The 144,179-nt window shown below is 47.2% G+C and overlaps 1 protein-coding gene across 6 annotated transcripts; it reads right to left on the bottom strand.

Moving 5' to 3' along the window:
* Window positions 1-39,520: 39,520 nt before the first annotated feature.
* On the bottom strand, window positions 39,521-104,371 carry Capn8 (calpain 8). Of its 6 annotated transcripts, none has more exons than XM_087579903.1 (21): window positions 104,291-104,371; window positions 103,249-103,457; window positions 94,626-94,695; window positions 71,304-71,422; window positions 70,697-70,830; window positions 69,599-69,767; window positions 68,603-68,686; window positions 66,193-66,278; window positions 64,517-64,591; window positions 63,645-63,805; window positions 60,598-60,788; window positions 54,039-54,250; window positions 52,686-52,722; window positions 48,877-48,945; window positions 46,433-46,490; window positions 44,937-45,001; window positions 43,887-43,955; window positions 43,418-43,496; window positions 42,767-42,883; window positions 41,832-41,890; window positions 39,521-39,798 (listed from the first exon to the last, which is right to left on the bottom strand). In XM_087579903.1, the coding sequence occupies exons 2-21, from the start codon at window positions 103,276-103,278 to the stop codon at window positions 39,775-39,777; spliced, it is 1,908 nt and encodes a 635-aa protein (XP_087436029.1). In that variant the 5' UTR covers window positions 103,279-103,457; window positions 104,291-104,371; the 3' UTR covers window positions 39,521-39,774. The 6 variants fall into 6 exon arrangements, with proteins under 6 accessions (XP_087436029.1, NP_579843.2, XP_087436028.1 ...); NM_133309.3 differs by lacking the exons at window positions 103,249-103,457; window positions 104,291-104,371 and adding exons at window positions 56,783-56,794; window positions 102,325-102,616 and having other exon boundaries at window positions 60,613-60,788; XM_087579902.1 differs by lacking the exons at window positions 103,249-103,457; window positions 104,291-104,371 and adding an exon at window positions 102,325-102,616.
* Between the last annotated feature and the right edge of the window lie 39,808 nt (window positions 104,372-144,179).

The raw sequence follows: 144,179 nt of genomic DNA, 5'->3' as shown, positions 1-144,179 counted from the left end.
TGTTCTGTCAGTCCAGGCCCCTGCCTTTCCAATGCTGTTTCCCAGTTAGGGCGGGCCTTCCCACCTCAATCATTATACAGAAAATCCCCACAGATATGCCCAGAGTGTCATCTCCTGGGTGCTCCTAAATCCTGTCAGTATTAACTACAACAAAGGCCATCTCTGGTACCTGGTATGGGGTTGAAAGCCTGGTAGGGAAGACAAGAAGAAAAAGAGTGGCTAACACATGTGTCTCATCTAACCTCATCACCATGGTAGGAAACAGTCTCCCATTGTACAGAGGGGAAAGCTAAAGATTAGAGGGGATAGGTTGTTGAGGTCGACTCCTAGCAAGTATCAGAACTTACCCTTATCTGTCAAGCCCACTCAGAGAAAAGGCTGACTGGGGAGTGTTGTTGGTGAGGGGTCTGGGTGATGTGGTTCCAGGGATAAAATTATAGTCACACAGGCTGAGGAAGTTGCTGTGCTGTGGTGGTTTGAATATGCTTAGCCCATGGAAAGTGGGCACTGCTAGGAGGTCTTATTGGAGGAGGTGTAGCTTTGTTGGAGGAAGTGTTGGGGTGGGTTTTAAGGTCTCCTTCTATGCTCAAGCTCCACCCAGTGTGGAAGAGAGTCTCCTCCTAGATGCCTTTAGATCAAGATGTAGAATTCTCCACTCCTCCTGCACGTTTCCATTCTTCCCGCCTTGATGATAATGGACTGAACCTCTGGAACTGTAAGCCAGCCCCAAGAGATGTTTACCTCAAAAGAGTTGCCTTGGTCATAGTGTCTCTTCACAGCAATAAAACCCTTAGACAGTTGCAGAGGTTTGTTGTACAGGTAGCATCTACCCTTGACAGTAAGCTGTCTGTGCTCAATGTGTTGAGAAAGGCAGTCTCATGAGAAGTATTCTTAACACACTTGGAAAGGAAACCAAAGGAAGACTTGAAGGTGCTGTACGCACATAAATTCGATCATGGTAATAACACAAGTCATTTCATCGCACGCACGCACATTGTATGTGATCTTTTGCATATCAATTATGCCTCCACATGGGACATTCAGAGTCCAGCCACCAAGCGGTGAGAAGCCAGTGTCACATGCTGGGAAGTGGGTTGACTTCCAGATTCCAGGCAGCCCTGTGGGTAAACCCTTGGGAGGTCCCACCTAGGAAAAACTGTAAGTGCTAAATATGCAGGTAATGTCTAGCAGAATCTATGGAAGGTCGTCTACAGAGAGCAGTTGAGTGAGGAGAGCTAAGCAAACATTACTGAAGCTGGTGACAGTGGAGACAGAACAAACCACGAAGCGAGTGCTTTCCCAGGGAGTGACATCGTTGCTCAGCCGCTAGGTCCAAGAGTGATCTGCTATCACCAATAGGTAACCAGGATGCTGACTGAGTGAACCAGTAAATGTCTGTGCACTTCACTATACGCACGTTTGTCTTCATAAAAATAAGACTCTAAGGCAATATTTTGAGTTGGGCTTAAGGGCATATAACAGAAAACAAATTGTCACAAACAAACCGAGAGAGCCGTTCTATAAAGCTGAGGGACCAGCTGACCGACGGAGCAGACGCTGCTGGAACAGGCCTTTCCTTGAGCTGTGGTGCATGCTGGGTCAGTGATATCATGGATTCGAACCCATGAGAAAAGACACATCTTCCCAGTAGGCAACTCTTCACGTAAGACCAGACTTCCATTGAGTGGTAAATTCTCAGGAGGCCATCCTGGTGGTCCAGTCTCCTCTTTGGTGTGCTATACACACCCATTTTTTTTCCCTCAGGGGAGCAGCCCAGGCCACCTTTCAGACAGCAAAGCTAAGGATCTAGGAGTTAGATGTTTTCGTGTGAGTGCCTGGATGTCTGGGCTTTTCGGGAGTCTTCTGGCCGGCTGTGTAATGGCGTGAGGAGAGCCAGGCTCTGCCGTTCCTCCACGTGCCACCCTGCTTGAGATAAGCAGCATCTTTTCCCCCAACCATTTATGCTTCTTATAATAGCTGGCATTCCTGGGTGTTTACCCTTGTTGTTTTAAGACCTTTATTCCTTAAATATTTGCTTGATTTTTTTTTCCATAGCCCAGGGGAGGAAGCTCCACAGATCTATGCAAACAGACACTTCCCAAAGCAAGGAAGGGTACAACTCAAGGGAAGGTAAAGTCTACATCCCTGGGGCCTGGGATGAGCCTAGAATGGCTCTCCCTACAGTCAGAAACTACGAATTCATGAAATGACAAGATGCTATGGCCAGCAAGGCCTGTAGGACGTTAGAGGGAAGATGGTGTCACCTCTTATCCATAAAGACCCTGTGAGTCTGGTCAGCGTAAACCAAATCATACCTATCTCAGTGAGGCCTTCACAGCCCCAAAGGAGAGAGAGCATGGAGGACAGATCTGATGGCTGAGAAGTTGCTCCGATCACTGGTTAGCTGTGCGGTCCCTTCTCCTTGAATTAATTCTGTTTGTAGATACCTCTGATTTTCACTCACACAGGTCTCCTTTGATCTTCACATTTCTCTGGTGGAAGGCAGGTGGCATCTTGCAGCTGAGCAAACCAAAGGGCCCAAAACTTTGCGCCTTACCTAAAACCACTTACTTGGCTAAAGGAGAGTGGAAGCCAGACCTGTCAGAACACACGGGTGGCTTCCCAAAGCATGGCACACACCCAGAATCTAGGTCCCAGAAGGCCCTATTCTCCAGCTTCTGCCAGCCCAGAAGCCCAATAGGACACTGACTCCAACCCTAGGCACCTGTCACTGCTACCACTAATTCAATTATCACATAAGCAAAAGAGAGGTGCTAGTCGTCTTAGAGTCTTACTGCTGTGAACAGTAAAGACAAAGCAGGATGCTGGTGGTTGGGGGATGGTGGGGGTTGACGGCGTTCTGGAGAGGTATGGCACTAATGGGAAGTGAGAAAAGCACATTCATTTCACAAAACTGTATACTTTCAAGTGGCGACTAGCCAATAAGAGAGAGAGAAATAAGAATAAGGCAAAGGCGGGCTTGCTTTAATGTCATAGGCCTGGTCAAGGGGTCAGGCCTCTTCCCAGCATCTTATCCCAGCATTCCACAGCAGGGAAAGGGAAGCAGTGGTGGGAGGGACCCACACCCCACATTCCAGAGGAAATGAAAGTTCCCACAGGAAGCTGTGTGCAGAATGGAAAGGAAAACCTCTAAAGCTCAATTTCCTCCTTTTCTTCTGCGAGCATGGCCTGGATCCACAGGGTTCCTCTAGCAGACAGCAAGCAGGCATTCATACATGCCCAGGAGGTTGGGGAATACCAAGAGCAGTGACCTCTAGCCTTGCCCTGGATCCTAGCAGGAAGAATGAGGGGAACCAGGAGAGATGTCGGAAAGGGGTGGGGATTGTTGGAGGGATACATAGGGAAGAATTACGGGTGAGGTGGCAGAGTTTCCAGGGAAGGTTGCCTGGGGGAGGCAGCCTCCACTGAGTGTCTGGGCAGACCGGAGTTGGAATTCTTGGTAAGCAGGTTAGAAAGCAGAGGGTGCTCCGGTCAGCAGGGAGTCTACAAAAGCCCTCTCAGAATCTGTTAATAACTTCCCTTACCCTCACCTTCCAGGACTCCTGCTGACAGCTGGATAAATTACAAGAAAGACCCCTCCCCCAAGACTTACCCACTTAAGAATTCACCAACCCCGTGATTATAAGACTGACAGAAAAAAAAATAAACGTCCTCCTGTGGGAGAACCAAGCCACTCGTGCAGAGAAAACTGTGTCCTTGGCTCCCACGGTGAGTGAAGCCACTGAAGCAGGAACAACTGTGGGTGCCTTTGTTCCTCAGACAAGTAGTTTCCAGAGAGACCAGAGTGTGCTGCCTTCAGTAAATATACCACCCACACGTGTCCTGCCACAGACACCTCAACTCCAGGCAGTCACCACTGTTACACCCACAAGGGACACAGATGGTACCGTTGCCAAGTCATCCAGGAGGTGGCCAGAGGGAGGGCTGTGTTCCAGGTCTGAAGCTGGCTGCTTGGCGGATGAGCTTAGGCAAGAGGCCCAGGCTGTCCCCTCCCGTGCATTGGCATTGGTTAGGTAATCTAGGAGTGGCCTTTACAGGCAGAATTTTACCACCTCAAACAGGAACAGCACAAAGGATAGAGCCCAAAAAGTCGAACAAGAGAGCCCAGAAGCAGACTGAGGGATGCAGGGTGGACAAACAGACAGACAGACTCGGGGGCAGGGAGAGGGGGATTGAGCAAAGGACAGGTGGTGCCAGACAGAGCTTCCCTCAGCAGTAATTAGGAGGGAAATTCATAAGTCCATCTCCTAACCCCTGTCTTTTGGTGAGAGCCAGTTTCTCTCTCTTAGGGATCTCAAGAGTGCTTGCAGGATATCAGACCTGACAAGCAGCTGCCCAATAAACAAACAAGACTTAGACTCTTCCTCCCCTTTTCGCAGAAGAAGCAACCATCATGTCTGGCTGCACAGCATCAAGGGCTGGGGAAGGTCCAATACACTGAACAGAATGAAAATGGTCATAGTCATCCTTGACCCAGAACTAAAAGAAATGATTCTGCCCCGAGCTGGGGCTTCCTTGTTGGCAGTGTGGCAGTCCTGATGCCTTCTGGTAAAAGTCAAGTTGACGACGGATGGGGGAAGGACCTGTAAGTTGAAGAACACACCCTACATTGGGAGGATTTTAATCTTGACCTTGGCTGGTACAGGGCCTGGTCCATGTGTAGAATGGAAAAGAGGACTCTCCGCTAGGCAGGTAGACCCAGGGATAGGCATCACCCTGCCTCCAGTCTGCCCTGACTGCAGGTCAGACGCCCTGTCTTACATTCGTGGCCCTGGGATTTTGCACACGCATTTAATGAACTATTCTCACTGCCAGGCAAATGCTTTGCCTTGGGTGTCTCATTTAGATTGTCCTAGAGCCCTCAGGTGCTCCTCCACAGCTGACGGCTGAGGAGGAACAGCTTCAATAAGATTAATGGCACTGATTTCAGCCAGGTTGACTCTTCAGAGCACTGATTTAGGGCCAGGCGCTAGCAACCTAAGAGCTATAAACACACCTTCCCACTTAACCCCAGGATAACCCTATGTGGTATCGTTGGCAGAACTCCCATTTTAAAGATGAGCAGATTGAGAAAGAGCTAAGCCATACACCACCTCAGCCTGGAAAGCAAATGAGTGAAGAAGAAAAATGGGCTCAAAGAAAGACCATTGACATCACTGGACCAGACATGGGGGAGTGGCTGGAGAACCACCTGCGTGGACTGATCCCTACAGCAGGCGACAATGGACAGCGTGGGCTCCTGCTCTTCCTTCTGACTCCTCCAAAAGGAATCTTGATTGTGTCTCATACCATGGCCCCTGCCATGGGCACAGCCATCCTCCCAGGAAGAACTGCAGCTCTCTAGATGATGAAGGGCTCCAGGAAGGGGAGGGGAATTAATTAGTTCCCAGCAGATAGAGCAGGGGCCTGATTGCTCCCACGGCAGGGAACTGGTGGCTTGTGGTAGAGACTAAGCTGGCCCCAGAAAGTTCCATCGTCCACATCTACACACAGGCAGGGATCATGGGGGGGGGGGGGGTCCCTTAAAGCTGCTTCTGGTCAACCTTATCCTCCCAGTAGCTGGATTACAAGGTGACCCACACCCATTCGTGAAATTCCTGGCCCCAGGAATGTAGAGGGCAGTGGCCGGGATTATCAGTCATGGTGCTGAGCTTCTTAGAACTGTTCCGTTGACTCCACACCCAGAAAGATAACATCTGTCGTTTTGTGGTATCATGACCTGCCATCTTTAGAGTGGAAGAAAAAGTACCAGAAGACATCAGTTCAAGTTCAAATCTCTCTTTTTATTTGCCAGCTGTGTGTGACCTTGGCTGCACTTCTTAACCCCTCTAAGTACCTGTTTTCTTTCTTCTTTAAATTATATTTAATTATTTGCATCTATGTGTGCGTTTGTATATGTAGGGGAGGGTGCATATGTGCCGTGGCATGCATGCCTTGGGAGTCGTAGGACACTTCTGGGAGCTGTTTTTTCTTTCTGCTCCAGACGGAGTCATGGGTAGCATGACCTGGGAAGGCATAGTCCTATGACAGACCCCTGGGTATGAAGACAGGGCTGTGCTTGAAGCTATTGGCAGGATAGGGGCTGGGAAGAAAGCCAGTTACCGAGCACAAAGAAGAACCCAGGGCAGACTGCCCCCAATACAGCTCCCACAGCGTCTCTCACACAGCCTGCACTACGACCTTGGGCAAAGGCATCCATCCATCCCACCCTGTGCCATCTCCTCATTAGAAAGCCTGAGAAAAATAGTAATTATCTGCTTCGGTCTCAGAAAGTCTTTAAATAATTAACATTTATAGGGCAGCTATGAATTCCTCAGATATGAGCCTTGGTAAAAAAATATTATTATTGTTTTAAAAAAATATGCCTCCAATCCCAGACTGCTGTGAAAGGGTCTGTTATCTTCTCCCTGGGGGCGGCTGTTTGCAAGTTGATTAATTAAAACTTGGTTTTTCTGACTTTTTAATTTAGATGTTAATAAATTCAATAATTTGATCCATTTGTTGTTCTAGATAAGGTGCTTGGGGAATAGCTTCTCATTTATGATGGTGACCTGGTGAGGAATCTCTTAAACTGTATTATAAGTGATTCAGACACAAACTAGTGAGCACAGCAGCGTGGTTATGGAAGTCTCACAAGTCCCCAAGGATCCAGACCTTACCCGTCCAAACGTCACCAGTGAGATGAAGCGAGACTCCCGTAAGGAATGGACGGACGTGTGTTTCGTCTGACTTTCCTGTGTAATTTCTCAACCCAACCATTCACATTTAATTGGCTTTGCTTCAGTCTTTATTCAAAAGGAGAGGAGATGTAGGAGGAAGCCGCTTCAGTTCTGTCTGTTCCCCTTCCTCTGGGCTAGCTCTGCTTTTAGGAGCAAGAGGCAGGCCATGTGAAAGAGAAAGCCAGCCACGAACCAGGAGGGGCCTGGGTAGCAACACAGAGGACAGTCAAGTCTGACTGTTTGCAGAGGGATGTCTGAGTCCGGGAATGGATAGAGCCTTGGGGAAGGGGTAGGCGTCTGCTGTCTCCAGGATACCAATCTCTAGCCTCTAGCCCAACATCTATCTGAGGACTGGTTTAGTTTGGGATTAGCCAGTAACTCAGATCTCTACCGGACATTTATTATTGGACATAATTTTTTTTCAAAGACTTAAATGTCTAAGACCTTCAGAGAGGACTCCAACTTTCCTCTAGATGTGCCTTTTGCCACAGTTTTTATCGTAAATTTTCCCCCAAAGTCCATGTATCCCCTGCCTGGTGTTAATGGAAGGCTATTGAACCTTTAAGAGGCGCCAGTGGGAGGTCTTTGGGTCACTGCACTTGAACCAGAGCGGTGTCTTGTTCTTTCTCTGATCTCAGCAGTGAGGAACCTGGCTTGGTTCTCACCATAACATAACAGGCTGCTGATCTCTGGGTCCAAAGTGCTAATGTTCCACAGACAGCTACAAAGCTGAGGGCCAAAATAAACCATCCCTTCCCCAAGTTGTTTATCTTAGGTATTTGTTAGAGTAGAGAGAGCCAGTCAGAACCTGCTTCAGAACCTGTCAGAAATGAAGAGCTGTGGCTACTCCTCCAGGGGACTTGAGGTAGATCCCCAGCACCCACATGGTGCTCACAGCCATCTGAAACTCCTGCTTCAAGGGATCCTATGACTTCTTTGAGCCTCTGAGGGCACCAGGCATGAGTGTGGTGTATAGACAAACATGTAGGAAGAATAGCATACTCATATAATTTAATAATAACAATATTGATGATGATGGTGGTGGTGGTGGTGATGGTGATGGTGGTGGTGGTGGTGATGATGAACCATCTGTAGGGAGCCTTAGTCTAGACCTTCATCCTCATGCTTCAGCCTTCCTTTCTCCACACCAGCCTGCTCTACCCATCCTCTTGCCTGGACCTGGGTCCCTTTTCTGCCTTTAGCTCTCACTAACCTGGCGGCTCTCCCTAGCCTGTGTAACTTCACATTTCTAGAAACCATGATTGCCTAACCAATCCTCTGGATTCAGCTCTAGCTCTCGGCTACCTGCATAGAGACACCTACCTGCATAGAGATGCCTACCTGCATAGAGACGCCGGTGACTCCCGATCTCCACCCTTAAGGACACTTCTGCCAGCGCACTACTAAAATGAATGTCAGTCTGTGATGACAGGGTCCCAGCCGGCATGAGATGGGTTAGGGACACACACCCCAGACCCTCTGTTAGGTGGCCTGTAGCACTGGTGGTCACAGACCCTGCTCTCGCCAGCTGAACTTTCCCTCAGCTCTGGGTTTACCAGGCAGATACAAAGAGCATGGGGAGAAAGTCAGAATCTGGGCGAGTAGAGAGATTTGCCTTTGAAAGTGAGCAAATTATCAGAGTGTCCAAAAACAGTGGTGAGAGACGCCCCTAAGAACTTGGCTCAGGAAGGGCAGAACTAAGTTTTCTACAGCTTCTCTCTGGCTGTATGTGCGGGTCTGCCTGCTGAGGTCACAGGATGACCCTGACCTCCGCATGCCCGTGTCACCCCGACTTCAGGCTCCTCATAGCACCTCCAGGCCCCCTATTGCCACATGCTACCTGCCTCCTGCTTCTGGAGACCCAACCGTGTAAGGATAAGTGTAAACTCTGTAACCAGGCAGGAGGCCTGGAGGTGGGGTCTTCCCTGCTCCCCTCTTACTTACCTCTTTTCAGAGATCCCCAGGAGCTGACTAGATATCAGCTAAACATTCTCTGCGCCCTTCTTCCTGCTTGCTCTCCATGGCTAATTCCCAGGGGTCTTTTCCCCTCCCCTGCCGTAGTCTCTCCAGGATTCCCCAAAGCCCCGCCTAGAGCACTTTGTAGTTCTAAAGCTCTTCTCCTCTACCTTGGCAGCCGAGATGAGAGGTGGAAAGAACTTGTGCTCTAGAAACAGATTGCCTGGGCCCAAGGGCTGGCTTTATCACCTTACAGCCACACAAATGTGGACAAGTATCCCTCAGTTCCCCTCTCTCTTAAATGGGGATAAAACAGTTCCTATGAATGAAAGGAACATACCTACACGCACACACACAAACACACAGACATGGACACGGACACATAAATGAACATAAATACATATTACATGCACATATGTGCTATATGCGTAGATACGTTGCTTAGACCAGCATCTGGCACACTGCCGATGTCACACAAGCATTTGCTATCAGTGTTAACTGTATGTGTAATCCCTTCAAGCACTCCATATCCCCGGATTGCCACAGGACATCACAACAAATCATCTCACAGAAAGGTTTAGGAGTGACGCGTCGCTGGACTCAAATCCTGTCTGTGTGGATAAATTAACAATAAACTAACAATGGAGATCGGTCCCATAATCTGAAGCTTAGAGGTGAGGTTTGGAATATCTTCTTAGGGATAAGGGATTTGCTCATAAAGTGGATAAGCGACAGCTTCAAGTTCATTGTTACTGTTGAACGAATGATGTGTGAGCAGTAGACCCTCCCGAGCCTGAATGACGTTGGTAACTCTTCAGAAAGTCTGCCGGCGACACAAATTACAGGGCTCAGAGCGAAATGAAACTGTGAATCCACACTGCTTGTGCCTCACCCTCAGTTTGAGGACAGCGACAGTAGATGATTCCTACAAGCACAGACACTCCTTAGTATACACGCTCCTCCTGTGGGAAGTAACCAGGGCTGGTTTCAGACGATAGTTCCCAGTCTGAGAATTTCAGTGCTTCATCTCACTCTTCTTCTGGGTCATTCCACAAAGCAAGACCAAGAGCTCAGAACTCCTGCTGCTAAGTCTGGGGTCCCTGAGGACCACCAGTCCCCAGTGACCCGTCCATGCTGGCTCCCTCCTGCTCTACTGAGAACCCGCATGACAAGGAACAACTTGAGCCATGTTTATCTTCAAGTTTTTGTTGGGAACAAGCAAAAGAAACGTATTCTAAGTACTGCTGTTTCATTTTTCAGACTCCATTCAATCACAGGGAGAAACTAAATTCAAGGTCCTAGACTCTAGGAGAGCTGGGGGCTTCTGTATAGCTGAACAGCTTCTGTTGTAAACAGCTCTCTGAGTTCAGACGTCTCAGGGACAGCCTGTAAGGAGACAGTTGTCTGAGTCTATCCATCTCAGGGACAACTTCTCCATCTTATTGGCAGGGTCAACCACGTTTGAGTTCCCAGGCCTAGGAACGAATGCCTATCCCACATCTCCAAATGTTTTCTTGATTGTCTGTTAACCAGTAAAGAATATAGAAATTGCTGCTACCTAAACGAAGATGCATAAATTGTAAAAATACATAACCAATTGCCTCTATTGCCTTCATTAACTGTATGCAGATGCCCTGCCCCTTTGTCCCCTCGTCACTCTGAGCTCTGCACCTAATGTCTAGAAGAATGCATTAAGGACCTTGAAGCCAGGTGTCCTGGATTCAGCCCAGTCTCCAGCGAGCACTCCCTTCTTAACTCATAAAGTCAAAATACAATTGGGTAACAGTGCAGCTACCCCCCAAGGACTCCCTCTTGTGTCCCCATCCTTTTAAAATTTTGTGCAATCTCCCTACAGGGATGTGGTTCAGGACCCAAACTGGCCTCCTCCCTACATGCTCAGAAGAAAAAGCTTCCATATCTAAAGGGAGTTTTCTTGGCTTCCACCCCAAACCCAGCATTTTGATGAAAGAACACTGTGGCACCTGTGATTAACTGAATTGGTCTTCTTTCTTCGTGTTCACTTGCACTGTTAGATCCCCACCCTGGGCTTTGAAGGCATTCACAGTACTTGTCTTGGCAGGAGGGAATGGTTAGGCTTGCCCTCTTGGGTGCCTGCCCCTTGACATAGGAGGAGCATATCTTCTGTGCCCGGTATCCCAAGGAAGATGAGAGGTGTGTGGGACAAAGATAGATCCACCCCACAGCCTGCAGTCACACACAGTCTAAGTGAGCCAAGTTCCGCAGAACTCAAGAGCAGAATGGAAATGCTACCACTCCTCAAGTCGTTTGTCAAGCAGAACACCGTGACAGAAGCTGACTAGTGAAATATCTTGAAGCACACTCTTCACCGAATGTTATTACTTACTGAATGACTACCCTAAACCAGATGGCTTCTAAGTGCTTAAAAATGAAACACAGGGTACGTGTGCGCGCACACACACACACACACACACACACACACACACACACACACACAGTGGAGTAAACATCTAGAAGGAATAGTAGATTCGTTTATCTGTTACATTGAATGAACATCTTTATTTTTGAGGCTCATGGTTCTTCTGGTCACTCTTGAGTTACACTCAGTGCTGTGGGACAAACAGTCACAATCGTGGTGTGGCACTGGAAATGCCAGCCTCAGGCCTAGGCAGGATACTAATCTTGGCCCAAGTCAGAGCCTTCTCTTTGCTGCCCCCAGACCAGGCCTGAAGAGGCAAGAAGCCTTGTTAGGAGTCCTGCAAGGAGAAGTGTGTGTTCCCTCCACAGTCACTCCTAACATGATTTATATCCACTTCCTCTGAACTTAGTGGTACCACTGTCTTCTGTAAGACATTCTCAGGGCTGCTCTTGGGACACCCTGAACCACAGGCTCTAATGTCACCAGCTTCCTTGACCTGTGTACAAACTTCTCCATTTGGATTACACTTTCTCTTCCTGGCCTCTAGGTCATCAGTGGATCCCTTCACTCCCTTAAGCTGAGGTCGCTCTCCCACCTAGATAAATCCCTTGACAGGATCCATTCTGACCTTCTACCTACCACTAGTAGCCAGAGGGAGTTCATAGAACTCAATTTCCTCTTAGCCTTTTGCCCTGGAAGACCCCAGGGTCACAGACTAGGATGGGTACTCTTGGTTGCCAGCTTGACTACATCTGGAATTAACTACAATTCAAAACTGGCTGGGTACACCTGTAAGGACTTTTTTCCTTAATTAAGTCATTTGTAGTGGGAAGATCTAGTTCTAATCCGACTCTTTGAGGTGGGAAGAGACACCTGTAATCTGCCCCACCTTCTGCTGGAAGCCTATATAAAAGGCATGGAAGAAGGAAGTTGCTCTCCAAGAGTCTACTTCTTTGAGGTTCAGTGTACACTGAAGACCAGCTGAGACATCCAACCTCATGGACTGAACAACTACTGGATGCTTGGATCTTATGTTTATAGGCAGCCATTGCTGGATTAGCTGGACCACAGCCTGTAAGTCATTCTAATAGATCATCTATGTACATATATATCAGATATTCCATATATATCTCTCCATATATATAATTCCATATATATAATCTCTATAAAAAGATTATGATTCATCCTATAAGTTCTGTCACTCTAGAGATCCTGGCTATCACAGTTTGTCAGAACCTGTGTTTCAAGACCTTGTCTGGTGTGCCCTACTACCATCATCAATACGTGGTGCCACGGTGACCTTTCATTATGGTCTATTTCACACCTTCTATGGGTGGCAAAGGACAGGGTTCAAATAAGAAACCAGAAACCTTTGTTATTTTAATTGAAGAGATAATGGAGTGAGTGCTTCTGGCCAGCCCTGTGCCATGCATATTGCCACATGGACGCCAGAAGACATCTGTGTCCTGAGCTTGGGTGACGAGACTGGAGCTCAGTGCTATAGTTCCTGGACTCTTCCCTTGGATGATTTTAATCTTTTCCCACACTAAACCACAGCCATGACGGCTGTAGCTATCAGTACAAGGCCTTCTAGAGGCTTCTAGAACCTAACAACTGGGATTTGGGGACCCTTCTAAGCCTGCAGCTGGAGTTGGAGAGCGGGTGATTGGGGCCTCTGTCCCTGTAGGTTTGCAGTGACATGGATCGATTCTTAGACAGGCCAGAGGGTGAGAGTTTGACAGTCCTTGCCTACCCCAGAGGCTCCTGCTTATTTCATAGAAATAAATCCAAAGATCACAGGATCACTTCAGGATTTGCCTGATGTCCAAACGCTGTGGTCACCACCACAAGCAGCTGTAAGCCTTTATGTCCTGAGCCTGTGTTGCCCAGAGATGACACCGGCCAGAGAACAGAGTTCTGTGGAAAACTCCATGGTGGCCAGAGCTTCCCTGCTGTCACCATGATGAGGGGGAAAGAAGGATTTCACTTGCACTGTGGTTTCCAAGTTTAGTTCCAGGATATCTTATTGACCGGAGGGAACTGTAGAAGTCAGGGCTCTGTAAACAAGAGGGTAAGAAGCAGATTCTGGACTTCACGAGTAAGAGAGAACAGATGCCATGGGTCAGGCCGCAGATGCACCATGAAGGGTAGTTTTCAAAATACCACTTTCTAATCTTCAACTACCACACGCCTACTACAGAGGAGGGTTTGGGACATGTGGCTAGCTTTGGAAGCCCTGTGTGATGAATTCTACAAATGGTCCCTTTCCTCAGAGTGGCCAAGTTGCTATGTGAGTTTCAGCCTGGGGTAGTCTGAATGAGAATGGTTACTCCATGGGCCTCCAAGTATTTGAACACTTGGCTAGCCCTGTCTGGGGAGCCTTAGGTGGGTGGTTTAGCTCTGTTGTGGAAGCTCATCACTGGGAGTGATCTTTGATCTCAGACTCCCGCTGTGACTGCCATATCAGATGTTTGCTGCTATGCCCTCCGCCATGATGGGCCGTATCCCTCTGGAGTCACAGTCCAAAAATAAATTCTTTCTCCCGTGAGTCCCCTTGGTTAGGCATTTTATCACAACAGCTGAGAAAAACTCTAACGCAAGCCCCAAGTACCTGTTTCTACTGCATTAGATCTAGGATAACCAGGGCAATAGCCAACCCCCAGGATGAAGAAGAGACGATAGAATCTGAAATTTGCCCCCAATTTTGTCTTTGAGAATAATAGAGGTGACTGAAGACCCGGATATTCAGAGGCAGGGCCACAGGCAAGGTCTCCCTTTAATACCCTTATTTATGAATTCTGAAATCACTAGAACGATCCAATGAAAAGATAAATATTCATGTAGTTAAAAGATACTTGGCTCACACAGTAAGTTAATGGTAGAAGTCTCTAGATATTTACCACTTACCACTTGTCAAAACAGAAATTCCAACGTGTGAGGAACAATCGCTACTTGAATGCCAATTATGAATGCCAGGAGACACCTCAGAAACATTTGCAGAAAAGCTCCGGAGAATTGTAATTTGCTTTACACACTGTTTCTATGGGAGTCTTTTATCGTACAATAAGACTGAGCTGAAAATTATGGGTATGGCATGGCTTGGTGAATTCTCTCCAAGGCCTGACAGGAGCATTTCCTGTCTTCTTTGGATGCTAATCTCCCTGAAAGGGTCTGTTACCTGCATGTGTTGCTTTTCCCATAGTATTTGATATCCCAAGTGAGTAGCCCTGAACAATAGAGATATTGATCACCTGTCCCATTCAGAAGTCTGCAGACAGGAAGTGCTCCGCTTGCTTAATTCCGTGTGATGAAGTCACCAAGAGCCGGTTGCTTTCTGCTCCTTCCTATCTGTAGCGCTAGCGCCAACCTGGATCCCACAAAGTGGAAGATGGGTTTGAACCCCCAGGCCCGTCATGATCTCATCAGAAGGAAGGACAACTCTTTTGCTGGGAAATTTTTCCCTGAAGGTCCATAGAAGTTTCTCCTTGTCAGCTCTTTAATCAAGACTGGGACATGAGTGCGTTCAGCTGCAAGGAAGTCTGCTGACCTGTTAGGCTGCCACAAACGCACATCCAACCAGAGTGGAAGGAGATTGAGACAGAATCTAGATTCATTGGAAATGTCTCCCGCCACAGGTGACTGCTCCTTTCAGCAGCATGGCCCAAGCTCGGCACACAGTGGGGATTCAGCAAACGAAAAGCTAAGAAATAAGGCGTCGGAGTACCAGCGGGGGCTGGAGATGATTCAGCCTCATCTCAGTTTCCTGTGGAGTATTTCCGACTTTAGTGTTGAAGTCTCCTCAGAACAAGAACCAGACGTTATTTTCCTGGTAACTGGTGATGCTCTTGTTCTCAGGTCATTCAAGGGACTGACTTGCCCAGGCAGGAGAAGCTCAGAGATCTCTGCAGAAGGGCTATGGACACATCAAAGTTGACCCTTCAGAGGTAGGAGCCTTGACCACAGATCTGGAAATAGAAGGGCTTTGTTGGCATTGCTGGGACATGGAGGGGACCGCTCCGAAGTTAAAACAGGTGCTTCACACAGGCCCTTTGGAAGAGCTAAACCCAAATGGCTTTCAAGAGGAGAGAACAGTAGTTCAGAGGCAAAATCAGAGGGCCTCCTCCCCCACAGAGACACAAAGTCAACGGACTTGCCTTTCTGCTCAAGATGCTAGCAGGGGCTCACTAAAACAGCTCAGCGTCTCCAACTTGCAGTGGTTAAAAATCTCATTTAACTGAGGGGCCTCACGGCCTTTGACAAAAATTCTTCCCGTGTACTTCCACCGTCTTCCAAGAAGCCAGAGAGAAGTCGAGACTTCACCAGGAACCTCATCACACAAGATCAAAAAGGAATTTTCGCCCTCTAGACTCTGGGGTAAATGCCCGAGGAAGAGTCACCCTTAGAGGGCAGCAGACCATCTAAGCTGAAGGGATTAAAATGATAGCTGCTCTAAACAGGAAACCAAAGCCCCAGAGACACACGCAGGTTCTGCGGCTCATTGGAGCAGGTTCTGTGGCTCATTGGAGATTCGAGTGAGCTGGCTTTCCACTCCTAATTAGCTACGTAATCTCAGGTAGGTTGATAAGCACCAGAATGCCAGTCTCTTCACCTGTAAAATGGAGTTAATAGTGCTGACTGCACAGGGCTGCTGATGAGAAAAGGTGGGACAGGAAGTCTCTGTGGCTACTCCATTCACATGCCTCCCTTGAGGTCCCTGGGTCAGCAAGGAGCTGGGAACACACATTCCACGAGCTCTCATTTCTTTCCCTAACACAGATGCAGCTCGGGATGAAGAGTTAGGCTGCCGTTCCCAGCAATGAGTCCTGACCTCCATGGGATGACGTCGGCCAGGGTCTGGATATGGGGTGGAGTGTTGAATAGAGCCCTCTGGGGACCCCATCCCACCCTGTTTCTCCAACCTGCTCTCTCGGAGCTATCCATTCTTTGTCCCCACAAAGAGGCTTGAGAAGATGGTAGTAACTGTGGCCAAGCCTGCGACTGGGTTTTCTGTCTCTTCTTTCTAACCGCACACTGGGCTTGCCCCAAAGAGGCTGTGTGACTGCTTTCAGACTAAGTCATTCTCCGATCAGTTCTAGCCCCGGAGGACAGTGGCCACCATCTCTAACTCCCTACCACCTTAGGGAATATCTGAACTAAGACGCTGCTCGATTTGGAACAGTGCTCCAAGTAGAACAGTGGGTCTCAGTGGTAAAGCACACTCCCAGCATATGTGAGACCCTGGGTTTAATCCACAGCACTTCCAAAGATAAAAGCAGGTGAATAAATAAGGAAAGCAGTAACCCACATAGACCCTTCTGGAAGACTGTCCTTGGGAAAGTCATTGCTCACGGGGAAGAATCCTTCTGTCCAGGGCTGCTGAGTACCCTCCATTTACTGGCACCTCTATGGTCATTCTGCAAACTCTCTGAAAATCTCTTTGAATTGGAAGTGTGTCCTGGGGAGGAAGTGAACTTGGAGCACCAATAGAGAGATCAGGAGCCTGTGGGCAGCCGGGGGTGGCAGCTTGGAACCTGTTTGTCCCGGGGGGACCTCGGAGAGCAGCACTTTGCCTTCGTATCTTCTTGTTTGAGGTGAAGATATGATCCCCTCATGGTGCGGGGAGGGGCTTGTAGGGCACAACTGAACAGCAGTCATATTCCTAAGGCATTTGGAAAGCACTACACACATAACCCCACACATGAGTGAATGCCATGTATATAAGATGCTGCAGATGGCAGGGGGAAAGTCCATCGCTACAAGCGGAGACACAGGGCTCCACACTGCCGGGAAGCAAAAGCCCCTGAGAGCGGGATGCCTGCTGTGGTCTGAGAATTAAAAGTCAGCCAAGACTCTGCTGTTCCTCATTTCCCCCACTTCCCCACCACGTGCAGATAGCAAGAGATGGATGGATGTGTTCTGAAAGCCACCAACAGTCAAATCCACCTAGAGCATTCAAACAGCCCTCCCGTGGGACATCTATGGTGACTTTGATTCTTTTGGCTGCGACCTTTAGTGAAGAGTGAAGAGATGGACCTTAATTTTCAATCTTATCTTGGGTCATTAAGCCCTCACTCATCAATTTCTTACTGTCTTAGTAAGGGTTTCTGAAAAAAGAAATTGAAGACCTCAGAAGATGGAAAGATTTCCCATGCTCATGGATTGGCAGGACTAATATAATAAAAGTGGCCATCTTGACAAAAGCAATCTACAGATTCAATGCAATCCCCATCAAAATTCCAACTCAATTCCTCATAGAGTTAGAAAGAATAATTTGCAAATTCATTTGGAATAACAAAAACCCCAGGGTAGTGAAAACTATTCTCAACAATAAAAGAACTTCTGGGAGAATCACCATCCCTGACCTCAAGCTGTATTACAGATCAATCGTAATAAAAACTCCATAGTATTGATACAGAGACAGGCAGGTAGATCACTGGAATAGAATTGAAGACCCAGAAAGGAACCCATATACCTATGGTCACTTTTTTGATAAAGGAGCTAAAACTATCTGGTGGAAAAAAGACAGCATTTTCAACAAATGGTGCTGGTTCAACAGGAGGTCAGCAGGTAGAAGAATGCAAATTGATTCATTCTTATCTCCTTGTACAAATATCAAGTCCAAGGGGATCAAGGACCTCCACATAAAACCAGATACACTGAAACTATTGGAAAAGAAAGTGGGGAAGAGCCTCAAACACAAAGGCACAGGGGAAATTTTCCTTAACAGAACATCCATAGCTATGCTCTAAGATCAAGAATAGACAAATGGGACTTCATAAAATTGCAAAGCTTCTGTAAGGCAAAGGACACTGTCAATAGGACAAAACAGCAATCAACAGATTGGAAAAGATCTTTACAAATCCAGCATCTGATAAAGGACTAATATCTAATATATACAAAGAACTCAAGAATTTAGACTCAAGAGAACCAAATAACCTTATTTAAAAATGGGGGGGGGGGATACAGACCTAAACAAAGAATTCACAGCTGAGGAATACAGAATGGCTGAGAAGCACCTAAAGAAATGTTCAACATCTTTAGTCATAAGGGAAATGCAAATCAAAACAACCCTGAGATTCCACCTCACACCAGTCAGAATGGCTAAAATAAAAAACTCAGGTGACAGCAGATGCTGGTGAGGATGTGGAGAAAGAGGAATACTCTTCCATTGTTGGTGGGATTGCAAGCTGGTACAACCACTTTGGAAATCAGTCTGGCTGTTCCTCAGAAAATTGGACATATTTCTGCCTGAGGACCCACCTCTACCTCTCCTGGGCATAAACCCAAAAGATGCTCCAACATATAACAAGGACACATGCCTCACTATGTTCATAGCAACCTTATTTATAATAGCCAGAAGCTGGAAAGAGCTCAGATGTCCTTCAACAGAGGAATGGATACAGAAAATGTGGTACATTTACACTACCAGCTATTAAAAACAATGACTTCATGAAATTCATAGGCAAATGGATGAAACTAGAAAATATCGTCTTGAGTGAGGTAACCCAATGACATACTTCTAACAAGGCCACACCTCCGCCAATAAAGCCATACCTCCAAAAAGTGCCACTTCTTGTGGGCCAAGCATATTTCAACCATGCCACCTAGAGAAACTTCTAAAGGATGAATCTGCCTTCACCTTCCATCTCATGGTTTAGAATAACTAGATATTATTTGCAGCCAAGTGTGAAGTACACATGAAGTATATTGGGAGGTCAAGGCAGGAGAATCTCTAGGTAAAGGTCAGACTGGTTTATATAGTCAGAACAATCAGAAACTTCAAACAAACAACCAAAAAATAATCACATAAAGAACAACAAAAAAGAAATCATTTATAAAGATGCTCAAAGACAGCCCTCCCTCCAAACAAAGACATATACACAGACATACAGACACACATACACACATACACACACACACACTCATACGCAGATACACACACACACACACACACACACACACACACACCCTTCCATTTTGATAGAATGATCTTGAGACAGCCTTAGTCTTGGTGGGGTAAAATTCCATAGAATTTGATTGTGTAAAGCCACACAGGCTTTTAATGTGACAACTTAAATATTCTCTGTCGGAGCAGAGAGCAGGGTCAGCATAAAGTGCCATTCTGTTGACCAGCCGAACCTGTTCCAACATGAGACAGATGGAGAACACAGACGGGCCAAACCTTTGACACCAGAGCACAATTTGGCAAAGAAAACGTATAAATAAAATATAACAGGAATGAAACCCAATAGAACTTCAAATAAGTGTCACAAGAAAATAAGTAGACAAACTTATACCAATGAAGTAAAAACTTAGATGAGTTAAATAATTTCCTAATTTACTCCCAGAAACAAAAAGTGGGCCTCTGGGTTAAGGCAGTGTGTGGGTAAGGTGTATCTTCTATTCTTTCTTCCATAAGCATCATTAAAGCTACCACCAATGATTTCTTTAAATTAAAACAAAGAAAAAAGCTGGAAAACAGATCTACTGGTCCCTGCCCACTCTCTCACACCCACCAGGCATGGTTCTTTCCAGTCCTATTTTCCAGACACCCTCGCTTTGGGGACCAATGCTGAAAGGCATTGAGGGTAGCATCTCACTGTGCTGGCCAGGTGGGCTTACCATCCCCCATGTGAAAGCTGAACATCCACCCCACCCTGTCTGCAGTGATCTCCACACACAGAGCACCAGACAGGCAAGAGGGACAGCGCTCCTGTTCATTCCTACCAAGACCCTGACCAGGAGGCCTCCTACTTCTCTCATTCCCTGGGACGCTGGCACACTGTCCCTTCTCCAGGCAGAATGGAGTCAAGGTGGTTCACACATGATCCTAGTACCCACTGTCTTAATCTTCATTCCAGCAATGTCAAGCCCAGTGCACCCTGTTCCTTTCTTCCTTGTCTAGCTTTGGGGAAATCTCAGGCAAATTGATGCTTGAAGCATCCATACCTCCCTGATATCTCCCAACACACACACACACACACACACACACACACACACACACACACACACACACACACCAGCTTAAACCCTCTTAGTTGGCACTTCTGGTTCTACTATGGGCCCCTGCTATTCGGGCAAATCCTGACTTTTACATTTTTTACAAAAAAAAAAAAATAGTATCTAATGTGTTTGCATTTACAGTGATCACACTTGATAGCTTCGACATAAACGTCTCCCTCTTCACACAACTTTAAAAAGTGTACCTGAACCTGCCCCAAAACACTTTCCATTTTTATTTCAAGCAGAGTGCTCAGCCCCTGAGTCCTTCAGCAACCTAGCACAGGTCACTTCCCCTGGGTAGTGAGAAAGTGAGCCAAAGGACCAGTGGAAGTCACCTGAATTTACCACAACAAAGAAAGTTGTCGTCGTGGTCTAGAATAAGTGCCTTCTGGTGTCAAGAAGGCGGAGAGAGAATGTGGGTTCTATAGGATGACCGCATTTCCAGACTTTGTGTACCTGTCTTTTATCTCTAATACTGAGAAGGGGGATGCTTACCGTGTGTGTCCTCTGTCTATCCTAAACCCTGGTCTGAATAGCTACATATTCCCCCATCTAGTTCACACTGACCCAGGCCAGCAGACGCTGCTGGCGCCCACTTTACAGGTGACAAAAATTCTTCCTGCTACCACTAATATTTTGTTTTCCTCAAGCTTGACAGAGCTAGACTTCTGCTCATCCTGAGAAAGAGTTTTCCGTACCTTCCCCCATGCCTCTCTCTTCATCCCTTGGGTCAGGGTGCAGACTTCCAGAAGGTAGGTCCTCTGCCAAGATGAGCTAGAATCCTAAGAACTAAGGCTCACTGCTCAAGGGTATCAGACCAAAGACCTAGTGGCACTCAGGCCACGTCAGTCACACCTTCCTGTCAAGCATATGCTAACATTATTGGTTTGTTTAGCCATACTGAAAAGAGCTTGCTGAACTTTGGTTGTGCTGGTCCCTGAACTCTGTCAAGAGAGAGACCTCCACTGACCTACAGGGTATGGATTGCTGTTTTAGGTTTGGTTATTAGCTCAACCAAGACAGTCTTTCCTGGTCCTTTTGTGGAATGCAGCAACCTCTGAGATGTCTGTGTGCCATAGTCACAAATTCAGTCACAAATGACTCACTGACTTCTTTAGGGTGCCCACATCTACATCATTAGACCTACAACTCAAGACCAGCTGTAGGCTGTGTCTTTTATGCACATCCACCCATTCCAACTCCAAACTCATCAGCTTTAATGTTTATGCCAGGGATCTGCTCTATCTGACTCCACTGTGCCCTGCTTCTTAGACCATGAGTCTTGTTCAACCCTTGTCTCTGTCTCCTTTTTGGTCATTGGCTAACATTCCCTTACTCCTCACATTACTCCCCTAAAGATTCTCAGCCCTCTATATGGACCTCCCAAATGAGAATGGGAAGAGAGCATGGGCTTCTAAGACCAAGAAAGGGAGGGAACATTAAAGGGTAGACATTTAGCCACTGTCAGTCTTTACAACATGCCACTTATTAATCCCACATTTTATCCTAGAAATAGATTAAAGAACCCCGTGAGACTACATAAAACAAACAAAAAACCAACCAAACAAACAAAAAACAACTTATCATGAGTGAGGAATAGAAGCTAGAAAAGAAAAGGAAGTAACAAGACACAGAAACTAAAATTCAAGTAAAAAAAAGTGTGCTATATAAATTCTTCATTAGGTGTAAACTGTCATGGCTTCTCTAATGTCCCCTGTACACAGTAAGGAAGGAGAACCTTGGCACTCACAGGAAGCTACTATCATTACCATTTTCAGCTCAGGGTAAGAAAATGACCAGAAGTTGACCGGTTCATCCAAAGTACCATTAAGAGGTGGCAGGAGAGATTTGAAATTCAATGTTTCTTATTTAGACTCTCTGACCTCACTCCAGTGTCAGCTAGGGCCACAGCCTCTTCCTGGAGTCCTGGTCCATCAGCATCCATCAGTTGTCATGGTCACCATGGTCAAATGGAAAGGGCAGAGCTCTGGACTACAGCACAGAGTTGGTGAGTTTAGGGTCAGTGGGTGCTTGTGGGTAAATGGACACAGCTGCAGCGGCTCTTGAGTTGAAGAGCTGGTAATAATGTTGGCTTTTCATAGGGTGTGGGGGAGCTCTAAAGAGAAGTGATCTCACCCAAATGAAGCGTGAAGAGAACAGCTGGCCGGTGTGGTCCTGTCTCTCCCAAGACTGAGGGATGCACGTTCTAGCTGTCATTCTGTGCTGGAGGCAGAAGCCAGTCCACTCCCACTCAGGGCAGAACCAATGGGCTGAGGAAGAGAAAGCCCTCTAAGATGGCGCTGCACTCCTGTGTGACTGCCTGTTCCCCCACTTTACCTCGAAGGCAGTGTATACAACTGATTGGCTCATCATCTGGGGAGGTAACATTAGCCTCACTGTTACCTCTCACTAAATAAGTCATTTTAAACTAATTACCGTGTACTCAAGAAAGAATTAGCTTTGGTTGACTCTTCCGTTCCTGCTGATTATCAAGTTGGCAGAATTCATTAGTCCCGTGGATAAACCAGTGGGTTTCTAAGCACAGAGTAGAGACAAACTCGCTCTCCCTTTCACAGTGGGTTGCTACTGGAAACCTAAGTACACTGGAGCAAGCATGTCTGGAAAAGCTCCAGCCTGCATGCTGGGGAACATGGCTGACCTCACACACCAGATACTCCTCAGTGTGAGTGCTCCAGCAAGGGCAGAGAGCCTGCTCTTTGCTTGACTCTGTCCTTTGCCTCTCTAGGGTTCCCAGGGGAAAACTGTAAATCAGCATGTCAACTGCCTCCCTCTGGACCCGAGAGTGTCAAAGGACAATGGGAAGAATGCTCTGAGAAGAAGGGCCTTACTCTCAGGGCGAGCCCTGTGTGGGACAACAAGCCTAAGAGTGCTGTGCCAGAGCAATGGCTGGGATGATAACCGCTGTGTGGACAGCCACAGGCTTAAGGTCTACCCTCTCAAGCCTCAGTACCTCTAAGCATTAATGACTCAATTCCAGGGACTCTGCTGTATTCTGGGCACTGGTCTGAACGCAGGAGACATTGGTATCATCCTGACCACTCGACTCTATGAACTCTCTGCCTTCCCCATTTTCAGATAAGATAACATAGGGACAGTGTGTTGGTTTGAAGGAATTCCCCCCCCCCACCTCCGAAGGAGCAGAGGGCAGGGCGTGGCATATTTGACTAGGAGGTGTGGCCTTGTTGGAGGAGGTATGTCACTGGCAGTAGTGGGCTTTGAGGTTTCAGATCTGCATATAGTCCCATCGCTTCACTTTACTCCCAAGTCTACCTATTCGGATGTAGAACTCTCAGCTTCTTCTCCAGCGCCAGGCTTCCTGCCATGACAGTAATGGACTAAACCTCTGAACTCTAAGCCGGCCCCAATTAAGTGGTTTTGGTTTTGATTTGTTCGTTTGTTTGTTTGTTTTTAGAGTTGCTGTGGTCATTCTGTCTAGTCACAGCAGCAGAACACTGACTAAGGCAGAAGTTGGTACCAGGAGTTGGGTGTTGCTCTGATAAGCCTGTCTATGCTTCTGTGTGGAGGAATGTGAATTATAAAACTTTGGGTTAGGAAAGCAGTGGAATGCTTTACGTGGGGGCTTAATGGGCCATCCTAGTAAGAGCATGGAAGAACAGTGGTGCTGAGGGTGATTGGAACTGGGGGGCCTGGCTCAAGAGGTTTCAGAGGAGAAGAAGAAGGTTAGTATGTGGCCTGGAGACTGGTCTGGTATATTTTGGTAAAAAAAAAAAATGTGGTGACTTTCTGTTCTTATCAAAAAAAAAAATCTGCCTATGGCTAAGTTGAAGAGTTATGAATTAATAGCTTTGGCAGAGGAGATTTCAAAAGCCTATTGACTGTGTCCTGGCTGTGTCCTGTGGCCACCCTTACACAGATCTATAATGAAAAGGAGCAAGCTGGGTAAGGAAACATACGAAAGGTACAGTTTGAGGAGAAAGGGGACACCAGGAAGCTTAATGGAGCTAAGGTCTGGGTTCGAGAAGATACACAGATTAAAGAAAAGCCTGATGCTAAGTGGAATAAAAGGAATGGTGACCTTGGGGTAAGAGCCCACCCAGCTAAACTTGTGCAAAGGAATCAGAGAAAATCCCAGAGCCAGGCTTGCTGTCACACTCCTTTAATCCCAGAGCTAGGAAGGCAGACTCTGAATTCAAGACCAGCCTGGTCTACAGAGCAAGTTCCAGGACAGCTAAACTTAGGCAGTAAAGAAAACCACTGAAAATAAGAGGTAATTGAAAAAGAGGGGCCGTGTCTCAGCCCCAACAAGCAACAGAACAAGGTTCTGGCTTTAGAGTCAAGTATACCAGAGAGGGGCTGTGGAGTCTCCCTCCATAGCTAAGGAAAGCTGCTGAGGCCGGGTGTATGACAGGAATTTCCCTGCGTGGAGGCCCAGAGAGGCCATTCTGTGAAGCTGTGAAGGTGAATTCTGGATTTCATTGGAGAGCCCAAGATGTTGAAGATGCCAGAACTGTGAGATACCTGCCAAGGAGAGTTGTGAATAGGGAGGGGAACCAGCCCAAAAAAAGGAAGTGTACTGCAGCCCAAAAGAAAGACTTTAGTCAACAAAGCTGAGAGGAGTTGGAGATCTGAAGAGCACTTTGACGTCAGACATGGAGGTGCAGAGTTTGGTGTTTGCCCAGCTGGTTTTCAGTCTTGGTTTGGCCAATTTTTCCTCACTGTGCTCTGTTTCCTCCCTTTTGGAACAGATATACATATATAATCTCCTATGCCATTGTATGTTGGAAGTCTGTGATCTGCTTTTTTGGCTTTGGTTTTACCAGAGATTAGATAGAGTTAGGAGATCACCATGAGTCTGAGGAGAAACTTTGAACTGGACTTTTAAACAGTGCAGAGACAGTTATAGACTACGGGGACTTTTGAAGTTGAACTGAATACATTTTGAAATTGTGCTATGGCTACAAGCCTATAGGGGTTGGTCATGGGGTGGAATGTGGTGGTTTGAATGAAATGGCCCCTATAGACTCACGGGAAGTGACATTGTTTTACAGCAAGAAGACACTGACTAATAGGAAAAGGACCAGCAACCAGCTGATCCAGACTGCGCAGCTAGTGAGTGCCGGCTCTGCGTCTAGATGGTGGATCACCTCAGGGACCTTCGCTCCTCGCTTGTGTCTCAGGGATTAGACGGAACAGAGCCTAGACCTGTGGTAGAAGCTGTGGTCCTTAGAAAAGATGCAGCCGCTGTCAGCTCCTGTTACGGTTGATGGTGCAGATTACCAGGATGGAAAGGACAACTGAGAGAGAAACTGGTCAGTGGGACCCTGCCATCCAGGTCCCTCACTTCCTGAGCACCCTGTGCTGCTCACCACCTCCCTACTGAAAGTAGTCGTGGCGTGAGCTCCACTTCAGAAGGCGCACTTTCCATAGTCATTTATGATTCCCCAGACACAGAGTATTCTGGAGTGCCAGGAGGGAAGCTGCTTACCCATGCAGCCCAAGTCCTTCACGCTACAGACGAAGAAACTGAGGCCTGCAAAAGTCACGGAGTCAATGAGAACAGAGCCTAGCAGAGAGGCTGTCTCCCCGACACTTCATAAATCTCCCTTCTGACCAAACTCAGTGTCCCACGCTCTTGTTTGCAGTGCTGAGATCAAACCCAAGGGCACAGCTCCTGCACAATGCATGCTGCATCCCATACACTTGCAAGTTAGTCTCTAGTGATCCCACAAGCAAAGCAAGACAAAACAAAAGAACTTATGGGTGCCAAGTTCAAACCGGATAACCAAGTCCGCTGAAGTGCGCAAAGAGCCCTGGGCTGCAGGGAGAGTTGCTAAGAGCCTGGGGAAGGGGGCAGGAGTACAGGATGAGGTGGGTTCTAAAAAGAACCCAAAGACCATGAGTCCGTAGCACAGAGAGCATTGGTGCTACATAAACACATCTTGGGTAGTCTGTGGGGCATAGCGCTGGGCCAGGTAATCTCTAATCCTAGTCTGATTGGAAGAAAAGCAGGGGAATCCACAGAAAGTGGATGAACATCCCTAACCTGCAAAGGGAGTGATACCAGAATGGGGGCCCAGGAAGACCCCACTCTCTCACCCAAAGCTCAGACAGAAGCAGGGGCAGAAGAAAACTGAGTTCAGGGCAGTTAGACCTGGTCCCATTGGTGAAAGAGACTAATGCAGGGAGTCCTGAAAGATGCAGCAAAGACAGAGTAGTCTGGAGATCCAAGGCACACAGAACTCACGGGAAGGCAATGGCTGAAGTAAGACAGCTGAGGGCACACCCCTTTAGCCCACAGTGGGTTGGCTTCCAGAAACCCACAGGAGGTTTCTGGCTGCTTCCGTGAAAGGTCTTGCCCCATTCAGACTTCAGGAGAGCCTGACTTGTCTAGCTCAGGAGAAACAGGGGAAGAAAGGGGAAAGTTAGCATTGAGGAGAAAAAGAATTGGACAGGACTCAGTGATGGGCTAGCCCTGAGGATGAGGAAGAGAAATAAAGATGAGGGCATATTGTGGCCAGATGGCAGGGTGGTAGCGTTAAGATGGTGGGGGGGGGGGACGACAAAAGAGGAATAGGTTCAGCTGGGGACACGGAGAGTTCCAGTTCTACAGACCCCTTCTCTCAGGGCAAGCCTCTCTTTTTCCCTCTCTTTTTTCAGAACAAAGGTAGATTAAAACTTGAGACTATGTAACAAAAGCCAGGCAGGAAATGACGTGGGTGGCCGGCATGCACCAAGGAGCCTGAGAACAGAAGCCTGAGGTCTATTTGTTACTTCTCTCTCTGCTGCAACCAACTGCTTGGCAAAAGTGACTTGGAAGAGGAAGGATTTATTTGGCTCATAGGTTGAGGGCATAGAGTCCATAGTGATGAAGAAGTCACGGCAGCAAGTGTCTGCTCTGGAGCAGGCGGCCACACAGCACTGCACTGCACTGCTTGGCAGCAGGGGTACGAGGCTGCTTGTTCACATCTCAGTGATGCGAAAATAGAGCAAGGAGAATACCACTGGAGGTTACAGAGGTGCTGTTTAGCTGAGGACCTCTGGGAGAGCGACAAAGCTTTGTGGGCAGGGATGCCCTTGTGAATGAACTTGTGCCTTTCCTGGATTTCTTAGCCTCCTGAGAAGTTTCCATAATAAATTACTTTGTTTCGCGTGCTTTCCTACAGCATCAACCGGCAAGGGCAGAAGTCTATAGAGGGCTCAAGCTAGAGTGGCAAAGTTCTCTTTGTCTTTTATCAGTGTTGGCTATCTGGTGACTCCATTTACCTGTGGGTGGCCTCCCCACTGTGAGCTACCAGGGTCATATCCATCCTTATTTCTCTCCGTCATGATTTTCCTCACTTCTCAGCTTCTCTCTGCTTTTCAGTCATGGTTAATAACCATGTTATTGTAGCCATTCAGCTGCCACTTAGAAGTTTCTACCCTATTTAAATGAGTTCTGTTTATCTGTTCAAATAACCTGTGTGCCCCTCAAAGGACAGGGTGGCGTCGGCCCACACTTAGGATAGCACCCGCAGCCTCCCTGCCTGAGCTTCTGCCAGGAACCTGCGTCCAGAAGAGCTATGGCTCCCTTAGTCCCATTGCCTAGGGAGGTAGCTCATGCCTCATCTTTTCCTCTGTCCCATGGAGCACAGCCCCCCAAACCCTGAGACAGAGCTGGGGTTCCCTACGCTCTCATGGCTCTGCCTCCTTTACTCATTTCATCTCTCGAGGCTCCTCCTTCTGACATCTCTTTCCCTTGGTGACACATCCAAATCAGGCTCCTATGTTATCCTATCCATGACTCCCCTGCCTGGAATACTTCCTAGCACATAGTAGGCACTCGGTAATCTCCACTGAGTCTAACGAACATTCGATAGCCCAGATGTGCCCATATGATAGGAAATCCTTCATTTTTATGTGCTGTCTAAACGTGTAGACTTACAAAAAAAATCCAGGTGGAGAGAGAGAGAGAGAGAGAGAGAGAGAGAGAGAGAGAGAGAGAGAGAGAACACCCAGAGCCTCTGCTTTAATCATCACCACGCAGATTGGGACTTGCAGATGTGAAGACACGCAGGTCCCCAGCCAGTCTTCCCTCCTCCTAACGCAGGGCTATAATTATGTTTGCATTGAGTCTGCATGTTATTATTTACATTTCTGTGCTGGTGTTTGCACAGTTGGCACAATTCCCAAGGAAGCCCTTACTATCTGAGCCCAGAGGCTGATGCACAGCTCCCAGAAGGGCTGCTGAGGCCCTCAGAGAAAGGCCTTGTTCTAGGGCTAGGATTGTACCAGCCAGGGGTCTTCTCTGGCCCCATCTGTTTGTCTCCTCTCCTCTCTCGTCCTGCCTTTTCTTCTACTCTGCCCCCACTCACCCTGCTAGCATCTATTAGAATCGCTTGTGCAATAGATAAGGACCCCGTTATAGCAGCTCTCGCTTCCTCCTGTGTAATTAGGAAGTGCATTGTTGTGTAATTCAGAAATTAATTAGCAGTAACTGTTTCAGGAATGCAGGTAGAAGTGGGAACCCACTGTGCTCTATCGGCTGTGCAGATGGGTTGCTTTCTAGCTCCTGGGGACCCTTTCTAGTACATTCTCTATAGAGGAACACAACTCAGGCCACTACATTTGTTGGTGAGGCCCCTCCCCTCCGTTACCCTCGGTGGGTGGGAAAGATATAACTGTAAACACCACAAGCTGGCTGCACATCAAGGGGCTTTAGCCATTGCTGGGCAGCAACTGTAAAAGGTATTTCTCAGCTACCTGGAAAGCTCTTGGGGTCCCAGCCAAGATAATGGGGAGATAGACATTACCAAGCAACCTGAAGCTTAGAGAGTCCTAAGGTATCCTGCAATAACTTTCCTCGGAGGGAGGGGGGAAACGCCATGCAGCTTAGCGTAGGTGAGCAGCTGGACTACAGTGGTAAGCTTGGAGATATGGTGAGTCCTTGAGAAACACAGGAATCTCCGAGTAGACATATCTTCCCGGTCCCTTACCTTCTCTCGGCTGTTCCCTCCCCCACTCCTCACATACCCGGAAATGTGTGCTATGTGAGGTTCCTGAATGAATAAAGTCCCACCTAGCAGTTTCCTAGCCGTTAAAATGGGTTTTACCTTCTTGCCACCCTTAGATCATTGCCGGCTTTAATGACTGGGGCTCCTGCACCAGTGTCTCCTCATTGGACAGTATCCATGCTCACCTGGTGCTTTCCAACTGAAACTCCTTGGACAGAGGCTCAGCCGGACACATGGCCTGCTTAAGAAATATTTATTGACTGAATGATTGAGGTGCTGAGTGGTTTCCACTCCAGGTGACCGGAAGGAGATGGGAACTGGGAGTGAGAGGCAGGGTGTGAGAGTGCAAGGTGCAGACCCATGCTAGCATCCATGATGTCCTGGAACAGACTCCCCTGCAATCCTCTCCAGAGCTAAGGAGGAGTCCTTTGACTCCTGGATGGTTTGGGCTGGAATTCCACAGCAGGCAGTGGCTCTCCCCCTCACTCCACTCAACAAGCCTGAGATGAAGGCATCTGACTTGAAGCACCCTGGGAAGATCCTGAAGATTCCCATCTGCTTTCCCTGTTAACTGCTGTGCCTTTCCCTCCTGAGCTCTCAGAAGCTGCGGGGCCTCAGCAGTGCCCCTCGGAGCCTGGAATTTTCAGAGCCCCAGAAGGCTGGGGGTGCACGGGAGAGGGGAGAGGGGGTGTGTGGGAAGTGGGGGCAGGGACAGCTGTGTTCATGCTGCTCAAAGGAGCATTTGATGAGTCGACTCTGAGAAGCTTGCTAACTCTCAGACTCCTCAGGCTTGAAATTAATTCATGGAAGGCAGGCAAGCCTCAAAATCAGCAGGAGACTGAAACTGCTGGCTTACCTGCAGCCGCGGCATCTGAGCTCATGGCTGGCCTCCTAGAACCTGGTCTTCCCACTTGTATCCACAGACCCTTCCGATAACCCAGAAAGCATGTGTTCATTATCAGCCTATTTTACAGATAATGAGGCACAAACTGAGGGCAAGATATTGCCATCTGCTTGGATATGTTTGAATAAATGAAGGAATTACTCACAGAAAATTTCTGCCCGGAGAGACCCTCTTGAACTCTAGCTTTAGCATGAGGAAGAATTCACAGGACTTCAAATCTAGTGTGCGGGTTTTTGTTTTTGTTTTTGTTTTTTTAATGATATCCTTTCCCATGTGTCCAAAGACAGCTAGCCTTGTGCTCTGTGGCCTTGAGGGGGTGCCTGTAGTATGACCCAGCTGGAGGGGCATAGCTTCTGGGTGCTCTATTTTGTTTGTGCTGCAGAAGATGGGACTCTGACCCCGAGTGCTAGATACACCATTCTGCCCCTGAACTCTACCCAGCTCAGGCTGAAATTGTCTTAAAGCTTGGGGAAGGGGGAAGGGAGAAAGGGGTGGGAAGGGAAGAGGAGATTTTAGAAGCCAGGAAGGTCATGCTCCCAGCAGGACCCGTTTCCCATCCCCAGGAGCTACTCAGGGACAGAAAAGACTAAGAAAGATTGAGCATGGGCACTGGACTCGCTGTAGGTGCTGGGCAAGGGCTTTTAGCCCAAACAGTGACCCAGGCTTCAGGCCCAGGAGACAGAGACCTCCTCCAAGGATAGGCGAGCTTGGGCGGCCTCCCTGTCAGAGTGGAAAAGAGAGCCGCTTTCCTGCTTTCCCACTCTGCTATGCCCTGCAAAGCAAACTGTGTGCCCACCCCAGGAGAGGGAGGGGCAGATAGAATGGGAACCCTGCCCGAGATTTAATTAGACTGAGACACAAACGTGCCGAACTAATTCACATCACCAGCGTTCTTTAAAAACTCCAGTTATTCCTTGCTCACTCAATGGCATGAGAAAACGAAGACTTTTTTCTTCCTTTTTTTCCTGCAGATTAAAAAGTATACGCGGAAGGAGTATTTGAATCTCCACCCGAATGAACTGACTCTTAAAAAAGAAATTGATGTTGACGTCAATCAATGAAATTTGAATGGAGATTGGTTAGTAAAGGTGATTAAAGAGTTATTAATTTCGTTGAGTTGGCCAGCAGCTGCAGCCGTATAGCACAGGGTCTTTTCACAGGGGAGCCTACAATAACGTAAAATGTCAGGTGAGCCGACATTTTACTTTAGCAAAGATTTTGTCTTCAGCACAAGAAAAAAATAAACAATAGACATGGAAGCCATTAAAACTGTTCAGTGTGTTTGTACCTGGGGCTTTGCTATATTGTTTCTATTTTAATTATATTGCACTTGTATAAATATATAAATGATGGCGTTTTATAAGTTAATTTCTATGGAAAGCAATGTATAGGAAATTGTAACAGTGATGCACATCCTGGGGATGTGTGCGCAGGACGATTAGTGAGGTTGAAGCCACGTGGGGAGACTTGTCTCGAAGGAAATGGCTAGGGATGCAAGTGAGTAGAGCATCTGCCTAGCACGAGGAGCCATCCCAAGTACCACAAAGAAGAGAGAAAGAGGCAGGGGGAGGGGGGGAAGAGAGGGTGAAGGGAGAAGAGAAAGAGGAGAATGAGAGGAGAGGAGAAGGGGGAAGGAAGGGAGATGGGCTGGTGGCAGAGCCGAGTAATAGGGGAATGTACTTGTCAAGAATGAGGCTTTGGGCCCCAAATCCGATTCCTAGCTTCATAAAAGTATTGAATTTACAAAAAGTAAGTTACAAATAAAGGAATATTTGTGTACACACACACACACACACACACACACACACACACACACACACACACACATTCTGCAGTAACTCAGGAGCCTTGTACCTCTTAGTACGTTACAACTAAACTGTGTCCCAACACCTCCTTTACTTTTAATTTCATTTTAATTGCCCAGGCAGGCCTAGAACTTGTGATCCCCCTGCCTCATCCTCCTGAGTAGGTGGAATTACAGGCCCGCACCAGCAATCTTGGCAGAATTGTCTTAAGTGTCTGTAGTTGGCAGTTTAATCACAGCTTTTCCCAGGTGCCTGTCTCCCCAGATCTGCCTTAGGGGTAACAGAAAGAGGAGACACATCAGCAGCTTTAAATAGCTCTGTGGAGGGGACAGTGCCTCTGCCTCGGTTCCACTCCCCACTCGAGGCCTTCCTTCAGCCACTAATAAACCAAGACAGGCCTCCCCAGGACCAACATCTGTCTCTACAAGATGCAAACTCCTCATTATCACCTTGTCCCCAACCAGTGGGCCCTCCTCCTCCATTCAGCTGCCACCAGCCCATGGCTAATGTGTTCCTTCCCAAAGACAAAGGCACAGGCAGGAACTCATACAGGGCCACCAGACAGAGACTTCCATCTGTCCTTGTTCTGTCAGTCTGTCCACATTCAGTGTTGCAGAGCACACAGCTCAGAGACAGCAGACATTCATCTCTCACAGTCTTGGAGTCTAGGAAGCCTGCCATGATGCTGGTGCTGGAAGATTTGGTGTCTGGTGAGAGAAGGTAGTTCCTGATTCCTCAAGGTCTGACCTTCTTTTCTCACATGGTGGGTGGGACCAGGGAGCTCTTCGGGATCTCTTTAAAAGAACACTGACATACACTTGTGTATGTTCCACGGTCATGCTAGTTCTAACAACGCTACATCTAATTGATGAGCTTGTGGGAGGGCGCACAAACTGCACCTGCTGTGCTATAGTTGGACTTCCAGTCACATGAGGGCTAAAGAGTAGAGTAACAAAGACAGATAGGTCCCCTTAAATGAGTCCTGCAGACTTAGTCTTTTCCAAAATCAAAGAGGTCATGGATAAGCAAAAGACTTAGTCCCTCCCCCACTGTTCTGCAAGCCATAAAGTCACCCACATCTCTGACTCAGAGGACACGATTAAGGTACAGAAGGGGAACAGACACTCATCTGTGACTCGGGGCTCTTGTGGGAGAAAAGCAGACAGGCAGTGGCATTGGAGAACAGGGGACAGCCATGTCCTGGGGCACGTGGATGGGACTCACAAGATTTGCAACACGTAAAACTGAAAAGAAGATGGACATCTGAGGACCCAGGCAGGTTGAACCAGACAGAGCAAGTTAAGCAAAGAAGCCTGGCTGAGTAGAAAGTGCACAGCTGACTGGAGGAAGAAGGCTTTGTCCCAGAGACACACTGAAGAGCAATGGCATGGGAGGGAAGCCAGGAGCCAGAGAGGGACCACCTGAGCGAGGGGGAGACCCTCCTGGCCAGTTGGGTTGGGCCTAGGTACAACTCTGCAGAGCTAGCTTGGTCTGTAGACGGACTGTGTGTCTGATTCTCCCCAGCCTCATTTCAGGCTGCTTCTGTGATTACCCATAATTACAATAAGCCCTGCCTGGGCAGGAGCGTGTGAGGAGAAAGCTAATTCACAAGACTGTCTCGGTGCGATGTTCTTGCTGCTATGGAGTTACACAGAACACTAGGTACGCCAGGGATGCCTCCCACCTGAATGTCAGTTTGCAGTTCCTAGAGGGCGCCAATGAGTCTGGGGTTTGTACTTGACCTTTGCTTCTTCCTGTAGACTAATAAGCAATAAACGGTGCCTTTAAAAAGTGAAGTAAAGTGACAAGGGGGCATTCTTTACAATAAGTGATAAGTAGCCCCGTCCCTCCACCCCTGGATGTCCCTCCTAGCTGGGTTAATCACCCCACTAAGCCCCTCTATTCTCTTCATGGGAACTGGGAGAACTCCGGAACTCTCCAAGAATGAGTGCTCATGTCAAAGACTTGATGGTTTGAGGGCCAGCCCACAGAGTCCCAGCTTCCTCTGCTCTGCCACTGGGGCTGGGGGTGGGTGTGGCGATGGAAACACTCACTCGGGAGCCTGAAGGCATCACGTGTTTCCAAGAGAAGCATGCCCTTCACACTGGGCAGAGCCCTGGTTTCAGCACATCCGCGTGTCAACTGTATTTAGACTGTCCTCCAGATGCTGTAAACTCCTGTGTCATCCGTATGTGACCAGTGAAAACCCATCTGATCTCCTTGGAAACCAAGTGAAGTCCCTGATGATCAGAGCCTCCTCTGGCAATAATGTCATCTCATTGATTGAGTACCTTCTTCACTCCAGTCACTGCACTAGGATGGGGAAACAGGGAGACCAGGATAACATGATTCCTGCATTCACTATCCAGTGGGAACATGGAAGGCCAGCTGGTCAACATGCTTATTTGGTAGTGCGGCATGGGCTTCGATGGAGACATGCGGGATGCTGTGGAAGCGCTATGTCTCCTGAGACACGGCCTCATCTAAGGGAGGCTTTTGTGTGGTTATGGGGTTGCCCTCAAAGGCCAGCATTTTAAGATTTGGTTGCCTAGATGGTGCTGTTGAGAGACCCTTAAAGTTGTGTGCACTGGTGCTCCCCCTCTCTGCTTCCTGGAGCACAATGTAACTTCTTCACTTCCCTGCTTGCTCCTGCCACAACATACCGCTGTCCCTGGGGGCCTAACGATATAAGATTGCCTGATCCAAAACTACAAAGAAAATAAACCTTTCTCTTTATAAATATATCATCTCGGGATTTCATTACAATGGCAGGAAGCCAGAGAAAGCAAGGAGCAAGAGGCTGTGCCTAAACGCAACGTTTCTGATGCCTTCATCTGGGAGAAGAACAGAGGAAGAAGCCCGAAGCGAACTGAAGAGTTACAGTGCTGGAATCCTCAGCCCACTTGGTGGTGGAATGTAAGACATCAAAGTAAATACCACTTTTGTAATGAGACGGTTTTTATTACCAGTCATTCCCTAAAGTAAGTGAAGCCCACAGGCTTAAAACAAAAATACTTGCAAGTTGATTATAACGCAGCCACGTAAAACTACACCACATTTCCCAAACACTCTGCACACCCAGTAGGTTCCATACACTGAACTCAGAATTTTGATCTATTTCCAAACAGAGATAGGTGGTGTGGTTGTCTATGACAGCACTAGGCAATGACAGCAAGCCACAGCTCTGGATCAGAGACTTGTTGACAAGGAGGACTTGAGAAGATGCCTCAGAGGCCTGTGGGTAGGGCTTCTGGACACAGGCATTCAGAAAATACCAACGTCATCATCTTTGCTTTCTTTGACTGTGGCAAACACCAGAACCGAAAGCAGTTTGGGGAGGAAAGGGTTACTTCACAGCTTTCCGTTCATCATGAGAGGATGTCAGGACAGGAACTCAAAGCAGGAACTGAAGCAGAGGCCATGGGGAAACACTATTTACTGGTTTGTTCTCCAAGACTCACTCAGCCTGATTTCTTATACAACCCGGGACCACGTGCCCAGGGTGGCACTGTGCGCAGTGGCTGGGACTTCCCTTATCAAACATCAACGAAGAAAATATCCAGACACGTCCACAGATGTGTTCGCAGGCCAGTCTGGTGGAGTCAATACCTCAAGTGAGATTCCCTCTCCCCAAGTGACTCTAATTTGTGTGTACTTGACACTGATCAGCACAACCGAACTCTTAACCAATTTGACAAACAGATCACTCTTAAACTATAACCTTTCCTTACTTGGTTATCCCCAATCATTCCAGTTGACATCCCAACATAAAATACAATCCAACTTTAGAAGTCCCACAATCTTTAGAAAATGGAGATACTTTAAAAGTTCGGTCTTTTGAAAACATCCAAAATTTCTTAATTGTGAGCATCCTCGGGATCCAAAATAAGCTACGTACTTTCTTACTCCAAGATGGAAAAACAGTCAGATCAAAGCAGAACCAAGCTCAGTGATACTAGACTCTTAATGACTACAGCTGAATTTTCAGCTTCAGATAACTAGCATTGGTTGTCCCAGTGTAGCAAAGATTTGGCTTCAGTGTTTCTGGTCTCTTATTAATCATAGCTGGTCAGGTCTCCTGCAGCAGCCCACTCTCCAGGACTAGTTTATGTCCTGCTTTGCTTTCTATTGATGAGATAAACACGATGCCCAAAAGCAACTTAATGGACTTACTTCAGCTTACACTTTACTGGATCCTGAAGGGAAGCCAGAGCATGAGTGGAAACATGGAGGAACATCGCTGACTGCCTTGCCTCCCACGGCTTGCTTAGCCAGGTTTCTTACATAACCCAGGACCACCTGCACAGGTGTGGCCCCTTCACTTAACCTGATGATAGTCTGCAACCTGCAAGCCAAAATAACGCCCTCTCTCCCCAAGTTGCTTTCGGTAATGGTGTTTATCATAGCCACAGACAGCAAAATAGATTCACGCTTGAACCACAGGTTCATGTCTGAACATCCAGTCACCCACCTCATGTTCCTCCCCTTACCGTTACTTTCAGGGCTAGGGATTGAACCCAGGGATTCCCTGCATGCTAAGCAACACGAGTTATCATCTCAGTGGTCTTCTTACTTTTTGAGACAGTCACATTAAGTTTTCCTGGCTGGCCTTGAACTCATTCTGTAGCCCACATAGGCCTTGTGTTCACAGCTCGCTTGCCTCATTGTCTGTGCAGTTGGGATTTCAGGCCTGTACCATCAAGTTTGTGACACTGTTTTGAGAGCTGTGGAACCTTTAGGATGTGGGCCCTGGGTAGGCTAAAGGGACACTTTGGGCAGGACTTTGAAGGTTATAATGCTTCAGGGTCCAGCCTATGTGTCCTGTTTCTTGTCTGAGGTTGGTATAAAGAGGCCAAGCCATATGTTTCCATCTCTGTAAACTCTGCCATGTCTTCCCTATGGATGGAGTGAAAGTTCCAGAATCCTGAGCCCGAAATAAGCCTTTCCTCTTTAAGTTGATGTTAGGGATCTTGTAGTGATGGGAAAAGCAACTGTGGGGCCGGTCACTGCTGTGGTAAGCTTGACCATGTGATTCTCAGGCTGTTGGAAATGATTTTCAGGAGGAATTTAAAAGATTTTAGAACTGCAGACTAGAGAAGTTAGGATAGTGTAAGTTCTGCCAAATGCTAGGTTCTGGTGGGAGGTCAGAAGATCAGAATGCCAATAGGACATGGGCAGTAAGGGTTGTACTCGTAATGTTCCCGATAGATATGAAGTCTTTATTTGGAAATGGGACTCAAGGTCATTCATGGTACACCCTGACCAAGAACCTGCACTTATTTCACCCATGTCTTTAAGCACTCATTAATCTGGTAGAGGAAATTTCAGGACAGCATGGCACCCAGGTTGTAGCATGGTTATCACTGGCTGTTTTTAACCAAATTTACAGTGAGGGGCCACTGAAAGCAAAGAGTTGAGTAGAAGGATTTGTAAATCATTCAGCAAAGGAGTCTGAATGCTGTTAGCATGGGAACACTGCAGGCAAGCCACAGTATTGTTAAAGACAAATTGAGTGCTTTGCCACGGTTAGTGAGTAAGGGTTTGCAGGGAGGCAGGCCTCAAAGCAAAGATTCCCACCTATTGGAGATAGCAGGGTATAAACTCAGTTGAAAGACTTTTATTTAAAATGAGAGATCCTATAAAGGAATGCCTAAAGGGGGCAGGGAGGCTCAGAAATTATTTCCCCAGGCTAAGCCTTTTGGGTATGCTGAATACACAGCAGCCATGGCCTTCAGAATCCTGGCTGTATCCTGAGTTAGAAGCAAAAATTAGTGTCGTCTGCGTGGTGCTGAGTTTTCAAGCACAAACAATGCAATTGTAGTAGATGGAATTTTACTATGAGATTCCAGAGAAAAGCCTAAGGCCAGGAAACGTGTAGCAGGGTTGAACCCTCCACAGGACCTCCTGATGAGGCCACTAAGGTGAGGCCCAAGTTTCAGTGGAGACTCCAGGATACTGAAAAAAACCAAGAGCGGGTGACATATGCTGATAAAAGCTATAGGCAGTAATTGGAGGTGGCCCTCAATTTTCTCACCATCAACACACAGCCCTGTGTTCATTTGTAAGCAAAACTCACCTGAACTGTATTAGCTCTCTTAGCTGCTTATCAGCTAAGAACATTCCCTGTCTCCAAGGAAGTTCTGGCCTCCCATACACTTTGAGGGCTCAGGCAGCAGAGATGGAAGGGGAGGGGCCACCCCATCCCTTGAAGCTCAGATGATGTCATTATAAGCCCCATTTGCCAGACACAGAACTATGTAATTTACTGCTTCCGTGCTTGGCTTTGGTCTTGCTTTGGTCTAGTCTCTCCTTACTGGTCTCCCATTCTCCTCTTTGTACCACTGTGCACTGAAAGTATCTAGCCTGTTTATTTTTGTAGAGTTTCACAGTTAAGAGTTTGCCTCAAGTCTCGAAGGAAATTTTAAATTTTTGAACAGGGTTGGGACTGTCACAACTGTGGAAACTTTTGATGGAATTGGACTGAATGCCTTTTGTATCATGAGATGGCATGCACTTCAGGGGGCAGGGGCAGAGTGATTGTATTTGAAAGTGAAATGTCCCCAAAACTTTCATGGTTTGAATGTCTGGGCTGCAGCTTCATTTTAATGAAGGCTAAGGGACCTTTCCAAAGCGGAAAAGCTATTGGATGTGAGGCAGTACTATCTACTTTGGGTCCTGGCTGGTTTGCTGGGTTTCTTGTCTACGGTCATGCTGTATGGAGCTCAGACCTCTGCCTCAACTGTCATGGATTCTCTACACCTTCCCTCCTGTGGGAGCTAAAACTTTTGAAAACTGTGAGAAAGTAAACCTTTCTCCCTTGAGTTGCTTCCATAGGGTCACATTGTGTCACCGTTACAATAAAAAGCAACGAACACTGCTCCTCCCCTTTACTGAGTCTAGGAGATTTGAAGTCAGTATGAAAGTCTTCAGGTGAAATCACCATGATTTCTGGCCAAAATCCTACAAGTAATATTCATCAAACTCTTCTGCTACTAACAGAAAACTAGTCCTCAGACTAATACAGGAGTCAAGGTTTGCCCGGGTACTGTCTCCCTTACACTCTGCTTTGAAGGCTGTATGGGAGACACAGTGCTACCCTGTGGTGGTGGCTTGAGTGAGATGCTCTCTACAGTCTCGGGTTTTTGAATACTTAGTCCCCAGTGGGTTTTGGGGGATATGGCCTTCGTGGAGAAAGCATGTCACTGGGGGTGGGGGGCTTTGAGAACTGTGCTTGTGGTTCAAAATGAGAACCCTCGGCTTCCTGCTTTTGACAGTGTAAAATCATTCCATCTTACTCCATCATCGTAGGCTCTCCGCTGTGGTGCCATGAACCCAAATAAGCTCTTTGCTCTCTATGCTGCCCTTGTTCATGGTGTTTTGTCACAGCAATAGAAAAGTAGCTAATGTATCTGTCTAGATACCAAGATGCTATGCTATGCGTGGTCTCAGTTTCCTCACCAGCAGCAGACAGCCCCGTGTTTGCTTGTAAGCAAAACTCACCTGAACCACATTAATTCTCTAGCTGCTTATCAGCTAACAACATTCCCTGCCTCTAAAGAGGATGGTTCCCAGCTCCCCTACCTGACCTGTACCCTTTCTTGGCATTACTGAGACTCTACCCCTTTCACCAAGAGCCCTCAGAAGCAGTCGTGCTTCCAGCAGGAGCTTCAAGTCACATCTTTTCCTGTAGCATTGATGCCCAGGTGGCCCTCACCATTGAACATCTCTAGAGGAAGACAGAAACCATCCTGGCCCACAACTTTAATTGATTCTTTTCCTTCTGCTGAACCCTGGGATCTGCCCAGTTAGCTCATAGCTCGGTGCTGCTGAGAGATCTGGGGCTCCCTAGACTGCTCTGTTGGGAAAGGCAGTGTCTCAGGAACAACAGTTGGCTGGAACAATACAACAGTCAGTAAATGCCACCTGAGGTCACATGTTCATAAGACTGAAAGGGACAAGTGGGAGACAGGGAAGTTGTTGATGTCCAAACAGCGGGTCAGACCAGCACACAGCACAGCCACTGCAAAAGAAGGGACAAACACAGTGCTTAGCTTCTAGGGAGTGTGTGGGTTTTGGCCACAGATGCCCTCCTTGCCTCAGAGATCACCACTTGTTACGGCTCCATCATGCAGCGAGTGCCTTACTCATGGGAAGCTCTTAACAAAGTCACTAGCTCCAAAATCAGAGTGCTGCAGGAAATGCAACTTAGGAAAAACTCTGTACCCAAAGGGGCCTCCAAAAAGAGGTGCATCGATGAGTACAGTAGGCCTTGTCAATCCACAAGTCACATATCCATGATTTAACCAAGGGCAGATTAAAAATCTCCAGAAAAATAACTACACTGTGTTGAATATGAACGATTTTTTCCCTTGTCATTTCTTCCCTAAATAATGCAGTGAGACGACCGCTCTTTACTTAGCCCTGGCATCATTGTAGAATATTAGGCATTATGTATTACATTAGGCATCATCAACAGCCTAGAGAGGATTTAGAGTGAGCAAGAGGAAGGCCCTATGCAAATAGTATGCCATTTTATACAAAGGTCTGATGCATCCAGGTATCTTAGGAAGGTTCTGGAACTAAAGCCCCATAAAGGACAATTATGTTCATAAACACATATATTCTTACAGACATACATATATCCTTATACTTACATTCCTGTATTCTTATGTCTCTATATTTTTACATATGTGAATATATTCCTAAATTTATACCTATACATTATATGTGTATATGCATTCTATATGTATGTGTGTATGTTCCTGCATTTATATCTGCATTTCATATATATGCTATATGTTCTTATATGTATGTGTGTATACTTCTGCATGTACACTTCCTTGTATGTCGTACGCTAATTCCCAGGTATCTACAGGAATCCACAGGTATGTTTCAAAGAAAGCTTCGTTTTGGTCGTAGGAAATAACCAAAAGCATTTCCATTAACAAGAAGAATAAAAAGCAGTTGGACTCAGAACATGTCAGGAGGGTAAATAACCCAGCCCTCTAACATGGCAGGAAGGGTAATAACCAGGTACTCCAACATGACAGAGAAGGTAATAACCAGGTACTCCAACATGACAGAGAAGGTAATAACCCAGTCCTCTAACATGGCAGAGAGGTGATAACCCAGCCCTCTAACATGACAGAGAGGTGATAACCCAGTCCTCTAACATGGCAGAGAGGTGATAACCCAGTCCTCTAACATGGCAGAGAGGTAGTAACCCAGTCCTCTAACATGGCAGGGACAGTGATAACCCAGTCCTCTAACATGGCTGAGAGGTGATAACCCAGTCCTCTAACATGGCAGAGAGGTGATAACCCAGCCCTCTAACATGGCAGAGAGGTAATAACCCAGTCCTCTAACATGGCAGAGAGGTGGTAACCCAGTCCTCTAACATGGCAGGGACAGTGATGACCCAGTCCTCTAGCTCCACTATCTCAGAAGCCTTGATCCATAGCTGCACTTCCTGTTCCCCTAACCGCCCCCCCCCAGAGGCCAGCGATAGACTCTGTCACCCAGGGTATGCCCCTTACAGGCACTGGCTGTCACTTTCTGCATTAAGCACAATGTGACTTCTGCACGAAAAGAACACTCATTTATTTCGTACCTTCATTCTTCCTCATTGGAGATTCAGTTTTGGCTTCCTGTGCCCCCATATATGTTAATTCAGAAGCCCCAAAAGTCAGCCATTTTACACTGTATCCACTCCTCCCACCAGACACAAATGCGCATGTAAGTCCATCCCAATTAACAAGAGTTTGCATCTTTGAAATGATTTTAGATGGAGCTAAGGATAGCGTTCGATTTAAGGTAAAGGAATGAAAGGGTTAAGAGGGGGCACTTGATTAAATTACTTAATGAACTGATCAAGATGTTTGACTAACTTCTTAAAATACTATTCATTCCTTCTCCTCATGTTGACCACAGAACATTCAGGGAATTTTCATGGCAATAAGATGGTTGGTAGGAACAAACACAGCAGAGCACCTATTCTGTCCAGAGATTTCAAAGTCTGTCTATGAGAAGTTCCTCGAACCTTGGGTCATTTACCTCAGCCAGGGAGAGCTGGACAATGCCATTCTGGTCCTTATCCAAAAGCCTGAACAGTTCTGAAATGCCAGAGAAGCAAGAAATTAGGCATGTCTATTCCTGGGGTTTGGAACATCAGAGACTGCCTCTGACCAGTCCATGTCAAGTTACAACCCTCCACCCCTCTATTCCCCTATATCCCCTGCCCTCCCGATCTAGTCTAACCCTGGGGACCAGCAGTCAGGGTGAATTTTAGTAGCAGCAGACATCTCCCAGACTGAATGGGAATCCTAACCCTAACCCCAAGCCCAAGCCCAACCCTAACATCATCAGCAAAGATGCCCCTCTGATTCCTCATCTTCAGAAGCTCAATCAAGAAACTGGTAGTTTCTTTGGTGAGTGGGCAGAGGACGGTTCAGTCCCTCTGCTCTATCTCTAACCAACAGATATTACCTCTAAGACTTTCCACCTTGGACTCACCCTGAGTGGGGAAGGTCCCCTCCCTTAAGAAGATATCCCGCTGATTACAAGATAACAGAATCCCAGTGCCCAGTGTGGAAGGAATACAGCTACTGCCTCCGAGAGAGAGAGCCATTTCTCTCCTGGAAGGTGGCACAGCCTCTCAAACGCCCCTCGTGGTGACATACAGGCGAATCGACACAAGCTCATAACATGGGACCCTTGGTCTAATGACTTTGCATAGCTCAGTAATCAGGATAGCAGAGTTCCAGGTCTCCAAGGAAAGACAGCCTCAGCCCTTAAGTATGACCAGCCTGGACATCTGTAGCCCCTAAAGTGTCAAACCTCGCCTCCTTCTAAGTATCAGCTATACAAATCTCATCTATACTTTTAGTCCCCATGCTCCAAAGGCACCGTCAGGCCTCACCTCCTGGCCTAACCCCCACAATGCTCTGCTTCTCTGATGAAAAGAAGAGGGGTAATGAGAACAGGCTTACTGAACAGGGTCTCCAGGCGGATCATACACGCCACAAAACCGTTGAAGTCAACACCAAGCTTACTGCACGCATACCTCATGGCAATGGTCTGCTGCACCTGGTTGTTGAGGGTGAAACCTGATGGCCAAGAGAGGCTGTGTCATGCGTGGATGATGCAAAGGTCTTTGCATTTTCCTGATAGACTTCAAGGGGATGACACCACAGGGGACCCTCCATGAGTCTGTGGAGATCTGTAAAGCAGGACTCCTCTGCTTCTCCCAGGGAGACCCAGGAGATGCTCTGCCAACAACTCCCTCCACTTTTAGAGAAGTTCTATCAGCCCTTTCCCTAGTCCAACACCAGCCCAGCCCTGGGGCAGCCATAGCTGCATACCCACAGTAGGTGAACATAGAAAAGTTGAGCCCCTGCAGAGCTCCGTACCTGTAACTACTATCACTGCCTCAGCAACAGGCAGAATGTAGCCCTGAGCATCCCTCCTCCCTGGATAGGATGCATCTTCAGCAAGATTTGGTTGCCACACTGGCATCCAGTATAAGGAAGCCCTCAGGAAAGACCCTTAGCCCTCACCATCATGAGAACATGTGCTATTCCCACTGAGCACATCTGGGTCCTAAGACCTCTTCTATAGGACTCTACAGGACAGGTCCTCACCTGCTTTCTTGAGAGCTGTCCTCATCTCATGGGCTTCAATGGTCCCTACATGGTTATGGTCCATTTCTTGGAAGATCTCCTGAAGCCAGAGAGAAACTCCACGTGATAAGAGCACAGCCCCAGCATTGACAGTTTCCTCACAGTCTACTACTCTCCTGAGAGGCCAAGGATGCACTCAAGAGAGGCTGTATTTCTGCCTCCAAAGAAATTCTGGAAAACAGAAATGGGGCTAATGCCCGTGCTGTGCTCTGCCTTGTGCATGAGGCCTTTCATTATAGAGGTTGGCATCGGTGTCTCTCGTCGCCTTTGCCTCCTGGCTCTTTTCTGAACCATGTACCTAGGTTTGGATGGTTTTGACCAGAGTCTAGAATCTAGAACACCCCAGGAATGAGTATTATAGAGGGCCAGAAGGATGGAAAGGGGCCGAGGCCCAGAGAGATAGATGCCCTTCTTTCCCCAGAGGAAGTACCAGATATGTGCGGATCTTCAGCCAGAGAGTCTTGAACTCCATAGGTCCCAGGCTTCCTGTCCCATCACTCTGTGTTTGTTAAAGGTCAATATGGACAAACTCTGAGTCATTAGCAAGTTTCTCTCTCTTGCGAGCCTACATCAGTGCCTCAAACTGTTAATAAACCTTCCATGTTTGCAACAAGCCACACAATGGGGGTGATGGTGAGAAGCAAACTCAAATTAAGATTAAAAGGTTCAGTGCTCACTACAGAGGCCAGGCACAGAGGTAGGAACAAAGAACCACATCGTCCTAGAGCCTCCTACAGCAGCACTCATTGGCCTCACACCCTCACCATCCTGGGTGACAGCGGCTGCAGCTGTGTTAATTCCACACTCAGATTTCTGTGACTGGTGCAACTGCTCATTCAAATCATGATGGTATTGTCAGAATGTCAAAAACAACCTCCCCCCCCCCACGAAAAAAAACCAACCAACCAACAAACAACAACAACAAAAGCCCAGATCTTAGAAACACAAGGTCTTCTCAAAGGTTGTAATAAAACCAAAAGAGAGATGTGTGCTGGGGGGAGGCCATGTGGAATTTCTCATATCTGATTTATATTCCTTCCAGGAGTACTTATTGTGTACTGAGCTATGTGTCTGAAAGAAAATCAGACAGTGACAGGGGGAGCTGAGGAAGGGCTGGGTGAGGACGTGGGGTAGAATGGATCTAGCAGATGGGGACGCACAACATAGTGCAGATGATGATGGAGGAGAAAGTCCCACTTGTTGTCTCCACATTCCAAACTTTAGACCAGGCACTCAAGTATGGAATATCTTGTTGTTGTTGTTGTTGTTTATGGATAAGTGAGAGATAGTCCCAATCGTGGTGAAGACAATCAGAAAACAGAATAGCACGTTTAAAAAAAAAACCTCAAACACAATTCCTGACATATGCTCAGTAAATGAGTCTCCTTTCTCATTTCCTCCCCTGGGCGCTCTCTCCTTCCTGGAAAAAGGCAGAGGAGTCTTTAAAACGGGAAAAAAGGATGTGACATTTAAAGGATACATCCAGCAGGCTGATCATTTCTCTGCAAGTGTTGATGTTGAATCCATCAAATTTCATGTCTGTTCCTAAATATTTAAAAAGAAAAGAAGGCGGGAGTCAGGAGTGTCTGAGGAGTGGGAAAATAAATGAGCCGGACAGTCGGAGACCATCGAAGAGCATACGGTAGCCATAGAAAGGGTGAGAACATCGTGGGTGGCTCGGGACATACACTGCCTGCCTCCTGGTACCCTGGGATACAGCACTGACCAGCCCTGGCCTTGTGCTTCAAGCTATGGACCTCAGATTTGGTACCCACAGATATATGTTTGCAAGCTTTGGTTTCCTGCATCGTATAATGATGCTACTGCCACCAAGAACTGGTCTAGTGAGCATTGCAGTGAGGTAAGCGGAGCTTCGTTACCAGGATATTGGTGTGAGCCTGTCCTTGGCTCCATTCTACCCTCCATCCATGCCCCAGCGCCTCTTGGGTCTCCCCATCACTATACGATCTACTCTTGAGAGTAATTCCACTTGGCAGACGTTATCATCAACATCGTCATTTTATAACCGGGGACCCTGAAGCCCAGAGAACTTATACAGTTCACTCAAAGCCATTGACCTGTAAGGAACACAGCTGGGATTTAAACACAGGCCAGCTGACTCTGTGGTCACAACACACAGTGGCTGGATGAAGTAGCCATTGTTAACTCACAGGCATCTCTCTGGGGGCTGCAGACCTCTCTCCACCTTCACCTGTTAAAGACCGTGTAGCCCTCTCCTCCACTCTGTTCTGAGTCACAGAAGGACCAGAGCAGAGCAGAGTGTGCAAGAGCTCTCCTAAGCTATGGCAGCGCTCTGAGCCCTAGGACACAGCTCAGGTCCTGCCCTGTCTCTGGGCTAGCATGAGAGCCCGTCACCCAACCAGCTGAAGAGCATAACCCGGGACACATCTGGACCAAAGCAAAAGGTGACTGACTCCATGCTGGCTCCCATGGCACAGAGGCATGGAAGGCAGTGCAATGGCCCTCCCTGGGAGAGAGTTTGACACTTGGGCAGTCCCCAAGGCTTGCGGAAGTCTGAAGCTTTGAACAACTGAGTGTTGGCAAGAACAGTCAGAATCACCCTCCTTCCTGTATCCCCAAAGAAGCATGGTAGGGGATCTTCAGGCAGCATTAATTTTGTGGGGAAAGTATCACATAAATCAAACACAGCCTGGCTTCTTTTCTCTCAGGACTTAGAAATACTCTCATTTGATGTCAAGATTCTTGGTCCTGCAGGGTCTGGTTGCTTACCAGTGTGGGTCTCACCTCTTTCAATGCCACCTCCTCCCCAGCCTCTCCTCCCTGTCACATGTCACCTCATTGCACAGAATTGGAATCTCTAAAGGTCAGAGGCAGCCTGAATCCCTTCTCTCTACCTGGGATAATTCTGGCTCATCTCTGGCCCCTTCTCAGCCCCACCCAGCACCTCTCTTGGATGCCCACGGACTTTCCGATAGACCCCAGGGGAGAACTCACGTTTAGAAAGTACTTCATTCAGGACCCTCTTGAGCTGATTAGCACTGATCTCAGAATCCTAGAAAAAGCCCAAATGTGAACTGTTTCAGACCCAACAAGCTGTTTCGTGGCATCCAATTAGAGCTCCCTCCCCAGCCAGACTCCAGGTCCACCAGCCCTGTGATTCTTCAAAGCATGTGACGTCTTTAGAAACTCAACTTCTCCATTTCCTCTGAGGTCCGACATCCTGTCAGGGCCGCAGGAGGGTTAGTAGGGAAGAGGAGAGATGGATGGCACAAGCTTGTCGCCTAACTCCACAGAAGCTGCCAGCCCAGCCTCACCTGTTTCATGGACTTGCCTGGTTGGAGAACAAAGTGTGACAAGTAGCAGCAGTGGGAATTCGCACTGATGTCCCACACGCCCTCTGTGCAGCATCATTAAACCTTTAACAAAGCTGCATCCACACTACAGTTAAGGAGCCGTGACTGTAGAAACTGCCAGTCACCACACACACACACACACACACACACACACAAACACACACACACAAACACACACACACACTCACAAAATGTCATGTATCATTGAACTATAATAGCTTGGGGTTCACAGACACCAGGTGCCGGATTTCCCACGTATGTGAGTTGCCATTCCGTGCAGGAGCACATTTTAGACTGGGATTCAGACTTGGGGACTGAAGCAGCCCATATGTGTTTGTTGTGAACTCTGAATCAGAGAGAAGATGCATGCTTTACCTCCCAGGTGGAAGATAGACCTCAGGCAGGGAGAGGAACAAGGGTTGTGGTAGAAGCAATGGGCTGTGAACTGGGTTCCAGTCTGGACTCTGCCCAGTCACCCTGGACCTCCTCTATCCCTGGGGACAGCCTCTGGCATGGGAAAGGTAAGACTAAAACCTCAAAAGGCTGTGTCTCCGGATGACCTCCTCTGGGCATAGGGTGGTCGGTTTTAGTGCAACACCAGGCACCTCTCTGAAAAGGAATGACTCAGCCACCCACCAGGAAAGAAATAGGGTGCTCAGAGTCCTTACTGGACCTTGGCTGTAACCTTCATGAGGCCTTGTGACCTTGGACCAGCTCCAGAACGCTCTGTCGCTCTTCCAGCGAGGGGGTGGATGGTGATGTGTGTGCAGGTCCTTTCCCCATCACAAGAGAGAAAAGACATCTACCCAAAAACCAGCTTCTTCTCTGGTGTTTTGAATGTACTAAGTAAAGCATGCCCTTTTGGCAGCTGAGGAAACAAACCTCTGCTGGGAAAAACGCTGGTCTGAGCAACTGGGTAGAGTGAATTGACGTATTCCTGTTTGTAGGCTTGCTTTGCTGCAAAGGCTTCTTTTCTGGTATGATTTATGTTTTTCCATTCTTCCCCATCCCCCCACTCTCTGACAGAGATTCCATACATTCCAGGCTGTCTTCGAACTCCCAGATCATGCAATCCTCCAGCCTCAGCCTCCCGATGACACGGGATGAGAGACCTCTGTGTCAGGCTTCCGTTCCATTCTTAAGTCTCTTGGCAATTCAGTGGGGTAGGGCGTGCCCCTGAGGCAGAAAGTGTTTCTTGGGATCTTTTTAGCACTTCATGACCCATCAAGGGTCTTCACTCACTTATGGGGCCAGTGGGGACAACACTGAATCTTGGGTGGACTCAGACTTATGACCGCTAAAAGATCAGGACAAAACGAGCCCTGGACAGCTGAACAGGGGGAGGAGAAATGGGAGACAGCTGTGCATATCCTGACCACACTCACAGTCACACACACACACACACACACACACACACACACAATCATAGTCACACACGCACAATCAGTCATACACTCACACACACAATCAGTCATACACACACAGTCATACACACACACACACCACGCATACATGCACAATCAACCATACACACACACACACACACACACACACACACACACACACACACACACACACACACACACACACACACACACACACACACACACCAGGCTCAGATTCCGCAGGGCGAGTGCTGCTGGTCTCCCAAGTCAGTGGGCCCAGCTGTGTCTCTAATCCCAGGGCAGGTTAACTGAGTGACCTCCTGCTGCTGCCCAGCAATTCCCCCTCTGATTTAGACAGGTCACACTGCCCTGGCTTTCTACTCAGAGGCCCCATCTGAAGGGACCAATTTACAAACTGAAAGGCTTTTGGCAAGACCCAGAGATTGGGCTCTTCCATTTTCTCAAGTCTGTCAACACAGGAAGAAAAGTAGCCTCTGGACAATAGTTATTCTCTCTCCTAGAAACACAGGAAAGGCCTGCTAGCTTCGAGCAGGATGAAGTGACAAGTGACAGACACAGGCTGGAGACCTAGAGCATGCAGCTTTGCCCTCCTGTACTCTTGTAGACCCGAGGGAGTGCAGACAAGCATGACCCGATAGCCTTTTGTAACTCAGCCGAGAGGAACCTGCCCTCCACTCACCTTGCCCACAAACTCCTCAAACAGGCTCCGGACATGTTCATCTTCTTCATCCATGTCACGGGGATGTGGCTGAAAGGGAGGGTGCTGGTAAAGTTAAACAGGAATTGTGGCATGAACCGCATTTTAGTTTCTATGGCGAGCCCGTACTGGGCCAGGCTTTAGGCTAAGTGGGAACATATAGGGTTGTGAAAAATGTCCCTCGTAGTCTCAGGCACTTGAACTCTTGTTTCCTAGTTGATGACACTGTCTGGGAAGGCTCAGGAGGTGTGGCCTTGATGAAGGGAGTATGTCACTGGAGGTAGGCTTTGATATTAGAACCCTCATTCTGTGTGTGTGTGTGTGTGTGTGTGTGTTAAAGATTTATTTATTTATTATATATTAAGTACACTGTAGCTGTCTTCAGACATACCAGAGGAGGGCATCAGATCTCATTACAGATGGCTGTCAGCCACCGTGTGGTTGCTGGGATTTGAACTCGGGACCTCTGGAAGAGCAGTCAGTGCTCTTCATCTGTGAACCACCTCTCCAGCCCCCATTTGTGTTTTGCTCTCTCTGGTTTGATGTGCATTTAAAGATGTGAGCTCTGGGCTTCCTGCTCCTGCTGCTGTGCCTGTTATTTGATGCCACGCCTCCCAACCATGATGGACTGTATCCTCTAGAACCATGAGCCAAAATGAATCACCTGTAAGCTGCCCTGGTTGCAGTGTTTTATTACGTCAGCAGAGAAGTAACCAATATAGATAGACAGACGGTAAGGAAGGAGTCATGCAGAGGGCCGGCAGTCCAGCAGGGTGCTATGCCAGATCCAGAGTTCCTCTCTCTTCCTTTAAGACTTATTTTAATGTTACCTCTCTATAGGTGTGGGGAGGGGTATGTGCATATGAGTGATCATGCCCAGAGGCCAGAGGTATTGGATACCCAGGAGTCGGAATTTCAGGTTCCTACCTGGGTGCTAGGAACCACACTTGGGCCTTCTGCAAGAGCAGTATACACTCTCCGCTGATGAACCATCAATCCAGGACCCTGAGCCTTGGATGTTTGCTTTCAACCCTGAATCACTTTCAGAGAACAGTAAGACAGACACAGAGAAATCTCACACAGGGTGGGTGTGGAGAATGTCCAGGGACTTTGCCAGCAACCTCATAGGAATCTGAGTTCCAGAAATCATATGAAAAATGTGAGGCTGTTTATATGTGCTTTCCTAGCTCTCTCTCTCTCTCTCTGAGAGGGAGGGAGGGAAGGAGAGAGGGAGGGAGAGGGAGGGGGAGAGAGAGAGAGAGAGAGAGAGAGAGAGAGAGAGAGAGAGAGAGAGAGGTAGGTTAAGGGGCAGACCCTAGCAGATGTAATGGGACAGGAACTGAACTACCAATCGCTGCTTACTGGAACCGGTCTGCACGCCGAGCATCCACTTTCTAATGCTAATATTAAACCACCTAGGACTGTTTCGTGGGCCGTTTCGAAATCAGATGAGAGCTAATGCATGCCAGCCCTTTAAAAATTACAAACCATTCAATGGACGCCTTTGACCAAATACATTCAAAATGATCTCTCAGCCATCACAAGAAAGGTCGAAAGGGAGCGAAAGCTCCCCACGTAGCCTGAAGAGTTTCCAGGAACCAAAGCCATTGCTAGGATGAGCACACAAAGCCCAGGATAGCCTAATGACGCTGTAATTTTAGGTTACGGTTGTAGGAATGGTATTCTCCTTACTTACTGCCTGAGAGGCACATTAAATGAATTATCTGGGACCATGCTGTGAGGTCATCTCGTTACTGTATGCTATTCACTACTCGCAGATGGGGAAACAGAGAATTAAGTAGCATCACAGAAAGAGAGGACCAGAAAGATAGTACAAGCCAGAGGTGAGGGGGGATTGCCGCAAAGTGGTGTCTTCTAGACACGAGAAGACTGACACATCCATGAACTCACAGTACCTACGCTGCGGTTACCTATACAGACCTGTGCAAGACAGAGCCTGTCAACTCACCAGAGAGACTAGTGAGAGGTGCATGAGATCCTTGCCTGACTGAGGAGCTTTGGAGGCGATGGCTGCTGACTGGGGGAGGGGGTCGGTTTTCTTCAGCTGTACAGCCATGGTAGATTGCTTATGCTCTAATGAACGGCCCCACTCCCATCTCTCATACAGGCAGTGATGATGACATTCAGTGGGTTATGTAGGAGGGGGAGGAGGAGGATGGGGAGGAGGAGGATGGGGAAGAGGAGGATGGGGAAGAGGAGGAGGAAGAGGGGAGGGGGAGGGGGAGGAGAAGGAAATGAAGATGAAGTTGGGAGAGGCTAGAGAGGAGAAATAGATGTGGATATAATTAAATACATTGCTAAAGAATACAGAAATCACACACGTGCACACACACACATAAACACATACACACACACACACACACACACACACACACACACACGCACGCACAGTGGCAGGCCAAGGCCACATAGCTAATAAGTGATGGAATGAAGGTTCAGACCCCTCTCTGCCCTTCCCTACCATCCTAGGTGTGACAAACAGAGATTGCTGAAAGAACGACCAGCCCACGACTTGGAGACTTGTACGCCCGTCTTGGAAGGCCATGAGACTTCCTGTCTCCATCCTATTCTCTCAGCCTCCAGGGCTGTTTACCTACCTCTTCCAGGAGGCTACTGACCACACCATCGCACACAAAACACACAAACCCAAAACCACACATGTGACCTTTAGAAGAAAAAGATGATACTTGTCACACATACAATTTAATTATTTTTTCAGAAGGGAAAGCATTATATTTGTTTCCATGATGTACTCTAAAATCATTGGGCAGAAATCAAAACAGACTTGCAATTCTGTGTGGCCTACACCAACACGCTGTGGCTCCTCTGACGATCCTGTGACCCCCAGTAAGAATGATAAGACTCCCGGAAGTAACAAGGCTAAGCTACCATCAGCACCCAGAGTTGAGTTACCAAGAGCCCAGGAAAGGCTGGTGCTAAAGAGAGGTGCTTCACAAGAGGGCTGCAGGTCCTGGGGGCAACCACACCAAACAGAGACTAGCATAGTAAGATTAAAAAAAATGACAGGGCATTTCCTGCCGGGCAAGCTCATACCCAAGCCCCAGGCATATGGATCCTCAGGTGCCATGTTCCTACTCAACTGTAGAAACGCAAACTTACACATTTGATTATTTCCAGTAACAGAGCATGTCTATCCCGGCGCCTTCGTTCCAAGATGGCAGCTCGGCCACTAGAGGGCACTTTGAGTAGCAGTTGCACATAGACACTCAGTCCATTTAGGTGAACAGTGGATGTAGCTGGACTGGACTTGTGTTGGGTGAAGACATCCCCCACCCCTGGGTCCTGCCCCATGGAACAGAAAGAAAACACACACACACACACACACACACACACACACACACACCCCACATGCATGAACACACTCACGCACACCATGTGGGAAGGAGAAGAAATTGAACTCATACTTCAAACCCTGCACATTTTTCTGTGAGTATGCATACAAACATGTGTGTGTGTGTGTGTGTGTGTGTGTGTGTGTGTGTGTGTAGTAGTAGTAGTAGTAGTAGTAGTAGTAGTAGTAGTAGCAGCAGTAGTAGTAGTAGTAGTAGTAGCAGTAGTAGTAGTAGTAGTAGCAGCAGTAGACGACTAGTGGACAGCCTCTGGTATCATTCCTTAGACACTATAGTACTATGTCCCAAAGAAATAAAATGCTACCGTTTTTGATATATAAAGAACTCTGTCAAATCAACAAGAAGCTTGAACGTCTGCTATGCAGTAGTGTGAGAGCTTGGCCCAATAGGATTGCATACCTCATGAGGGTGTCCAGATACAGTATCCCCAATTTCCCTGAAATCCAGACAGAAATGAGTTAAACATGAAAAAGCAAGTTCAGATAATGGTCCTTTCAGGGACAATTTCCTCTTAAGGGGATTCCACACCCAGTATTTTTAGCTCCTGGTTTTTTTGTTTTTGTTTTTGTTTTTCTTACTGTATGGCTGAATTCCTATAAGGAATCCTTTACCTCTCTACTGCCCCAACATACAACCCATCCTAAGTTTCATGGAATAAGGGGTTCACTGGTCTCCCGCAGATCCTAGAATACTGAACATTCTGAGACACACTCCTGCCCGCTCCTGTGGCCGCTCTTCTCCCTTCTGAAAAGTTCACTGCTGAAGGTTCTGCTGGCCTCGTGGGGGCCTGAAGTGAGGAGTGGGGACACGGTGCAGGGTATGCAGTGAGAGTGTGCTGTGTGCTCAGGCCCTGTGGTGCGGTATGGGTGGACGATGCACATGGCATGTGGTACATAGGATATGTATATGGTTTCTATGCATCCATGAGGATGTCCTGTGTGCGATGTGTAGTGAATGAGTGTAGCATATTTTTGTTATGCGTTAGTGGTATGTGTGCATAGTATGATATGTGATATTGAAATGTATGGTGTGTGTTATGCAAATAATGTAAGGCGTATGCGCATGTCATATGTTGTGTGCATATGATGTGGTGTATATAATATATATGTGTGGTTTGTGTGTTGCATGTTTGTGTTATGTATTGGATGCATGCGCTGTGTGTGTGCATGATATACATGGTTCGCATGCTGTACATGTGTATGTTTCTCAATAGCATCTACATGGTGTGCATGCATGTATAATGTGGCGTGTATAAGTAGTATACATTTAGCACATATGTCACATCTATGTCTAGTGTATATGACACACATATATATAGTGAGTAGGTTGTATGTAGTGTATATAATTGATGTGTGTGGTGTATGTACAAAGTATGTGTGTGCCGTGTGCACTGCCCTAGCTCGTCAGCCTCTGCCAGATGGTAGAACAGCTGGTTAAAGGCTCTTGTTGGTGCCCTTTCTCCCCAGCCTCGGGTTTCTGGATGAGGAAACTCCCAGCCCTCTAGAACAAAGTGGAGGCAGCAGGAGGCACACCCAGAGAAGGTCCCCGGGAGGTGCCATACTTTCCAAACTTCCTTTAGGAGCATCAGCTAAGATCCTGAGGCAGGTCACTTAACAATGAGGTCCTCCCAATGCTGCACTTCCAGCTGGGGCCTAACTCAGAAAACATCCCCTGATACCCCGCCCACCCCCGACACCCACCCCGTCCCCCCGACCCCCCCCCACCCCCCGACACTCAACAAAGTAGACGCACAGAGCCTTGGCCTTCTTCTCTGAGAACACCCTCAAGCAGAAGTCACCATCCTTGAAGGGCTCGAAGGTGGATGGCACCACCAGGTACTGTCCCGGGGGGAGTCGGACCCTGCTGGACACCTCCCGAAGGTTCATGTAAGTGCTGGAGCAGGTAGAGGGCTGGCGTCCCAGGAAGAAGTCCCGGCCAAGGTGTGCATCCGTGTGACTCTCCAACTGCACAAATCAATGGGCAGAGTCAGTTTCTCCTTGGAGTTCAGCCCCACCCTGTCGAGTTAGGGGCGATTTGCTGTACCTAATGTGTAAGAATCAGGAGGCTTTTGGTTCAGTCACGAGCTAGCTCACTCTGTGTCAACCACCAAGTGGTCTTGGGGTGTCCTACTGGCTGCTAAGCCCAGTGAGGCTGTGGCCTTAGCTGTGACTTCAGCCAGACCTTCTACCCTCCCCCAGTTAAACGAAGACTGGAGCTCTGGGTGTCTACTGTGAGCTTCGCATAGTTCTCCTCATGATTCCAGCAGCAAGCACCCACAGCTGTCTCTACAAGAACAACATGGAGTCTCACAGTCCAGCTGGCCCTCAAACAAAGGGCTCTGCGAGGTGACTAAAGTGACCAGACTCTGAAGAAGACAGACAGAGGAGGCAGCTACATCCAAGCCTGATTGCTGGCCTCCTGGGGGTCAGGACTCTCCCACAGACAGGGTAAGATACCCCCATGAGTTTGTTGTGAGGAGTGGGGAGGCTGCTTCTGTGTGACACAGGCTAATTACTGACTGCGGAGTGCTCTAAAAACACAGGTGCCAGTGTTGTTAGTGCTGTAATTACCCTCCCCAGAGCCCTCTATCCTTACAATCAATCTTTATATGATGCCCGTGACAGAGGCAGGTGCAGGCAAGCTGCAAGGGCTGAAACACCCGCCTTGGAGCGGTCAGTGTCCATACATGCTCACCAGACCCTCCCCGGATCTCAGTTCTGCTGATCAGGGGAGAAAAGTAGGCCCACCTGTCCCTCTGTCGTTGCCCTGACAGGGACTCCTCAGGGACCCTCCCAGGTGGCAACTAAGTCAGCCACAATGCTGGGATTCCCTCTGAAAATGTTTACACCCTGGACACGAGAGAGCTGGGGCATACCAGCAGGACCTTAGCCAACACCAAAGTGTGACAAGCTCAATGTCATTCTTGCTGTCCCTGGTGGAGATGAGGGAGGAAAGAGCCCAGAGAAAGGCACAGTCAGTGCAGATGGGCAGTTAACTATAATCTGGGCTTGACAGGGGAAAGGCAAACAGAGTTTCTGGAAGAATCCAAGGGTGGAACCAATCAAAGAATCCTTGGGAGGCCAGAATGGGACCTGGAGCCACTGAGGCAAGAATCTGGTTTCTGTTGTGCTAATGGAGACTCCGTCCAGTTCGGGGTCAAGGGTCTCTGGCCTTCACACCGCCCCTTGATGTGACTCAGCTAGCAATGGTAATACGGGGATCAAGCAGATTCAACTGAGGGTGATTCTCAGAGTGCAAGACTAAGGTCAGCAGAATCCTACAGGGTGGAGCATGGGCAACTCCTTAGGCCCACCCTGGACCCAGAGCCAGGGGTTATAGATGTGAAGCCAGGTGGTCTGTGCTTTACCAGTCCCTCCAGGGACTCTGAGGTAAGTTCAAGTTTTATCAGAAGACTCCTTGACACTTGCAGATCACGCCAAGGGCACTGTAGATGCCCCTGGGGGAAAATCCTACATGTGCACACAGGACCCCACACTCCATATCGATGGAGCAAATCTGATGGGAATTTAACTCGGGTTCAGTTTCCGTTGTTTTCTAGTACTTAAAACAATGCACCAGACCACCCACCTGGGCCGTCCCCTCCATGATAAGTGGCGTGCATCTGTGATCCAAGGGCAGGACAGACCAGTAGTCTGCAATCTGGGAACATAGCCTGGGCCCAAGTCTATGAATCTGGACCCTGCTGGTCTATTTACACTCCTGATCGTGCTGAGAACCTGGGAGAGGAGAGGAGGCTGCAGCGTGGTACACCCCGGTCCATAATTAGTGTAACTGATCCACATCAAAGCCCAGCCATGAGAGTCAAGAGGCTGGTTATAAACCTACAGTGCCTGCTCTCTCCTGACCCCAAGATGCTGCTGTGACTTGCTGGGACTTGCTGGGATGCCGTCTGTACACTAAGACTTTTAACCATCCCTAGGCTGCAGCTGAGATGATGCTGGGCCAGCATACTCTGGGTGGGGCCTTGCTCTGTGCTGACTGTACCCTCCCATGGGGACATGCAGGTCCCCTCTCAGGAGTGCTTCCAGACCCCTACCTTCTGAGGTGAGTGGTCCAGGTGAACAAGACCCAGGAGGTTAGAGGGGACCTCAAACCACAAGGACATTATTGATAGGATTCCCCAAGCCAGCTGTGAGCTGCTGAGGACCATGGACCAAGACAGAGCACAGAGGGCGAGCATGGCCCTTCCCTTTCTAACTAGACACCGGGGCATTTGTTCCTGCTGGCCAGACAAGAAGGGTCCTACAGTATGCTGTAATCACCTTATTCAGACCAACCCACCATGCACGTGGGGGCAAGGGTCACCCCTGCTCTCTTCCCACAGACCTGGCAGCTGGGACTTGAGCTCGTTTTCACTGGCTCTCAGTGAGAACACCATATCCTTGGAGTGTCCACAAGAGAAGGAAGGAGCCAAAGACAGGTGTGCCCTTTCTTACCGAATGAAGACCACCTCCATCCAGGCAATACTCACGTACCTCCTTGGGAATCTGCAGGCGAAAACCAACAAGAGCAGGTCACCCGAGAGCTCAAACCCTCCCCTTGTACATCTCTCCCTACACCTTTCAGGCAGGCCAAGCACAGGGAGGGAGCTCGTGCTGAGGCGAGGAGTGGCAGGCGTTACAGAACTGGGAAGTGATGGATGGATTCAAAGCAGACTGCTGAGTCCTGGATCCCTGGGGCTGGGTTCCTACCTTTCACTTTGTTTACTAATTGTGTAATCTACCGGGATCTCCCAAATGCTTCAAACGTAATAACATTTGAGCTTAAGCTGGATTCAAGGTCTTCCAAGAGACTTCCTACCCTAGTCTTCCAGATCAAGGAGTTGGCTGGAAAGAAAATTCCACTCAACTTGACGTCATAATTGATCCTGTCTTTGCCCATGGTGATCCAAACTAGCCCTACAGGAAACTCCTCTGGGATTTTAAAATTGGAACTAACGGGCCCCTTCCTTTATGATAGTGACATCTAGCCGTGCGGAAAGCTAGACAGGAGAGTGGTACTGGTGTTAGAGAGAGGGATGTGGAGAGAAAGCGTCCCCCTAGCCTCTGACTCCCTCACCCCAATCATCCTCTTCCCTTTTCTTTGCCTGCATGTGATGGTGAATTCTTTCTCACTAGCTCAGCTGCAGCTCTCTGGGGAAAATCAAAGACATCAGCTATGGAGATGAACTCTCAGACCCAGAGAGGGAACCCTGCTATGCCCACTGTTCCCGAGCCAGGCTAGAAAAGAGGACCCCAATCCTCCTGTGCCCTTCTTCTGCTGCTGCCACACGGGCTGTTTGAACCAAAAGAGCCTTAGGCCCATTATGCAACTGCCTTCCACTCTGAGAGTTGGCTGCATCCTCTGAGCAGAACCACAGTGGTCAAGGGACACTGGCACTCCTCTAGTTTGAAGTTTAAAACACAATCAGCCATACCGAGGCCTCACTGCCCCTGCCAGGAACTTTCCTAATTACCTTGGCCAGCTTTCTCTCAACAACCTGGACGCTTCTGGCAATATACTTTGAGTCCACCTGGCCCTGAGTCTCCCAGGCCAGATAGGAACAGCCACTGCCCACACAAAGACTGGAAGGGCAGCCATCTGTGAAATGCAAGATCCTGAGTGGGTGGCAGGAGAAGGGCTCTCTAGCCTTCAGGGCTGCCTGGCAGCTTCTCAACTGGACACAGGTTTTCAACCTCAGGCTAGAGTCCAGTTTCAGGCAGTCCCAGCCAGAGAAGGGTAACGCAGGGGTGAGTATGATATTCCTAACTAGCCAAGCTCCTCTGCACATCCTAGCTGCTCTCTGCAGCCCAGCTACTCCCTACACCCAAAATGCTCCCCTCACCCAGACTACTCCCCTCACCACAGCTGCTCCCTACATCCATCTCCTCAATTTGACTTTAAAGTCAATCTGCTCACACACTCTAAGCTCTAAATGATATGCCTCCAGCGACAAGAAGTGAGACCACAGATCACATACCCTGGTGTATTTCACAAACAGCTATAATTTGATACACGACACTGACGTGCCGTGTGCATTATTTATTGGTGCAAACACCACACCATGCACAGCTACTGAGAAAGATCGCTTTGTTGCTCTGGCACAATGAGGAGGCCTGAAGGATAAAGCACTGGCCAAGCGTCCTTGAGTGGCTCACTCTGTAACCGCTCCTGCTAGCTGTCAGTTCTCTAGGACTGTCACTGAGTTTTAAGCTATCAGGGAGCACATGGCATCCCTTCAGGCCACAATGTTCTTTCTCTCTTTGCCACCTTTGAAACCCAGGTCATTTTTTGAAGACCCGATCAAAGTCTCCTCCAGCATGAAGCTGAGGAGCCCACACTCCTGCGGTGGAACCACCACTGCAGACCTCTCTTGTCAGCTGAGTAGGCTGGGTTTCCCGTTCCTGACTGTGAGCACCCTGAGGACAGGAACCCTGTGCTGTTCCTCAGGGTCACCAGCTTGTAGCTCTTCACATGGCACAGAGTAGGTGCTCAGGCAAGTTTGCCATATTGGGATGCATACACGACGAGATGGATGTGGACTGGGCTCCTATCTCTGTAAGCAGCGAGGATGGCTTTACAGTATTTATGTCTAGACAGGGCTGGAAGAGCTAAGTCTGAGTGAAAAGGAGCTGAGTTAATTTCAATTCTTTTCCCTTGCAATTAAGTAGCAATTCTTTTCTACCGCCATTCCTCCAATTACACAGACACAGACACAGACACAGACACAGACACAGACACAGACACAGACACAGACACAGACACAGACACAGACGCACACACACACACACACCCCTCTGAAACCCCAAGCTTAAGAATATGATCAATGAGGCTGGAGGCTTGGCATGAGCTTGGCAACTGAATTTTTCTTTGTTACAAATTTTATTACAATACTTGGTGTTACAATGTTTATTTTATGTGCACTAATTTATACTAAGACGTTGAGCCTCCCAGCTGCTCCCAGTCTTTTAATTAGAGCTGTATTTTTACCAAGAAATTCATTTATAATAAAATCATACCAAAAACAAACACACACACAAACATGTAGGATGACGTCATTAAGCAGCAAGGCGGGTCCAGGATAAGGCGTAGCCTATCACTGGATGAAAAGGAAGGGTAGGCAGGGAACAGGTCTAGGAAGAAGGGAGGAGGAGGAGGAGCCAGGGGAATCAAGATGGAGATGGTGAAGTGATTCCAATCCAGGTGGACTAGGTCAACTTTGTCTTGTCCAGGTGGGCGACTTTTGCCTTTATTAATTGGCAGTGAATTCATTCTGTGGATGTATTGTGGATTGAGTGCTTAACATGTAAATCTGATTGTTCGGTTCCAATTTTTTGAGTCTTGATTTTACCGGGTGGGTGGCTAGAACCAGAGAGTTCCTGGCTGGCCAGGGCTGGCCAGGGCTGGCCAGGGTGACTAGCAATGGGAGTGAAGAGACGGCTGGGGCTAGAAGACAGCTAGGCTAACGTGGCGTGGTGCCTCACTGAAACCAGCCGCCGCTGAGATAAATTAAGGTTATTTCTATATGGACGTACGGTGCCAGAACTAATGCCAGGGAGTGACCAGGGGCCCAGCGTGAAACGGTGACACGAGGGAACTGGTCATGCCTGTTTTTTATTATTACCGCAACACAAGTACACAAAACCTGAGTCCCGTGGGATACACTGTATGGAGTCTTCGCCTGGGTAAAGGGGTAAATTACAGCATGGTCCTAGCTGGACTGTGAAGACCTGAAGGCTGGATTTGCTGTATCAGGAAGACAAAGTCCACGGAGGGATAATCAGTGGAGAAGCCTGGCATCCTGAGGCAGAGTCTGAAGCCTGAGACAAGAACCAGCCATGTTCCTCAATCCAGAGACCCTGGAACCAAAGGGGCTGTACATGGGTCTCTTACCTAAACTGGTGGTTATGAGTTCCGAGTGACTCCCTATGGTCAGAAGAAGGGGCTGGTATACATTTGGCTTCTCTATCCACATCTGGAATGCATTTTACTGCTCAAATGCCTTTCACCTTCATGTTCTGGGCTCCTATATCTGAGACGCCTCTTCTCGGATAAGAGTCTAAAATGCACATTTACCCTGAGTTCTCACTGCTCTGTACCGTGTAGTGAACTGTGCATCCGAGTGTTAACAGACAAGATTATAGCCACAGGGATGAATAACTATAGAACCCAAGCTTCAGTAAGAGTTCTAGAGATACAAGGAAGCAAAGACAACACCTTAATAAGAGAATTTGAAGAATAGGAAAGATGCGCTCCAGTTACTGACCAGAACAACCCGATCAAAGACATCGGTATACCGTGACAGAGGAGCCTGACTTAGCGATACCTGGTAGACAGCGTAGCCTATGCTGAGCATGCCCTGGCCGATCCTCTTTTGACGTCTTCGATTCTTCTGCATCAGACCCAGCAGCACGGTACAGCAGGGTTCACTGGTGCCCTCCTCCTGGTCCTCATCCACCTCATCCAAATGGATTTTAAACTGGGGGTTGGTCCAGTACGTGCCTGGAAGTTGTGCAGTGATGGTGGTTCAACAGGGGTGAGGGAAAAAAAAGAGGCATCATCCCAATGAAAGAATAGCACTGACCAGATTGGCATAGCGGGACTGGAAATCAGTCCTCCTACCTCCCTGACCCGCCCCACCAGTAGATATTTAGAACATCTATCTTATCAGCTTAGTCAACCAATAGCCCAGAACCGTCTGAGTGGTAGTATCTTGGGCTGCTCTGGACTGTACCAGGAAGCAGTATCTTGCCTTCTTGGAAGCCTTTCATTTCTTCCTGTTCTTAGCTAAAGACTTCACCTGGAAGGAGCTGGTGGGTGAGGCAGAGTCCCAGAAGAACCAAAGAAGCCTCTGCCTGACAGTTTGAAAGCCATCTGACTGCCATGTGCCCCACCAAACCCAAGAGAAGCTCCTGGTTTGAATTTTAACCCCACGAGGCCCTGAGACCTACCCTCTGCCCCTTAGCCCAAGAAACCTCCCAGGACATTCAGTCTTGCAGCCTACTGATGAGACACAGGCCCTTCCACACAGGTCATTTAATAATGTAAGAGGAACCACAGTGTCATTAAGCATTCCTGACTCACCACCTACGGATGCTGAAAAGGATGCCTTCTTGAGCCGGGGACATGGCTCAGTGGGTAAGGGGGCTTGATGTGCAGACAAGAGGACCTGAGTTCGGATCCTAGCACCATGCCAAATGTCGTGGCTATGACTGTGACAGTAAAACCACTGCTGTTAGGGAATAGAAACAGGGACTGCTGGCCCTGCTGGCACAGCTCCAGGTTCATCGAGAGACCCTGTCTCAAAGGAACAGGGTGGGGACTGATCTGGAAAGACACCTGACATCTTCTGCAAGTGTGCATCCACACACAGATGCACAAACCAACATCCCGTGCACACACATGACGTCTTTATTCAAAGGCAATTTTTGAAAAATATCTCTTAACTTAGTAACTACCCAAGCTGGGGCATAGAGAAATCTGAGAGATCAGTCTTAGGCACCCAAGAGTTCTATGGTGGAGTTGAATTTAGAGTATAAGTGAAGAAGACAGGCCAGGCAGATTTCGCCATGCTAGGCGAATTTGTCAATTGTGACAAAGAGTTGGGGAGGAACGTTTGTTTTAGGGGGAGGAGGGATTATGGGTGTTTTCACAATCCCTATACAGTGGTACAGCACCATAAAAACAGCATAGCACTCACATACGGCCGAGGCACAGTCTTTATTTTTCCCCTAACAGTAAGAGTACTTATTCAGCCTCTCCTCAGAACCTCCATTTCTAGATATTTTCCCCCCCCTCAGGGCTCAGGTGTATATAGATTTTAAGATCAGGTGTCTGTGGATTCCAGGGGAGACAGAAAATTCAGTAATCTTCTGCACTTACTTCATTACCACGAGGCAAGAACAATCCATTTCTCTCTGACAGCTAGCTGGCAGCACAGATGGGATTATGATTTGGTGCGTGCAGATACCTTGGGAACCCCCTATGGTTCTGAGCTTCCAGAATGATCCACGCGAATTTCCTACGTCTTTCCTAAGAGCTCACTAATGGTGAGCATATTTTAATTTCTCCCGAATGTAGCATTACGGCAATCCCCACATTTTTTGTTTACTCCTTAACAGTACTATAGGAAGAGAATGGGCCATAAAAATAACACATCCCATTTGTATAACGCTGCTCAGTTTACAAAGCGCTTCCCCGTGCACTCTGTGTTACAATGCTCACTGGGCCCCAGCGAGTTGGAAGGTAGGAATTATGAACCATTGTGAGGGCTGAGAAACGGAAGCTCCAGGAAAGGAGTGCCCCTCAGGTCTCACAAGCGTTAAGCTGACTGATGGGGGCAGGCCATCAGCTCCCCCTTCAGGCCTGACAACAGCTGGTCTTTGCAGCCAGATGGAGATGGATGGGAGTGGAGGGAGGACCTTGTGCTCTGTCTGTACCCACATGGGGTTTTACAATGCTGCCTTTTCTACAGCACGCAGTGCTCTGGTTGGGAAGAAATGGCTGCTCTTCCACCCTGCCCAGAGATAGCAAGTCAATCAACACAAATCAGCAGAGCAACAGCAAACCAAAGAAGTGTGAAGGAGGGCACTAGCAAGCGGGGTGCATGTTTTTCTTTCCTGTGTCTCTCCAGGGAGCTGCAGGGTCGTTTCTCAGTTGTTTCTTCAGCTGCTGCCTCAGTGGGCTCGACCTAGGAGGAGCCTACACAAGTACATGTTAGTCATCTGGCAGGAACCAGGCAGCCCTCTCACCTTTGGCAAGAAGAGGAACCAGAGTTAAGTCAGAGGCAGCAGTCTGACCAGGACATCCCCACCAGGGATAGATCCCTGGTGACCTCCACGGAATGGAACATGACCCATACGTAACCCACGTATGTCCATTCCTGAACCCCACAGTATTACCCCTTCCACTCTAACTCGGGTAACACAAAGCGTAATGGCTGCCCTTCTGACAGCAACCCACAGAAGCAGTAGATTGCCTTCTGACAGCATTAGTTACTGGGCCCCAAAGCTCAGTGGGGTGGTGTCAACCAGCTGGACCAGGTAGGGAAGGGAAAAGTCCAAGAGAAGAGCAGGAGGCCTTAGCAATGGTCCAGGAGGGGTGACCAAAATGCAGCAAACTGAGATAGCAGCAGGGCTGAAGCAAAAATGATTTAAACACAGGTGATTAATGATTTAAGCAGCAGGCCGAGGTGAGGCCTCAGACAGGCAGCTGCAAAGCCACTGTCCACCCTCCCCAGCCGGGCCTCCAAGTCAGAAGAGAAACAGGACCCCAGATCCACAAGCATTAATTATCCAAAGATCCATGCTAAAAGCCAAACGGTCTCCGCAGGAAAAGCCAGATGGCCCTCTGCCTCACCTGGGTAGTTCAGGCAGCCCCCGGCTGTAGAACCCCGTGTCCAGCGGCCGTTGAAGAGTACTAGGTTCCATTTGTGTATCTCTTCACTGCTCAGAGAGTCTGGGGACAGGTTGCAGATCTCCAGTCGGGAGTACTGCTTCAAGAAATCCGAAAAGGACATCCTGAAGAACAAAGGAACCAGAAGGGAGAGAGTAAGATGGGCTGGACTGGGAGAGAGATTCGAGGCCCAGGAGAGAGCTCTGTCTTCCGGCCGCGTGGACTGCCCGAGTTTCTTTCTACATCCCAGTTATGCAGAGAAGCAGAGCTACCGTACAGATTTGTTACTGTGATCAGTGTCTGAATTCCTAGAGAATCTGCCTCTGTGTATCTACCAGCCACACGGAATTGGAACCTTGAACCAGAGGACCCCTCGCCTCCTCCAGGAGCGGGGGTGTGAACGAAGCTCTGACCTCTAGGCTGGGTCACAGCTAAGCCCACCAAAGGCCCACTTCTGAGGAATTCTCCACGATATCTAGTGTGGAGATTTCCTCTAAGACATTCCATCTTCCAAGAGACCCCCCTAATGGCCCAGGAAAGGAAAGAATCCTGTTTTTATTATAAGCTAGGCCTTAGAACTTGGAGGAAGGGGGCTTGTTTTAGGCTCACAACAGGCAGACAGGCTGCTGGCCAGGCCTTGTTGTGGGCACAGAGACCTGGGTTCCAATGCTTTAGACATAAGAACGGAGGTAGACTCATATCAGAGGAAGGGGAAGAGAAAACAAAAGCCCCCGAGTGAGGGATGCTGTCACATTCCTGCAAGTCCCAGAGACAGGACCTTTCATATACTTTGGAACAGACCCTGCCACTAAGGGCCCTTGGGCACGGCTTCTCACCAGAACTCGCCATCTTCTGCTTTCTTGTCCAGCTCCTCCTTCCTCCTTGGATCTATGTAATTCCACTCAGGTGCACTGTGGAGGGGGGAAAAATGAGCCAGAGGTGATCGTTCCTCAGTGCAAGCTGTTTACTGCAGCTAAATGTCCCCAGAGGGCCACAGATGGGATGCGCCCCACCAAGGGAAGAAGACAGACTGGACCTGGTGTGAAGGGCTGCACCACCGGGGAACAGGTGAAGCCACAGGCGTGGGCTCCGGCATTGCCTGGGTGTGCAGCCCGAGTGTGATGGATTTGTCTAATTTTCACTCCCTGGGCAAGATTTACGTTCCAATTAAGAATCGCTGACTTCCGACCGTAAGAATAAGGAAGTCCTGTCACACAAAAGGCATGCACTTCTCTATCCATTGGTAACCTGCCAGTCTCTTCTCCTATCAGACTGGGGCCAGCTAGCTCTGGGTCCGTAGACACTGTCCACTTCCTAAGTCTGCAGCTTTGATTACCAGGCCCACATTTATAGGAATTTCCCTCAAGTGTCCCGCTGGTGGCCTTCCTGTGCGATATCCGAGTGCGATATCCGAGTGCTTTTTTCAAATGTCATCTACAGCTGCCTGACCTTCACAGCTTTGGGTTTTCCTGAGATACATGGGCAATATCTAGATAAGAGAACAGTGTTACTACCAATCCTAAAAATGAACCAAAGCTCTTCCCTGGGCACACTCATCAATGCCCCCATTCCTCCCTCCCTGGCAGAGAAGAAGGACAGACCCAGCCTCTCCCTCCAGCTGGCTTCTAAGCACTTGGATTCTGGGACTTCATAAAGTCATTGGAACATCCATTCAATTTGTACTGAGTCCCACCGTGTGCTTGGTTTTTGTTTTTGTTTGTTTGTTTTTTAAGGTTAGGGATCTGATGGAGAACTCTAGATCTAATCTAAATCTCCTGGTTGGCTTGACTTTTTTACTGTCACTGTTGGGGTTTTCAAAGTAAACAACACAGCTGGATGCTGGCCGAGTTTAGACATGTCATCTCAGACCTTCAGTGGCCTTCTCCAACTGCCAGCAGGTAAACAGCCCAGGCAGTTCTCAAGCTGACAAGGAACATGAAAGTCATGAGTGCCAGAGTACAGCCATCTCAGGACCTCACGTGCTCTGACTGACTCCCCTTATCCCTGGATAAGCCTCCCAAAGACTATCCTTCCAGCCAGGGATCAGCACCCATCCAGTCCTGAGCTCACAGTGAGACATTCCCATTCATTACTGCCTCAGCGGGCCATGGCTCCCGGGATCCAGGCTCTCCTGGCATCTTAGTTCTCTGTTGGTTCTGAGGGGGCAGTGTTTGTGCCATGGAACGATCAGATCTGTGAGCTACTGATTGGACCTTGCAGCACCCAGTGTGGCGGGCAGGAAATAAAGTAAGCCTTCAGCTCTAGGCAAATTTCCATGGAGCTGCCAACGTTTCAAGTGCCAAAGCAGAGATCCAGGATTAAAAATGTCGGCAGAGTGGTTTCTATTCTGCTTTTCCCATCCCAGAACTGTTCCCTCAGCAGACTGTATAATCTACAGAAGGGAAGCCCTGCAGAACCCAGGGAGCAATGTGTCCCACTGTGTCTACTGTGTGTTAAAGGACACCCTGGTCCAGGGATAGCGGAGCACTGGGAAAGGGGAAGAGGGACATACTTATCACTCCAGGCTCCCGACCACTCCACTTCACCCCATGGGTTCCTCAACCTGATCAGCTTCTCTGGACGGCCATGGAAATTCACCTGCAAGATCCACACACCACACAGGCGAGTCACCACACAACTGCTGCCCGCAGTGCGCGTCTACATTCCGAATGTCGCTAAAACACCACACGTTCGTTTCCTTCCGTGCTTGCTTTTAAGCCTTGATCGCAAATTATTAGAACAAGTGAAGAGTGAATCCACCACAAAAACAACTATGTATCTACTTAAACTTAGGTTTAAACTTGGCAGTTGACTAAGTTGGACCTCATTCTGGGTATCAAAGACAGCATCCTAATAAATATTCCATAAGCAAAGCCAATAGCATGAAAGATATTGATATAGATGACATAGATGTAGATGTGGACAGAGATAGAGATAGAAAATGGCTTTTCAAAGTAGGGTTTCTCCATGTAGCCCTGGCTGTCCTGGAACTCGCTCTGTCGACCAGGCTGGCCTTGAACTCAAAGAAATCTGCCTGTCTCTGCCTCCAAAGTGCTGGGATTAAAGGCATGTGCCACCACCACCACTACCAGCACCACCTCATCCAACTTTTATTTATTGCTTACTACTGGGATAGGTACAGTGCTAAGCATTTCAAATACACAATCGTTGCATTTAAACGTCACAGTTTGGCATAAGAAACAGGAGACTTGGAGAAGGTCAGTAATTCAAAATTGCTTAGTTAGCTATATATATATATAACTATCACCTCCTAAAGAAAACTCAGAAGACTTGAGGAGTAAAGGAAACACGGAGGCCCAGGAAGTTCCTGAAAGTGACAAGATTCACAAAGCTCCTCCCTGAGGTCACAAAAGTAGTGAACAGTTGCAGGGCAAGCAGTGGTTCTACAGTGAGTGCTGCCTCCAGGTCACACAAGCAGCTCCAGGGATGCCCATGTGTCACAGGCCATGGTGGGTTTCTGGTGATGCAGCTGTGCTTAAGTCATACATAACCCTGCTATAACCACCTGAGGTAGATCTCGGTGGGACTGTTTCTCTGATCTGTCACTGGTGCCTTAACCAGGTGAGCAAATGTTTGTTCACACCTCTCCACAGAAAGGGCGGGAGCCCAGCATAGGATATAGTATAAATGTATAAATGTATAAATGCCTTTAGAGAGCTGTGGTAAAGTTTTATCACTGCTGTCATGGGATTTGCGGGTGGAGCTTTCAAGAGATTAAAACACAAATGGAATTAACGTCTGTCCTAAGAGTCTGGGTTCATTCTTCTGGTGTGAGGAGGTTTCATTCTCTCAGGACTGAATTAGTTGCTAAGAGTGATAGAAAGCAAACTCAGCCTGCCTTGTTTCTCTGTCTTCTGTGTCCACTTATCCTTCCAACTGATGCTGTTAGGAAGTAGTATGAAGCTACCCAGTACTGGACTTCCCAAACTCCAAAGGGCATGAAATTAAAAAAAAAAACAACTCTTTTTTTAATAAATCATCTAGACTCAGGTATTGTGTTACAGTAACAGAAAATGAACTAAGACACTCTCTCACCCTACTATTTAGTGAACACTCAAGTATGGTCACCACTGCACACATGCTGGCACTTAATACATTCATAAAGATGTCAGTCTATTAGTCCTTATCCTCATAATTCCCATGAAAACTAGCTTGAAGTTTCCCCATAATATTCAGTCCATGTTTATAGAGCTGCCTTGATTTTACAATACCACACTCAGCAGAGAGATATGTCGCAAATATTGTCACCGTTACAGTGAACAGCAAACTGGGGCACAGGTGTGTGGCTCTTTCTGTACTGACCATTAGAAAACCTAAAGAAAATTCATTTCTCAGTCATAGTACCATTTAGATGGATGTATTTTACTTTTGTCTTATGGTCCACTTATATCTACACTTTTAGCCATAAACCAAATTATTTAAATCCTATTTGGACATAGATAAACCATATGGAATAAAAACCACATATAGTTCCTGGCAATGCTAGGGTCAGAAGATGAGGGACACCTCTGTGCCTTCTCATTATTAATTCTCACCCCGAACTCTGGAGTAGAAATTGCTACTTCTTTTAGGGACTCCTGTGGGTTTACACTGCTTTGCCTACGTGAACATTTATTTGCAATGTGTGTAGAATCTGACAGTCCCTATACCACTTCTGACCACACCTCATAAAAGAGTTGAATTTCATTAAAACCAGATTGCTAGAGGAGGCCAGAGTAGCTCAGATACTGTTCTCCAAGAAGCCGGGGCACCCTGTAACGAACAGGAGTTAACTACACATCTGTCCAGGACTCTGAATCCAGAGAGAAACTTGCCCTGGACAAGCAGGAAACCCCAGAACCTCTCAGTGTCACCTCCTACATCTTTGGGATGCACCTAGTCATTCTATTAACCCTTCCTACCTCTTCGACTCCAGTAACAGAGTATGCATGACCCTTAACCAGCTTTTGCCTGGTGGTGGCTTCTGCTTCAGCTGCAGTTGAGACCTGTGTCAAGAAGAAAGTCCAATCAGTGAGGCTGACCCTGACCTCTTTGGAGTCAGGACTACAATGCTTTCTAAAAGTGCAGAACACAGCCAGGGACCTCCCAGGTGGGAAGAGTGTAGGGGTTGCCAGGACCCATAAGCAGAGGTACCCATTTCTAGGGAACCCACTTTAATATGCCGGTCAGGCACTGAGCAATTGCTGACCATAGTCAGAATGATCTGCCTCAAAACAAACAAACAAACAAACAAACAAACAAACATACAAACAAGCTTACCTATGATGACAGCTACATAGGACAAGAGAGCACATGACCAGATAACAACTGGCTTCCAGGTCTGATTTCTTTTTTATAAATATATTTTTTAAATGTATTTATTCTTTTATGTTATGAGTACACAGTCGCGGTCTTCAGACACACCAGAAGAGAGCATCAGATCCCATTACTGATGGTTGTGAGCCACCATGTGGTTGCTGGGAATTGAATTCAGGACCTTTGGAAGAGCAGTCAATGCTCTTAACCGCTGAGCCATTTCTCCAGCCCCAGATCTGATTTCTAAGACCACATTGGCGTTCCATACAGCCAACCTTCCTGTCAAGGCTGGACCCTCCACTTTCATTCGGGGATCTCTAAGTTCATCAGATATTGTCAGCTGCCATGCTTGTTCCCCCCAAAGACAGAGAGGATGACTTAGCAAAAGGATGGTAAGTAGGTAGCATCTAGAATACAGGGAACTGGGCTGTGCGCTCAGGATGAGTCTAGCCATACTGAAGCAGCTCTAACAGTTACCAGCCAAAGATAATCTTAAAATGTGACCAACCCTAGTTCCTACCTACTCACTAGGCTTTCCCCACTTCCTGTACACTGTAAACCAATATGTCACCAGAGAAAAGAGACGAAGAGTCGAGGCTTACATCAATGGAGCAGCCCAGCAGAGAGCCTTTGCGGAGGGCCTTCTGGATGATGTAGTACAGATTTTCCGGAGGCTTCTTCAAGTCATAAAACTCAGAGATGCCACCTGTGAAATCCTCAAACCCCTCGATTGTGGAGCCTCCAACAAGAGCCTCATACGAACCATTTAGCCTGTTGAAAAAAAAATGTGCAACATCCACAGCTATGAGCAACCTCGACAACTGGACCATGGGCCATGGAAAGAGACAATAACAACACATAGGCTAGAGGAGTTGTGAAGAGGAGCCCAAACAGACACTTCAGAATACGCACAGGCCGCTGCCTCAGACAAATACTTCAGATTACACACAGGCCGCTGTTTCAGCCAGACGTACCAGGATTTCCCTAGAAACGGATCTTTAGACAGCCCCTCCAGGCCTCCCAACTTTAAAACCAAGTGTAGCCCTTCCAGAAATTGCCCTGATTTCTTGGGTTCCTAGGGTGTCCAGGTACAGCTAGAATGTGGAACCTTCCCTTGAGGCTGGGAGGTATCTGCTAAGGATTGCCCTAACACAGCCAGAAAGTCACCGGGGTGTTAGAATAGAGTGACTAATTCAAAGAAACCCAAAGAAGCCATTGAACTTGGAATGTCACTCAAAAAAATGTCACTCAAGGAATGAGCAGAAACTTTGTTGAGTTATAGCTAAAAACATTTCATTTCTTCATTACCATCATCATCACTAATTGAACATCCATGCTTCCCTAAGCTCTTACCTTGGGTCTTGAGAGAGAATAAGATAATGGCTAGAGAGATATTCTTATGAGACAGAGAGTCTTAAAAAAACATATATTTTTACTTATTTAAGTTCATGGTATCGGGGATCAAACCATGGCTTTATATGCATTCTAGGCATGTGCTCTATCACTGAAATACATCTCCAGCCCCAGAGATGAGATCTGGAACTCCCAGATGAAATTTCCATTTCTCTTCAGAGTGGTGCTTTCTGTATAGCCAATGGATGCTGGGAGGAAAATCTTGGCCATGGCATCCTGAGTGAGAGGGTAGGGGAGAGCACTCGGGGAGGCTCCGGGGTCTTCTGGTTCTTCACCTTCCCACTTACTTGGCATAGGCTTTCTCCAGCAGAGCGCTCCAAAACTCATTGCCTTCTTCGGAGTGTAGAAAAAGCAGCTGCCCGTTCTTGGTGGGGAGCCGGTCATCAATGACCACCTCCACCCATTCTCCATACTGCCAGAACTATGGGTGGGAAACACAGCACAGATTACATGGAGAAGCAGAGAGGGGTCCTTCGGTGGCATCCTTGGTAGGGTTTCCACAGTCAGTGAGCATGTCTCCAACCTTCATGAGCCTTAAATGCCCTGAGAGAAGGACTTATGCCCCATCTGTACATGGGAGATGCCACAGACACTGAGAAACAGTTCGTCTTCCCTGGAGTCTGTGGAGAGGAGAGCTTGCTCAAACATCACCAGGGGGCCAGACACACATCTCCTGGTCCTTAGTCATAGCGAGTCTCTTGGCCCATGGCCTGGGGGGATATGAAGACGGATTGGAAATGATTGGAGATGTGTGTAAAGGAATGGTTCTCAAACATGAGTATGTACCCTAATCACCCAGAGGGGAAATCTAACATCAGTAGCTTGACCTCGCTTCCAAAGTTTCTGATGCCACAGATTTGGAGTAATATCTAAGTCACAAGCAAGGACTAATACCTGGAAATGAAATATGCCCGCGTAGTCCTTCTGGAAGCTCTGGTCCCTGGGAAGCACCCGGTAAAGCAGCTTTTCATTCAAGGTGAGGGAGGCAATGGCTGCTAGAAGCCAGCAGTCTCCTGTAAGGAATTGGAGGAGACAACGACTGATCAGGCCAGGCCCTCACCGTCCCCATTGCTCTGGAGTCCCTGTCTGTCAAACACTACACTTCAGGGGTAGCACAGTTCCTGAGACAGGGTTATGTATAAACAACAGAAGTGTGTATGTCACAGTTCGAGAAGCTGGTAGTGAATCGGTATGGATGAGAGCCACTCTCTCTGCTTGGTGCACGACAGAAGCGTGAACAGGCTAAGGGACCAGGCTAACTCTCCTACCCACTCAGAGGAGCATTGGTGCCTAAGGCCCACCTCTTAGCATAATCATGCTGGGCTTGAGGTCTGCCACTGAATCTTGGGAGGACACATGGTCTACCAAAGGTATCACAGCACTCTCCTAGGTCATAGAGGTGGGCTCTCCTCTCCTGGCTGAAGTGCACACACATTCAGCTCCTGAGGCCTCCGTGGGAGGGTTTTACTCAGGCATGGAAACTCTGTGCGCTCTTTATTACTGTGCCTCCCTCGTACAATGAGCACAGTTCCTAGGCTCTCGTGTGGTGGAATGGAAATAGAGAGGAAGTGAGGAGGAGATCCCTCAGTTTGCTCCATTTGTTGTCAACTTGGATGCATTTGGTTGGAAAAAACAGTGAACCTATTCAGCCAGGATATTAGGTATACAAGGGAGGCAGGGAGGAAAAGAGGCAGGCAGGCAGGGAGGGAGGGAGGTAGGCAGGGAGGGAGGGAGGGAGGGAGGGAGGAAGGGAGGGAGGGACTGAGTGATCGATCCTTTCCCATTATGGCCTTGGGTAATGGCAGTTGATTTCGTATGATCTGTGTAGAGGATAATGGTCCTTTTGTGTTTCAGAGTTCACAGTGAGAGCCTTGGTTATAAAACCCTTGAGATATTGATTAGCATGAAATCATCATAATTTGAAGCAGAAGAAATAAAAGTCAAGAGAGGTTAAACATTCCAGGGCTTGGTGCTGGTCACTTTGAATATCTGAGTATATTTAAAAGCAAATAGAAATCCCACTTCTGTGTTAGACAGACCTTCTAGGCCCCTGAAAACCACATCTGAGACAGTGCCACTGACTCCCGGCGACAGCACTAACTAATGAATCACAGGCTCTGGACACTACATGCTTACTTTAACCTACTGAGTGGGAGGGACCAGCATCTTGGAAGCTATGTAGTTTACACCTGTGTAGATGCTCATGGCTCTGCAGCACGAGGGCAAAATGTCCTGAGTGTCCTTCACATCGTATAAAGCAGTATGGCATCATGCTGCCCAATCGTGCCTCTTTCCAGCTTTACTGAGGGTTCCAGAACCTAGGGGTCTAGGGTTTAGTGAAGCTGTCCTTGCTTCTCTTATTCATTCAGTTCTTCTTGCTCTAACACCTCCTTGTACCCTCCAGGCATCTCTCAACCTTAGCCAGAGAAGCCCCTTTCCGCATTGGCACCAGCACGGACTCAACGGGTCAAAGCTCTGAGACTGACTGTTGAGCATTCAGTCCTAAGTGGGGCATAAAATCAGTCTTTGCCCCAGGAAGGCTCAGGACTTACTGTGAAAGATGGAGCCAAGAGAACGTTCTAGCCAGACGTTAGACCACTGTGAAATGCTGCCTCCTAGACAGGGCATGACCACTGCATTTGTTCCTGCACAAGACCTGGACAAAGCCAAGCCAACGAGATCTTCAGGAACTTGGCAAGCAGCAGCAGCTGGACTCCGAGGGCTGGATTTGCTTAAGGAAGTCAGGAAAGAAGGGAAGAAGGAAGGAAGAAAGGAATGAAGGAAGGAGGGAGGGAAGGAAGGAAGGAAAAAGAAAAAAGGAAAAGACTGACAAGATGGCTCAGCAGTTAAGAACACTCCCTGCTCTTGGAAAGGACACAGGTTTGGTTTGCAGCACCCACATGGTGGCTTAGTTCTTAGCATCAGTTCTAGGGATTCTGTGTTCTCTTCTAACCTCCACAGACATTACACACACCACACACACACACACACACACACACACACACACACACACACACACAGAGAGAGAGAGAGAGACAGAGACAGAGACAGAGACACACAGAGAGAGATAGAGAGACAGAGAGAGAGACAGAGAGACAGAGAGAGGTGGGAGAGGAAAGATGGGAGAGAGAGAGAGAGAGCACAAATATACATGCAGGCAAAATGCCCATGTGCATAAAATAAACTAACTCTAAAAGGGAAAGGCAGGGCAGGTAGGAGGGGATGTGTTGGTCAGTGTCAGGAAGAGTGGAAGCCTCCTCCCCCTCCACTCTTGGGATAGTGGAGGGGGGATGGCTTTGGGATGGATATGGCCAAATAATAGGTAAAAGTGTTCCAATAAATAAACAAGTAGTCAACCTCTCCTATGTACTTTCAGACTAAAAGCCTGGCAACTTTTTAAAGGTTTCCCAAGCCCTTTTCCAACTCTTCTGTTCTTATGTTAACGGCAAGGCTAAATAAAGTTGCTTCCACAGCCCAGGAGTGAGCACACTTGGTTTTTCACACTCAGCCTGGTTGACCGTGTAATCAGTAAACTACGACCAGGACCAGAGCCTGAAGGGCTATCACCACCAGCAAGAACTCTGTCGCAATTTCACCCCTAGCCTTTCTCAAAAAAGAGAGGTTCAAGACTACATACCAGTCTCTCCTCTCCCCTTCTCTGTTTCTCTGTTTTCTCTTCTCTTCTCTTCTCTTCTCTTCTCTTCTCTTCTCTTCTCTTCTCTTCTCTTCTCTTCCCTTCCCTTCCCTTCCCTTCCCTTCCCTTCCCTTCCCTCCCCCCTCACACACACATAGTTACTTTTTGCAGAATTTTTCTGACCTTTGAAGTAACCTTTATCTCCCCCATGGCACCAACAAATGCTCAGATAATCTCAGGGATTCAAGGCTAAATTCAGGGTGAGACTAGAGATGGTTCCTGCATGAACACTCCCTCTTGGGGAGTAACAAGACTTTAAGAGAAGCACCTTTGTTCACTTGTGGGGCTAAAATAAAATACTACCTACTAGGTGGTTTGTGAACAATACCAATCTGTCTCTCCCAGTTCTGCAAGTTGGAGGGCCAAGATCAAGGTGTTGGCAGACTTGGTATGTTTGGAGAGCTCTCTTCCTGGTTCATAGATAAGGAATTTCTTACCACATCCTGACATCCCACATGGTAGGAGGGAAAAGAAAGCTCGCCAGAGGCTCCTTTGTAAGAGCACTGATCCAATTCATAAGGGCTCCACCTCATGACTTAACCACCTCCTTACATCCTCTAATGAATTCAAAGAGACAAAGAAACCATTCCCCCACACAATAACTCTCATAAAGAATAACCAAAGAAGGACTACATGTTCCAAAGAGACAAGAACCTAGAACAGGGAAAGCCATATTATCTTTGACTGGCTAGTTCCTACTTCCCTCCTTCCCATTCACTCTCACTAGAAATGGGGGCACCATAGCAAGGTGAAAATAGTCAAGACAGTTTTCCCTGATTACACATTCAGACGCAATCCAAAGACTTTGACCCCACTAACAAATGCTTGTTTTAAAAAAACAAAACATCTTCAATATTTTATCACAGCTAAGGCACCCTTCGCCTGCTCTTCCCCCATAAGACTGCTCAAAATGTTTTTACACACAGGGCACTAATTTAGGTTGGCACTTCACTGCCCAGCAGTCTCAGAAGCACCCTTCCTCCCTCCTGTTGGTGAGCCTGCCTTTTCAAGCTGGCTGCACTCCATTCATGCCTGTTCAACTGCGTTAGAACACATAAGCTTCTGGCTGCTCCTGCTTTTGTCGTTTAGGTTCTGCCCAGACTGGATGCTGACCGCAGGCAGATGATGAGCTCCACCCAGACCCAGCACACAATCTATCACGTCACCTCAGGATGGCGCTGTCAGAAGTGATTTGAACACACGTACTTGGACCATCAAGGGAGTCCTACAGTTCAGCCCATGTTCAGGTTTCTCCAGCAGAGAATCACAAAGACGCATGTGCCCACACTACGAGATAAGAACCAGGCTTAGATTAGAGCGGTTCTCTTGCTGAGCAAAGCTCTCAAGATAGAAGTGTAATGTGCTAGCATAGGGTTCTCAGTTACAACATGGCTGGTATTTGGAATCAATGTTTTTATGGTAGGGGCCATCCTGAATGTTGAGCAGTGTACCTGACTTGTAGCTGATGGGGTGCCTTGTGTGATGAACAAAAATTGATACAGATACTGCCAAATGTCCTCTGCATGAAAGGAAGGGGAATCAAACATGCACAGACACACAGACACATGGACACATGGACACACACACACACACACACACACACACACACAGGTGGGGGAGGGAATCTGAGGAAAGCTTCCCCACACTGGAAGGAGGACAGACAAAATGACTTCTCTCCACATTTCTATTCTACGTGTCTCTAGTGGTAATTCTCACACTGTATCTTTGTCAGACATCATTAGAGTTTTCTGAGACCCACTTCCTGCTTCCCCTTGCTTTTTCTCATGCCTGCCTTCCCTGATTAAAGAAAACTCTGAGCTACAGGAAGTCCCTGCCTTGTCTCCACCTCTGGAACCTACACCAACAGTTTCTAATACTCATTTCTCTGAACATTCTTAGCATGTAGTGTTCTCTCAAGTCCACTGGGATTTGGGTGGCTGGCCTCTTGGCCTCCAGCTGACCCTTCAAGCCACACAGTAATGTAATTCTTGGCTCTGCTCAAACAACAGAGATACTATCTCTCACTCCTGGGAACAGAGACAAGGTAGACATTTCAGAAGCCCTGCGACCTGGACTCTCCTCTAAGGTCAGCCTTCACCTTTGCCCTGTCCCCAAGTCATCCTGGTAGCACCTGGCTCTAACTCAGCTCTGGCCTTTGGCATCTCCATGACACCTGCCAACTCTAAGACAATTGTCACCTGCTCCCTAAAACACATTACCTCCTGGTAGCATATCCATGAAGGTTTGCCAGAAGCAGTTACTCAACTCCTGTGAACCTCAGAGCTTTCTTCCATAAAATGGGTCTGTGACCCACAGCTTTTGTAAAGGGTCAATGATACTAAGTATTAAATATCTTGATACTAATATACATATGTGTATATGTAAATATATTATAAAATACATAAAATGACATGCTCTTTTTCAGGCATAAAACATATATGCTTTCCATACATTTTTATATCTGTAAACACATATTTTATGAACTTTATCTTAAAATTATGTTACATATTTTATAATAGATGTAAAAACATATATTGTTTTTCAGGTGCCACAGACTACATGTTTGATGGGGACCCCTAAGATTATAGTAGAAATAAAAAATTCTCTCAAGTAGTGACACTGAACATTATCATTATCCAGTGACATTATAGCCTAGTGCAGCCCACTAGGCCTGTTTGTGGAGGCTGGCTAGTCCTATGAAAGGATAGCGTGGATAATTATACACAAAACACAATACTCAATAATGATAACGAATGACTATGTTGCAGTTTGTGTATTTGCTATACTGTAATCGTTTTACCATTAAACTCCTACCTGTAGAATTTACTGTAAACTTTATCCCATGTTACCCCGGCATTAGCTTCACGCATTTGCGTGCAACATCTCCTAATGGCATCAAGGGATTACTTGTACCAGGGTTTAGTAAGGACACAATGCTGCCTCTCTTCTTAGGTGGTATCTGACTAAACATCTCTAGTTGAGTAGACAGGACATCTAGGAAGATGACACAGACGGGGGACATGAATTGCATGAACCAGAGAGCATGGTATTTGTGGAGCCCAGGTGAGTACCAACATCTTTCTCCTTGACCCCATCTACTGATGCAGCTCAAGAGAGGCAGGAAGAAGGAGGGAGAAAAAGGAGGCGAGGTTTCCAAATTCCCAGAAGCAGCTGGCTGTGGCGAAGTGTCCAGAGGACCCAGGGCCCCTTTGCCTCTGCCCCACCGGCTCGAGAGGCAAACCAACAGGGAGAGGAGGAATACTGCTTGGACCTGGGCAACTCCTGGGTTTGCAAAGGACTGAGCTACAACCAGACAGAAATTCCTAGCTGGCTCTCCAGAACCCTCTCAACTTCCCTGTAGCCTCAAAAGAAAAAGGACAGGAGAATTCTGCTCAATATCAGCAAGGAATACAAGCATAAGGCCCCATGGGGACACCCAGGCTGTTCATAGCCCAGCAGCCAGATCCCCACACACTCAACACCATCTTGAGAGAGAAGGGCAGAGGGGCACTCACTCCAAAGGGACCGAGTTATGGTGGAAATACGGTTTCAGTTATGGAATTGGACAGAATTACAAACCAGAGGAGAGTAAATTTAGTTTCCCAGGTCTCTGGCCAGGGCTCTTGTGGAAATCAAAGCAGTTTGAGATGTCAGACATGTACTCATGCCCAATCCAGGAACTAAGAAGTTCACTGTCAACTTGAAATGCACTCAGATACTTTAGTGACGACTCCCCCAGGCAGCAACAACTTCTCTGCTCAAAATGGAAAATCCATAGACCTCCCTGTACCCAGGACAAACAGTAGCTTCAGTGTGTCCTGAATCATGGGGTTTTGGGGTGTCTCCCAGCATCTGAGGGTAACTGCTTTCCCTAAAGGAACAATATGGCGTCAAAGATAAGCTCCTGTGAGGCCCTCACTGGGGTTCTGCTCTAAGTGGGTCACCCAGTCACCACCCACCTGCCGAGACAGCTTCATAATACCCTTTCCTTACTCATCCTGTCAGTCTGAAAAAATAAAAACGTCCTTGGGATTAATGCACCTTGCATATCTGAAAGTCTCCTGTACCACAAATCCTGCTGAAGTATGTTCTGAGTGGGGGAAATCCAAAGTTTCCCCAACAAGTTTCTACAAAATAAAGATGAAGAAAACGTATTCTAGGCTCAAACCCCTCCCACCTCCAGTGGGTCCCTCACTCTCGGACTTCACCCCTCACTGCTGGAGTGCACAAGGGCAGGGCGGGATGATGCTTTCCTGCACTTGGCTCTCCGTGCAGGGAGATTGTGACTCTGATAGCCACTTGCAGATGAGTACAGCTGAGGCCCCGACCAGCCACTGATGTCAGACAGTCAGTGTCCAGCTGGGAGATGAGGCTTCTGCTTCTCCTTGTAAGGCCAGAGGCTAAGACCAGCACCATTATGACCATTTTTAAGCGATACCTTGCACTTCTGCACAAAGGGAACCAGAGACTTCAGGACTGGCCCTTCCTCCGCACCTCCCACAGGAGGCTTCTCAGCCTCTCTTCCACTTTATTTTCCGTTTTCTTCCAGAACACAACCTCTCCCCACCTTGATGAACACTGAGCTCACCCAGCACCTACCTCACCTAATAGCATCTACTCACCAGGCAGACGCACCAAACAGTCACTACCCCTTAGGTTATTAGGAAGATAAGAGTGAGGTAAGATGTATAAAGCTTGATGCTTGACACTCATGAACCTCTCAATAAGCACCTCCATTATTCCCCTATTATCACCGACAATTAACCCAAACATGGGGAGTCCCAAAATGTGAATCAGCAGACATTTATGGAGTACCTGCTACCTGTAAGTAAACAAGATTTATAACGACAGTAGTTAGCTGCTGGGGATTCCCTGAGTCACCCCAGTTTGTACAGGAAGTGAAGTGTAGTCTGATTCCCATCTGCCAGGGTCTGCTCCCACTCAACCTCCCCGCACCCGTCGTAACTAACTGCCACCACAGTTGTCTCCATTCCTGCCTGGGAGCCACTCTGCTCTTCCCTCACCCTCCCCACATCCAACTATTGGCCAAAGGCTTTTGATTTTCACCCTAGAGACCCCCGCAATCCCATTTCCCTAGTAATCTCTGCTCAAACTGAAACATTAAGGGACCCTTTCTGTCCCTCATTCACTACCTAGGTGCTATAGTTAGGAAATGGCGAAGGCTATCACAACACAAAAATACAGTCAAACACCAGTTAACATGGCCTCCTCTCCTAACTACCCACTAAGCCAGCACAAGCCAGCGCAAGGGCGATTGGTAGCAAAGTGACTGCCATGGTCTGAATGTCTGTGTCTCCTTCAAAATTCACATGGGACTTACTCCCATCTTGGATCTCAGTCACAGGAAACCAAATCTTGAGAGGTGGGACCTCACAAATGAAGAATCCCAAGAGTTGACAGGGCCTGCCACATTTTTGCCCTGCTGCCTGTTGCTGTGAAAGGACGTGGTGTTCACATCTAGGAGTTCACAGCAACGAAACTTTGTTCTGGAGGCAAAGACATCCGATCTGTAGCATTTTGATCTGGACTGCTGGCCACCTGCATTTCTGTGATTGGCGGGTTACCCCGCCTGTGGCATTTTGTTACAGTAGCACGAATAGAGTAAGACAGTGGCACTGAAGGACTCGCTACATTCGCAGAGCTGGGCGAAACTGGTGCAGTGGCTGTGCTGTCGGCTGCAGACCTGAGCTCCAGCTGAGGAAGAGAAAGCTCAGCAGCTACAGGCAGGACAGACACCTGGGCTAGGGGTAGTTCGAGTACTAAGGATGAAGGGAGGTCTCGGAAGAGCTCAGGGTTGCTTTCAGGATCTTTCTTTGTCCCATGTGCGATTATTCCTAAGTATGGTGAGCTATGAGAAAATGTCTCATAATCTCTTATATCGTTTATCAAAATGATGTGATAATCACATCTTTTTAAAGAAATGGCTTGCTATGAAACGAGGGCTTCCGGTTTACTCTATGGACCTATGGTTATCTGAGGCCAGTGAGAGTCTCTCAGAGTGCAGCTGTGTCTTGCCTGGGGTTCCCACTCTCCACACTCTACATCTGGCTGCACAACATCTGCTTAAAATCCACGTGGTCCCCCATTATCCTTAGGAATAATCCAGAATTCTTCAAATTCTTCACACAGGGTCGGGGCTCTGCATGATCTGGCCCCTGTGCGGCCTCTGAGCTCCTTACTTCCTGTTTGCCCTACCCTACTTCACCCTGCACCCTAACCATGTTCTTCCAGGTGGAAGGGCTTTTTCAGGTTGCTGCTGCCAAGAACCCTCCCCTCTCCCCCACCCCAGGCCAGAGGAGCAGAGAGAGGGACTGTCTCATTACCTGTTCCTAGCATGAGAAAGAAACATACTACTTGGTCAAATGAAAGGCCGTGGACATCCTAACTCTGAGTAGTGAGTATGTAGGTTAAATCACATGTTCCTTACCCCTTAGAAGCATCCCCTACCAAACTGGACCCGCCACCATCAAACATCCCCTTCAGGTGCAACTGCAAGTGACGAAGGGTCTATCTAGCATGGCTTTCTGGAGTATCATGCAACCCCCATAGCTTCACTATAGCAGGATATCATTGATCTAGAAGAAAAGAATCAACCCTATGTTTTGTACACATCCAGACATCCTTAAGGGTCCAGTGCCATGTTCTCTATGGGACGTGGAGTACTATGGTCACCTCGAGAGGACAGCTACTTTCAAAAATCAGCCTTGAGCCCCCTGGTGTTTTCCTGAGTTTCGGGAGTCTAGCCCCTAGAGCAACTATAATTTTTATGTCCTCGACATAATTCTTTCCGGCTGTACTACATATAATAATAACGTGCGCTCAATAATCCACTTCTGCTGCCCCACAGGTCACCTCGCACCTTCACTCCTGGTTCCCATGGCGACTAGGGAAAGGCTGCTCAGGCCTGACAACAGATCCACAGTCGTGTGGGGCCACTCATCATGGAGAGCAGCTGCAATGAGTAATGGCATTTGCCCAAGCACAGTTCCGAGCCGGGTGGGGGTAGGGTGGGTGTCCCTCTGCTTCTAGGAGCTGCAGAGCACCCCAGACTTAATGTAGTCACAAAAAGGGAAGAAAAGCAGAAAGGGGTGGCAGGTCATGTGTGAATGCGAGACCATCATGCTTGGTTTTCTAGCTTTATCAGCCTGGATGAAAAGAAGGAGCGAGAGAAGAGTAAGGATGCTCGGAACGGTGTAGGAAAACCTCTGCAGAACAACTCCCATCTAATTTGTGCTATTGTTGAAGAAAATACGCTCTCCAGCATAAAACAATTTAGGGAGTTCCTCCCCCACACCACAAATCAGACCTTTAATGCTATTGAGAGGGAAAGATTTCTTAGTAGGTTATGAAAATGAAACTGACTCGCCAGGGCGGGGACATCATTAGATATATACATTCGGGGTTCATGTAAATACATCACACAGTGCCTACTTGCTTCCTGTGTTTAATTATAAGGCCTCTTGGAACACAAAGAATACAGCAAAATGCTGTGAGACAGGCATAATAGGGAAATACCGAATGCTGAGAGGACCATGGAAGAAAGTGGTGCTAAGATCCAGGGAATTGCCCCAGCCACCGTCAAAGCCAGGGACAGCATTGCTTAAAGCCCCCTCCGAAGCTGGCTGGAGAGAGGATGATGCTGTGAAGCCAGTGGGAGAGCTGTAAGACCTCAGGGGCGTATGGGTTCTTAAAGTACAGCACATGTCAAACACAGGATAGCTCAGCGTCTCCCTGGAAAGTGAGAACAGCTTTCCAACCGCAAGCAGCTCTGAGGTCAAAATCCAAGAGACTGTTAGAGATGGAGACAAGCAAGGCATTTTTAGGCTGGGTAAATATCCTGAGCATAGTTCATAAGAGCAGGAAGAGTGCTTGGAGAGAGGATGAAAGCTGAGCCCTGAACAGGGAGGTGTGGGCCGGGGAGTGGGATGGGGGGTGTGTGTGGAGAGGCTGCAGAGGAAGCGTTGTCACCCGAGAGCTACTGAAGACTTCCTGTACAAACTCATTTCACAAGTGGTCAGTGAGTAGCTACTCTGGACTAAGTATGACTCCTGACCCTAAGTATACATTTCAAAGACAATCTTTGACATCTTGCACGGTACATTTCAGTGAGGAAAAACATTAATAAACAACATGCCCAGCGGTGGTAAATGCCAAAAAGAAAATAAAGCCGGGCAGTGTGAGGGAGAAAGCTGAAGGTGGGGGCTGGGATAGCGTGCCCAAGATGGCAGTCAAGAGGTGACAGGAAGGGATGGGGCAAGAGAAAGCACCCAAAACTGCATGACGCCTTGAATGGCTTGTGGAATAATCCAGTGTCGGTTTGGCAGCCTCGTGCAACTGTGTTATCTCATGTGAACAGGTGCCACGGGTTCACTGCAGGAGGACAGGCTCTTGAGGATCCTGCTTCTGGTCCATGGATACTGAGAGTTGGTTTCTCAGGGACTGGTCGGATACATCTCTGAGCTACAGCCCCAGATGCAATTGCTGGGCCTTCCAATAAAGCCCCAGAGCTCCCTGGATGTGAAGGACCTGTGCTTATACTGAGGCTTCACCCTCGCTGCCCCGCCCCCAAGCCTGCATCCACCTCTCCTGTTCAGAAGCAGCCCCAGTTTCTGAGGACCGAGACACCACATTGCCAGTACTCAGTGCTTCGTCAGCCTGTCTTCAGGTGGCCCAGAGCCTCCTGTACCTATGTCCTGTCACCAGCCATGTGCCTTGACCTGGTGTCTGAGGTAGGGGTTCCTGCAGCAGCAGGGAGAACACAGAAACCCAACCATCAAGGTTGGCCAGTGACGAAAAGTTCCTCTCTAGGTCTCCAGAGGACTCCCTCAAAATGCAAGCCACAAGTAGGAAGCAACCAGCTATGCTTCCAGTGGGTCACAGACAGCAGGATCCATTAAAACAACACAGATGGATTTCAGCCGAAGCCCTCTGCTCAGGAATCTGCCACACTGTGGGATATGACTTGTACATCCTAACTCAGGCTGCTCAGCCAAGACTGAGCCTAGAAAGAAAAGCCTGATAGAGAATATCTCCCTGAAGACTCAGAGGTTCGTCTGTACCTTTTATGGTTAAGAACTGTAAATTCTTCCTGATGAAGGGTGAAAAGTGCTTCGCTGAGTCATATTCTATATAAGCACATAAACCCCAAATATACTAAATTAAACACACACACACACACACACACACACACACACACACACACACACACACACCCTGACAAATCTTCACCTAGAGAAGTGAACTGGCGTGTTGTAAGTGACCTTCACCTTGCCTGTGAAATGACCCTGATGACAGCTCAGTGAAGCCATAAGTTTGATCTCAGGATACTGTTTCTAAATGCACAGAATAAAAAGTAATAGTGTTCTCAAGTCCAATTCTATTGAAAATTATCGATCTTTTTTGAAATTACAATGTTTGTGCTTCATTCGTGGCTTAAAAGATATGGGGGAATATCTTTTAAGGAATGTGGGTAGGGGCAAAGTATCAGGCAAAGTGATAGTTTGTATATTTGTAGCAATTGTTCTATGAGATGCAATTACTAAGTGGCTGGGGTTGCCAGCCCTGTTTTTCTGCACTTTGAGTCCTACAGGAAGGAAACAGGTAAGTGAGGCTGGATGGAACTGAGCGTATCATGTAGAATTCTTTTGTGTTCTGGAATAATAGCCAATATGAGTATCTTTTTAAAACTCAATGTGTCAAACTCGTAGCAAATGTTAATGCTTGTCCCCAGCACCTTTGCTCAGAAGAGAAAGGTGAAGGGTCACAGTGGAACAGAACATGAGAGCACTGGAGAATAAGAGCAGAAAGAGACAACAGCAAAAGGAAAGAGAGACTCCATCAGAATCCAGCTCATCAGCGTCCCCCCTTACCCCCACTGGGTAGCATGAAGCTGGCCCCTGCATCCCCCCTCCCCCAGAGGTCTGACCCTATGCTCTCTAGAATCAATGAGCAGACTTGGTCCTTTGTGCTTGTGGAAGCTTCCCCAGGTGCTCATTAAAAGTAAGCATCTGGACCGAGCGAATTGATCTACTTCGCCCCGGTCCTGGGGGTATGTTACAGATCAGAAGATGTCTTAAGGTGGCTGACACTACTCTCAATTACTGTTGAGTGCATATGCCCGTCCCTGCCCCAGGAATCCAGACCCTGCCCATGGGGAAAGTGCTAGCTCACAGAAGAAAATCAATGCAGGGGCTCCATCCGAGAGGATGATGAGGTCATGTCATCGCTATTGGGCTTTCGATTATCTTCAGAGACATGAAATGTCTCACTCACTCTCTTTAAAACACAGAATATAAAACTCTATTCAATAAATGCAACAAAGATGACTATGATATCAATTTCAGAGAGATGAAGAGAAAACTCAGGTCAATAGACAAAGGGGGTGAGGGGAAGTGACCACACAGAGACACAAGCACACCAGGCACATGACAGCGAAATATAAAAGGGAGAGCCGATGTGTCAGTGGTAGAGCATTTATATGTTGGGGCAGTGGGTGTCTTCCCCAACCCAAAAGAAAAGTCAAGGAAGGAAGAAGGGGGAGAAAGGCAAGCTTGTGGGGGAGGGAGGGGAGGAAAGAGGGAAGGAGGGAGAAAAGAGAAGAAAAAACACCCAATAGATTTAAATCTTGGATAAACATTATAATATGTTATTCAGAAAGCTTGATGACTTCTTGCTATATTCTGGAAATTTCTAGTCCATATTTGTTAAAGAGGAAAAAATGTTCTTCTGAAGGCAGTGAGCTTTCAGAATTTCACTTTGCAGGGACCAAGGTCTTTGCCTTTGGGAGTGCACCCTCGTGTGGCATTTGGGCCCATAGGTCACTAAAGGCCTTTGAGTTCTTTGTCTTTCTGAAGCCTTGAACACCAAGGACACCACATGTTAATGCTTTCTTTCTATCCTATGAGCAAAGGCAAGGACTGGATGCAGCCAAAGACAGAAGAGTTAGCCATAGCCACTGAGCTTACTAGAGACCGGCCATTAGCCATCACTGGAAATCCTAGCAGGGGTACCACAGCAGTGAGTGGAGGTATCTTTGTGTACCTCTCTCCACAGTTACTGTCAAGGAGCCATTTGGGAACTGTTTCTAGAACATTCTTCAATTGTTGAGGCTCAGCGAGCTCCTTCAGACACCTTTACAATTTCTTAACGTCCCTACCCATCCATGTCAGAAAGTTGGTTTCCACAAAAGACCATCTGGTTTCCACAAAACTCCAAGCTTTGAAAAATGAAGACGCATAGGCAGCTTCAGGACCAAACTTTTGTCTATGCCTGATCCAGCCTATTGTTGACAATACTGGGAAAGCAGGAAGAAAGCCACAAGAAGTCTTGGGCTTTGGTTCTATCAGTTTTCAAATACTTTAATAATAACAAAATGGCAGAGGGTTTAGGTCAAAGATCAAAGAGCTGCAAACACTCTCTCGATGCTGCTTTATACCATGCCCTGTGGAGCACATGATTGTCATACCCAGGGTTGTTAGCAACCACATCCAGGGTGATAAGGAAGCAAGTGTCAGTTCCCTAACTGCATTTACCTGGCTGGTTTAATTATAACTGTGAACATGGTAGAGAGGACACTCATCAGCCAACCAGGAAGGCCCAGATCTGCACAGATGAGCTAAAAGAGTCTTGGCTAATTACCAATCCAAAGAGAAAACAGGAGCCCACAGGGAAGAAATAGAGATGGATGTGGCAGAGTGATAGATTGGAGAAGGAAAGAAGCCAGGGTCCCCGGCTCAGAGGACAGATATGACTTATCAGTTGGAAAGCACAAACTGTGCTAGACCCCTGTCTTCAGCCCATGTACATACATTTAAATGCCACACTGTTCCACTGTCCTTTCTCATTCTGTCGACCAAGAGCCACTGCCCACTTCTTTTGGAACATGGTTTGTAGAGAGCTCACAATCCTAACAGTGAGTCCAGGCTCCAGATTGGGCTGGCTGTAAGGAAATTAACCCTTCTGTCTGCAGCAACTGACCCAATATGTGGATGACCATCCCAACCATTGTATCAGAAGCCTCCTATGACATCTATAGAAAGCTACTAGGGAGAATGTGAGGCCAGGAGTAGTCAGATTTCCCATCATATGGACCTTCTCTTCCATGGAAGGGATAACAGCCAACTCATACAAACTAGCAATGGAAGGTGGCCGGAAGGTATGCCAGGAACGTTTAGATCTATGGGTACCAGCTACACCAATGCCAACAGAGCAATCTCCTATCCGCAAGCCAGTATATTCCCCATTTTCCTTAGGGAGGTTGGGTAGGACATCTAAATCCAGGGACCAAATGAGTTCTGACACACAAATATACCTTCTTGTGTGATAGCCACTAAGCTCAGTGCCACAGAGACATCAGGTGCTCTGGGGCGTGCACTGGCCAAAATGCAAGGACAGAAGAGGAAGTACCATGACAGAACACTAAAAGATTAGGATATGGACAAAGGAACATTGAGGTACAATAGTGGACAACTGTGATGGCTCAAATGGGTACAATCATGAGACCATGGAGCACTGTGATGGGACTTGGAGCACTGTGATGAGGCAATGGAGCACTGTGATGAGGCAGTGGAGCACTGTGATGAGGTAGTGGAGCACTGTGATGAGGCAGTGGAGCACTGTGATGAGGCAGTAGAGCACTGTGATGAGGCAGTGGAGCACTGTGATGAGGTAGTGGAGCACTGTGATGAGGCAGTGGAGCACTGTGATGAGGCAGTGGAGCACTGTGATGAGGCAATGGAGCACTGTGATGAGGCAGTAGAGGACTGTGATGAGGTAGTGGAGCACTGTGATGAGGCAGTAGAGGACTGTGATGAGGCAGTGGAGCACTGTGATGAGGCAGTGGAGCACTGTGATGAGGCAGTGGAGCACTGTGATGAGGTAGTAGAGGACTGTGATGAGGCAGTGGAAGACTGATGAGGCAGTGGAGCACTCTAATGAGGCAGTGGAGCACTGTGATGAGGCAGTAGAGGACTGTGATGAGGTAGTGGAAGACTGTGATGAGGCAGTGGAGCACTGTGATGAGGCAATGGAGCACTGTGATGAGGCAGTAGAGGACTGTGATGAGGCAGTAGAGCACTGTGATGAGGCAGTAGAGCACTGTGATGAGGCAGTGGAGGACTGTGATGAGGTAGTGGAGCACTGTGATGAGGTAGTGGAGGACTGTGATGAGGTAGTGGAGCACTGTGATGAGGCAGTAGAGGACTGTGATGAGGCAGTAGAGGACTGTGATGAGGCAGTGGAGCACTGTGATGAGGTAGTGGAAGACTGTGATGAGGCAGTGGAAGACTGTAATGAGGTAGTGGAGCACTGTGATGAGGTAGTGGAAGACTGTGATGAGGCAGTGGAGCACTGTGATGAGGTAGTGGAAGACTGTGATGAGGCAGTGGAGCACTGTGATGAGGTAGTGGAGCACTGTGATGAGGCAGTGGAGCACTGTGATGAGGTAGTGGAGCACTGTGATGAGGCAGTGGAGGACTGTGATGAGGTAGTGGAGCACTGTGATGAGGCAGTGGAGGACTGTGATGAGGCAGTAGAGGACTGTGATGAGGCAGTGGAGCACTGTGATGAGGCAGTGGAGCACTGTGATGAGGTAGTGGAGCACTGTGATGAGGCAGTGGAGGACTGTGATGAGGTAGTGGAGCACCGTGATGAGGCAGTGGAGGACTGTGATGAGGCAGTAGAGGACTGTGATGAGGCAGTGGAGCACTGTGATGAGGTAGTGGAGCACTGTGATGAGGTAGTAGAGCACTGTGATGAGGCAGTGGAGCACTGTGATGAGGTAGTGGAGGACTGTGATGAGGCAGTAGAGCACTGTGATGAGGTAGTGGAGCACTGTGATGAGGCAGTGGAGCACTGTGATGAGGTAGTGGAGCACTGTGATGAGGCAGTGGAGCACTGTGATGAGGCAGTAGAGGACTGTGATGAGGTAGTGGAGCACTGTGATGGGACTTGGAGCACTGTGATGAGGCAGTGGAGCACTGTGATGAGGTAGTGGAGCACTGTGATGAGGTAGTGGAAGACTGTGATGAGGTAGTGGAAGACTGTGATGAGGTAGTGGAAGACTGTGATGAGGTAGTGGAGCACTGTGATGAGGTAGTGGAGCACTGTGATGGGACTTGGAGCACTGTGATGAGGCAGTAGAGGGCTGTGATGAGGCAGTGGAGCACTGTGATGAGGTAGTGGAGCACTGTGATGAGGTAGTGGAGCACTGTGATGGGACTTGGAGCACTGTGATGAGGCAGTAGAGGACTGTGATGAGGCAGTGGAGCACTGTGATGAGGTAGTGGAGCACTGTGATGAGGTAGTGGAGCACTGTGATGAGGTAGTGGAGCACTGTGATGAGGAGTAGAGGACTGTGATGAGGCAGTGGAGCACTGTGATGAGGCAGTGGAGCACTGTGATGAGGTAGTGGAGCACTGTGATGGGACTTGGAGCACTGTGATGAGGCAGTATAGGACTGTGATGAGGCAGTGGAGCACTGTGATGAGGTAGTGGAGCACTGTGATGAGGTAGTGGAGCACTGTGATGAGGTAGTGGAGCACTGTGATGAGGTAGTAGAGCACTGTGATGGGACTTGGAGCACTGTGATGAGGCAGTAGAGGACTGTGATGAGGCAGTGGAGCACTGTGATGAGGTAGTGGAGCACTGTGATGGGACTTGGAGCACTGTGATGAGGCAGTAGAGGACTGTGATGAGGCAGTGGAGCACTGTGATGAGGTAGTGGAGCACCGTGATGAGGTAGTGGAGCACTGTGATGAGGTAGTGGAGCACTTTGATGGGACTGTGGAGCACTGTGATGAGGCAGTGGAGCACTGTGATGAGGTAGTGGAGCACTGTGATGAGGTAGTGGAGCACTGTGATGAGGTAGTGGAGCACTGTGATGAGGTAGTGGAGCACTGTGATGAGGAGTAGAGGACTGTGATGAGGCAGTGGAGCACTGTGATGAGGCAGTGGAGCACTGTGATGAGGTAGTGGAGCACTGTGATGAGGTAGTGGAGCACTGTGATGGGACTTGGAGCACTGTGATGAGGCAGTAGAGGACTGTGATGAGGCAGTGGAGCACTGTGATGAGGCAGTGGAGCACTGTGATGAGGCAGTGGAGCACTATGATGAGGTAGTGGAGCACTGTGATGAGGCAGTGGAGCACTGTGATGAGGTAGTGGAGCACTGTGATGAGGTAGTGGAGCACTTTGATGGGACTGTGGAGCACTGTGATGAGGCAGTGGAGCACTGTGATGAGGTAGTGGAGCACTTTGATGGGACTGTGGAGCACTGTGATGAGGCAGTGGAGCACTGTGATGAGGTAGTGGAGCACTGTGATGGGACTGTGGAGCACTGTGATGGAATATTATACTGGGAAGGTATAGCAGTGTGATAGAATTTTAAAACACCATGAGGGTTTATAGGAAGCATTGGTTTGGAACAATGGAGCACTGATATGAGACAGATACTATGGTGGACAATAGAGCACTATGATGGGACATGGAACACTCTGATGGGGCAGCGGATTATTATAAAGTGGAAGTGTATACAACATTGCAATTGCAATGGGATGATGGATGATGTGAAAGACAGAACACTGGGATGGTACAAGGGACTTCCATGTCAAGACAGTGCAGCATTGGAATAATGTTTGATGCACAGTGGAGCTTTCCAATAGTACAGTGAAGAATTTTGATTGGATGATGAAACATTGTGATGGGCTATGGGGCACTCTGATGGGGCAGTGGAGCACCGTCATGGGACAGTGGAGAATTCTAATGGGACTGAGCATTGTGATGAAACAGATGCACATTGTGATTACTAAATGAAGCACTGAGATAATACCCCTGTGATAAAACAGTGGAGCACTATGATGGGAAAATGGAGCGCTGTGGTGGGACAGAGAATTGGGATGAGACAAGTCTACATTGGGATAGAAGGACAACGGGGATAAAACAATGGAGTATTGTGATGGGACAATGGAACACTGATGGCACAGTGGTGCACTGGGATAGAACCATGGAGCACTATCTTGGGATAGTGGAACACTATGTTGAAACAATGGACAGAACATTATGATGAGGTGAACACACCTTGTGATAGAATATTAGAGCACTGTGATAATTCAGTGGAGCATTGCAGTGAATTAGGAGAGTGAAGCATTATGATGGGACACTGGAGCACTGTGAGGGGACACTGGAGCACTGCAAGGGGACACTGGAGCACTGTGGTGGGACACTGGAGCACTGTGATGGCACAGTGGGGTAAGACAGTCAAGGACTATAATGAAACAATGGAGCATGGTGATGAGATAGTAAATAACTGTAATGAGATGGTAGAGCACTGAAATGGGATGGTGGAGCACTGGGATGGGATGGTGGAGCACTGGGATGGGATGATGAAGCACTGGGATGGGATGGTGGAGCACTGGGATGGGATGATGAAGCACTGGGGTGGGATGGGATGGTGGAGCACTGGGATGGGATGGTGGAGCACTGGGATGGGATGGGATGGTGGAGCACTGGGATGGGATGGGATGGTAGAGCACTGGGATGGGATGGGATGGTGGAGCACTGGGATGGGATGGGATGGTGGAGCACTGGGGCGGGATGGGATGGTGGAGCACTGGGAAGGGATGGGATGGTGGAGCACTGGGATGGGATGGTGGAGCACTGGGATGGTGGAGCACTGGGATGGTGGAGCATTGGGATGTGATGGTGGAGCACTGGGATGGGATGTTGGAGCACTGGGATGGGATGGTGGAGCACTGGGATGGGATGGGATGGTGGAGCACTGGGGAGGGATGGGATGGTGGAGCACTGGGGCGGGATGGGATGGTGGAGCACTGGGGCGGGATGGGATGGTGGAGCACTGGGATGGGATGGTGGAGCACTGGGATGGGATGGTGGAGCACTGGGATGGTGGAGCACTGGGATGTGATGGTGGAGCACTGGGCCGGGTTGGTGGAGCACTGAGATGGGATAGTTGCGTGCTATGATAGGGCAGGGGAACACCATGATGGGATGGCAAAATATTCTGATGGGATGGTGGCACACTCTAATTAGGTCTGTGAAGCATTGCGAAGAAAATAGGCATTTTATAGAGGAATGGAGGACTGTAATGGGGGACAGTGGAGGAGTGTTACAACTCTCAAGTATTGTTTAGAGATACTGCATTGTTTTGAATTTTTAAATGTGTTTACCGAAAATCATATCATAGGAATTCTTTCAAAAAGATATCATTTTCAGCTCGGTTTTTTGGTACACATGTATAATCCCAGCACTCCGAGAAATCTGAGGCAGAAGGAGCACGAGAACAAGGCCCACCTGGCTCACAGAGTGAGGCTGAGGCCTGTCTGTGCACCTTGGTAATACTCTATCTTAAAATGAATTTTCAAAGGAGGGAGGGCTCCAGTAGAGCTCAGTGTCACCACTCCCACCTGGCATGCCCAAAGCCCTGGGTTCAATCACCAGTATAGCAGAAATAAATAAATGACCTCTTTTTACTGTATAAATTAAATATTTTTAAAATTTCAATTAAAGAAAAAATACGAGAAACACCCAAGTGCCAGTGTCGGACTCTGGAATGCAAACAAGGCATTAAGTAAGCATTACCTTCTGCCACTCCCAAATTGGCAAATGCTATGTCAAGCTTCCTGGGCCCTGGGGTAGATGAGTTATACCCAGTGAGGAATCCTTCCTCGTTGTTCAAGACCGACCCTGACTCAGATCTCGCAGGCCGCGGGAACTGCAGTTACTCAGTCACTGGTTTCAGCCTTGGCTATGACACACCATCTTTCCTGCATACTAAATACGGTCCCTGGGCACCTGTTCTCCTCAAAGCTCAGTGGCCCCCTCTAGCTGTCTTCATTAAAATCCACCGCCACAGTGGCGGCTCCAGTTGTTTTGATGCGCGCAGGAATCAGAGAGCCAGTTAGGTTCATTTCCTGTGCTTCTAGCTTGGGTTTCCATCCACCGCACGCATTCTCCATGGAAACCCTCCAGCCCCTTCTGGAAGCTCTCAAATCTCCTTGCTTAACAGTAATCAAAGGACAATCCCACCAAGTCAATCAATGAAAAAGCTCTCATTAACAGCCTTTCCCAAAGTTAAAAGGTCTCTAACAAGGAGCCATTAAAGGCAGACATTCAAAGTTGTGTTTCCCTGGGCTGTGTGCTAAATTAGACTAACTGTTTAGCTTGAAGAAAAAGGGCATCGTGTCCTCACCCAGAGCCTGCTAAAGGTCAGCACATTCACCCTCTGGGAGCCTCACTCCAGGGCCAGGGAGACACAGGGTATGAGTTTCTGGGAGTGGGGCACTTGTGTGTGGCACCCCATTTGAAGCTCCTGCTTTGTAGTCGTGCTGCCTGAGTTCTGACTAAGCTATTTGCTGTACTCATTGAGGCACAGAACATTGAAAGCATTTAAAATCAATGGCCCTGCAATTTTCCAAGTCATGATGGTTTCCCACAGGCTGAGGAGAAAGAGGTTTTCCAGGCTGGAACAAGGAGGAAGGGAGAGAGGGAGGAGAAGAGGGAGAAGGGAGGAAGAGAGAAGGGGGGAACTGGCTAAGGAACAAAGTCAAGGGGTTGGTGTAGAAGGAGGGGGTTGCTTATTTCCATCAAGTAGTCTCTCCTCTCTCTCTCTCTCTCTCTCTCTCTCTCTCTCTCTCTCTCTCTCTCACACACACACACACACACACACACACACACATCTCTAATCTTCACTAACTAGGTAGCAAGGCAGTATGGAAGATTAGCAGGTTTAATTTAGGATCCGCTGTGCCATAAAATGTATCAAATGTTGTCCACTTCTGTGTAGAAACTCCCATCAGGGAGGCTCTGGGGTTAGGAGGTCAGTAGGTCGACAGAGCTAACCTGTTACCAAGGACAGCCTATGCTTCTTTTTTATAAGATAGATAGACTTTAAATGTTTGAAATATTTACAGAAGGAGACTGAGGGGTCGTGCAGTGTGGCGAAGGGTGTTCGTTGTTTGTTTTCTGGCAGCAATGAGGATTAAACCCAGCTAGGGCCTCCTGCATGCTAGGTAAGCACTCTACCACTGAGCCCCAGCACTGAGAACACTATTTCTGAATGCTCTCTCCACAGTAAGAAAAGATGGTCATGCAAGCTCCTTATCATGCTACTCCTGGGAGCCAATCACTTTTCTTCTAAAGAAGTAAGGCAACAATTGTGCCTAGTTTGTGTTTAAACAGTTAGGAACTGGTTAAAACTTGTTACGTTTTCAAGTAAATTTTGCTCCCTAACAGTATTCTGATATTAAAAAAAAAAAAAAGGGCTGGAGAGATGGCTCAGCCGTTAAAGGCTAGGCTCACAACCAAAAAAAAAAAAAAAAAAAAATGTCCTTTTCCCAATGCTCCTCAGTCGATAGAGGGCTGGCCTACTACACCAAAGGCCATGAGTTTGATACCCAGTACCGCCTATAATGGGTGGTGGGCTTGGCACAGGGGCCTGTAATCTCAGATACTCTAGCAATGGAGAGTAGTGGGTGACTTCATGCTTATCCTCTGCCTCAGCCAGCCCAGGGCCACTCAGGATAAATTCCACCCCCACCCCAAAAAAAGGCCTTAGGTATTGTCTCTATGCACGTCCTCTGCATATTTAAACTCTGATGAGAAGATATGGAAACTTAGTGGTTAGAAACTGCCTTGAATGATTCTCTTTAGGAATAAGATACAAACTTGGTAATCAACAAAGTGAATTGTTACTGTGTTTTGTCAAACTCTTCTGACCAGTCAACTTTGTTTATGAATTTTGGTGCTGGGGAGTAGACTGGGAGGCCTCTTGTATTCCAGCATGACCTCTGGGACTGAGGTACACCTCTGTAAGTCTAGAACATACAATATAGAAATAAAAATATTTTCTAAATTGAATTGCTGCTGGCTCGAAAATACTGAGAGACATGGGAAAATGGCGGGTTTTCTAAGGGGGGCTGTTGTTAATTTGTTTTTGTTTTTGTTTTTGTTTTTGTTTTGTTTGTTTGTTTCCCTGTTCATTTGTCTGGAGGACTGAACCCAGTATCTCATCCTGACTGGTACCCATCCCTCCATGACTCCTTAGCCCCTAAAAAGAGGCTCTTGATTCCACGATCCCCAGCCTGTGAAAGAATGTTTGGCTGGGAGAGATAGGATCATGTTTTCTTACTCACAACAGAGGCATCTCCTCTGCTATAATTACACAGAGAGGGTCATTCCACAGGAAGCTCACCTGCTTAAGGGCAGCTGTGGAAAACATCTCAGGATTTCTATGATAGATATGTAAGCCTGGCTCTTCCGTCTGGCGTGAAAAGAGTTCAATGAGCTGGCAGAAAATGGCTGGCTAAGGGAAGCCAAAAGTTAGTCACAACGCTGAGACCCACCACGAAGCACGCAGCCGCAGAAACAGAAGCCCATATGTGTGCATAATTGGGTTGGCCGAGTCTTAACAGCTTAATCTGATGTTGCTCATTCCGCACGCTCACCCGCCCTCGCCCTAAATAAATAGGGCTCAACCCAGTTACTCACCAAGACCCCCTTGGCGGATGTCTGTGCGTGTGGCTCCACCAACAATAAACTGAGGGTTGGGACACAATTCCTGGAGGTAGTTTAGGAGAAAACACAAGTCAGAAGACGCCGTTCAGTGATGGAGGCAGCACGGGTTAAAACAGCAGCACAGGCTTCAGACCTGGAAGAAGGCTGTCTACCACTACACACGCATGACTCTACTTCTCTGGCATATCATTAAGACCAGAGAAGGGAGGACACCAGAGACACAGCTACTAGTCCACCTGACAAAAGCCAGAGCCCAAAGACCCTGTAATGACCAGGATTTCGATTGCTCTGCAGGCTGGGTGTGTGGGCATGTGGCCGTGTGGATGTGAACAGGCTGAAGGGTGTGTTGTTGCAGGAGAAAGGTAAAGCCTAAGACCCTAATATCTGAGTTATAACCCTGCCCACTTGGACATCAGCCCTCTTTACCCAGAGGCCAAGTTAGAGAGCCGTTTGCCAAAAGGCAATGCACACTGTGGACGCCCATTAAACGCATGACTTGGAAGCAAGGATCTTGTAGCTAATGGGATTGTGGCCGTGTCAGGGAGGAAGTCAGGGATGAGGTGTCGGGGGTACCATTTCCAGACCGGAAAACTCGGTTATGACAAGGTCATTCATCAGCCTCCATGTGGCATCTGCTCACTGGTGATGTCACCTAGACTAGGGGATAGGGACCAGGAGGTTTGCTGTCAGCCTTTTTTTTCTTTGTTTACCCAGGAAGGACTACTGGGCCCCATTCTGGATATTATGGGATCACAGCAGGCAGGGAAGAGGAAAGGGTGGTGGACTGAGGAAAACAAAGACAAAACAGTGGCCTGAGAGTGCTTTTGGTTTGCGCAGACAAATCAAGCTGATGTTATTGGGAAACAGAGTAGAAAGACTAGCACCTATTAAAATTCCAGTGGGAATTCTGGCTAACCAGCCGGCCACATGAAGACAATGGTGGTCTACTATAGCGGTGGGCTCTAGTACAGTCTGCAGAGGGATGTTCAAAGAAGACAGTCAGACAGGACACAAGATAAATTGCTAGGGGGAAAGGGTGAGAGAGACCTCAAGGGACCAAAGGGAACTTGGACTACACTTATTGAGAGGGATTAGATCAATGGGTTGCACCACAGAGGGTCTGGTTGTCTACAGAGTGAAAAGCATTGCTTACTCCAAAGACGTGAAGAAATGATATGTCCGACCTGACAAGGAGGCAAGAGAGGGAGCTGAGCAAAAAGGGTGGGGCCCAGATATAGCTGTGAACAGGGGTTCTGGGCTTCTCCATGAGGAGGTGGAACTCTCTGGAAGGCAGTCCTACAATTCAGTGTGAACCTGTCAGCTCCTGCCTCCACGGCCAGAAACAGCCCCTCTCCCCTAACAACTCACTCTCCTACCCAAGTGTTACTTTTTATCTACACTTTTTGTTGAGAAAGTAACTGTTACTGATGGACAAAAAATTCCAACAGGAAGTAATTACAGCCCCACGAGATTTCTAAAACATCCTTCCAAAAACTGTCTTTAATATGATAGCACGTTTTCATGTGTGTCTCTGTATGTTTTAGTCAACTTTCTATTACTGTAACAATGTAGCTGGGGTAATCAGCTTCCAAAGAAGAAAAGTTGTCGGGCATGGTGGTCATATCCGTAACCCAACCCTTGGAAGAATGAAGCAAGACCATTATTTTGAGGGTGCATTAAGGACTCTATCTAGAGAGGGAGAAGAAGGGGAAGAGGGGAAAGACGAAGAGGAGAAGGAAGAGGAGGAGAAAGAGGAAGGAGAGTCTCACTTGGGCTCACATCTCTGGAGGTTCAGTCCATGATCAGTTCCATTGTTTGGGGGTCTGTGTTGAGGCAGATGACATGGAAAGAGTGTGTGGAAAACAAGGCCTGATTGTCACCTCATGACTGAGGAAGGAGACAGAGAGAGGTGGAAAGAACCAGAGTTCTAATTCCCTCTTCAGAGAAACACAGTGACTGTGACGCACACAGTCTAACTGTCCTACTGCATGTCCCAATCATCCTAAGGTGGGCCCTCTGGGAAAAACAACATGCAAACTGTAGCCCTCCCCCGGCTGGTGTGAACATGTGTGTGTGTGTGTGTGTGTGTGTGTGCGCGCGCGCGTCTGAGTCTGTGTGATCATAGGCACCTTTTACATCTTTTATTAGAACAAAGAGAATTTTACAGTTGCATTAAAAGTACCATGAATCATTCAGCCAGTCCTCCAGTGAAGGAGATTTAATTTTTGTTCTATTTTGTTTTAATCTTCTGCAGTCTCTGGTGGCAAATGAAAGAAGGGCATGGTGGGCCAGAGAGATGGCTCAGCAGGTAAAGGTAACTGCCACCAAGTCTGACAATCTGAATTCAGTTCCAGAGGACTCATTTGGGAGACGGGGAGAACCTCCCTCTGCCTTCACACATGATGGGACATTGGTACACAAACACACCCCATATATACAAAATACACACACCACACACTATACAACATAACACACATACAACATACATACACACAACACAGCACTACATACAACACATACACACAACACATGCCACAATATACATAACACATACTACATACCGTACCACACACACATATTACATGCACATTCTATACACAGCACATACACACAGCATACCACACACATAGCACATACATACAACACACAACACATGCCACAATGCACATACAACACATACCATATCACATACACACATACATCACATATACATACCACACACAGCACACACACACTTGCATACGCCACACATATCACACTCACATACAATATACACACCATACACACACACATACCACTTATATATACACAGCACACACACACACACACAAACACACACACAAACGCACACAAACACACCCACACACACGCACACACACACACACCACACACACACCATACTGCACACACATCACATATACCACATACAGACCACACACATACATACCTTACACACACACACACACACACACACACACACACACTACATTAAATATAAAAGCCATAGCTACAGTGCTGCCCTCAGATGCTCAAAGCTCTTGTCCTCTGGACCATTATTTCCTGACCACTAAAAGGTGGGGGAATTTGAAAACACTAGTTAAAAAGTAACATTGGGGGTTGGGGATTTAACTAAGCGGTAGAGCGCTTGCCTAGCAAGCCCAAGGCCCTGGGTTCAGTCCCCAGCTCCGAAAAAAAAAAAAAGAAAAGAAAAGAAAAAGCAACAGATTGGATAATCTTTTAATTTAAATTGTGTTTGTGTAAAGAAGGAAGTAACTTTGATACGGAAGGAAGAAAGCACATTTAGTGGAGGGTTGAAAGAGTCTCTTTTCTTAAATGATCCTTTAAAAAAAGAAGAAAGAAAAAAGAAAACATCCCCTCCTGCTGTTATTATGCTGAATGGACATAGTACCAAACTGCCCTCTAATGTGTATCCCTACACCACAATCTCACAGCGGAACGGTGGTTCAAATGCAAAACCTAAGTGTCACTGAAGTGTTCAGCCAAAAATGGGACAGCCTTGTCACACTCCCTTCCCTCAAGACTCAGGAGCATCTCAGAAGAGGGATCAGAGAGACTGTATAAGCCAGAGGTTGGGGATGACCAGATCAAAACAATGTCTTCTAGGCATGGCCGGACACTCAAGGACTCATGAAATAGGGACAGGGTGGAAATGTGGAGCATTGGGTCTGGAAGAAATTAGAGGGAGGGGTTGAGGTCAACAGCCATTGTAAGCATGTCTAAAATTTTTGAATAATTAATGAAAATATGTTTTAATTCATTCATCCATCACTCCCATGAAATCCACCTTCTTCACGGCTCCATAAAATTGACCTCCTACTGGTCACCAGTAACCCCGGAATGAGCATTTTCTAACCCACTCATTGGGTGCTCCTTAATGTTTGCTACCGTTGGCTTGCTCTCCCTCTAAAAGCTTTCGTCTGTGGCATGCGTCTTCACTAGCTCTTGAGTTTCCCATCTCTCGACACACCGTCCTAGTTTCCCCTGTGGACTCCTGGTTCCCCACTCTCAGAACCCAGGAACCCTGGTCCTTGGCCCCTGTTCTGGTTCCATTTCATATGTTATTTCACATTCCTTGTATCCTCACGAGCAAGATAATGGGGAAATCGATCAAACTCTACTAACCATAGACGACACTGCTGTTTCCAAAGTGACTCTCTGCTCAGTTCCATCACACTATTCATGTGATACAAGCCAAGGACACACACATCCAGTGTCTGCTAAGCTCTGCTATAATCTTAGGTTGGAGTAAGAAGAGAGAATGTCGGCAAAGCCAGTCAGAAAAAAAAAAAGCCGTGACCGGTATGTTACATGGATCCTTCAAGGGTCACAGAAAGTCCTCAGGCCCACAACTCCCAGGGAGATAAGACCTGGTCCAGTAAATGTTTCCAGCCTCACCCATTGCCCACCATATTTTAACTGCTCTAAGGACCCTGCCTTCTCCAAATACTCTTGCCTGCGTGCCCTTCCGCAGCCCAGCACCTTGGCTCTCACCTATCTTTCTCCACCAATCCCAGATCAGCTCTCTTTCATAATTTTCCTGTCCAATTGCACGGTCAAGCTTCAGTGATTCTTCACTGAACTCCCATGCCTATTTAATAGTTTACTCTCGAGACATTCTCTCATGTGATGTCATATAGAGACCATTTATTTTCCAAGGATTTACATATTCTTTCATCCAGACTCACTCACAACCCAAGGAAGTGAGCAAGACTGTTGTTCTCACTTCAGAGTTGAGGAAACTGGGTCTCAGAGAGGTTGGTGGCTCACCCACAGTCACTCAGCTAGCGGATGATAGATGAGGGACCATAACCTTGACCACTGTGTGACATCCAAGCCCAAGTTCTTCTCCACCCCAGTATCCCTCAGCTGTCTGCTTGTTCTTTGCCCCCCTCCTTAACTAGCTAAAACTTCTCAAGACACCTTCCTGCACAGAACAAGTGCACAGCAAATTATGGCTGAATTAGAAACACCAAAGCCACTAATCCAAGAGGCAGCAGCTAGAGAAAGATTGGGTGCTCCAAACTGAGCCTACCACGATCCATTAACTTTCCAACAATTGGGCCCCTCCACATCTTTTAACAGGGGTCCTTATGTTCCTGGCATGGTTTCACTCTTGACTATGTATTTCTCCTTAAAATCAATAAGCTGCCTAATTGCCAAGAAGGGGAAAAAGGTATTTGAGGTAGAAAAGAGTATTGACAAGGCTGCACTAAGTTCATCCACACTGGGCATTACATACATCACAGGAGCTCGGGATGGATGCTGAACACAGACTGAGACAAGGAGCTGAGAGCACTGAAGATCAGTGCAACCAACAGATCGATGTCTCCGGGGTAGAGTAGCTGCTGTGCTTGCCCCTCATAAACAGAAAAGCCCTAAAGGATTGCAACCTCCCAAAAGAAAGTATCTCTTAAGAACCCAAATGTGATCTTGCAACCTTCACGTAGACAAACGTGTCTTCCGTTCCTTGAAACAAGAGCCTAGGTAGACCTGCTACTTAGAAGCGTAGGGATAAGCAGAGGCAGCCATACTTCTCCTGGGTGTAGATCCAAAAGACTCACGGTCAGCTACAGTAGTGACACTTGTGTGCCCATGTTTACTGTAGTCCTAGTCACAGGAGCCATGTTAACGGAGTCAACTGGGTACCCATCCACAGATGACTGAGTAAAAAATGTATATTTATGTGGGGGGTATACGTGTACATTCACAGTGGAGTATTGTTCACTATAAATAAAGAAACCATGTCATTTGCAGGAAAATGGACAGAAGCAAAAAAAAATCATCATTTTTACATGAAGGGAGCCCAATTTGCAAAGATAAATATTGCATATTTTCTCTTGTAGGTGAAACTTTGGGAAGTGTAGATGCAGAGGGAGCAATATCAGGGTGTGGCTGCGCAAATGCAACAAACAGCTTAATTCTCAGGATTACTAGATGCAAAAACAAACAACAACAAAAACAAAACAGGCAGCTCCAGAAGTAAAGAAAGGGTTAACCTCAAAAGTACAAAGTCCTTCAACAGAGGAATGGATACAGAAAATGTGGTACATCTACACAATGGAGTACTACTCAGCTATCAAAAACAATGACTTTATGAAATTCATAGGCAAATGGATGGAACTGGAAAATATCATCCTGAGTGAGGTAACACAGTCACAGAAAAACACACATGGTATGCACTCATTGATAAGTGGCTATTAGCCCAAATGCTTGAATTATCCTAGATGCACAGAACACATAAAACTCAAGAGGGATGACCAAAATGTGTATGCTTCACTCCTTCTTCAAAAGGGGGAACAAGAATACCCTTTGGAGGGAATAGGGAGGCAAAGTTTAGAACAGAGGCAGAAGGAACACCCACTCAGAGCCTGCCCCACATGTGGCCCATATATATACAGCCACCAAACTAGATAAGATGAATGAAGCAAAGAAGTGCAGGCCGACAGAAACTGGATGTAGATCGCTCCTGAGAGACACAGCCAGAATATAGCAAATACATAGGCGAATACCATCATTAAACCAATGAACTGAGATCGGGACCCCCATTGAAGGAATCAGAGAAAGGACTGAAAAAGCTTGAAGGGGCTTGAGACCCCATATGTACAACAATGCCAAGCAACCAGAGCTTCCAGGGACTAAGCCACTACCTAAAGACTATGCATGGACTGACCCTGGACTCTGGACTCTGACCTCATAGGTAGCAATGAATAGCCTAGTAAGAGCACCAGTGGAAAGAGAAGCCCTTGGTCCTGCTAAGACTGAACCCCCAGTGAACGTGATTGTTGGGGGGAGGGCAGTAATGGGGGGAGGATGGGGAGGGGAACAAGATTATAGAAGGGGAGGGGAAAGGGTTAGGGGGATGTTGGCCTGGAAACCGGGAAAGGTAAGAACAATTGAAATGTAAATAAGAAATACCCAAGTTAATAAAGATGGAGAAAAAAAAAAGTACAAAGTCAAACAAAGAAGAAAAGGCAAACAGAACCATTGAGAACTGGGCAAAGGGTTTAAACGAGTGTTTCTCTACAGGATCACCCGAGATATATGAAGCACAAAAATGAAGACATACAGCATCATTATCACCAGGGAAATGCACATCAAGACCACAGAGTGGCCACACCCACAGCCTTTAGGATGGCTTCCACCTCTCCTATCTCCTCTCCAGCCTGGACGGAACCTTCTACGACCTTCAGTAACCCATGTCCCTCAGCAGCCATGCTATCACAGTTTGCCCTTGGCTGATTCTCTCTAACCTTGGTTTGTTCCCCTGTGTGCTGGCCTGGGGGCACTATGCGTTCCTAAGTACCGAGTGTTCTGTGTCTCTTACAAGCAGGGCAATTACACCCTGAGGCAATTACGCCTGAACTACAATGGTCCCAGCCACACTATTCTAAGGGTGGAAAAACTGAAGCTCAGAGAGGTGTCCCTCAAGGCCAAAGCAGCAACAGAGCCACTCATGAGGTCTAACTTGTCTAAAGCCTGTGTATTCTCTTCCTTGGAAATAATTTTCAGAAAGTAAGGCAGGGTCAGAACTATGGGATCCAAAACAGAATTCACCACTGTTACTTACTTCAACTCTTGAACAGATGTGGCAACTCTCTACGCTGCGTGACACTCAATTGTGCCTAGCCAGGGTCACTTCCCTATTGCTTACCGTGGGTCGCTTCCATACGATGCCTTGAGTGTCTGGGGAGCCTGGTCCTAGATCCTTGTAGCCCAAAGCTGATGGACATGCTGGAAATTCTGGGTCCTTAAATAGGACCCCCGAGTTCAAGCACTGCTTCCTCAGGGTCTCGAAGTCCTGGCCCAGATACTTCACAGCATTCTGGTTAGAGCCAAGCCCCTCAGCAACTGCACGTTGCTTGGATACTCCCGCTGCCAGAGCTGCCATGGCCTGCCTGTGAGTCCTGTAGGGTGTCAGGAAAGCAGGGCTTCCAGGGCCTCTCAGAGCCCTGTGGGGATGCTGCCCTATAAGGCAGCTCACAGGGAGGTGGGGCATGTAGACTTTCCACCTGAGGGAGGCTCTGTTCCAAAGGGACATGAGTCATAAACAGGGTCAAATATGTACCCAAGGTGCAGGTGACTCTGCCCCACCTTCTCCTGCTGTTCACAAACTATTCAGATGCCACAGCGGAGGCTATCAGACGTCTCCAGAAGCTGGATAGGGCAGGGAGGACTTCAACAAGGAGTTGCCCTGCCCACACCTTGGTTTTAGTCCAGTAGAAGTAACTTAGATCTGTGGGTCTCCAGAACAGACAGAGAATAACCCTCTGCACTTTTATCTTTAATGTGCATGGTGCTTTGCCTGCGTGTATACCCATGCATTAAATAACTGATATGTCCTTGGAGGCCAGAAGAAGGTGCCAGAGACCCCAGAACTGGAGTTACAGAGAGCTGTTAGCTTCCGTGTGGGTGTTAGGACTCAAACACGGGTCTTTGGAAGAACAGCCAGGGCTCTCTCAAACCCCGAGCCATTGCTCCATCTCCAACTTCTGTTCTTTTCTGTCACGTGTGTTCATTTGTTGCAAAAGACACAGACAACCAATACAGTGTAACAAGAATTCTCTGAACCACTTACCCACAACACAGTCTCCCTAGTAGCCTGCATTATTGCGGCGGCTCTAAGAGTGTTCTGAGGGCTGTAAGATACCTCAGTGGATAGAGGGCTTGCCACTCAAGCAGAGACAATCTACATTCAGAGGTAGAGACCAGACGACAAGGAGTCCGAGATCACTGCGGGCTCAATAGTGAGTTCATATCCAGCCTGGGTTGCCTGAGACGCTGTCTCTAGAAGGAAATAAAACAAAATTTAAGATAATTGTGATTCAGTACTTCTGAGATAAGACTCAAGAACACACACCACAGTCTTTAGACCATTCACCTGCAGATGATTCTAAAACAAGGGTTCACAGTTGGACTCTGAACCAGACGGCCTCTGAGGCCTTCCAGTCTTCATGCTGAACGCCATCTGTGTGTGTTCAGCCCTGAGCTCGGTGCTTCTGAGCGAGCAGAGAACACATTTACCTCTCAAACATGAAACAGACAAAAACAGGGTTTCCTGTGATTCATCAGAAATAGAAGGTCAGCATGACCTTCAGGGCTCAAGGCAGTTATCTGGAAGCTTTGGCTCCCTCGTGCCTTCGGAGCCCCCTTTAAGCCCTCAGCACCTCTTTTCCTTGGAATCAACACTCGCTCAGTGTTGGGCTCACTGAGGCTTCACAGCTAAGTCTTCACCATGCACGAGGCTGACCCACCCTTCCTCTAAACCGGAACCCCGGCTCCATCCCACCCCCCTGAAGTTGCCTGGAACACTGAAGATTCTAGAAGCCCCGCAGCCCTAATTGGGGGGTGGAGGAGAGGTACTTTTATTCCTGACTACTCTATCGCCCAGTTATCTGAAATTTGTGCTGAGTCACAGGAAAAATGTGGTCGTTTCGAACACAATTTTCTGACCATCCCCAGCAAGCCAAGAAGAGTGTGGGGCTTCTGCGTAGATAGTGGGAGCCAGGGCACCCACACCGGACCTGCTGACTTTGCTACCAGTCCCCACGTCTCTCCTTCCTCCGTGCTCTTCCCCGAGAGTACTGCTTTCTGTTTATGGGATGTCGTGTTTGTCCCACCTTGGGTCTCTGCATGCACTGTTCCTGCCAGGTTGAAATACTCTTCCGCTCTGCCCTCTGCTCATCCTTCAGACCTGTGCCCCAGGAAAGGTTTTCCCCAACCCCACCCTCAAATTTAGCCCCGCCCCCTTCGCACCATCAGAAGAGCAGGCAAGGCCTCTGACCAGTCAGACTTTGGGTCCCAGGGACCAGTTTTATTCGTCATTCAGTCTCTGGCTCCTAGGACGCTCCCAGAAATACAGTAAATATTTGTTATATGAAGAAACAACCACATATCTAGATTTCCAGTAGATAAATAGATAGAAGCAAGATGGATTTTACAGGACCTGGCAATCCTGTACAGGGTCAGTAGTTAATTTATAACGACCTCATAGGAGCGTTTTTTTTTTTTTTTTCCTGTGTTTCTTCCCCGATTCCCAAAAGCATCTCCCCCTTCAGACTGACAAAAATGAGCAAGCCCTTCTTCTTCCTGGCACAAAAGCTGCACAGCTGGTAATTCTGCTTCCCCACGACGACGGAGCACCTTTGGGATTAGCCATCTTCCTTCCTCCTCACTCCCCCTTCCTAAATTGCCTCGTTCCCAATCCAGATGCTATGCCAAGCAGTCCTTCCTCATCAGGCAGGCAGGTCTGAGCCACTGCAAATAGAGCCCTCATTTGTCCTGTCACAAAAGGAATGGCGAGTGGAGGGGGGAAGGCCCCAGTTCAGCAGCCCCTCTGGAGCAGTCATGTCCACCTGTTATCCAGCCAGGCACCGAGGAGGAAGCAACCTGTACCCACAGTCTCTGTCCATCTGGACAGATGTCTTCCCAACGTCATGCCTGAGACAGCTGCGAGAGCCAGAGCCAGCTCCCTGCCAGGAAGCCTCAGGATCCATTACAGAGGCAAGGAGTCTGTGCAGACACCTGCCTGGCAGCTCCTGCTTGATATAAGCACCTCTTGGCAAATAGCCAAGTGCAGATCAGCCAAACCAGCCCCTGGATCTCACCCACAGACAAACCCTCCTTGGCTCCAGGGAGCCAGGCAGTAGTGTCCCCTCAGCAAGAAAGATAGATTACCTTGGTTGCACCCAAGGGCCCAAGTAGGCTTCTCGGGCAATTAAAATCTGTAAAGCTTGCTGTCTTGCATCCCAATAACGCTGGAAAAGGAATGGCTGAGAGCCGTCGGATTCGTCTCCTGAGCCTCCCGTGTTCAGAATGCTAAGGGAAGCAAGGGATGGACTCAGTGTCTAGAGCATTCCGGGGTTCTCGGACACGGCTGGCAGAAATGGGAAGTGGTGCAGATGTTCTGGAAAACAGCCTGGCAGTTTTGCAAAACGCCAGACGTTGGAGCTGCATGGTAGCTCCCAGCAGCTCTCCACAGTTAGAGAATGGAAAGTAGATAGCCATTCACACTTTGTACATGGATGCTTGTACAGTGAGGAGTTCCTCGTGGCAAAGGAGGGGGGGGGTTGGTACATGCTCACACACATCAGTGGGTGAGCAAATAGGACATCCCGAGAACAAGAACGGAATTGTATTGAGCCATAAAAATGGATGCAGCGCCTAGGTGTGATGTTATACACCTGGGAAATGAGCACTTGGGAGGCAAAGGCAGGAAAATCATGAGCTTAAGGCCAGTCCTGAGGATCCAACAAGAGATGGGGTAGCTCATAGTCAGTACTCCATTCGTCTGATATAAGCAAGGCCCCAAACTTTATCCCCCGACAGTGAAATACTGCTGCATGCCTGAAACTTTATACAGAATAAACGAAGCTAATCACCAAAGTCATGTCACTCTCAAAGTCACTGTAGGAAACATCTAACAGTCAAGTTCCAAAGTCTTCATCCTTATGTCAGGGAGGGTCTGACAGAGCTGAGCAACTCACCCCGGCAGTCCCAGAACAAGAATGGCTGACTTCTAGAAGGTTCTTCCCATTTTCTGACCTCCGAGCCTTCTTAAATATGGGGTCGTCTTTATTCAAGGCATGTTTTTCACCCTTAGTTAGCAGTCTCTGAAAATGCCTTCACACACCCAGAATGCTTTATTCGTCTCCTAGGCAGAGACAGAAAGTGACTGCTGGGAACAGGGAAGACGGGAGATTAGGACTGGCTGCTACTAGGCACACAGCTGCTGCTGCTGCTGCTTCTTCTTCCTCTTCTTCTTCCTCCTCCTCCTCCTCTTCATCTTCTTCTTCTTCTTCTTCTTCTTCTTCTTCTTCTTCTTCTTCTTCTTCCTCTTCTTCCTCTTCCTCTTCCTCTTCCTCCTCCTCCTCCTCCTCCTCCTCCTCCTCCTCCTCCTCCTCCTCCTCTTCTTCTTCTTCTTCTTCTTCTTCTTCAGTGATGGCCTTAGCAAGAGGTGATGGTGGTTCAACTAAAACTTGCCGTTGAAATGTGTGGCTAAAAACGATGATCTTGTGTACGTTCTTATATCGTAACACAAAATCTAAATAGAGCTGAGTTCCGTGACTCATGCCTGGAATGTCAGCACTCAGGAGGCTCAAGCAGCCTGAGTTAACAGGGCGAATCTGATGCCAGACTAGAGGACTTAACAACGAGGGTGGGGCTGTGGGAAGGAAAGAAGGACACAGGAGGGAGGGGGGGGGCAAGACTTGCAGTAATGAGGGCAAGGCTGGCTTCCCATCTGCCCAGGATGGCTCACTGTGCTGCAGGGTAATGGACCATGTGCAGAACCTTCTCCAGCTACACCAAAGAAAAGAGAACTCTGACTAAGTGACAGCATTGGGGTACATCCCTCAGCAGATCTGTGAAACCACTTATACCTCAGGCCCTCATCCATGGCGAGAAGGGACCAAATCGAGCCCAGTTGGGAGACTGGCTAAGATTGCCCTCCAGTGGCCGATGCAGGACCAGCTGAACCAGCTTGGCTAAGACAGAGTAGTTAAACCCTTCAGTGGAATAAACTGGACCTACACAGGGCTTTTACATTGAATGGCTGATCAGACTCCCAGCAAGCACACAGCCAGACTCCTCCAAGTTTGCTTGGGTAGCAAATTTGAGGCTAGGTCTTCTGATTTGAAATCTGTATCTTCTCACCGTTAAGACCTACAATTTCCTAGGCATCTGAATAACAGGAAGAGACGGAATGCACCATCCATGATAGGACTCAGAGGGCAGGGGCCACAGTTGAGCAGAGGAACGAGAGGACAAATGAACACAGCCTGACCCTGCCAAACTATGACAAGACAGGGTGGCAATCAAGGGCGGAGTGATGAACTGTGAGGTCCACAAGTATAAGGAGGGATTTGGGGAAGAGCTTTCCAGTTGTGAAAGGACTTGCTGTGAGAAACAAGCAGGTGAGATGTGGGAAGCTGGATAGCAATGCCAGTGAGGAAGGCCCTGAGCACAGCACAGCATGCATGAGGAAGATCCTGCACACAGCATGCAGTGAGGAAGACCCTGCACACAGCATGCAGTGAGGAAGATGAGGAAGATTATGCGGTGCAGTGGAGGAGAGGCAAGATGAAGAGGTATGGAGGGACCCTGATAGCTATTACCTGGCAAGGACATTTTCTCATAGTTAGAAGTCAGTTTCTGGAACTGGGCAAGAACTGATTCAGACCTAACTAGGATAGCAGCAGCAGGGTTGGACAATGGAGAATCTAGTTCCCAAGCTGCCATCTCTGTGAGGCTATGGGTGATGGGTAAAGAGGAAGAGGAGTCGTGGCCAGGTTCCTCTTCCACCACACCCATGTGTGTGTGTGTGTGTGTGTGTGTGTGTGTGTGTGTGTACGTGCACCTTTCTCTCTCTCTCTCTCTCTCTCTCTCTCTCTCTCTCTCCCTCCCTCCCTCCCTCCCTCCCTCCCTCCCTTCCTCTTTCCTCTCTCTTTTCTCTTTCTTTCTTTTGGCACAGAGTTCCTAAAACCCCTGGGATTTCCCTCAAGCAATTAAGAATAACAGGAGTGTCTTTTATGCCAATAACAAGTCTTTAAGGCAAGTTCCTAACACAGAGCTCTTAAATCCCATGGAATTGCCTGGGTGGAAAACATCTTTGCTTTTAATGAAGTGTCTCTGGGTGGGCTTCCGGATCACGGGTGGTTACAAAGAAAACACCTAAACCAACAAACAAAAATCAAGGAGGCTACTCAGAGCCCAGACGGGAACCTGCATTGCCGTCCGCTCCTCCAGGAAGGAAAGTTCTGGATTGAATTACTCTCCACCCTGGTTATGTTATGACCAATGATGTGGTTGGAAAGCATCTAGGCTGTGGACCATGTGGCATGCTAGGGAGGTGGTGCATCTAGAGAGGGCTTGGAAGCTCCGCCCCCTCCCTACACACCCGGCCCCCACCCCCACCCGGCATCCCTTCCAGCTGGCTACTTATGGGTTGTCTTCTTCTAGACTAAACTAGAACCTCAGTAAGTCCACCTACTCCGATTCAAGTCAGACAAGCTATTCAGAACGGTGAGATGAATGTCTTAGGGACCTTCACTTGTAACCAAGAGGTACAGGGGGTAGCAGCCCACTTAATGTAATATAATCCCATTGCTTGGGAGACTGAAGCAGAAGGATCTTGAGTTTGAATCTAGCCTGTGCTATATAGCAACAGAAGACCTTATCTCAAAAAATAATCTTAGATTTGATCAAGTTCAGCATGACTGGGCACAGTGGGCACCCAACACTAGCAATGAGATCTAAAGAGTGGGCAGTCTTGTAGGTCTGAACCTTGATCTCATAGAGCCTTCAGAATCTGATGAACTGTAAGAGACACAGCGTGTATTAAAAAACTGGGGGCGTGAGAGGAAAGCCAAGATCCGGGGTCAGAAGCAGAGTACACTGTAAGAAGAGACAAGCGGGGAGTGCTCCCGGTGTCTCTCAGCACAATGAACATCCTGACCTCACGTCCCACACACTGGGGCAGCTCAGAAGTCACCATCTAGGCTAACAGGGAAGATGCTGGCATTTCCTCTGAAAAGAAACTGCTCACTAAAAAAGCAATAGCACACCGGAAGTTCTTATGGTGTTAGAAAAGGTCATAGAGACAGGAGCTGGGGCGCTTCAGGGTCCCAAGCCCTTCCCAGACTCCACACACAGTCTCGGGCTGAACACACAGACTTGAAGGTTGTTCTTGCTGGGCACCTCACTGACATACTTCCTTATCTTTAGTCCCTGATGCCAAGTGGTCACAGACATACCTAAATCATTCCACCTCCTCCACCACCACCACCACCTCTACCACCACCACCATCACCACCATCACTACCACCATCATCGCCACCATCACTACTACCACCACCAACACAACCGCCACCATCACTATCACCACCATCACCTCTTCCTCCACTATCACCACCACCACTACCACTACCACCACCACCACCACCACCGCCACCACCACCGCCACCAACAACAACAACAACACAACCACCACCACTATCACCACCACCACCACCAACTCTACCACCACCACCATCACCACCATCATCGCCACCATCACTACCACCAACAACAACACAACCACCACCACCACCACCACCACCATTGCCACCAACAACAACAACACAACCTCCACCATCTCCATCACCACCATCAACACCATCACCACTACCACCACTACCACCACTCAACTTAATTAGCTCTTTGAAGCAGTCTTTACTCTGTTGTCCAGGTCGAGCAAGTCCAGACTGTATGGCTCAGGCTGACCTTGAAATGTAGATAATCCCCTTGCCTCTACCATCCAAGTGCTAGAGTTACAAATGTGAACCACCATGTCTGGCTTCTGCTTTTCTTTTCACAGTAAAGTTTAATGAAATCAGTGTGAGTATTCACTGTCTCTTGCTTACTGTCCCTCCAGGCAGATTTTCAGGGTAAAACCATGGACCAGGATCCTTTTGGCCCTGATATTACTCATCAATGGTTGACTTTGAGTCCTCCTTGCATTTGACCAGATTAGACACACAGGTTAGTGACCTTTCTTCCTAAAATGGCTGGGGGAGGTGAGGGGTGGATTCCAGAGGGGAGGCCCTAGGAGAAGCCAGAAGAGATTATACCTAGAGAGTAGGGGGAGACCTCTGCCAGGAGTGCAGCAGGCCACAGGTATGATGGCAGGCAGATCCAGTGGAGAGGGAGGTGCAAGCACAGAGCCTGGAGTTCCAATTAGTTTGACTTTCTCTTGGAAATAGGTGTTCAGGCCATTTGGAAAGTAAGAAAAGGAGGCAGGGGCAGTAAGGGAGGGAGGGAATAGGGGGAGAGAGGCAAAACCTAAGAGAAAGAACAAGATACATAATTATAGAAGGCAGCATTGGGGGGCATTTGAGTTGGAGAGCATTAATTTAATGTGAGACCAAGCCACATGTGTATGATTTATCTATCACCACTAACCAATTATCCTGTACTTAATGGTCTAGAACAACAAACATTTATTATTCCACAGTTTCTGGGGAGAATGAATTTAGGGTTGGCTCTGGCCTGAAAAGTCTTTCAAAGGGCTGCAGCTTTGGGAAGAAAAGAGGAAGGAAGGGGACTGAAATCAACAGACAATATGAGGGAGAATCAAGATGAATCAAGAGAGCTAGAATCAGGATGGCTCACACACATGGTTTCCATGGGGTCACAGACATACCTAATGAGCAGCTTGTGTGTTCTCATGACACAGGGACTGCCATATTTCAGGTCACGTGATCCCAAGAAAAGGCAGAGCCTGAAGTGACACACAATTACTTATGATTTATTCTACTATTAAAACAGTGGCTGTGCCCAGCCCGCTCTCATCAGGGAGGGCTTAGCTGCCCCCTTTAAAGAGAGATTCTCAGGGAATATCTTTCAGCTATTTCAGTTTGATTGTGTGCTCTAGGCCAGTCATGTTTCGCTATGTGGGTCAGCCAGGTTGTGAGAAAAATGTGGATTACGAAGAGTTAGGCTGGGGCTGGAGAGATGACTCAGCAGTTAAGAGCACTGGCTGGGTTCAGTACCCACCAACCACAGGGTGGCTCACATCATCTGTATTGCGATCTGACACCCTCTTCTGGTGTGTCTGAAGACAGCTACTGTGTACTCATATACATGAAATAAATTAAATAAATCTTAGGCCCAAGGATAAGAAGTCAGGGACCAGAGACTGCATGGAGCTGAGCCTCCAAAACTCAGAAGGTAGGATTTTTTGGGTGGTTAAGCACAGATTTGGAGACCCAGGAGAACAGGCAGATCCTGAGTCCACTGCTCCTCTGTCAGCTAGCCTTGGCAAGGGACAACCGTCTAGTCCAGTCCTGCTCCCAGCTAGCCTCCTGAGACACTCATTGTCTTCATCGAAGCACAACTAAGACCCCCGACACACACTCGCCCCTTACAGCCTCTCCAGGGTTGACTGTCTTTCTACTAAGTGACAGAGGGTTCCTTTGTTTCACAGCCTAAATTTCCAAGAGAGGAGATCCAAATTGCCCCAGACCTTCCCTTGAACCATGCCCCATGGGCCCTAGAGGTCCCTGGCAGGACCAGTGATTGGTTGGTGTGGCACAGGATGGGAGCTTTCCAGTTCCAGCCTCCAGAGCCCTTTCTGTTTCCACATTCTAGGATCAGTGTGCAAGCACTCCAAGGAGCCAGACTTACTTTACTCCATGGAAGGTAACAGCACAAGAGCAGCATCAAGGCTACTTGCCAACCATCATGGAAACCTAGACATTCTACCACTACCAGCATATGCTCCCCGGGGTTCTGACTGACATTCTGGAAACATAAGCATGGTGGGTCCTTTTTAACTGTCAGCTTTATTGGAAGATTTGTTTTATTGCTGCTCCTGCTGCTATTGCTGTTGCTGTTGCTGCTACTGAAGTTGCTGCTGTTGCTACGGTTGCTGCTGCTCTTGTTGCTTTTGCTGTTGCTGTTGTTGCTGCTGTTGTTGCTGCTGTTGATGGGGCTGTTGTTGTGAGTGTGTGGCGGCAGAGGGGCTGCCACGAAGTTGGGATGTGTGTTTCAGGCAAGATTTCTGCTAGATATCTTAGTCTCAGTCAGCAAAGCGTCTCACCTGCTCTGCTCCATCCCATATCACATTGCCAAGGCCTCTCTCTGAGCCTGGCGACAATCTCTCTACCTATCTAGTTCCCAAGGCAGGTTTCCATGCCAGAAACACACATCCTAACTCCATGGCGTCCCACACACTCTCCCAAATTCAATTCTCCACAAGAAAGAACACACAACCCAGTCACCTCTGATCCAATTGATAAGATATAATTGCCCACCTAAACATACAAAGCCCTGCACACATCCATCCCTCAAGAACATTCATAACAACCTGTAAACACACAGAGAGGACTCTTAACATCAGCTTCCATGTTCTCTCCGTGGTGGCTTCTCTGCAGTCTCCTCCTGTCTCTTCCTCCTTTCCATCTCAATCTTCTCCCCTCCCCTCAAACTTTTCAACAACAGGTGGCAAACCAACCTGTGGGCGAGAATCCACTAGTAATCCTAAGAGTTGAGAGAAAGTTTTATTTTCTAAGTAAGAGGAGGCCAGCGCCATGTTGAGTTGTCTCAAGCCCGGGGAAACTTAAACAAAGAAATGGAAACAGCCTGGGCTGGCAGGCTGTAGGTCTCCTGCTGTGTGAGAAGTGGTTACAGCTCAGAGACTTAGAGATAAAGCTGCTTTTCAAAGAAAGTCTTTCAAGATACTCATAGTCCTTCTAACCTGGGCTCCACAGGAATTTTGGGTTGAAATCCTAGTTAGACAAGCTACTTCTTAATAACAGGTACCATTAGAAGGTGATTCCGTTTGTTTTAAGGAGAGTACAGAGATTATCCAAATCACGTGGGGATTTTCAGAACTTAGGGAAAAATTAGTCACTGACTCCTAGTAGAAAATTGTGATATTTACGAGTTATTAAGGTTAAGTAAAAATCTGCAGCTCTGGGTAGAGAGCTTAACAGATGGATATATTTTGGGCTAAAGTCCTGATTTCATAAGTTGTTTATTGATATTAGAGTTGATAGAAAGTGTTTAGTTTGTTTTATGAATTACCTCGCTAAAGGCCATATGGCTCGTTGATGTCGGCTATCGAGGGTTTGTGGTTATTTTTAATATTTAACACAACAGTAAGCTCAGATTCTCTTAATGTGGGCTCCACGGGAATTTTGGGTTTGTTTCCTGATATCACAGAGTACAAAACCCTATCAGGCTCATTGTTTAGCTTACTTCCTTTTTTAAAAATTGTTTAATCTTCATAATGGGTGTGACTGAGTTTTATGGTTATATTATTACTCTGGGAGAGAGAACAAGATACAAGCTTTTCTGGTTACAGACTAAGGAACACAGTATTTTGGGAGAAAGATTTTTGTCTTTGTGTTTTTAAAAAGTGTGATTAGGCTCTGGAAACCTCAGAGAGTCATACTGATCAGATTTGAGAGAGAAAGACCACCTGAAAAACTAGATTCAGGAGAATCAAATAAAAAGGTATCTTGATTCTAAACTTTTGTCTTGAGAGTTGTATTTTACAGAGTGTGCCTACTTGGATTCCTGGTCTCGAGGAGTTTCAGCTGGGTCCAGTCAGGACACACCCGGCTACAGCATTTGCTTCATTCTTCCTACCCCCTACCCCCAAGGATATCTCAACGACCATGTACAGCTTGAAGTTACAGAAGAGTCGTCGCTGAAAGTGGTTATTCTGAGGTTGTTTTTATGAGGAAATTAGTAATGGTTGTGATTTAACAGGGAAGAATTAGCTGAATTAAGTTATACAGTCATAATCTCATTTGGTAACTAAGCTAAAAATCGTATCTTTGTTTTGGAATAGAATTTATTTGTCAGAAAAGTTTAAAAGTACAAGGTTTAGAGCCAGTCCTTCTACTGATGCCATTACAAACTTCTGAGTTGATTACACATGTGAGTTAAGGGCCAAATAGCAAATTCATGGCTCCAAGTTAACGGACAACAGTCCAGATTACCTTATATACATAGATGATTTTCAAAAACATCAGAAATCCACAAAAGATGAGATTGAGACATATCTGCGCCTAACAGTTCCCCTTTGGAGGATTTAACAAAGAAGTTGAACATCTCTACCTCCAGATGAGGCAAAACTGCCTGTTTCATCTGCAGACTAATACTGTCCAAAAAAGGACAAATTATGCAGAATAGTTGACTGATAAGCTCTGCCAAGAAACGGTGATCAGCCCCTCAAAATTTGCATTTCAAGAGATTTGATTTTGGGCCAGAAGGCCCAAGACTTGCGCTCACATGTCGCTAACAGAGGACTGTGCTAATGGAGATTTGTCTCTACGACCTCTCAGTTCTGGAAGCCATGTATTAGATATCAGATAGTATAAAAGCTAGCCAGGATATAACAGATTTAAAGCCTTTCTTAACTAAATGTTCATAAAGTGTTGGACTGGGTGTTAGATATATTTCATGCTTTTAATTGCAAAATGAGAACAGTTGTACTCAGTTTATATTTGAGAGATAAGTTTTTTTAATTAGACAAAAGGGGTGAAATGTGGGATGATTGGACGAGAAGGAAGGATGGGCGGGAGAAAAGTTTGAAGGAAGAGGAGGAGACGGGAATGGAAGGGAGGAGGAGACTGCAGAGTAGCTGCAGAGAGAGAACATTGAGGCTGACGTTAAGGTTCCATGCCTTTACAGCTTATTATGAATGTTATGGGTTTTGTGTGTTTAAGTGGGCGATTACATCTTATCAATTGGATCAGAGGTTATTGTGTTATATGTCCTTTCTTGTGGAGAATTGAGTTTGGGAGAGTGTGTGGTGGCAGAGGGGCTGCCCCGTAGTTGGGATGTGTGTTTCAGGCAAGATATCCAGCAGATATCTTGGGACACACAGAGGGAAAAAAAGACAATGCAATTTTTATAATTTTACAGCAGGCTATTTTTGTTACTGATGATGATATTGCTGTAGTTGTTGTAGTTGCTGCTGCTGTTGCTGCTCTGTTCCTGCTGTTGTTATTGTTGCTGATGCTGTTGTTGCTGCTGCTGCTGTGGATGATGATGATGATGGTGGTGATGATGATGATGATGTTGCTGCTGATGTTGCTGGTGTTGCTGCTGTTGCTGCTGGTGGTGCTGCTGTTGATGGTGGTGCTGCCGGTGTTGCTGCTGATGTTGATGGTGGTGCTGCTGTTGTTGCTTTGTGTGCAGTAGCTGCTGTTACTACTGTTCTTTCTGCTGCTGCTGTGGATTGTGCTACTGTTGCTGCTGTTGTTGCTGCTGCAGTTGCTGCTGAAGGTGTTGCCGTTACTGCTGCTGTTATTGATGGTGCTGCTGCTGTTTTTGCAGTTGCTGATATTCTTGCTGCTGTTGCTGCTGTTCCTGATGTTGCTACTGCTATTGTTGATGGTGCTTCTTTTGCTGATGCTGCTGTTATTGCTGTTGTTGCTGCTGTACCTGATGTTGTTGCTGCTGTTGTTGATGGTGCTGCTGCTGCTGATGGTGCTGCTGCTGTTGTCGATGGTGCTGCTGATGCTGATGCTGCTGTTGTCGATGGTGCTGCTGATGCTGATGCTGCTGTTGTCGATGGTGCTGATGTTGTTGCTGCTGTTCCTAATGTTACTGCTGTTCTTTCTGCTGATGTTCTTGCTGCTATAGTTGTTGCTGCTGCTGTTGCTGGTGCTGCTGCTATTGGTGTTGTTGCTGCTGTAGTTGTTGCTGCTGCTGGTGCTACAGCTGTTGTTAATGGTGCTGCTGCTGTTGCAGTTGCTGCTGCTGTTAATGGTGCTGATGCTGATGCTGTAGTTGTTGCTGCTGCTGTTCTGCTGATGTAGTTCTTGCTGCTTTTGCTGCTGTTCTGATGTTGCTACTGTTGGTGCTGCTGTTGTTGTTGTTATGTGTGCTGTTGTTGCTGCTGCTGCTGCTGCTGCTGTTGCTGCTATTGATGGTGCTGCTGCTGCTATTGCTGATGCTGAATTTTCTGCTGATGTTCTTGCTGCCATTGCTGTTGGTGGTGCTGTTGCTGCTGTTGCTGCTGTTCTGCTGATGTTCTTGCTGCTGATGTTAGTGTTGCTGCTGCTGTTAGTGTTGATGGTGCTGCTGATATGTGCTGTTGTTGCTGGTGCTGCTGCTGCTGCTGCTATTGCTGCTATTGCTGCTATTGATTCAGGTGGTGCTGCTGCTGCTATTGCTGCTGTTGCTGCTGAACTTTTTGCTGATGTTTTGTTCTTGTTGTTGCTGCTCTTCCTGATGATGGTGCTGTTTCTGCTTTGTGTGCTGTTGCTGCTGCTGTTATTGCAGTTGTTGCTGCTGTTATTGTTGCTGCTGATGTTGCTGCTGGTCCTGCTGATGTTGCTGCTGTTATTGTTGCTCTTGCTGTTGGTAGTCTGATGCTGATGCTGTAATTATTGCTATTGATGTTATTGCTGCTGTTCTTTCTCCTGATGTTGTTCTTGCTGCTTTTGCTGCTGTTGTTGCTGCTGTTCCTGATGTTGCTACTGTTGGTGTTGATAGTGCTGCTGCTGTTATTGCAGTTGCTGCTGCTGCTGCTGCTGTTCCTGTTGTTGCTGCTGCTTTTGTTGATGGTGCTGCTGTTGTTGATGGTGTAACTGTTCCTGCTGTTCTTTCTGCTGATGTTCTTGCTGCTGCTTTGTGTGCTGCTGTTGCTGCTGTTCTTTCCGCTGATGTTGTTCTTGCTGATGTTGCTGCTATTCCTGATGTTGCTACTGCTGTTGTGGATGATGATGGTGCTGCTGCTGTTGTTCTTGATGATGATGCTGTTGTTGCTGCTGCTGTTGCTGCTGCTGTTGTTGCTGCTGTTGCTGGTGGTGGTGCTGCTGTTATTGGTGCTGCTGCTACTGCTACTGTTGCTGTTGCTGGTGGTGGTGGTGCTGCTGCTGCTGTTGCTGCTGCTGCTGCTGTTGCAGGTGTTGCTACTGTAGTTGTTGGTGGTGCTGCTCCTGTTGATGCTGCAGTTGCTGCTAAAGCTGTTGCTGGTGTTGCTACTGCAGTTTTTGTTCCTATTGTTGCTGCTGCTGATGTTGTTATTGGTGCTGTTTCTGTTGTTGCTGCTGCTATTGCAGTTGCTGCTGCTGTTGCTGCAGTTGATGGTGGTGCTGCTGTTGATGGTGCTGCTGCTGTTGTTGCTGTTGTTGCTGCTGTGCTTCTACTGCTGTTGCTGCTACTGCTATTAATGCTGCTGCTGTTATTGCTATTGCTGTTCTTGCTGCTGTTGCTGCTGCTGCTATTATTACTGTTGCTGCTGCTGTTGTTTCTGCTTTGTGTGCTGTTGCTGTTTCTGCTATTATTACTGTTGTTGCTGCTGCTGTTGATGTTTCTGCTTTGTGTGCTGTTACTGTTGTTGCTGATGTTCTTCCTGCTGTTGCTGCTGGTGGTGGTGCTGCTCTTGCTGTTATTGCAGTTGCTGCTGATGCTGCTGATGTTGCTGCTGCTGTTCTTTCTGCTGATGTTCTTGCTGCTGTTGCTGCTGCTGTTCCAGGTGTTGCTTCTGCTGTTGTTTTTGATTGTGCTGCTGCTGATGGTGCTACAGTTGCTGTTGTTGTTGCTGTTGTTGTTGTTGCTTTGTGTGATGTTACTGCTGTTCTTTCTGCTGATTTTGTTCTTGCTGTTGTTGCTGTTGCTGGTTGTGCTGCTGCTGTTGGTGGTGCTGCTGCTGCTCTTGATGCTGCTTTTGTTGCTGTTATAGCTGCTGCTTCTCTTGTTGCTGCTGTTGCTGCTGCTGTTGTGGCTGCTGTTGCTGCTGCTGCTGCTGTTGCTGCTTTGTGTGCTGTGGCTGCTTTTGCTGCTGCCGTTGTTGTTGCTGTTGGTGCTGCAGTTGCTGCTGAAGCTGTTGCTGTTGCTGTTGGTGCTGCTGTTGCTGTTGTTGATGGTGCTGCTTCTGTTATCGCAGTTGTTGTTGGTACTGCTGTTGTTGTTGCTGCTGATGTTGCTGTTGATGTTGCTGTTGATGTTGCTGCTGCTGTTGTCTGCTGTTGCTGTTGTTCTTTCTGCTGTTGTTGATGGTGCTGCTGCTGTTGGTGGTGCTGTTGCTGCTGATGTTGCTGCTACTGTTGGTGGTGGTGCTGCTGCTGTTGGTGGTGCTGTTGCTGCTGATGTTGCTGGTGTTGCTGCTATTGTTGTTGATGGTGCTGCTGTTGTTGTTTTGTGTGCAGTTGCTGCTGTTACTGCTGTTGGTGCTGCAGTTGCTGCTGAAGCTGTTGCTGTTACTGTTGTTGGTGGTGCTGCTGCTGTTGCTGTTGTTGATGGTGCTGCTTCTGTTATTGCAGTTGCTGCTGTTATTGATGGTGCTGCTGTTGTTGCTGATGATGTTGCTGGTGCTGTTGCTGCTGCTGTTGTTGCTGCTGCTTTTACTCCTGCTGCTGCTGCTGCTGCTGCTGCTGCTGTTGATGGTGCTGCTGCTATTCCTGATGGTGCTGCTGCTGTTGATGGTGCTGCTGCTACTGCTGTTGATGGTGCTGTTGCTGCTGTTGTTGATGCTGCTGCTACTGTTGCTGTTAATGGTGCTGCTGCTGTTGCTGCTGTTGCTGCTGTTGCTTTTGCTGTTGTTGGTGCTGCTGCTGCTATTTTTGTTGCTGTTGCTGCTGTTGTTGCTGCTGCTGTTGCTGATGTTGCTGCTGCTTTGTGTGCTGTTGCTGTTGTTGCTGCTGTTATTGTTATTGTTGCTGCTGTTGCTGCTGTTCGTTTTGCTCATGTTGTTCTTACTGCTGTTGCTGTTGCTGCTGCTGCTGTCATTGCTGCTGTTCCTGATGTTGCTACTGCTGTTGTTTCTGCTGCTGCTGTTGCTGCTGTTATTGCAATTGCTGCTGCTGTCGCTGCTGCTGCTGTTATTGCTGCTGCTTCTCTTGCGGTTGTTGCTGCTGCTCCTGTTTGTGGTTCCTGTTGCTGCTTTTGTTTCTGTTTTTGCTGCTGTGAATGCTGCTGTTGTTCCTGCTACTGCTGTTGTTGCTGCTGCTGCTGCTGCTACTGATCCTGCTGTTGCTGCTGCTATGGCTGCTGTTGCTACTGTGGTTGCTGTTGCTGCTGCTGCTGCTCCTCAGTTGCTGTTCCTGCTGTTGCTGTTACTGCTGCTGCTGTTGCTGCTGCTCCTGTTGTTCCTGCTGCTGTTTTTGTTGCTGTTGCTGCTGTTTCTGCTGCTCCTGTTGCTCCTGCTGTTGCTCTTGTTTTGACTGTAAGAAGAATTAAATTCACCAGCCATAATGATGCATAGGGATGCATTAAGACCAGCCTAGTCTACACATAACAAGTTCCAGGCTAGCTAACAATACAGAGCAAGACACTGTCTCAAAAAAGCAAAACTAGCTGTGCCTTTGCATGTACCATTTCCTGTTTCTGCATCAGTCCTGTGGAATGCCCAAGACCATTAGCCATGTTCTACAGGTGGGAAAAGGGGGCTTCACTGCAATGGCCATCCATCAAAGAATCAAACTCTAAACTCGCTTGTCTCAGTTATTACCAAGGTGTGAAGATACTCTCGGCACTGCTTAAAATAGTGGCTCTCAATCTTCCTAATGCCATGACCCTTTAATACAGTTTCTTATGGTGTGGTGACCCCCAAACATAACATTATTTTGTTGCTACTTCACAGTTAAATTTTGTTACTGTTATGGACCATAATGTATCTGATAGGCAGGAATCTGATATGTGCACCCAAATGGGTCATGCCCACAGGTTGAGAACCTCTAGCTTAATCAATCAACAATCACTTTGCAACATGTTGAATTCTCCCAAAGACTTAAATTATTGAAAGCTGCTATCTTGTCTCAAGAACACCATGGGGACTGTGGGGGTCCCACTGGGAGTCCCTGTAAGATTCACACACACACACCCCCCCCAGGAGACATGTAGCAAGGACCCGGGTATTTTTGAAGAGATAATAGGGATATTACATGTTAGATCAGTGAAGATAGCTAGCCCAAATCAGTGGTAACAAATGTTGAAAGGTAAGGAAGCCAAGCTGTTCCCACTGCAGCAGCTGCTGGTCTCTGCTGCCCCCTAGGACTCAGTTTGCTCCCAACAAGCCTATGGGCTTGCTTAAAATTGGCTAGTTTAGCTTCACTTCTTTAGCAAACACCCTTCATTTCTCACTGGTGCTTTGGAGAACACCTACCAAGTATATTTTAAGCACATTTTTAAGTGACTGGGGTACTGAAAATTGACAAAGGGAAAAGGTTGTGCATTTGGCCTGTCTTTCCTGTGGACTGCACTTCAGGGTAACTAAATAATTTATCAGAGTTGGAGAGATGGCTCAGTGGTTAAGAGGGCTGCTCTTGCAGAGCACCTGCATTTAATTCTCAGCATCCACATAGCAGCTCAAAACTCTCTGTGACTCCAGTCCTGGGAGACCTAGCACCCTCTTCTGGCTTCTGTGAACACCAGCACACACACAGAATACAGAAACACACCTATATGCAAAACGCTCGTCCACATAAATGAAATCAAACTGCAAATTGCAAGTGTGACAATGCACACCCTTAACCCAGCACTTGGTAGGCAGAGGAAGCAGATCTCTGTGAGTTCAAGTTCAGCCTGGTCTCCGTGATGAATTCTAGGCCACCCAGGGCTATGCAATGGTACCTTGCTCCAAATAGATGGGTAGGTAGGTAGGTAGGTAGGTAGATAGGTAGGTAGATAGATAGACAGATAGATAGACTGACAGACAGACAGACAGCACTGCCCTAATGGCATATTGGATGAGACAGCTGTCACCAAGGATGCTGGCAGGATCAGAGGAAAGACTAATAAGAAGCTCGGGGTTGGATGGAGCCAGCTGAGACACCCAAGCCTCCCTGTCATTCTGAGCATCTGTGCCCGGGACACGTATGCTAAAACAGGATGGCATGAGCCACCTGAGCAACTTCTTCTTCTCCAAAACAAGTGGGATCTAACCAAACTTCCGGGGTAACTGTCAGCGTCGAGGAATGGGAGATTAAGACAGATTTCTCAGTCCCTGCAGGACTGACATAATGGTCTGGGTGACCACCAAAAATAGCAGAATGAGTAGCCAGTCTACAGGTTAAAAAAAAAAGAATAATTTAAAAGAGTTGATCAAAAGGAAAACATCACAGGAAAGGAAAAGATCACAGAAGCAGTAAGGCAAATAAAAAAGGAAGTACTAGGTTTACACCAATAAATCAGTAGTCCTGTTGGCTCTTAGTAACTACACATTGAAAGCAAAATATTTGCTGGGTTTTACCTCAGTACAGGGCATAGGCTTGAGGGCTGATCTAGTTTCATTCATTCGGCCACTGTGAAAGAGCAGCCTACACAAAAGCAGCTTGGGGAGGGCAAGATTTACAGCCTTTTACAGTTCCAGGTCACAGTCTGACTTTGAGGGTAACCAGGAAGAAATTCAAAACAGGAACCAGGCAGCAGGAACCACAGATGGACAAGCTTGCTGGCTTGTTCTCTGGCTTGTTCTGCTAGCCTCTTATATAACCCAGACTCTGCCCACAGTGTGTGGAGCCCTCCAGTATCAATCAAAACAATCTCTCACAGACACTGCTTCAGGCCAATCTGATGAAGACAATTCTCACTTGAGATTCCTCTTCTCAGCTGACTCTAGTTTATGTCAAATCAACAACAACAACAACAACAACAACAGCAACAAAATTAACCAATAAGGCCCTAGATTCTGGCCCAGGACTAAAAGCCAATTGATTAATTCATTCTTAGACTAGCTCAAAACAGCCAAGTGTGCAGGATTTGAAGGTTCAGAAACAAGATCAGGGGAGAGGCAAAAGATACTAAGGGGAAAAGGGGATAGTTGGGCTAACATTGCAAAGACGGCCTTGGAAGCAAACAATTGCGAGAGGTAACTCGACAGGTGAATGGTGTGTTCATCGGGAAGATTACTAACTAGTTTAATTCTGTATACTCAACACACTCGACACGGCCTCAGAATGCGTGAAGCAAAATTTTGCCGGTCAAAGGAGGCAAGATACAACATCTGTTCTTGACTGCTTCACCTTCTCCCCTTGGCTTCCAGAATGACGCTATAATCTGGAACTGTGAGCTAAATGAACACCTTCCCTTTCCAAGTCGTTTCTGTCAGGCTACTTTATCAAAGCAACAGAAACAGAGCTAGAAACAGTGGCACTCAGTGTGTCCACACTGTAGCACAATCATCCATGGAACTCTTTCTGATCTTCCCAGAACGAAGCTCTACGCTATGGAAAACAAACCAGTTATTCATCTTTCTGCCCAGACCCTGGCAGCCACTGTTCTCTCTTACAGAATGGGATTACATATTGACTCAGTTTCTCCTTTCTGGCTATCGGGATTGCTTGTGTATACAGGGCATTGTATATGAATGCAATGCAATGAATCTTGCACATCCAGGACTCCGTCCTCTGTAGAGAAAGCTGGGCTGAGTGGGGCTTGGCTCTGGACCTCCTACTCTGAAGCTGGGCAGCCCTACCCAAGAGCTACCCAAGTCTTCCTCATCACACAGGTGATTTTGCAAGCTGAACTCACATGCTAGATTACAGTGGGTTTTCCCAGCCTGGCTGCTTACTGCTTAATACTCCTGATGAGCCCTCCGTGTAGGTCCTGCAACATCATAGCCTGGCATTGAGCTCCCGTACATTAATCACACCTCAGGCTTAAGTCATCACTGAGCAGGGCCCAGTCCTATCCTATATTTATGTTTACTCTGGGCTTAGTCTGAGGTGATTTCTGTAACTTATACCAAAAGAAACGCTGTACACAGTCTGCTGGTGACTGTTTAAATTTATAGACTCCAGATCTGTTTTAGGTTTGCAGAAAAATTAAAGAAAAAAATGGAGTTCCCACACACTCTCTCACTCTAAGATACAGAAGTTGTTCTGTTAATGTCTTGGGCTACAGGGGTACGATGCATATATCACTGTTTTGACAGTTTCTGTTAGGGCTCATCTTTGGTTCTGCGGATTCTGTGGGCTTGTACAAATGTGTGCCAACATTTGTCCACCCTGGCTGAATCTATGAAATGGTTTCTTTGTTCTAAACCTCCTCCATGTGCCAAGATTCCCCCTCCCCTCCCCACCAAATACAAAGTAACAATTTTTGTATTGTCTGCATACTTTGTCTTTTCCAGACGTTATATAGCATGGAATTATATAGCATGGGTCTTGTCAGTCACTTAGTAACATGAATTAAATCTTCCAACATGTCTTTATATAACTTGATGGCACCTTTTATTTTTTTTTAACTACACAATGCTGTAAAGCAGTGGTTCTCAACCTGTGGGTCAGAAAAGCACATATTCCCAGTGCTCTTACAGAGACCCCCCAACCATAAATTTATTTTTGTTAACCCTTCATAACTGTAATCTTGCTACCGAGTGGTTTCTCGGTTCCTAAGACCATCAGAGATATGTGTTTTCTGGTGGTCATGAACCACAGGTTGAGCACTGCTGCTCTAAAGAAAGAAACTATCTACACTGGGAGCTGACTGGAAAAGTTTCTCCCAGCTGCCCCCCCGATGCACCTGATCATCTCGCTGTCTCTTATGATCTGAGCTCTGCCACCACAAGTGCCTTACCTCACCCTCTAACAACACTTTACTTTGTCTGATATTAGCAGAGATATGCTGGCTCTCCTGTGGTTAGTGTCTACATGATATATCGTTGTTATTACTGCTGTTTTGCCCTCTCTGTGTTTGTCCTTAGACATCTTTCTGTTGATACAGATCACCCAGTCAATGCTGGCTCCTGTTTCCCTGGCGTTAAACCAGCCCTCTATTTTTGGAACAGACCCAAACTCTTGGCTGGGATGCAGCATCATATCCCCCCACACACACATACACATTCTGTTTGCTACTGCTCTCTTCAGAAGACAGCAGTCACGCTAGATGGGGGAGGCAGCTCTCTACAGAGGGACAGATTCTAAACAGCCTGGATGTAACTGTTAATCATCAGCCCCACCACTAGGGGGCTCTTGTCCAACCGGTAATAAAAGGCAAGCGTGGAGACCCAGACATTTTAGCCTACTGTAGTGTGCCTGGTAGACCGCGTGTGGACCAGTGTGCTCCTTGTGAGTAGACAAGGCTCTGCAACAACTATGTCACATTTGGCTTCTCCCTTCCCTCCCTACCCACAGATGCTGCTCCCTGATAAACATCCTGCAAACCATACTCCAGCTCAGCATTTACTTCAGGGACCACAGGACAGTCCCAAGGCCTGCAGGTGGCTTGGTGATCTGCTGTTACCATGTTGTCAACATAACAGTCTTACGGCCTAATACACGAATATGAAGAAGAATAAATCGGGGAAATGTTGTGATCAATCACATTATTTATATATTCATTGTGTTATATAAAACAATTATTAAATTATAGAATTTTATAGTTTTTAAATATATGCTATTATTCATATACCATTACTAAAAATGTATGTGTGTGATGCATATATATATATATAGTTATGGGGGAGTGTGTGTGAGTGTGAGTGTGTGTGTGTGAGTGTGTGTATGAGTGTATATGTGTGTGTGAGTGTGTGTGTATGTGTGTGAGTGTGAGTGTGAGTATGTGTGAGTATGTGAGTGTGTGTGTGAGTTTGTGTGAGTGTGTGTGAGTGTGTATGAGTGTGTATGTATGTGTGTGAGTGTATGTATGTGAGTGTGTGTGAGTGTGTGTGTGAGTGTGTGTGAGTGTGTGAGTGTGTGTGTATGAGTGTGTGTGAGTGTGTGTATGAATGTGTATGTATGTGTGTGTGAGTGTGTGTGAGTGTGTGTATGAGTGTGTATGTGTGTGAGTTTGTGTGTATGTGTGTGAGTGTGTGTGTATGTGTGTGAGTGTGAGTGTGAGTATGTGTGAGTATGTGAGTGTGTGTGAGTTTGTGTGAGTGTGTGTGAGTGTGTGTGAGTGTGAGTGTTGTGAGTGTGTGAGTGTGTATGAGTGTGTGTGAGTGTGTGTGTATGAGTGTGTGTGAGTGTGTGTGTGAGTGTGTGTGAGTGTGTGTGTGAGTGTGGGTAGGTGTGTGTGTGTGTGTGTGTGTGTGAGTGTGGTGTGAGTGTAAGGGCCAAAGTTGATGTCAGATGGCTTTCTTACTCACTGTGCATCTTGCGTTTTGAGACAGGATTTCTCACTGACCCTGGATCTCACTGGATCAGGTAGACTGACTGGCCTCAACCCCGAGGGAACCCTGATATCTCTAACTCCCCATTGATGAAACTACAGGTGATTGTTGTCTAGACTACAGATTCTAGGGATCCAAACTCGAGCATTTCACCAACTGTGCCGTCCCCTTAGCCCAGGAAACGAATTAAGGAAACAGCTTTGTGTTCTAGTTTGTTTGATACTGAGTTTGTTTTCTTTTGTTGTGCTTTGTTTGTGACAGGACCTAGTGTAGTGTACTCTGTCCCCTTTGCCCTGAACTCAAATCCTCCTGCCTCAGTCACCTGGGTATGGGAGCCATCACATTTGGTTTATCTTAGTGATGTTGAAGGCACTTTAGGGGCTCGAAGATGGACACATTTTCATTTTGTATAAAATTGTAAGCACTCTACTAGTAACTAAAACTAACCCTGGGGTACTCACGTATTAATTTGGTTATTTCAAAGTGCCCAAAAGAGACAAGGAACACTTGCCCTATTCTCTCTTACATAAACCTTAGCATGAACAGAAATCAGGTAGTTCTAGACAGGGTTGTCAAATGTGCAAAGCAATGTCCCAGGGCAGGTAGACCTCATGATTGAATACCATTAAGGGGGTCAGGGAAAGTGATGGAAGTTGTACAGTGACCTAAAGACAAATGCCAGATTGTGCCTGCTTAGATTCAGTTAAGTTCTGTTCCCAACAAGGACATAAATCCTCCAGCTAGCAATTTAAACTGAGAGCAAAGTACACAGCCCAGCTATGTAAACTAAAACTTAAGTTGCCATTGATATGAGACATTAAAAATCCCCTTACCTAGGGGTTGGGGATTTAGCTCAGTGGTAGAGCGCTTGCCTAGCATGCGCAAGGCCCTGGGTTCGGTCCCCAGCTCCGAAAAAAAAGAAAAGAAAAAAAAAAATCCCCTTACCCCAGAGGTACGCTAACACCGTACACAATGTTGAATACTCTTCGAGACTTCATGCAGCCTCGTGCTTAAAACGGACACCGGATGGCTCAGCTCTAGAGAACCGGAATTGTTGCTTATTATCTGGGGTCCTCCGGAGAAGCATTGATTTCTCAGAATTCTAAAGAGAGGAAAGTAATGGGGTGTTAATTAAAGTGTGCCAATCCAGCCATTTCCCCCAGGGCGTAACCACCAACGTGTTGTTAGGAGAACACCAAAGGCCTGATACTCATAAGCTGTTAATAAAACCATTGCACAACTCCTCAGAACTGATGGAAACACAATTTACTCTTTTTTTTTAAGGCTTTGTCTGAATGTGAAAATAATGCCATGGTTAAGAATCTTCTAGTTAACGATAGCAGAATAAATCAAGACAGTTTTTCCCAACCATAGTTCAGATTAGAAGGTACATCTAAGGCCATACCACCCTGAATTGGTCCAAGCTCCATAATATCTCAAAGCTAAGCAGGGTCAGACCTGGTCAGCACTTGAATGGAAGAAAGAATTTATCAGATAGGGAAGAGTAAAAAAATCAACCACAGAGACTTTGACACAGAATGGAGAAGCCCCTAGGTGTGATCCCCAGTGCCCCCACACACACTGAGAACAAGTATGGAACCCCATGTAATATTTCTTTTATTTTCATAATCATAGGGGTTAGTAACACTCAAAATACATGTATTCTTGGATTATATAAAGAGCTAAATCAAGAAGGATAGAAGGCACGTTTCTTTTTAGAGAAGGGAACTGAACAGACTGAAAGAAAAAGTGAAAATAACCCATGTGGCATTCATTTCGAATCCCAGACCAACTTTAACTCATGTAGCGAAGTGTAATTTTTTTATGGTAAATGGTATTTTATTTATTCACTCTGATAAGCATAAAATGGGCAAGGATTTATGTATCTATCTTTTTTCTGTTCACATTTAATTTCGATTTTGATTTTTTAATGCCGCATAACACAAAATTCACTTCATTTTTAATTTTGCTTCATTCATTTCACTTACTTCTTTATTAGTTTGTTGCTGCTTTTATTTTATTTACCGAGAGTGAGAGGGTACTTTTGTGGCGTATTTTATTTTCCTTCCATAGGTCGCCTTAAGCTACTAAGTTCGGAACACCTAAGCAAGCCAAAGGAAAAGTGGGGGGTCAGAATTGCAGGGGGTGGGGGGAGGAAATTTTATTGTTAATTGTATTGGTGGGTGATCAACAGGTTGTACGCTTACATTTCACTTACATAATTAATTATGCTTAAGGCTGAAGTAAAAGTGGGTGTCCCCCGTTTGGAGCAGCTTGTATGGGCGGAGATGCATGCACTGGATGATGTCGGGGGCCATCTTTGAAAAAGCAGAGAATGTTCTGGTGTACAGGTGAAGTGGAGGTAGCAGTAGTGGTGCCCATCAACTCATCCCAGATGAAGGAACTAACCCAGGTGGCACGCAGGTCCCCTCGAGGTTCAGGAGTTGCATCCTCGGGAGGAGTGTGGATTTCCCAGCGAGGACTTTCTAAGCAAGCGGGTCTTACTCGCTGGGGAAGAGGAGCACAGCGCTGGTGTGCAGGATCCTGAGATGCTCTTGAAGAGGTTCGGAGCCCCCTGCAGGAGGATGGGGTGATTATCCTCCCTGACCGACCATGTTGCGGCTGCTGCTGGCCACCGCGAAGATGACGGGCATCACACCACAGAAGCAGTGGACTCGCATGCGGCATTCGCCAGGGGCCACCCACTTCGAACGCGTGTGAGTTGAATTTGCCCACCTAGAGGTTGGGTTCAAAACTCCAAGAGGTCAGGATGCCGCAGCACACACAGCAGGTCCTGGCCGCGTGGCACATAGTCAGCCTACTTGAGCACATTGACCCTGCCTAGGAAGTCCCGGCTCTATCAGCTGGTACTCGTTGGAGCTCACAGCAGGCAAGCACTCCCTCATCCTCCCTCAGAGCCTTGATGTGAGGAAAAGTCAGCGTTCAGCACAGTCGGTGCGCTCAGAACATTGTCAACTCAGAGCTGGTTCGGGTTGGCCCGCTTCTCGCCATCTCTTTTAACATCTAACATGCTAGATCGTCATCTACTTCACAGTTGTGCTTTGCCAGACTCTCCAGCAGCAGGCAGCGTGCCTGAGTAGCCCAGCTATTCTTCCACAGCCGCTGCTCCTCACTGACCTCACGAAGCCGTCTCCTTGCATGCTGATCATCTCCAGTCTGTTGCTCCAAGGAGAGCGGGAATGAGCGAGCTGCTGCTGACACCTCTCTGAACGTGGAGGAGGTGAGGGGTCCCTGTAGCGATATCCACCCCAGCCGAAATGCACAGTGGGATCACCTCCTGGCCCCACCCGCAGCTTCAGGCCAGCCTCGCCATGCTCGCCATCCTCGCCATGCTCGCCATCCTCGCCATCCTCGCCATGCTCGAGGGTAGAGAAGGAGGTGCCGCCATAGTGAAGATCCCTCTTCAGTACCTAATTTTTAATGAATGAGAGAACCACTCATTCAGGGTCAAGGTGAGCATCCAAATAAATAATAATGGCGATACATTCTAAGCCACGAGTAAAGTGAGACTCCACGTGTCCTTATCTACACAAATGTCCAGGAGGGATAGCTCTTTATAGCCAGGAAAGGCCAACCAGAAAAACAGGACATCATTAAAACTCTAAAACACTAATTCATAACGACCATAACAATGGTGGGTTCAGACAAGAAATACTGATAAAGGCTGTTGTTGGGTGTCTTGGTTAGAGTTTCCACTGCTGTGAAGAGACACCATGACCAAGACAACTCTTCTAAAGGACATCTAACTGGGTCTGGCTTATAGTTTCTGAGGTTCAGGCCATTGCCAGTATGGTGGGAGCGAGGGAGTGTGACAGCATCCAGGTGGGCATGGCACTGGAGGAGCTGAGAGTTCTACATCTTGTTCCAAAGACAAACAGAAGACAACATTCTCAGGTGGCTAGGAGGAGGATCTCAAAGCCCACCCCCATTGTGACACACTTCCTCCAACAAGGCCATACATTCTAATAGTGCCACTCACTGGGCCAAGCATATGCAAACCACCACATTGGTCTTTATGACAGAATACACCGACATAGGTTCGAACAAGTAGAAAGTGTACTAGCCAGCTGGTGACTACACTGGGTGTTCAGGAACCTAGTACAGCCCTGAGCTTTTCTTGGGATAAACTTTTAAGCGCAAAACACCATGTCATGGGTTGTCAGGAAGAACAGTTAGCTAGAAGCAGAACTCCAGAAGAAAAAATAAGCAAGTTTAGTACATCTAGAGATTTCCCACACATACGGAACTTGAGTGGATAAGGCCTTTGTTTTAGTTTTGGCAGGCTGTGCTGTCTACACGCTGCGTTTTGCAGCCTGAATGGCGCTTCCACCATGAAGTCAGTTGTGCTAAGGTCTCGGGACCCTGTTACAAAAGATGGTAGGCGAAATCCTGAAGAGGAAAAGGTGTGGTGTCAGCGTACTCCCCGCCAATGCCTGTTTGATTGCAAGAGGGAAGTCACTTAGCAATAAAGGAAATGACAGTCCCTGCCCTGCCTAGGTGATCGTCACCAGAAATTAAACAAATCAGTGTTGCATGCCTCCTTAAAGTAGTGTCCTACAACGGGCACACTGCACCTGTGATGTTATTGCCAAACAAACCATATCTCAATCTTGTTCGAAGAGCAGATAAACCCCCACTGAAGGCGTTGCACCGAGCATGCCCCGTGTTCTTAGGAAAAAAAATACCAGGGTCACAAGAAACCATGTCAGCGGAGAAACCGCTGTGGCTTGGAGACTGAGGCGACATATCCCGAATGCAGTCTACGCGCGCGTGCTGGGGCATTTGCCAGGGAACTACTGCAGCTGTAGAAGTAACTAATGAAATTAAAATATAACCATGGCTTAGGTGATAGCGATGTATCAGTGTTAAATATCCTATCTGTAATGCGTCTTCAACCATCTGGAGGGAACGACTGCCTCATGTCTGCAACCGATTCACAGGTGTCATAGACACAAGGACACGCAAACACACACGTGTGCAGGTCACAGTGATATATGTATATGATATGCATATAATAGTGAGCAAATAAACAGAAGTAGAGCTGCAGTAGATAAATCTACACAACAGAACAAAGGAACAAACTTACAGAATGTGAGCAATTGGTAAATCTGGGCAAATGATATACAGAAGGGGCCTGGGGCTATTTTTGCATAAGTTCGAAATATTTTATACAAGTCTATTTTCATTACTATTACAAAATACCCGAGGCTCACTTTATGGAGGAAAAGCCTGTTTGGGTTCACAGTTCTGAAAGTGTAAGGCTGGGAGGACCCACCTTGTATGGATTCTCTTGAAAGCTCAAGTGTGTGTGTGTGTGCATGTGTGCATGTGTGCATGTGTGCACATGTGCACACGTGTGCACGTGTGTGTGTGTGTGTGTGTGTGTGTGTGTTCCAGCATCCATATGTACCTCCTCCTTTTAAAGCCACTGGGATTCAATCACAGCGTTAAACCCAGTCCCCTCATTTCATCCCAACCGCTTCTGTGGTCTTCCCTCTAAACACCACAGGAAATGAAGTCCTCAGTTCCTTAATGTCTTGCATCAGGGATTCCAAGGCAGGGCTTTCAGCCTGGAAGCCCCTCATGTTACATGCAAACCACAGCCCTTGTCAAGAGAAACACCTTCCAAGAAAACAGCAAAAAGAGTGAATCAGCCTCCATCCAAGCCCAGGGTGGGTCTTAGACACCCAGGAGCAACATCCCCAATTCCCAATCAGGGAACAAGTGACAGGACACTGTCCTCCCCTTAGGTCACTAGGCGCATAGGGTCAGAGTGGCGAATAGCTCCTAGCACACAGGGTCTAGCAGTCCATGAAAGAGAGAGGAATGGGTCCAAGTCCCAGCACAGTCACCCTCACCCACTAATACCAGTGGAGAAACAGCTTGAGCCTTCTGGTTGCTGACACTCCAAATTCAGGATCTGCTTGCCTTTGATGCTGTGAGCCTATGACTTCTGAGGACCAAGAAAAATGGGAGCTAGAACTTCAGCTGACAGCCACGGGTGACCCGGCATGTTCTCAGGAAGAAAAGAAAACACTCTCAAATATTAAAGATCCGGGTTCAAAACCACAGAGCGCTGGGAGGGAAGGAGGCTGTGTTGAGACACACGGGGTATGCTAGAAAGGACTTTAACCTAACAAGGAGATTTCGTATCTCAGTAAGGGAAGTAGTGATTGATGTAAAAACAGATGCAGCAAACGGATATGGTCCCTCCAAGCAAAGCTAGAAGTCCCGGGAATTTACCTGCATGACAGCAGCACAAAGCAGAACACCTGTGCACACCACCCCGAGGAGGTCACACGCCTCTCACCCCCAAGGCTCTGAAAGCTGCCTCCTGACCATCATATCCAGAAATGGGAATCCATTGATAAGGGGGCTGTCTGTCAGTGTTGTCTTTATTCCACCTCGTGGCCATCCCCACCCTCTCAGGGGTCACGGACATCTGCTCTGCCCTGAGGGGCTGACATGTGAGCCAGTCACAGCACATTCCAGGGCAAATGCAGTGGTCTGTGTGAAAGGCGTTTCACTCACAAACCCGCTCTCAGCACATTCCAGAGCAAGTTCTGCCTTCCACAGGGAGAGTCACTTTCAGGCTGCTGAAGCAGCTGATCCATCACCGAGGCCCTTTAAATCCACTCAGAGAGATCCGCTCAGAGAAGATCCACCTGAGAAATACATCAGCGGCCTTGGAGCCCAGAACCCCAGCCAAAAGGATGCCATAAAAATTAGTGATAGGGGCTGGAGAGGTGGCTCAGGGGTTAAGAGCACTGACTCCTCTTCCAGAGGTCCTGAGTTCAATTCCCAACAACCGCGTGGTGGCTCACAACCATCTGTAATGGGATCTGATGCCCTCTTCTGGTGTGCCTGGAGAGAACGGCAGTGTATTCACATAAAATAAATAAAACTTTTTTAAAAAATATGTGGTAAAGGGGGCAGAGCACAGTAAGCGCCACCCTGAGGAATGCTGGGCTACAGTAGGATTCCAAATACCCGACGTAGTCATGGCTGGCTAATGGAGACTTTCTTTTGTCTTAAACCCATGTCCAAGCAGTCTTCTCTGGTGAACACCCCACAACAAACTCAAAGCACTTGTAACAGTACGCATGAATCTTGTGCCACTCCAGTCAGAGAAAATCCCAGCAGAGAGAGGGGAAAGTGGATGTAACTCCTTCCCATAAACTGAGGAGCAATGGCTATTTCGTAGCTTCAGGGAGAGGAAGAGTCCGTCTTTTCTAATGATATAACCCCAGAGAGGTTGACAACACACCAGGACAGACCCCACCCCGCCCCAAGACTAGCTAGGCAACATAGACTGGACTCAAGGGAGAAAAAAGAAAAATCCCAGTGTTCGGTGGGAAGGGGTGGAGAAGGTGGTAATGAGAGACGTTGGGGAGTGTAAATGTAGTGAAATCATCAAAGAATTAACAAAATGTTGCTTAAATTTTTTTTTAGGTAAATGGTAAGAGATTGGATCTGTAAACATTCTGTCATGGGTGAGACCCAACCCTGAGGATCTATAGGCAATCAGTGGTCGTTGAGGGAGAAACATTTTTCTTCAGTGGTGTAGCCGCTAGAGAGATGCCCATTCGCCAGTAAGTAACCTTACACCCTTGCTTCTGTTAGTGCCATTAACTACAGTGATTGCTTCCCCCCCCCCAAGAGAGGGAAAGTTGTGAGGGAAGGGGGGCCAACTATGAAGAGGGAGGTCTGCAGAGTGAGGGCAGACCAGAGAGGGCAGTCAGGGGTTCACACGATCAAAACACACCATATGCATGCGTGAACATGTAATAATAAAAGCATGTGCATGATTAACACGTGCAAACTGAAAGCTTTAAGAGAGAAATGATAAAATGTAGAGGGGTCCAGAGAGAATTGATGATCCCAGCCCTGCCAGACATCAGACACCGGACGGACTCATTCATCTTTAGCTATTTGTAACAGTGGGCCCCAAAGGTGAGTAAGTGTCACCCCAACCTCCCACAAAGGAATCTTCCTTCCACTCCCTTCTCTGGGAACTTGCCCCACAGCCATGTCCTGAGTGGTGTGCGTGAGAACCAGCCCTCAGAGCACAGGGGAAGTTACTGTTCCGCCTTCCAGGCTGTGTAGACTGTGGAGCTTCCCGCTGCATACATTCTTATGGTCGCTGTAAAAAATGGAGTGGCTCAGGAGCTGAAGGGTCTTACTCAATCTCACTGGATTAAACTTAGAGTTCCCGTGGCTCAGGAGCTGAAGGGTCTTAGTCAATCTCACTGGATTAAACTTAGAGTTCCCCCTGCGTGCGGGAGAAGTTCGTGTACTGGCCATCCTTGGTGTTTAGACCCTGACTGCATACCTTGGTTTATGGTCTGCCTCATAAATCATTTCCTGGTTTCTGCTATCATGACACCTCCCACTCAACTTCCTGCCTCCCTCATAAGGAATTGGTAGTGATGTTGGGTCCACCTGAAGAGTAAGGGAGTCTCACCATGTCTTAAGATCCTTGACATCACTTCTTCAAAGTCCCTTCTACCCTATAAAGTAACAGTGCAGGTTCGGAAGATTAGGGTGTGGTCATCTTCAGGAAGTTGTCACTCATCCTACCACAGTCACCAAGCCTCAGCCAGCGGGAACAAACGTAATACAAAGGGATTTTAGAGGCAGATTCTTTGTGTGGGTTTATAAAGCAGAGGTAAACAAAGAGATTATACATGGATGATAGAGAGTGAGAGATGACAGATAAATGATAGATAGTAGGGAGATTATGATGAATAGATAATAGATAGAGATAGGCAGATATAGGCTAGATAATGATAGATTATTAATAAGGATGATTGATGATAGATAGATAGATAGATAGATAGATAGATAGATAGATACTTGGATAATAGATTGTAGATTGTAGATGATAAAAATACATTATAGATAATAGGTAGATTATAGTTGCATATGTAGATACTAAATTGCTACATACATACATACATACATACATACATACATACATACATACATTTGCTATGACGGACGTATGGTAAGTACATGAATAGAGACAGATAGCACATACATATTGTGAAGGAGTTGGTATGAGACTCCAGAGGGCTTTGAAATCCAGACCTTGGTAAACACGCCAGTGTACTTTGCTAATTTTAATTGCTAGTGCTGGAACCGCTTTTTTAGGTAGAGATTTCTTTTTTGCCTTGTTGAATCAAATGGTTTTTTTGTTTTTGTTTTTGTTTTTCTTGAAATAACATTACTGTATTTTGCCACACGAGGGAGCCAATGAAACATCAAAGTGGCCTTCACAGCCGCCATTTTGCCCTCGCCTTCTGACTGGTTCTGACGTCATACACCACTGATTGGTCCCTGTGATCTGGGTATAAAGACGATTCCTATTTGTCCAGGAAATCTCAGGGAGCTTTACAGTTGTCTGTACTCAAAGGAACCCACCGAGCTCCACCCAAGAGTAAAGAGAGATTTTCTCTCCTGACAGCTGTCATCGTGAAGGAAGGGATGGGAGTGCTGGGTGCCATCGTGAGTGAGCAGAAGCCCGGGGAAGCTGCAGAACGTCATTATCATCAAGAACCCCAAGTCCTTCCCAGGTCTGCAGGAGAGGGGTTGAGCTGGGCTGGGGATGTAGGAAACTGCGCCTGACGGGAGCTGTGCTCCCAGGCGTGCACCTCCATTGCCCTTGGCATGCCGGTGACAGGATCTATTGTGACACCTCTCCTACACACTGTCACAGGTCACCACCCCTACTGCTTTTATTGACCGGACACCCTCAGGCCTCTGTGTACCTGCAAGGATCACCTCTGGCCTCCATCAGCGCCTACACAAAGATTCTTTGCCTGACTAAACTCTGATCAGGCTCCTGAACCTTCTGAGCACACCTCATAACCTCTACTTTTAACAAAGAGCCCTATAAAGTCGCCTTAATATGCCCATCCTCCAGCCAGCCGTACCCTAAAGGTGCTTACTTGCTGCTATGCCTGACAACCTCAGCTCCTTCCTGGGAACATCGGTTCTCACAATTAAAACAGTTAGCTCCTCTGGTTCCCGTGAACCCAACCATAAGATTATTGTCATTGCTCTTCATAACTCTAACTTTGCTACTGTTATGAATTGTACTGTAAATGATATTCAGGATATCAGGCGTGCGGCCCCTGTAAAAGGGATCGTGACCCACAGTTTGAGGACCAAGAACAGTTGCGTAGTCTTGGAACAAAACGGTAAAAGGGAATAGACTCCTTTAGATTGTCCTGTGACCTACACACACACACAGTCACATGTACATGCATGCATGTAGTATGTGCATGGTTTCCCCAAACACACACGCACTCACGCACGCACGCGCGCACAGACACACACACACACACACACTCACACACACGAATGTGTGAACAAATGAATGAATGAAAAATTAAAGAATCCCTCCCCACCACATTGTTTGGCATTAATGGTAAGTTTTGACCATCAACTTGATTGAGTTAGGAAAGATGTCAGGCAGCAATGAGGTATATCTTTGGGTGTGTCTCACAAGAGTGCCTCTAGAGTGCTTTAAATGAGGGAGCACCTACGCTACTGTAGGTGACATTACCTAGTAAGCTAGAGCTTAGGACAGACATATGGAAAAAAGGAAGGAGAAAGATCACTGAGCACCAGCCTTGCCTGTCTCTGCTTGCCGATGTGCCCAGATCCAAGGCGTGCCAGCCACACGGTCTCTGCCATGCCTTACCACAATGATAGACTACTGTGCCCTCTCAAACCACAAACAAAACAAACCCATCTTCCCCAGGGGTTGCTCTTTGCCAAGGACTTGGTCTTGGTGATGACTCGGGTAACTGAGTTATAAATAACTGGTTTAATCCAAACCCTGTACCCTGAGGCTTTAACTTCCTGACCCAGACCTGCCCCGTGGCCGTCACTTTCCCACTTGCTCACTAGTGTCCCTGCTCAGAAACCCCATTGCCACCGTTCATTATCTAGTATCTAGTCCAGAGTAATCTTTCTTATCATACTTAAGTAAACCACTGAGTCATGTTTTCTTCAAAACTCCCATCCCACATACCACCGCCCTAGTCATCCCAATCCCACACACACACTTTTCTCAAGAGAGAGATGCCACACATTCCCTGGCTTCCATGATTGGCTCCAAAAGTGCCCTGAAGGAGACAGGGAGGAGCAAGTCATGTGTGAACGGGTAGTCCGATGTCAAATGGACAAGATTTCTTTAGTCTGAATCCTCAAACTCTCATATCAGCCAGAACTCAGAGTTTAGGGATGAGCTCAGCCACAAAGAGTAAGAAATGGAGAAAACGGGAAATGATTGTTGGGTCTTGGTCCTGAGGCCATGCTCCTGTAGATAAGCATTCCACCTTAGGGAGTAAAGGGTTCTCTTGTGTCTTAGGGTCTCACTGCTGTGAACAGACACCATGACCAAGGCAACTCTTATAAAGACATTTCATTGGGGCTGGCTTGCAGGTTCAGAGGTTCAGCCCATTTTCATCAAGGTGGGAACATGGCAGCATCCAGGCAGGCATGGTGCAGGAGGAGCTGAGAGTTCTACATCTTCATCTGAGGGCTGCTAGAAGAATACTGGCTTCCAGGCAGGTAGGATGAGGGTCTTAAAACCCACTCCCACAGTGACACACCCACTCCAACAAGGCCACACCTCCAACTAGTGCCACTCCCTGGGCCAAGCATATTCAAACCATGACGTCATGAAAGGAGGGTTGACGAAACATGCCCCATTTTAAATGTAACACATAAGGCCAACAGCACTCCTGCCCAGCCAAAATCAGTGGCTTTAACATCAAAGATAGCAACTTTGCCTTGGGAAAGTTCTATGTCTCTATCTTCCATTCAATAAACCTTTACAAAGCTCCTTCCTTGTGCCGGGCACTCTGCCAAGACCACCGAAATCCACAAGAAGGACAGGGGCTTATGCCTTAGCATACCATAATACAATAAAGCTAGAGACCAGTGACAGGAGTAACTAGAGAAACTAAACAGCAATATGAAAGGAAGCTCACACGTTTACCAACGAGCCACTGGAGAAATCAATGGGGACACTCTGAAATAACCTAGATTCAAATGGAAATGAAAACACAATAGATAATAACTCTGGATATGGGGAGGGGAGTTTAAAACTAATTATCAATGTCTGTATTAAACCATCCAAAAAATTAAAGACTTCCGGGTATGATGGCAGTCTAGAACCTACCTCTGTGTGGCCTGTCGAAAAAGAAGTGTCAGGAAATTTTTAAAAATTAAAATAGACTCTATCCCAAAGAAAGACAGAGGAAGGAAAGGCTTTAGAGATAGAAGAAAAGACTGACAAGACACTGGGAGAGATTGAGGTTGGAAGGAGGCGGGGCAGCCGGGGGAGGCGGGGCAGCTGGGGGAGGCGGGGCAGCCGGGGGCAGAGGTCTTGTTCCTTCTTGTTTGGTCTTCTTGAGGCAAAGTAGTAGGGGATGAGCTTGAGGAGGAGGAGTGAGGTAACACTTGGTCTTATGAGATATTTAGGATTGCTGTAAAATACGATTACCTGCCTTAAGTCTAAATCAATTAGGTAGCTGACCTGCAGGTCTGAGCTCCTCTGAAGGAGAGAAACTGATTAGCACCTCATCTTAAAACAGCAGGGGATAAACATTTACTGCCCATGCTCCTTTCCCTGGTGAATCAGCCAGATAAACCGGATAAACTGGTTAACTGTTTGTGAACCAGGGAGCAAGGAAAGGGAAAGGATTAAGATGCTTTATACAGGCAAATATGCACAGACAGGTATACATTCTTCATACATTCATACACCCACACTCTGACTGGGCCCGACCATCTGAACTCCACAAGGATTCATGTGTTCTTATACAGATACACATATACCTACACACAAATGTATAGACAAACAGACATATACATTGGGATGGGTGGGTGGGTGGATGGATGGATGGATGGATGGATGGATGGATGGATGGATGGATGGATAGGTGGGTGGATGGGGCGAAGTTCCCCAAGCCAAATCATTCAACCAACAACTATTTCTTTTCTCTGGCCTTTTTATACCTACTTAGACAAAAGTTCCTTAGAAAATTACCTGAGAGATAAAATGTTACATAGAAAGGGAGTTACAGAAGGATGTTGATATTAAGTTCCAAACAGTGCTTCATCATAATGTACTGATTAAAAGTTCAAAGCAACAGTTTTTACATGGCCTTGCCTTAACATAGTGCACACCTGTGACTTTATCCATGGACCTAAATGTTTTTCCTTGAACTCAAAATCGTCCCAAGTCTATTTCTTTTAGTGAGATTATGAAACATCATTGTATTTATTATATGGCCTTTAATTACGGTTCTGAGGAGTGAGCACATTCTATTCCTGATTCTAACTTCATTACATCTTTCTAGCAACTAAAACCATCTCTAAAAACTTTCCTCCTAAAGTTATTTAATCAAATCAGGAATTCTATAGAATTATCTACTTGTCTAGCTAGCATCAACACAAGATAGTACATCTTCGTAGGTCTGCAGAGATCTGCTCAAAGGGGTGGGCTAATTCCCAGTGATTGCTATATATTTAATAATAACAGGAAAAGCATATTAATAGCAGGGATCTTTCCTAAAATGAATTTCCCCTGGGCCTTGCCTATGGGAGCAAATCTGACATGGATTTTCTTTTTAAACCAAGGCAGACTCATCTCAGGAACATTACCTGCTAGTTATGATCTCCTATGATGGCTCCTGACCAAAAAATAAAGTGGAAGGTGGGTGCTGAAAAGAAAAAAGCCATGCTGAACATTGTTCCAGCTCTATGGCTGGTGTGAAGAGGGGGGCAGAAGGGGGCCTGGGTAAAAAGACTATTCCAGATCATCCTGATGGTCCTACACACATGGTAGTCCTACCCACAAGACCAGCCCATATCCCTCACGAGCCTCAAGTCCCATTGTAGGTCTTGCTGAAGCAGTGGCTTCTCTTGTGGAGTCAGTCATTGCAGTTGGGAGAGTGGTCCTGTTTCAGAGGACTGTGGCTGGGTGCCATCTTACCTGAAAGGTATCTAAAGTCTACGGATGAGTACTCTTGAGGCTTGGATAGGAAGCAGTCCCAAGGCTCAAGGCCCTAGCTCAAACTGCCACTGTCCAGGGTGAGAAGGAAGCCCTGAGAGATACTTGTGGAGAGTGGGAAGGCCAGAAGCTAAAAGTGCAAGCAGCCGGTGACTCGACTCAGGCAGTCAAGTGCATAGGGAAGGTGGTTCCTCCCTTGGTGGCTGAGAGCACACACCATTGACTGAGATTAGTTCTGGAGCTTGATATCCCCAAACAAGAAATCAGCAGAGCAGCCCAGCCTCTGGAGCCAGCTATATGCTGTAAGGTTCACTTCCAATGTCAGATAACTCTGAAGTGCCAGCGGAATGCTCAGTATCTATGGCTGCGTATCTCCAGCAGGGTAATGAGTGCTTAGAGGGCTTTGAAAATGTTAAGACAGGTCCTCCCATGTAGTTGTTTCCTTCCCTCTTTTTTTTTTTTTTTTTTTTGGTTCTTTTTTTTTTTTTTTTTCCTTCGGAGCTGGGGACCGAACCCAGGGCCTTGCGCTTCCTAGGCAAGCGCTCTACCACTGAGCTAAATCCCCAACCCCTGTTTCCTTCCCTCTTAATACACTTGAGAAACACACTCATCTAGAACATTGCCTATGCTGGAGGGTTCAAACTGGGGTGTACTGGAGAAGTAGAAGGACCTGTTTGGTCCACAGATTACAAAGCCAGGGGTGGCAGGCCAGTAGAAGCTCCATGTATACTAAGAACAGAGCTACCAATGTTAAGATTATCTCTGACAAACCCCAGACAGGCTCATCACAGGTTCAACTCAGCACAGCATGCAATATGCCATTTGTAACTCCCTCTTTGTACATCTATTTATGTATACGTTTAGAAGTATTTTGAGCTTATTGTATTGGGAGTTCTGTTCTGTGTTTCCCCTTCTTATATTAATTCTTAGTTACTTTTCTATTGCTGTAAAGAGATGCCATACCCAAGGCAATTTATAGAAGAGTTTATTGAGGCTTACAGTTCCAAGGGTTGAGTCCACGACCTTCATGACAGGAAGCATGACAGCAGACAGGCACAGTGCTGAAGCAGTAGCCAAGAGTTTACCTCCTTCTTCAAAAGTAGGAGGCAGAGAGAGAGCTAACCAGGAATAGCAAGGGCTTTTTGAAACCACCCTGAGTGACACACCTCCTTCAAGAAGGCCACAACTCCTAATCCTTCCCAAAGAGTTCCTCAACAAGGAACAAGTATTCAAATAAATGAACCATGAACCTTACAGGGACCATTCTCGTTCAAAGAACCATATTCCACTCCCTGGCTCTATTTTAGTTCTACTTCAAAAGTCTCCATAGTCTTTCACAGTCTCAATGTAGTTTAAACTCCAAAGTCTCTTAAATATCATATAAAGCAAAATTAAAATCAAATCATGTACTTCCAACATATGCTGCCACAGATTGTACATTAAAACTCCCCCAAGGGAGGCATAGGGGCATAGCAAGGAAATACTGACCAAGTTAAGCCTGAAAAACAGCAGTGGAAACTTCAAATCTTATAACTCCATGTCTGATGTCAAAGGACCAGGTAGCATCCCCCTTCCAGCTTTGATGACTGCAACACCTCTCTCCCCTCCCCCCTCTCACCCTCTCTCTCTCCCCCTCCCTCTCTCCCCCTCCCTCTCCCACTCCCCCCTCCCCCTGCCCCTCACTCTGCCTTCCTTCCCCTCTCCATCTCTCCCCTCTCCCTCTCTCCCTCTCTCCCTCCCCCTGCCTCTCCTTCTCTTCCCCATTTATTTTTTAATTTTTACTGCAACCCATATATGACATACCAAAATTAAGTCAAGACACTATGAATTGTTTAAACTGATCCATAGAAAGCAACAAGACTGAGTTTCCTAAGAAATAAAATCCCAAAACTGAATGGATTCACTGAAGAATTGTGCCAGCTCTTAAAGATGAGCTAATGTAAATACTCCTCAGACTGTCCCATAAAACAGAACAGGAAGAGACAGGGCCAAACTCAGCATTCCCCTGACACCAAAATCAGAAAAAGACACAATGCAAAAGAAAACTACAGGCCAATACCCTTGTTGAACAAGAATAAAAAAGTCCTCAAGAAAATATTTTGATTTAACAGCAATTAAGATCCTACACTGTAACCAAGGTGGTTTCATCCCGAGGATGCAAGAATGATTCAACACAGATCAATAAATGTAATAGAGCACATAAACATACTGAAGGGCAGAAATCACATGACCATCCCAGTATATTCGGAAAAGGACTATGATGAAGTTCGGCATCTGTATCATTTACTTCTGTTGTTCAGATCAAATTCCTGACAAAAGCAACTTAAGGAAGGAAAGGTTTGTCTGGGTTCAGAGTTCAAGGATAAAGTCCACCATAACTGGAAATCCATGGCAACAAGAGGATGAGGCATCATAGCTGGTCACACCGCTTCTGAAATCAAGAAGCAATGAGAATGAATGCTGGTACTCACCACACATTCTCCTCTTTATTCATCCTAGGACACCAGTCTATGGGATAGTGTCATCCATACTCAAGGTGAATCTCCTGGACTCAGTTAAACCCTTGGAAACACCCTTGCAGGCACACACAGAAACGAGTTCCGTGGTGAGTGTGAATAATGTTTAAGTATTCTGTTGTCTACAAACCGATACTTTGTCTTCTTCCTTTTCGATTTGTATCTCTCTCTCTCTCTTTTTTTCTTTTTCTTGGAACCCAGGGCCTTGAGCAATCCCCAACCCCATCGATTTGTATCTCTTAACTTTTCCTCTTGTCTTACCACTCTAGTTAAGATGGTCTAAGAGCAGAGATTGGAAACTTTGTCTCATTCTGATTGTATAAGCTGTTCCTCCTTTGACATGACATTGACTATGAGATCACAGTGCATATGGCCTTTATTATGTCACAGTATGTCCTTGCTGCTCCCTCAAGGCTCTCATCATGAAGAGATGCTAGAATGATTAATCCTGACACTCAACTATTGGGATCTAGAATCACCTAATCTTTGACAATTGCAGCAGCAGTCTAAGTTAGAAAAAGACAGCCTCTTCACAAATGGGAAAAGTGGATATCCACTGTGGAGTAATAACACTATCTCTTACCCTACACAAAAATAAATTCAAAATAGACCAAAGATCTTAGTATGAAATAAAAAAAGTTTGAAACCATGGGGTAAGGGATTTTTGAAGGTTCAGATACAAGCAAGGGTTTTCTGAAAAGGACTCTACTAGCTCAGGAAGAAATAATGAGACTTGTCAAATGGGGTTGAATCAATGTAAAAGGTTTCTGCACAGCAAAGGAACCAGTTATCTTAGTGAAGACAGCCTACAGGATGGGAGAGAGTTTTCAGCTATACATCTGACAGGGAATTCTTATCCAGAATCTATAAGGAATACCAAAACTAAAACACAAATCCAATCAATAAACAGACAAATTAAATAAATAGACAGTTCCCAAGGAGGAAGTAAAATCCCCAATAAGCATACAGAACACATTGGTATCCGGAACCATCAGGGAATTTACATAGATTACATTTCACTGTGGTTAGAATGACTAACATCAAGATAAGATATGATAGGCTGCTATAGGAATATAAATTAGTGAATCCAGTATGAGAATCAGTGGTGAGGTCCCTCAAATAAATAAATAAATAAATAAATAAATAAATAAATAAATAAATAAATAATAAAAATCAAGCCCAGGGTATAAGTCAGCTTACAATAGAGACCATGCTTGTCACAACAGCTGGGTCAAGGAGGCAGTCTAGGAGTCAGTCCCTCAGTAGACGAGTGGACAAAGAAAATGTGCTACCTTTACACTGTGGGGTATTACCCAACCACAAAGGGTGAAGTTGTACTGTTTTCAGGTAAATGTGGAAGCTAGAAATCATCATGTTGGGTAAAACAAGTCAGTCAGTCATTCTGTCTGTCTCTCTCCCCACCTCTCCCCCACCCCACATCTCTCTCTCTCTCTCTCTCTCTCTCTCTCTCTCTCTCTCTCTCTCTCTCTCTCTCACACACACACACACACACACACACACACACACACACACACACACACACACTTTCTCTGATCTCTCTCCCCTCTGGAATGCCAGGATTACAGACAGGTAACACTACACTCAGCTTCAGAACCAGAAAAAATAATAATAATAATATAATTGAAAGCAGGAGGAAATTAGGTTGGGGAATAAGGGACAAAGGGGGGAAAGAGGGAGGAAAAGACACAGGAGAAGCAGAGATGGGGGAACACTGTTATGAAAGTCCTTTATGTAAATATGTGAGAATGTCTCAATAAGATCAATTGTTTTGTACAATTAATGCATTTCGATAAAAAGTTAATTCCAAAAAGAAAAAAGAGACAGCAGAGGAAGCCACGGAGTAGCGGACTAACAGGCAGTTATTTGTGGCACCAGGGGACACATAAAAGGAGCTAACGGGGCTGGTTAGGTGACTGGGTTGTTAACGGTGCTTACGGTGCAGGATTGCTGTGCAAGCATTGGGGCTGCAGTTCGGACTCCAATGGCCACCCGAAACCTGGGAGTGGCCCTGCACACACCTGTAACTGCAGCACTGAGGTGGGTGGAGACAGGATAATAGCTAGGGTTGGCTGGCTTGGCTGGCTCGCTGACAAAAGACCAGGTAAGAAGTGGTACAGGAAGCGCAAGGCCCTGGGTTGGGTCCCCAGCTCCAAAAAAAAAAAAAAAAAAAAGAAGTGGTACAGGGAGACCACTTCTGTGGTCCCTGTGAAAGGCACATGCAGCCCTCCCTCACATACATAAAAATAATAAGACAGTGAACAGAATTAAATTTTACAACGCTAAGCGAAGGGCTTCACTCATTCACAAGTGCCTCAGGAGGCAAGTGGGAAAGCTCCCTGTCCCGGTGTGATTTGCATTTCAATTAG

Source organism: Rattus norvegicus, chromosome 13 (assembly GCF_021556685.1).
Source record: "Rattus norvegicus strain SHRSP/BbbUtx chromosome 13, alternate assembly SHRSP_T2T, whole genome shotgun sequence".
Taxonomy (NCBI): Eukaryota; Metazoa; Chordata; class Mammalia; order Rodentia; family Muridae; genus Rattus; species Rattus norvegicus.
Note: the sequence above shows the minus strand (reverse complement) of the source record. Positions and strands in the feature narration are given on the sequence as shown.

Bases quoted from the DNA above. Each gene is read 5' to 3' on its own strand.
- Capn8 (XM_087579902.1), bottom strand. From the start codon at position 102,561: ATGGCAGCTCTGGCAGCGGGAGTATCCAAGCAACGTGCAGTTGCTGAG. The intron at 46,491-48,876 runs GTGAGTGGAGGG...GGCTTTTTCTAG, and splicing joins TTGAGGAGTTTGTGGGCAAG to GATTCTGAGATCAGTGCTAA. The intron at 45,002-46,432 runs GTGAGTTCTCCC...TTAAATATTTAG, and splicing joins GAATGAAGTACTTTCTAAAC to GAACAGACATGAAATTTGAT.